Consider the following 144179-nt stretch of genomic DNA (forward strand, 5'->3'; position numbering starts at 1 on the left):
GACTTTTTATGTCATCTATTCTACGGTCCACTTACGCATGTTAAAGTGTGTCCAGACTCCCTCCCTTCTTTTATTTTCACTTTATTTATTGCCTCTTGGTTCTGTTTTTAGAAAACATGGTGTTTCATTTCATTTGTATGCTGATGACTGTCAGATCTATTTTCCATTGGCGCAGAATGGCACTTTCTGTCAACTTATTGAATGTCTCAACGATATAAAGTCGTGGCTCTCATGTAATTTTTTAAGTTTGAATGACAGTAAGTCTGAAGTCATGGTGTTCAAACCGGGTAGCCAGGCCTCCCTGAATGTTGACCTCGGTTTATTGTCTCCGTTTCTTAAGAATTATGTCAAAAATCTAGGGGTCCAATTTGATGCTGATTTTAAATTTGAGAAGCAGATTTCTTGTGTTGTTCGGGACTGTTTTTATCAGCTTCGCCAGATTGCTAAGGTGAAATCTATTGTTTCACGCTCTGATATGGAAAAATTGATTCATGCTTTTGTCACAACTCGGCTGGATTACGGTAATTCTTTGTATGCAGGTGTCGGTCAGGCGGCACTGGCCCGTCTGCAACTTGTACAAAACTCTGCTGCTCGACTCCTAACTAGAACCCGCAGGCGTGAACATATCACCCCAATTTTAGCATCTCTTCACTGGCCCCCGGTACATTACCGAATACATTTTAAGATATTATTATTTGTTTTTAAATGTTTGAATGATCTTGCGCCGCCATATTTGTCAGAACTGCTTCAGCCTTACAGTCCAACCAGAACCCTCAGATCAGCTGACCACCTGCTTCTAGTAGTCCCAAGATCAAGGCTGAAGCTTAGGGGTGACCGTGCATTTGCGGTGATGGCGCCCAGGCTGTGGAACCAATTACCACTTACTATTAGACAGGCCCCCTCACTTACGGATTTTAAATCACGTCTTAAAACATTTTATTTTTCTTCAGCTTTTAATGTGCAATGACAGTTTATGACCTTGTCTTTTATTTATTTTATTTTATGTGTTTGTTTTATCTTTCAAAGTTGACTTATTTTGCTGTGTTTTGCTATGTAAAGCACTTTGGTCTCCTTGGCGGATTTTTAAATGTGCTATACAAATAAAGTTGATTGATTGATTGATTGATATATGCAATCTGGAAAAATTGCGAGTTTCTCAATTAAATTGTAGTGTAGTGTTTGGTATTAGAGGTGTGCATCGACACTGCCCTCACGATTCGATTCGATTACGGTTCGGAAGGCCACGATTCGATTCGATTCAATTCAGAGGGTCATGATTCGATTCGGTTCGATTCGGCAATGCATTGCGATTCATTAAAGCCTGGGATGCATTAAAATTCTAAAGCAAAGCATATTTTACGTGAATCATGAGCCAACAAAAGCGGACAGACATTAAACAACTTTTTATTTATTTATTTATTTTTTTTTTTACACACAGTAGCAGCCTTTCACACAGTGCAACATCTGAACTCCTGTGCAAAATCAGTAATAACAGTCACTGTATTTTAGTCACAACGACCCATCAATAAAAATATTCAAGTAAATATTAAAGAGAACGACAAAGAAAATATTGTAGTGCAGCAGCATCTTTATCGCAATATCAATACAGGGATCAGTTCAGTTGCAAACAAAACATCAACTAAATTGCAATGTAGAACAAAAGTAAAATGTAGGCCTAGCCTATCTTATATCTATAATATTTCTCGCTCCCTCTTTCTCCATTTCAGCCATTGTTATGTTATGTCCTATCTCTCTGCTCTCTCGATTACAACTGCGCTTGTCTGTGACGTTACTCCGGTAAGGAAGCGAATTTGGGTTCCTCGTCCCCCCTGCATAGAGGTTAGATCTTGTGCCCGAACCCGACCCGACCCGAAATGTTACGCATTCACGTTTCGGTGGGTCAGGTCGGGCCGCCGCGCCGGACTAATAAATTATTTAGAAAAAAAAAAAAAAAATGCGCAGAAGGCTGTGGCGCAGCCCTCTTTTTCTTCTTCTCCTCCCGTTATTTCGTTGTGTGAATGCTTTTATAATTCTAATAAAAATATGTAGCTTATTTAAATATTGCGTAAACTTGCGCTTTTTTCCTGCCAACTGAGAATTCGTTACGAAAGACACTTTTATTTATGCACACAAAGGCAAATGTGATCCTTTTGAATCTTCTCCTCTGTGTGTCTGTAAAACCGTGCTTTTTTTTTTAAAACTTTCCCAGCGTTATTTCGTTGTGCAAATGCCTCTATAAATCTCATAAAAATATGTAGACTATTTAAATATTGAGTAAACTTGCGTTTTTTGTCTGCCAACTGAGAATTTGTTAGGAAAGGCACTTTTATTTATGCACACAAAGGCAAATGCGATCCTTTCGAATCTTCTCCTCTGTGTGTCTGCAAAACCTTTTTTTTTTTTTTTTATATTGAACTTTCCCAGCGTTATTTCGTTGTGTAAAGGCTTTTATAACTCTTATAAAAATATGTAGACTATTTAAACAGTAAGAAAACTTGAAGAAATGAAAATAAATTGCTGCTGCTGCTGCGTTTTTTTTTTCCGCATCACTTAGCTCGGGCATGCAGATCTATAGTTAATTGATCTGGCCGGTCGGGCTTCAATACCAGCGGGCCGTGTCGGGTTGGGCTGGAATTTTTTAGGCCCGATCTAACATGTACGGGCTTGCTTTGAATGTAAAGTAGCTCTCTCTGAGAATAACAATACAATGGGGAAACCAAATCCATTGCATCACCGGAATTGCGCAGGGAAGATTTTTGAACGTACTTATATGTTTTAAAATGCGCTGAATCGATTCAGCGTGTTGCCCGCATCGAATCGAATCGTCCCTGCCCCGCATCGGGATGCATCGCCGCATCGATTATTGTTGACACCCTTATTTGGTATCCAGCTGGTCAAGTGTTTTACAAGGTGATAGTGAAAATCCTGACTCATAAAAACATACTGCTTCTCCAAATGTCAGTAAAGAAAAGGCCAAATACATGTTAGTAAAGTTTTTTTTCCATCATAATATTTTAATCACCCTATCTTTTAAATCTTAGGTTTTTCCACTAAATATGGTATATAAAGACTAAAATAAGAGGCGTAAGAAACAGAAAATCCCCATTTAGTTGAAAGATGTTTTATGTTTTGAATCAGTTTGTGTGTGTGATAGAGTCATTGAAGAGCAAACAAAAAAAAGTTCAGAAATACTTTAGTAGTTTATTATATTAAAAAAAAATCATCTTAATTTTTCCTTACATTATTTCAATACTTCGGTAAATATATACATACACACACACACACCTACACACACACACACACACATTCACACACTGATCATTGGGTACCGGTATTTGAAAAATACTGCAGTTGGTGATCTCCCTGTTAATAGTCAGTCTCTTGCATTTTTGGCTTTGAAGGGCCAGATGGAGGCAAGTTGTCTGATGTGTTTTTTGCTGGAAGTTTGTCTCTTGATGTATGCAAATGTACCATCCTCATCATCTTAAATAGATGTCTGCTTGTCTTAATACCGACGTCAAACGCACTCACTCGAGTCCACTTGGGAATCTTGTATCTGGGTAGCTGTCACAGTATTACAGGATTTTGAAGAAAACACAGTGTCACATGGGGATAAGGTGTATGGAATACAATTGGGGTTTATCCATTTCTTTTGTTTGTCAGGGAGATTACGAACGGTAATGCTCATGAACAACACAGCGAGTCTGTTAAATTCTTTCTGTATAATAGGCAAATCATAAAGGCATTCTCCTCAGAATACCAACTATAAAATAACACATTTCAGTATGCTTTATCCCTAACAGCTAGTCCTCATTGAGTAATTACATTTAAGTTATTGCTTCATCAAGCGTAGACATCGAGATCATAACATTACACTTGCATGTCCTTGGGATTTGACCCATGGAAACAACACTAAGCTTCTGTGAGAATATACTGATTTACAGTGCATGTTATTTCACAACTCTCAGATGTAATGTAATGTATATTGTGCGTAGCTATACAGTGTCTTAAATGTAGTCTTATTCAATCACCATATACAGTAAAATGTCCGATGATATCTGCTATCAGTCACTCACCAGTGATCTCAATTACTGAGAGGAAAATGCGCTGCAGTTTATGTATGAGGGATGTTTTTGTATTATATATTAATATTAGTGTACTTTAATTTTAATCATTTTTACAGAAACCTGGGCTTCAATATTTAGGATTAATGTAAAATAAATGATGAATTTACACTCACCAACAACTTTAGCTGCATCTCCAATATAATGGAAAATTGACATAAAAAAACATTTGCATTAAAACTTCTATTGTCAAATTATTATTACTATTAGAGTAACTTTGCAAAGGCAAAATTTTGATCTGGTCTACCAAAAAAAAAAAAAAAAAAAGGTCAAATGTTTGTTATGTGCTTTCCCACAATTCACAAGCCTGTATTGAAATGCGACACACAAGAATTAGATGTTCTCAGTATGACCTAAAAGAGTTTTAGATCTTCAGCATCACCTTATCCTTATGCTACGGTTGAAAGCAGCTTTGTCTCTCGTCTCAAGGTCTGGTAGACAAGCAGGATAATTCCGCAGTACTTTTGACATGTTGTCCATAGGCTTGTCCTAGGTTTGATTCTCCACTCACAAATCTGAAGACAATAGCCCTCCATGGCTGCTGGAGATTTTGTGACATGGACTGAGGGCAAATGCTGACATGAGCTAAGAAAAGTTTCCAAAGGAGGCTGTGGGAGAAAGGGAAAGAGCAGTTCATCATTAGGGCTATTACAGCACCATTTATAGCTTGAAAAGAATGAGTCTTTAAAATGCATTGTCTCTCTTTATAATAAAATTGACATAATGTGGTGTAGAGATGTTGCGGTTTTTTTCTGGATTTTGTTGGTAAATAAGTGAACTGGGAGGTGTCAATTATTATAGTATGGTTATGTGGGGATGGAATTCAGAATGTTTCAATTCAAACAAATAACATTGTACAGTAAATACCCATTTTACTGCCAGAAGTGGAACCATATGGAATAGATTAAACAGATCTCCAGATAGATAACGGATAGATCTCTAGATCGATAGATAGATCTCTTCCTATAGCTACAGTATATATTTAGAGAGATCTCTTCCTATAGCTACAGTATATATTTATAGAGATCTATCTATGTCATCACTGTGCGAGTTTTATCCTAACACACACAAAAATATTGAAAATTCTGGACATAGAGTAGGGTCAAAATGTCCGATATACAGTACATGTGTTATTAAGCGTCATGGCCTTGTGGGGTGCTGTATGAGAGTTGCCATTATTGTGTGTGACGTTCAGTAAAATGCAGGAAAGAGCATAATCTGTGGAATGCTTTTCACATATGTAAAAGGGAATTACAGTAAATCAGAACACATTAAAAAATCATAATTACTAAAAAAAATATATAAAAGAGCAGGGACTCCAATAATGAACCACAATAAAGACAGGTACAATGTACTTTTTCTTCTTCTTTTTTTCCCCCAAATCAGACAAAACCATTTGTGCTATTATGGAAAATTAGGTTGTGTGACAGCATGCAACAAAAATCTTTCTTCCTCAATGTCATTATCTTCCTCTCACAAAAACAACAGATGAAACCAGCCGGTTTCCCTGACGTCGAGCCAACTCCTGACATCAAGCGTCATTAGGCGGTCACACTTTCCTCGCCTAAATTGTTGGCTTTTTCAGCTGTGAGCTCTTCTCTTTTGATAGGCGACAAAGGCGCGCCACCTGTTTCCTGGGTGCAGACAGATGTGAGTGTGGCACTCGAGTGAACCTGAACCACGACACACAGAGGCAGGAGAATGAAGTGGCTGGAGATATGACTGGAGGCGTGGGAAGGCGCAGGGAGAAACACTCCTCTGATAGGAAAAAAATTAAATGAGCTCCCAAAGGAATTCTCATAGCATATGTGGCATAAGATGAAGTGGGTAAAATGAAAGATGCACAGTAACAAGGCAAATTTGTGCAGCGGAGATGATATTGTATCATATGCTTACAGTTCAAATGTGTGGCAGCAAAATGAAATTAACAGCAGGAATAGATAGCATATTCAAGGGTCAAAGGTGGTGGGGAGGGGCTACAACAGTCATCTGGCTTCAGCTAATTAACAGTGAGGTGTAGAGGCATGGCAGATGGCTGCATGCATACAGAGATGACAGACTTTGATGAAAATTTCATGGCTTGAGAAGGAAGGAGGAACTGACAATTTATTATTATGATAAACCAACGAGCACAAGATGAGCAGGAGCCATTCTGAATAAAGCCCCATACCTTCTGCCCCATCCACCAAACACTCCCAAAGCTCTCCAGATGTTGCAGCAACCCCTGCAAAGCTCACGCTACACCAGGAGTTTAAGAGGCTTTGGCTCTGGAAAACTCTTTACCTTTCACCGTACAGACAACACAATACACCAGGTTGAAAATACAGACCATGGAAAGTGAGGAGTCTAAAAATACACGCATGAGATCATGTTGAGAATGTGCGGGGTAAAAGATTATGAACATGAAAGGCGTGAAAGTACTGCAGTGACAGTCTATGTATGGTCGCTTACATACATTTGCATTCTACTTTGATGCTCCGATTTAAAGTGTTCACACACCTAAATTTTACGCTTGCCAGTGATTTATAGCTTATTTAACTGTGACCTGAAACTCTGTTCCAAGTTTTGTTTTAAAAACTGTGCTTCGACAGCAATATTTTGCCCCATCCAACTCCTGCAGACTTTACATTTTTATATGCTGTCGTAGTTTACTGAAGATTCAATGGTTCGCCAGTTTCCATGTCATTTTCAAATGATTTTTTTTTTTTATGACTGTTGTCATCTGCTCCCTTTGCCCTTTAATGTGAAATTCAGGCACGAGAGGAGTTCTTAACAGCCATATCGTTCTCTCAAAAAGTTTGCTTGTGCTTCAACAACCACTTAACATCGATTATTGAAACAGTGGTGAAAACACATCTTTCCAAACAGAGAAAGGTACATTTTCGTAGTTTTAATTGGTGTTGTGTGGAGAATTACATAATTAACTCCAATTTTCTGTCCCGCAATTAGAACGAGGCCTTGATATTGACTGTGAAATCTTATTACCGCGCTTCTAGCAAGTGTGCCTGTCACAGACTGAAGAGCACATAATGGTAGGTGTAGACATGCTGCAAGTGAATAAATGCACTGTCAGAGAAAGTTTTCTCTTTCTGCGCTCCTTTATTATCCCCTAATATGTCAATTTCTACCCATCTATTTCCCTGTCATAAACTTCAAATCCAATCACAGATCTGTGTCCCTTTTTCTGTTTCCCACATTCAAACATTCCATTGACACAATCAAAAGACTAACTTGCATCAACTTTGAGCGAAACACACATTTTCAGGTACGACAGGTAACTTTGACCAATAACAATTCCTCCAAGATGAGTAAAACACCCAAAAGTGTTTTAAAAGTGACCTATTGTGCCCCTCCCTCCCTCATATTTTATAAACCCCATCAGGTTTGCAAGATCATTTGTATTAAAAATACCCAGAAGTTATCATAGTTTACCGTTCTAGCTGGCAATCTGTTCAAGATGTACCAGACCTCCTGCCCGGTTAGCTGGGATTGGCTCTAGTGAGGATAACCAGTACAGAAGATGAATGGATGAATGCAACAAATAGTGAGATTCTCATTCATGTGTGACTCACTGGATTACATTAAAATATCTAAAAGATTCATCTGATTGGCCATTAGGGGTGGGTGTGTCTGTGAGTAAAGTGTTTACACTTTACAGTCAATAAATTCCAAATATTACATGTTGATCGTTTGATGTTGGGTTTTAAAAGTGGTACCACCGTTAGGAAGACGAATAATCAAGTGTGCCCCCACTACATTCAAAGGGAATGACGATATTGTTTAAAACACTCATATTCAATCACTTTACACTTAAACGTCTTTTGTCACCAATGACCGCAAGATTTGCAAATTAATCCACAATAAGACATTAAATTGAATAGAATAAAACTTGGCAAATGGAAGCGAATAAGTCACCGGTATTCAATCCCACCCCATTTCCGAAAGCGTAGGCTTTTGTCTGTCCACAAAATGTCCCAAATCTAGATTTAAACAGCATGCAAAAGTGGGGGCCCATGCAGTAAACTGCACACTGTCGTCAACATCTATGGGAAACAGCGCTGCTGGCGGTGGCTGTTTTGGTAAGAAAATGATGACTGTTTGGTCTTCATACATATGAGTGAGCCCAGCAATTTGTTCTGTTTCAATCTTAATTACGTACATATTTCCCAATGTCTAACAGCCATTTACTAGCAGAAAAGAAATTATTTGTATCATGCACAGCTCCGCCTCGAGTGTTAAGTGAATACACTAATCTATAATTTGATCTAAATTAAAATGGTTATTTCAAATGTCTTGCAAAAACTATTGCCTCATGCACCTCTGTTCCTTCATCCAAAATACCTAATCATGTATTGCTGATTAGTTTCATTTCTTAATTATGAAGCTGATTAATTGGAAAAAGCTTTGCTACATTCTTTTCTACTACTTAGGTGGGCCTTGATTTATAGCATTTTATCTTCATCATGTGTCCGTTTATTTCAAAGTCCACTTTTATAAGTAGTCATTGGAGGGGAGAAAAATCCTTATAAGCATCAGTACGTTTAATGTTATATAAAGTCAAAGTATTGAAAGCCATTTGAGCATTGATTTACTGGCCTTCAAATTTATTCAAAATCCAGAATAACTATGTGCGTGCTATTACAACGATTGTCCTTCAAGGGAAAAAAAAAAAAAAATTGCACTACTGCCTTCCACAATTTTTTAACATTTTAAGCGCTTGCAAGACAAACACAATTTGATAGTTTAGGCAAAAATATGCACTAGTTAACTTCTGAGCACTAATAGAGAATGTCATGCTATCTACTAGTGCGCCCGAGACATTTTACCAGTGCGTTGAATTGAAAGGATTGTAATTTATTTCTGTTGTTATAACAAATGATCAGACAAACCATCAAGAACATGTAAACAAAAGATTGATATGCATATTGCCTACTAAGTGAATTTAGAAGCCTTCTGCCTTTGTACAAGGGCTGGTCAGCTACCCGATCATATCGGACAACTCTAATTAAAATCAAATAATAAAAACGTTTTAGCACGGTGGCAGAGCTGTTAGCATGTCCGCCTCACATTTCTGAGATCAAGGGTAAAATTCCGGGCTCCGGCCTTCCTGTGTGGAGTTTGCATGTTATCTGCATGCCTGCATGGGTATTCTCCGGGTACTCCGGTTTCGCCACACATCCCAAAAACATGGATGCTAGGCTGATCAAACACTATAAATTGTCCCTAGGTATGAGTGTGTGAGCGGATGGTTGTTCGTCTCCTTGTGCCCTGCAATTGGCTGGCAATCGATTAAGGCTGTACCCCGCCTACTCCCCATAGTAAGCTGTGATTGGTTCCTGCACCCCCGTAACTCTTGTGAGGATAAGTGGCTCAGAAAAAGTTTTTGTTTTAACAAAAGCGCATCTCTAAAAGATGGTAATATTAATCAAGGTTTTGCATTATGATCGATTTCGGTTTGGTTCTGCTTAACACGCTTAACAAATCAATATATTGATCCTGATTGATCAATTAGTACACCCCTAGTATACAATCTGATCGTAAATCATGAGTATTAAAATTATGTTTGAACATCCATTCATTCTTAAAAATGCTTAGCGAAGTGAATGACTGGTAAGCACATTGCTTCACAGTTCTGAAATGAAGGGTTCAATCCCTAGCTCAAGCCTTCCTGTGTAGAGTTGGCATGCTCTCCCCATGCCTGTGTGGGTTTTTCATGGGTACTTCCGTGTCCTGTGACTTTCCAAAAACCATGCATGTTAATTTGGTTGACTACACTGAATTGTTCATACGCATAAACGTCTGTTTGTCTCTTTGTGCCCTGTGATTGGCTGGCAACCAGTTCAGGGTACCCAACCTCATGTAACCTAAAGACAGATGGGATAAGCTGCAGCACCTCTCCAACACTCTTGATGATAAGCGAAACATAATGATCGAATCAACGACGAAATGACGTCTAACTTGAATACAGATAATTTATTCTTATAATATTCAATACTTTTCAAATATTATATACACAGTTACTCTTTTAAATGTCTGCTGATTGATTAAATTTTTGCTCAATAGATTTATATGCTTGTCTGGTAGTAAAACTGTGTTATTTAAAATTCTCTCTCTCTCTTAAAGAGGCAGGACAAAACATATCTTCAAACATTTTCTGTATGTTTCCTGGAAGAAAATTGTTGGCTACTTCAGAATAAATGTGTACCACAGGTGAGACAGTAGGCAATGAAGCCATTGCTGGATCCAAGCCAGCTGTAATTAACTGGGTCATTTTTATTTATGTCTGCCTAGTAAAAATGTTTACTGAAGCTCTTATTCAGGGACAGGACAGCAAATTAAGTGCTCCCATCAATGAAACCCCACGCTGCCTCTTCAGTGATCTCCATTTCCATTATATGCCACAAAAGGCACCCTTGTGGCTGTCAATTTAGTCAAAAGTTAAAACAAATACATAAATAAATAAAGAAAGTAAAAAAGAAAGAAAGGAAGAAAAAAAAAAGGAAAAAAGAAAGAAAAATCTCTCTTCTTCTCACCCCCCCAAACCCAGGATTTTGTTACTCACTTCGACTGAGGAGCTGAAGGTTCCGGACCTCTTCTCTGACCTGCAGCTGGAGGACTTGTTGGAGAACCTCCTGTCTTAGTGTGTCTTGTACGATTCCCATCCTCTGGAGCTTCTCTCCGTTCAAACGCAGTAAGGCCCGTCCTGTCAAGAGAAGATGGACAAGGTTTTACTTTTATTATAATTAATTATGTCATAATGTAACCACACCGCAAAGAATCAGAAGAAAATGTATTACTCAATTGTAAAGGAACTGCGGGCCAAACAGTTGCTACCAGCGCATGTCCGTTTGTGTGGGTAGTTTGTTTGGGTCAAATGCTGTAGTGCCCAATAAACTCTAATCTGGTTCTGACCCCATTTGCACATTTGGCAGATATTAACTGAAAACCCATTGACGTGTTCAGGTTTAAGGCTTACATCTACGTACAGTGGGGCAAATAACTATTTAGTCAACCTCCAATTGTGCAAGTTCTCCTACTTGAAAATATTAGAGGCCTGTACCTGTCAACATGGGTAAACCACAACCATGAGAGACAGAATGTGGGGGAAAAAAAACAGAAAATCACATTGTTTGATTTTTAAAGAATTTATTTCCAAATTAGAGTGGAAAACAAGTATTTGGTCACCTACAAACAAGCAAGATTTCTGGCTGTCAAAGAGGTCTAACTTCTTCTAACGAGGTCTAACGAGGCCCCACTCATTACCTGTATTAATGGCACCCGTTTTAACTCAATTATTGGTATATAAGACATCTGTCCACAATCTCAGTCAGTCACACTCCAAACACCACTATGGCCATGAACAAAGAGCTGTCGAAAGACACCAGAGAGAAAATTGTAGACCTGCACCAGGCTGGGAAGACTGAATCTGCAATAGGTAAAATGCTTGGTGTAAAGAAATCAACTGTGAGAGCAATTATTAGAAAATGGAAGACATATAAGGCCACTGATAATCTCCCTCGATCTGGGGCTCCATGCAAGGTCTTACCCCGTGGCGTCAAAATGATAACAAGAACAGTGAGCAAAAATCCCAGAACCACGTGGGGGGACCTAGTGAATGACCTACAGAGAGCTGAGACCACAGTAACAAAGGCTACTATCAGTAACATAATGCGCCGCCAGGGACTCAAATCCTGCACTGCCAGACGTGTCCCCTTGCTGAAGCCAGTACACGTCCAGGTCCATCTGCACTTCGCTAGAGAGCATTTGGATGATCCAGAAGAGGACTGGGAGAATGTGTTATGGTCAGATGAAACCAAAATAGAACTTTTTGGTAGAAACACAGGTTCTCGTGTTTGGAGAAGAAAGAATACTGAATTGCATCCGAAGAACACCATACCCACTGTGAAGCATGGGGGTGGAAACATCATGCTCTGGGGCTGTTTTTCTGCAAAGGGACCAGGACGACTGATCTGTGTAAAGGAAACAATGAATGGGGCCATGTATCGAGAGATTTTGAGTGAAAATCTCCTTCCATCAGCAAGGGCATTGAAGATGAGACGTGGTTGGGTCTTTCAGCATGACAATGATCCCAAACACACAGCCAGGGCAACAAAGAAGTGGCTTTGTAAGAAGCATTTCAAGGTCCTGGAGTGGCCTAGCCAGTCTACAGATCTCAACCCCATAGAAAATCTGTGGAGGGAGTTAAAAGTCCGTGTTGCCCAACGACAGCCCCAAAACGTCACTGCTCTAGAGGAGATCTGCTTGGAGGAATGGGCCAAAATACCAGCAACAGTGTGTGTAAAGCTTGTGAAGAGTTCCAGAAAACGTTTGTCCCCCGTTATTGCCAACAAAGGGTACATAACAAAGTATTGAGATGAACTTTTGGTATTGACCAAATACTTATTTTCCACCATGATTTGCTAATAAATTCTTTAAAAATCAAACAATGTGATTTTCTGTTTTTTTTCCCACATTCTGTCTCTCATGGTTGAGGTTTACCCATGTTGACAATTACAGGCCTCTCTAATATTTTCAAGTGGGAGAACTTGCACAATTAGTGGTTGACTAAATACTCATTTGCCCCACTGTATGTCAAAATCTTATCGGAAAGGGTTCACTTACATTTTGATTTAATTACTTGGTGGATGAAGTAGCGCACAATAAGTCATATTGTTGTATTTTACATACTAGCAAATACAGATTCTAGAAAACACTTGTAAAGTAACCGAGTTTGTCTCCTATGGAATCTTTTGGAATGAGAAGGTACTTTGACTTTGTAATGCAAACTCAATAATAATACACCAATATTTTCTAAAAGTTAAAGCAAACTTGATAAAACTAGTGGACGTGTTTGAAATTCAGCCTTGAGATTCAGGGCTTAATCCACATTCACACTGCAGATTTCCAATTAGCAGCAGTGAAAAGTCTGGAATGAAGAGGAAAGCATTCATCCTGAGTCGGACTTAAAGAGCTGGCATTTAACACAGGGGAGACACTCATTTAACAAACCATTTCCCACAGCAAGCACATTTTACAGGCAGCCTGCATTCACATTAGCACATAAGAGAGAGAAAAAAAATAAAATAAAAGTGCTTCAAGCCATAAGCACACACAAATGTAAGAAGTGTCCTTGACTGCGGACAAAGGAATCCATCATACCTGCCGCAGCTCACAAATCATATAATTAGACTCATTACTCATGAAGATTGTGTCTCATTTTTTTGGATTCTGTCTATCCATCTATCTATCAAAAGACTTGCTTTGTGTTATCAGATAAGTACTGTATGTCGTGTCAGGTCAGCAGCAACAGACAAAAGACAAAACAACAAGACATAGCATTCAGGGTGCTTTCTCCGCTGCCCTATTTTTGATCTAATGAAATATAAATGGGCTTAATGGAGTGTTAGCAGTCATATTTCAAATGACAAGCAGCTGGGTTTAAGATGGAATTATATGTGACCCTTGCGATAAGGGACCAAAGCTGCTTTTTGGCTTAAAAAAATTTAAAAAATGAAAAAACATCTGCAAACCAAAAGGAACCAGTTCATCTTTGGTTTGAGATTCTTTTATTCAGTCAACATATGCAGACTACTACGCATCGATATGTCACAATGTATTCCAACCTCCATTTCGTGCTTGAAAGCACTCCACTGTTTATAACCTCCAATGTTGACACACATTTCAGATGCTAAACAAAATTCAATACTGAATCAATTGTATTGTCTTGCTTGTGTAAATATCACACAGTGGCATCTGTTTACTCTTTTACAGTTTCTGCCACTATGGGAAAACAATATTTCTACTACCACCCAGCTTATTTTTAGTTTGATATGGAGAAAATAAGGCCTGTAAAGATACCGTAGGTTTAATTTAAAGGCATACAATGTTATAGTGTATGTGCAGGTGAATTTATTTTATAGCTCACAGTGTGAAATCGATTGAAAGAAAAAAAACAAAAACAAAACGGTAGTCCCAGTATTTTTTTCGCACATCCTTGTGCTTGCGTCCACATAAACCAAAGCAGCCTCAGCCTCACACCCATTCCGCCCTTAGCACTCTTTTGTGTGCTTGCCGAGAGGCACACCAGTATGTCCTAGAGATACAATGCCCTTGCTTTATGCGTGCATAAATTAGACAAAGCAGTAGAATGGAATTCAAATCAATTTTCCACAGATGGGCTACGGCTTTCATTAATTGCACGCAGATTGGGAGAGTCGCACTGTCTGTAGAGAACCACAAAAACAAAAGCTGCTAAATAGAGATCACTAGTCTCAATTTGGCTTTAAACCAAATAGCATTTTACCTGTTTCAATTGCAAATGATTTTTTTCCTTCAGAAAGGAATTGGGAAACGCTTTCTTATTTTGCTCTAACTGCTATGCAATATCATGATTTTGAATCATTTAACTTCTTTGTGGTTTTTGGAAAATTGACTTGGTATCTTACTGCTATTATATTGACACTGCAGGCCAATTCAGATTCTTTTGCCAAAATGTGACGTTATTTTCATGCAATGTGAACAACACAATTTTTTTCAAATGATAAACCATAAATCAGATACGTAACCGATGAGAGTGGATGATGTACACCTATGCCGATCTTATCTGACCAAACATCACCAAAAGGCAATAAACATGACGCAAAAAGCAATGGAGTCGCAAATATTCAGTGGTTGAAAGTGGATGCTTTAAAACTAAAACAGTGATCCTATGCTACTTCGCGCTTTTAACTTTGTGCCCACAGTCCATCGCGGATTTTTTCCAATTAAAAAATAAATACAGTATTTTATAGAAATGTCCCGATCTGATCACGTACAGCCTCTCTCCCTCTCGCTGCTTTTCATACTCACCAGGGCAGCTGCAGTTTGTTTGTTAAAGTTAGTAATGAGTGACAGGGGGACAACCTTTGATCTTGCCAGAGAAGCTTGGGAGCGCTGCGCTTCAAAGGAGGAGTTTAGCTTGTTAAACATGTGTCAACTCATTGTGTATGTGTGTGTAAGTAAGCAGCGTGAGCGGATTTGAGTGGACTCACTCAAAGAAGTATTTAATAAAGACAAGCATTTTGCTACGTTATTCTTGTTTAAAAATAATTTGGTGGAAGAATTAAATGTTTAAAGCTTATAATAATTATTTCATTTGAAATGCTTAAAAAACATGTATTAAGATAGACAAACTTTTTAAAAAAAATTTCATTATACTTGGGGGGAAAAAAATCTTATATTTATGTGATTAAAAATTTTTTTTTTTTTTAATGTAAATAAGCTCTGCTTCTACTTCATGGATTTCGATTATCGATGGGGAGGTAGGGGAGGGTGTCCCCATTGACCGCAAAAAACGAGGGATTACTGTATACAAAATTCTCAAACACTTTTAGCATTAAAAATCATTCAGATGCGAAAAAAGAAAGGCTTAGAGAACTGATATAATTAAAGCGGAAGTTCAGGATTTTTTACATTAGGCTTAATCTTCGAGTTAGCAGGAGTTAAGTTAGTTGGTGGAGTTGATTTCAACAAATTTCGTTTCGTTTGCAAGTTATTTGTTAGTTTCAGGGCTCCGGAGTGGCTTAGCTAGCGCGAGTCAATAGCACCATTGTAGCATGCCAAATAAAAAAACGATATAGCTCTACGAACAGATCCAACATAATCAAATATATTCAAAACACAGATCATTGTTTCAAAACACCCATGCGGCCAAAACAATGTCACACCAAACCAGGGGTTGCGTTAACCGAATATTTTCCGTCGTTGACCGGTTTTTTAAAACGGTGACGGAAAAAACTGAAGTCCATCCGTCATTTTGACAGGTTGCAATTCACACCCCAGACCACAGGGTGGCGAGTGAGCATATTAATTAGCTATTGTCTCTCTTGATGCATGACGTCGTTGGCCTTACTCGGAAAAATGTCAAGGCAACTGAGCATCTGAACTAAGGCTACGTTAATACTACAGGTCTTAATGAACGAATCCGATTTTTTCGTGTTTTTCCGACTCGAGTGAGGCATTAACTTGACGGTCTGAACGTGACAAGTCGCATAGAACTGGACCATTTCAAATCCGATCTGGGCCACATTTTCTAGAATGTCGCGGCGGTCTGTACTGTCCAGTCCTGCAAATCTGATTTAATGCAGCAATTACATCATCAAAACGCGAGAGACGGTACGGTAGCGATGCAGCTGTGCGTTATTAGCGCCTAGCTTGCCTTGAACACGGCTTTTTAGGAAGGGTCGGCCTTGACTACAGTCATAAAAAAATAAAAATAGGTTTGAGGATAAGCCTGAGAATGATCGGTTTTCTCTCTGTTCCATATAAGCAATATTTCAACATTGCTTACACGGCCGAGAGTCGGGGCAAACTGCCCGTATGTGTGTGTGACATGCACGAACAGTGCGTGCATGCTATTGATCCATATACTTTGAATATAAGCCTAAACGGGGATTATATATGCCTGTTATTTGTGTCCTCTTTTTAACAGCAACAAGCCTATGGCTACGTTCATACTACAGGTCTTAATGCACGAATCCGATTTTTTGTCATATCTGGTTTTTTGGCGTGCCCGTTCAGACTGCCTTTGTCCATTGAGACCATTCAAGTATTACGCATGCGCACTAATTCGCAGTCCGACATGCGCTGAGCAAGACGACCCGCATGCGCAGAAGCATCAAAACAAATGACCATACAATCACACATGCTGGCTGTCATCAGTCATTCCAGGGATATCATATTTTGCTTATTAAAAAGAGGACACAAATAACAGGCATAAATAATCCCTGTACAGCAGGGGTCCCCAACCTATTCCACTAAGGCACACTGTGGGTGCAGGATTTCATTCTTACCAAACAAGATGACAACACTTTTTCCCCAATCTGGTGTTTTACAAGTGCAATCAGTTGATTGCAGTCAGGTGTGGCTTGTTTTAGCAGAAGCCTCATTGGTTCAACTGTCTCTGCTGGATCGGCTGGAACAAAAACCAGGACCCACAGTGTGCCTTGAGGACTGGGTTGAAAACCCCTGCTGTACAGGTTCATATTCAAAGTATATGGATCGATAGCATGCACGCACTGTTCGTGCATGTCACACACACATACGAGCAGTTTGCCCCGACTCTCGGCCGTGTAAGCAATGTTAAAATATTGCTTATATGGAGCAGAGAGAAAACCGATCATTCTCAGGCTTATCCTCAAACCCTTTTTTTTTTTTTTTTTTTTTTTTTTTTAAATGACTTGTCAAGTCCGACCCTTCCTAAAAAGCCGTGTTCAAGGCAAGCTAGGCGCTAATAACGCACAGCTGCTTGATGTGTGATGGCGCGGTGTGGATTCTCTGTTAAGCTTGTTCGGACAGAATATTAATTAAAGATGAATGAAAACTAAATACTATTGAATAGGTCATTATTAACATTTAAAAAATTTAAGTGACGGGTAAAAATAGATTATGACCGGATTTTTATGACCCTGTCAGTCAAAATGACAGACAACGAAAAAGTCTAGCGCAACCTCTGCACCAAACTGCCATACTTCATTTCATGCTGCAGGACTAGTTTTTTAGATGCGTAATACGACCCCAATAAAGAGGAGTGCTTCGGTCACTCGTTTTCATGCTGCATTCTAGGACGGTGGGAAGTCGGACTTATCCCGCTCGGAGGGTACCAGTTGTGATCTTAAAGCATTCCAAGCAAATGTAAACAGCAAAGATGGCTGATTGCCACAAGACATTTTTTGTTTTGCCCTTCAAAAGACATTTTGACCTCCAGCAAACCTGACTTGTCATAAGTGATCAAATAGTGGAGGCATACTAATGATATTTTTCCAGATCAGAGGTTGGAAACTCTGACTTCCCACCTTCCTTGAATGCAGCATCAGTCTGCTGAGTTAAATGACAGCCGGCAACATGGCGAAATGTGCATTTAAAGGCTGTGGAAACATACAGAAGAAATGGGCAAAGGAAAGCTTCCACAAATTCCCCATGAAGAACGAGGAAAAATATAAACTGGTCACTTGCTGCTGGCTACGTCATAAAAATCAGCGGTGAAAAAAAAAACACAATGTGATATCACTCCGCCCTGCTCCTATGCAGAGCTACTGGATTACAAATGTTGCTGTTCATACTGCAATTGTTGACATGCAATGGTAAGTTTGAATAACTATCCTGAATACATAGCAAACACTATTGATTGCATGGGTCATCGATGATTTTCATGTGTGCATATGTTGTTTTTTATTGGCATGCTATAAAGGTGCTATTGACTCACGCTAGCTTAGCCACTCCGGAGCCCTGAAACTAACAAATAACTTAAATAACAAAATGGAATTTGTTGAAATCAGCTCCAACAACTAATAACTAAACCCCTGCTAACTCAAAGATTAAGCCTAATGTCAAAAATCCTGAACTTCGGATTTAAGGAGTTATCATCTCCAGAAAATGAATTAATTTCCTTTAACCTTTTGAGTTTAGTTTTATAAAGCAAAATACTGCTGCGCTTTAATTTTTGGGAAGCCATAATTCAGTAATTTGGAAAGGAAAGTTATAAACTTTCTATTTATTTTTTGAGAGCACTACTAAATGTACCATTAAAAATAGTATTGATTCACAGGTAATTTTCAACGTTTGGAATACTGTAATTTCCCGAATATAACGCACACTCCCCCCCCCCCCCAAAATCAACTTGTAAAATCATGGTGTGCATTATCAACGGGTACATGGATGGAGACATGGAAATATAATTTATATATATATATATATATATATATATATATATATATATATATATATATATATATATATATATATATATATATATATATATATATTAGGGCTGCAGCTATCGAATATTTTAGTAATCGAGTAATCGACTGAAAATTCTATCGATTAATCGAGTAATCGGATAAAACAAATGTATTTTTATGTGAAGAGCAATTATAAATATACATGAGAAAACAAGACATTTCATCTAATCTTGAACCATTTTCAGTCAATCAATATCTTTATTTTCGATGTATATTGTTGAAAACAGCCAACAATTGCATCTCAGAGGTAACTATAATAAAAAAAAAAAAATTCACTACTTTCACTCAAAAAAACTTCGATCTTATAAAATATACATATATATATATACCTAAAAATGCAGTTACGCTTGATAACACACATCACTTAAAAGTTAGGATTTTTTCCCACGTGTTTCAATTGAATTTCTATCAGTAAGCCCTGATAGGATTTTGAGTTTTTGCAGTGTTCAAAATAAATGTATGATACAGGCTGTATTGGAGCACATTAGGGACCAGTGCTACTTGGTGTTTTATCCAGCAATGACTACTGAGCTAAAATTGATAGTTAGCATTATTGAGTTTTTATTTTACACCCTCATCACTCCACAACGCCATGTTATGTTAAAGCCTGTATGTAAGACACGTTAGCCACGCATCGACAGTGGTCATAATTAATAGAAACCTAGCCCTCCGCAGGGCTAACGTTACGTGAGCTAGTGACAGTAACGTTAATCTTATTTATTAGCGCTTAGCGCTCTACTGCCTTAAGATGGCGGCTGTTTACTAACGCTGCCCAGATGCGGCCGAGTCTGTCATTTCGCATCTACAGTAGTTCAACATACATGTGATCTCTATGAGACTCATCAGACGCTACCTGCTATCAACGTAGCATCGTGCGGGCTAGTACTTAGCAACGTCGGCATCATTTGTAGCAGCTGTCGGCTGAATAGTTTTTTTTTTTTTTTTTTTGCTTCTTCTTCTACGCACGTGACATCAACGCGTTGTCCCGCATTAAAAGTAGTCCGAGCAAAACGTGATGCTTAGAGCTGTCAAAATAAACGATTACTCGAGGTGAATAAAATTACTCGGATCAGTTTTTAAACTCGAGTTACTCGAGTTGCTCGAGTATTCATTTCAGCTCTATATAAGTTTCTTGAAATCGTTTGAGTCCATGTTTATTGCAGCTCCGCAACTCGGACCATAACAAACGTAACAACACAGACTTCCTGTGTGTGTCCGTCAACTATATCTGTCCCTCGGGAAACTCAAACCCAAATAACAATGGTTCCTATTGTTACTGTCGTGTCGACAGCGATGAGCTCTATCGGATTTCCGACTTACGTTCTCACTTTCATTTTACCGTATCAATCCATGGACGAAACATTTATTCATCATGATGAAACGAGCAAGTTATACTGTACAGCAGCCTTTAAAAGTAAAGTCACATTTGTTTTCTCCTAAGTTGGTAAGTTGGAGAAGTTGTCAAATGATATTATTACCGTAAATATTGTCAGTTTAAGGTAATGTTTTGAACTACCAATATGCTATGCTTGTGCTGTGTTTCACCAGTCAGTAAAATGACATTTCTGTATCTGTACACAAGCTCTGTTTTCTTGTATTCTTCTATTTATTGGTGCTAAAACTAGTGTGCGCGTTATAAACGGGTACAATAATTTTCCCTACAGTTTACAAGTAAATTTGGGGTGCGCATTACACACGGGTGCGCCTTATACTCGGGAAATTATGGCAATAAAGGTGTATGCTATTGTTTTTTGTTTATGAAAAAAAAAAAAAGAACTCAAAATCGGCAAGTCAAACTTCTCAAAAACAGGGATTGCTGACCGGCCAGTAAATTGTGATCGGTGCACACCAAGTTATGTTATTTCTGGTGATAGAAATGTTGCCTTTGTTAGTGTTCCCTCATCACAATCCTTAAACCCACTTTATTATCAGCCTACTTCTAAAAGAACTTTCAATGTGACATCAGTTCATGTGTGTCTTATCCCAAAAATGGACAGAGTAGCGATAAAAGGATTAGATAAAAAGCACACTATGAAAAATGATGTCTCGAATGTTCACGTACAAATTGAATGGCGACACTGATCTCCTCAGGCAGCTTGTTCCACTGTGATGCTGTGCTTTCTGAGAGACTGTGAGAGACATGATTATGTTTGGGTCACTGAACAAAAGATGATACAGGCAGAGAATTCATCTCGAGGCCTTTGCAAAGATCCGCCACCCTTCAGTGAAAGTGCGAGTGGCACAATTCATGCACAAAACATGTATGGATACTCACCATATGCATCAGCAATTAAAATAGAATACATGTCCAACAATTTCAGAATATTGCAGAAAGAATTCACAGCCAGCTCGACTATAAATATGTGCCACCTTCCTTGTTTGCGAATATCAAACAAACTCTTTCACAAGTTCCAAAGGATTAGCAAGGGCATCTGTTTTGAGACAGGGCGACAAAAAAGTGACAAGGAAACCTATGAGGGATCCCGGAAAAATCTTTCCAGGTGTGCATGAAGGCTTTTTAGAGAGCTGTAGAAGTGCATTCTACTACATATGGGAAAAATGTCGTGTGGAGTTTGGATTTGAAATTTATATTGACACATCTGTTCATTTTTAATATAACTACAAATGAATGCCTTGTCAATCTCCTTTAGAGAGATTTGGCTGAAACGTTCTTCTAGTTGAGCAAGCTAAGCTGTGGCGCCACAAACTCCACTAAGCTGTCCAACAATTTACCTCAAAATAAAACCTGCAAAGAGTGATATGCCAAGCACTTTATTGCACTGATTTACAGTCTATCACAAAAGTGAGTACACCCCTCGCATTTCTGCAGATATTTAAATACATCTTTTCGTGGGACAACACTGACAAAATGACACTTCCGCCCGTCTCATCAGACCATAAGACATGGTTTCAGTTATCCATGTGCTTTGTTGACATGTCTTAAGCAAACTGTTTGCAGGCTTTCTTGTGTACAGTCTTCAGAAGAGGCTTCTTCCTGAGGTGACAGCCATGCACACCAATTTAATGTAGAGTGCAGCGTATGGTCTGAGCACAAACAGGCTGACCCCCCACCTCTTCAATCTCTGCAGCAATGCTGACAGCACTCCTGTAACGAGTCACAAGACATTTTGGAGGGAAAATGACAAGCAGTACTCAATTTGGAAATTTAGGGATGTACATAGTTTCTAAGTGGTGTACTCACTTTTGTTGCCAGGGGTTTAGATATTAATGGCTATATTTTGAGTTATTTTGATGGGAAAATAAATTAACTCTATTATATAAGCTGCACACAGACTACTTTCCATTGTGACAAAGTGTCATTTTGTCAGTGTTGTCCCATGAAAAGAAATACTTAAATATCTGCAGAAATGCGAGGGGTGTACTCACTTTTGTAATACACTGTACAATGTCTAACTAAATAGTAGCATGACATAAGATAGAAGGATGTCACAGTCAAGTTTCCATCCTCTTTTTTTGTCTACACCTTGATGACATGTTGCGATCGCAACAAAGATGTATGGGTAAGTACCTGTGATGGCGTGATGAGAGAAGGCTTCTACATAGGTCAGGTAGTTGTGAGGACAGTATTTCTTAAGCCACTTGCAGACATCCTGCTGAGACCACAGCACCACAGGTTTGGACAGACTGGACAACGTTGGGCTGGTGTGGTACACGGTGAATGCTTCACCTGGATGGAGCTGAAAACAAAGCAGGCAATTTTGAATACAGATTCAAATGATGCACATGCCGTTTAAAGAGACACAGTGCGTGCACCGTGATGGCTCTGCAACTTTGCTTAAACTAAGATAGCAATGCTCATTTAAAATGACTTTTTACATTGGTCTGCTACAATACCATTCCCTCCACAAAGAAAGTAATTTGGAATCGAAAACCCAACCTCAGAACTTTGACGCGCTAATACAACAACAGGTTAAAAATAACCACACAAAGAGCAAGCCAAGTTGTCAAAAGCGTTATAGCTTTTTCACCCCAAAATAAGATTCAAACGTACTTTAAAATAAGTGGTAGATATCATATTTTATCATGATGAGTTTTATGTTTTATTGTAAAAAAACAAAAAAAAAACAACACATTTTAAGGCAACAAGTCAGGGGCAATTGTTGGCATTTTTGTGTCTCACGAGTTATTACTAGATATGTAGCTATGCTGCTCTTTAAAGGGAACCACGGACAGAAAGACTTGTATTTATTAAAAGATAAATGTTAGTATGAGTTATAATATTTTGACATTCAAACCCTTCTTAATGTTTTCGTTTTTATAAAATTTGAAAAATTTGTTTACGTAGTAGGTCGCCATTGTTGTTGACAACGCAATGCACTCTGGACGGTGACGTCAATGGGCAGCGCTGCCATACTTCAACAGTGTCACTCGTTAGGTACATAAACATGTCGTCGGTTCTGCCCTTCCAATTTGATCCCGAGCGGCATCAAAAGCAATTAAATGAAGGTCTCCAGTGGGATTCGAAATCACGTTTCCCGTGCGACAGACAAGCGTGTAAACCACAGGACGTTACTTCCGCGTGGCGTTAGAGTTATGATTTTTCTTATAAAGCAATCACAACACACATGCGTTTTCTGTCTGTGCGGTAAAATCTGGAAGGGAAATGCATCAGAAAAGACAGAGCAAGCTGGCTTGACCACGGAATTAGAAAATGCAGCTCACTTCAGACAGCAAGCAGACAACAATAACATTGGGATTGCGTGAAAGGGTTAATTGAACACACACAAAAAAACCAACACGCAACTGTGAAAAGGGAGACAAAAAGGATCCGTGACAGTAGGTCGGGATCATTAAAAAAAAAAAAAAAAAAAAAAAAAGAATAAAAAAAACACCCTTTGGAAAACCGCTGTGAGAGGCAGACAAACGGGTAAAGAAAAACAAGGCAATGATGCAGAGTCAAGAATACAAACTGTCAAATGGCAGCAGGTCAATATCTCGGCAAGCCGCCTAGGATCGGTTTAAAGACACTGCTAATGAGCTGGAATTGGATGCAGGTACAACATTGGAAACTCATCCCACAGCTCTGTAACAAAACAATCTGAATGTGACAAAATCATGCCAGTCGTCATGCTAGCTTTGCTTGCTAGCTGCACAGCTATTTTCCAAGTCCAGGCCAACAGAGTCATCACCTCCGGCGTGCATTGCACACGTAAAACATGGCGCCCTCCATAAGTCAAAACATGTACTAAATATTATCGATTTTTAAATCAATGGCAATAATAAGTGTGTCTAATAACATATTTTAGAAAAAGAGAACAACTGTGGCTTATTAGAGCCTACAAGTCTAAATCCGAGGTTCCCTTTAATACCTTAAAAAACATAATAATAAAATAATATAAAATATTTTTAAAACAGTAATGAAAAAAGTAGACACACACACCTACAGAGTGCTCGAACAGAAATCTGAATGGGAACAAATGTTTCATTTTGTTTTGGCGAATGCGAATATGAAACATATCACATTAATCATGTATTCAAATTAAAATGTGTCCTTATCAGTTTAAAAAGGGGAAATGTATAAAACGACAATGCAAAAATAATTATCTTCTAGCGTTGTTGCAAATTTTTATTTCTGTAATATGTATTTCTATGTATGTCTGCGTTCATTCCTTTTTTATGGAGTCAAATAAACACCGAAGAACAGAGAAAATAATTCCTCCCTATCCTCCTTTACAACGTCAACTGTTCTCATTTACGACAAAAAAAAATCATGGATTAATATCCTGAATGAGCCAAGGGTAAAACAGAAGAGAAACACAGAACTGCTGCCAAAACTTCTATTCAACTACCGACTCCATGTCGCAGGGATTATATATGTAGAAATGTCATGCAAACAAGCCCAGTGTGCATGCACTCTTGTGGCTTAGTATAGATTACTAGTTGCCAGAACATTTTCTGGATTCTGTCTATATTAGACAGTGTTGAAAGGGTAGCGTTTACATTTCCGGCCATTTTAATTGGATCTGTGTCTCTATATGAATGCCAAATAGTTTTCCTGTTCAACTTGACTCCAGAGTAATTGATCATTGATAAGTGCAGACATCAATCCATCACTTTATAACTGACCGTAATTGAGATGGGGAAGGTGCGGAAAATTTTCATTGAATGCAGGCAAGGCAAGGCAAAACTACTCTTTCATCATAGGACCCTACCATGTGTCCGGATCGATGCTGCAAAAATGCAAGTGAAGTCCGTCAAGCGACTCTTTAAAGCAGAAACAACTGTATGCTTGTTCTTTCCCTTTTCTCGCTTTTTCTGTAATCTCCATTGGATTTTACATCTGAAGTACAGTACTGAGTATTGGGCAGCAAATTGCTGCTCGGTTTTATTGCATTCAGTTTATTAAAGATTCTGCTTCATATCAAGGCACCTATGGGGAGAAAAATAACTAAGTTTGGCTCTCTGGGTGTTTCGAAAGCCGACAAGATGAAGGGTTTGGAGAGTATTCTCGTCTTTGGATATTAATGAATTAATGATAAACTGTGTATTAACGCTTTAACATGAAGGCTTTAATTTCTTTTTAATTACCGACATTTGTGAGACTTGAGAGAAGCATGATTAAGTACATCTCAGTAAAAAGGCAGACCAGATATTACAAAAAGAATAATTAGAAGTCAGCATCAGTTGGTCTTTTCTCTTTTTATAGAAATACAGTGTATACTTGTACGCATATCAACACAATGGTACTTTGACATACGAGCACATCAACATACGATCCTTCCCCTATATAATACGACTCGTAATTTGTGTCATCATATGACGACGTGCTCAAAATAAGACGATTTATGACAGCGGCGCAATTTCATTGTTTTCCCCCAAGACAGCAGAATGGTAGATTTTTTTGTGAGAGAAATTAACATGGGTCCCAAGAAGGTTAGTGCAGGTGGTGAAAAAAAGTGACATGTGCGGTGAGCAGTGATGTACGCATCAGTCAACTGGCTCGACAACACGGCTGGAATATGTCTACGATCTCGAAGGTCCTCCTCCGACCCCTATTCATCAGTCTTTACAATTTGAGGTGACAGTTATCATTATTGTAACATCGGCAAGAAGGTTGCCAGCTTTGTCTGGTTTTTAGTCATTTATTTCAGAACTTGTGCAACACAACACGTCTACTGTCCGCCATAACCGAAAACAGAAGGAAAGTTCAGAATTTTTTACATCAGACTTAATCTTTGAGTTAGCGAGGGTTTAATTAATCGTTAGAGTTGATTTAAACAAATTCAGTGTAGTTTTTTAGTAATTTGTTAGTTTCAGGGCTCCGGAGTGGCTAAGCTAGCGCAAGTCAATTGGGCTCTCTTAGCATGCCAATATAAAACAATATATGCACACATGAAAATCATCAATGACCCATGCAATCAATAGTGTTGGCTATGTTTTCAGGATAAAGTTATTAAAACTTACCAATGCATGTCAATAATTGCAGTATCAACAGCAACATATGTAATCTAGAAGCTCTGTAGTGGAGCAGCGCAGGGTTATATCACATTGTTTTTTTTTCACCGCTGATTTTTTATGTCGTAGCCAGCAGCAAATAACAAGTTTATATTGTTCCTCGTTCTTCATAGGGAATTTGTGAAAACTTTCCTTTGCCTATTTCTTCTGTCTGTTTCCACAGCCTCTAAATGCGCATTTTGCCATGTTGCCGGCCACCAGTTAACTCAGCAGACCGATGCTGCATTTGGAAAAGGTAGGAAGTCAGAGTTTCCAACCTCCGATCTGGAAATATCATTGCAAAGCCTCCACTATTTGATCGCTTACGAGAAGGCAGGTTTGCTGGATGTCAAAATGCCTTTTGATAGCCAAAATAAAAAACAACTTGTCGCGATCAGCCATCTTTGCTGTTTACATTCGCTTGGAACGTTTTGAGGTCACAACTGGTACCCTCCGAGCGGGATAAGTACGACTTCCCACCTTCCTCGAATGCAGCGTGAACACGAGTGGCACTCCTATCCATTGTGATCGTATAACGCATCTAAAAAAAATAGTACTGCAAAATGAAATGAATGACGGCAGTTTTTTGTGACATTGTTTTGGCCTCATGGGTGTTTTGGAACAATGAACTGTGTTTTGAATTTATTTGACTATGTTGGATTTGTTCATAGATCTTTTTATTTTTATTTTTTTTTTTTATTAGCAAGCTAAGTTTGCCCCCATTGACTCATGCTAGCTTAGCCACTCTGGAGCCCTGAAACTAACAAATAACTTAAAAAAATAAACTCGACCAACTAATTAAACCCCCGCTAACTTGAAGTTTGAGCCTAATGTCAAAAATTCTGAACTTCTGCTTTAACAACAGAACATGAAAAGAGAAAGTAAATACTTCCTACTCTTCTGCACCTTTCTCACTCTCTTGTCAGGCACACGGTGAGTTGCCTGGCACGGCCAGACTATTCTCCCTGTGTTTTTCAAACACTGAGAGTATAGTCTGGGACCCAGCCCATTAACGGCCTCTCGACCAAGTACAAAATCAATCGACAAATCAGATTCGTTTATTTGCGTGACGTGTTCTTAACGAGCAACGTCACTCTTCCGCGTCGGAAGTCGTCTCCACAACAACACAGATGGCGACCAGGAGAGCAGAGAATATGCTCCAATCCACGGTAAAATCAGTTTTAAATTACCAATAACACATCGACAGAAGTCACTGACAACAATCTGTCTCACGCTAGCCATGTTGAATAAACTCCGCTCTCCTCGTATATTTACTTCCGCGCGCAAGTCCCTCGTCCCGCCCATCGCTGATTGGTCCACTCCGCTGTCTGTTTGCTGTGGCTTGCTCCGCCCTGGAAATTTTATCCGCCTAATGGTGGCCAGACTCAATCGCTGGAACAGCGGTGAGTCTGGAGTACCAGGCTACACGGTGAGTTCAGGAACAGCATGGAAAACACAGTCGCCACATTAGAACCAGATTCGTTTCATAATTATTATTCCAATTTTTTTTGTAGCGGCACGGTGGCCGAGTGGTTAGCACATCTGCCTCACAGTTCTTTTTTGAAGGATTTAGTGTAGGTTTTTGCGTTGTGGAAAAAATAAATTGAATTATAATGTATTGTTATGGGAAAATCCTGCTCGATATACGACCATTTCGACTGACAAACCAGGTCCTGGAACAAATTAAATTTGTATGTAGACGTTTCACTCTATCTATATATATGGATGCAATATTTCAATAACGTGAGCTTCCGTACAATATTGCAACAAATCACGCACTGCGAGGATCTTGGATCACGACATTCTGAAAGTGTTACATGCCCAATATATATTTTATATGTACTGTATATGTAAATATATGACCTTCTACATTAAAGAACCCAGCATAAGGCAATTTAAGTGACGGTTCCGCATCATCTCCTCATTCAATCTTTCGCTTCCTTTGCTCCCCATGTGTGTATTATTGTCATTTATCAGAACTGATGTCCTCTGGCCAGTTCTCTGTTGATCCTGTTCACACTTTGTTGGCTCCCCCACTCTTCATGAGACCTAATTCTGTCCAGTGGGAGGAGTTTTCTCATTAATTGCATATGCAGGGAACGGGGGAGGGATGAGGATGAGGCAGAAAGAGGGATGGAAGGCGAATTTCAAACTCAATATTGAGCAGAAGTATGAAAAACTGGTAATGAACATTACACAGTTCATCATCGTCTTCAGGTTGCCCATTTCAGAGTAAAAGGCTATATTCATACTGAAGGGAATAATGCCCAATTGTCTATATGTAGTCATTCGCAATACAGTGGACACACAAATTGTGACTTGCAATGTGACTGGAATGCGTCTTTTAAGTCAGGGGTCTGTAAACCGGTCCTCAAGGCCCGCTGTGGGTCCTAGAACCAATCCAGAACAGACAGTTGAACCAATGAGGTTTCTCCTAAAGCAAGCAGCACCTGACTGCAATCAACTGATGACACTTGTAAAATACTAGATTGGTGAAAAAGTGTCATCTTGTTTGGTTGGAATGAAATCCTGCACCCAAAGCGGGCCTTTGTGGAATAAGTTGAAGACTCCTGCTTTAAGTGACACGAATGTGCGAAAAACATGATGTCGCCTGAAGCACATAGGAAATAGCTGTCCTAAAATCCCTTTTTTGTCTACCTGCCCTGGTCAGATGTTTAGACATGGAGAATGGGAGTGTCCATATAGACTGAACAGTGTTAATGTGCCACATGGGAGTTTGACATACTCCCATAGTGGTTGTTCTTGTTTTTTAATTTTTTTTTTTATAAATTGATTAGGAGAAAACAGTGGACTGGAAAGGGGGCTTGGTAAAAGGGAAAAGAGGTGGGAAGGGAAGTGGGAAGGCATGTAAGTTGAAAAGAAACAGGATAAAGATGGGGGAGGGGCATACACAATTCCGCCAATGAGCCAAGCATGGAAATATTACCGTATTGGCCCAAATTTTTAAACAGAAAATAATTACAGTACATCTAAAACAAATTATTATAACAATATATTTGAGAGAAAAAGCATGTTATTTTGCCTCATTCAAATCTTAATAGCTGAACATTTAAATATGTAAACTAAAGTGCAACCACACTCGTAAATGAAATGCTTCTGGTTTTTGAAATGTAAATAAACCAGTCTATTGTGATAAAACAACAAAATTGCAATAACTGCATTAACCATCAAAGTGAAGTCTAACTGTAACTGTAGTCTTGAAAAAAATCTGAATAAAGAGAAACATTGCAATAAAATAATGCAAACTGGTTAAACTTGAGAGTAGCTGAGATCTGTCATGACAGAACATCGCCTCATTGATATCTGGCGCCATCTCGCGTCGTGAATGGGGAGAGTAGCTGAGATCTGTCATGACAGAACATCGCTTCAATGATATCTGGCGTCATCTAGCGCCGCGAATGGGTATAATGTCTAGATCGCGAATATAAGACAACCTCCTTTTTTTCAGTCTTATTTCAATGCAAAAAACACCGTCTTATATTCGGGCCAATACGGTATTTCACACATTTTTTTTCTCTTGTGAAAAAAAAACTATGAACTACTTCTGCTTTGGGGAAGTGAGTTTAAATCTAAATTGTTTATAATGAATTATGGACTGAACTAGTTCATTTAAAAAAATTGTGAAATGACAATAAATTGCTAATGGTGTTGTGGTAAATTCCACAGACTACGGCTCATGTTCAATTCCCACAGTGAATATGTGTAAATGTGGGTGCAAAAGGTTTCTGTGTCACTAAGTGGCGACCAGTTCACAGTGTACCTGAAGTCATTGGGTATAGGCTCAAACACCCTACGACCCTGAATAAGATGACCAGTGTTGAAAATGGATGGATGAACTGAAAATGGAAGGATGAAGGAAAATGAACCTTTCCAACACTATCTGCACCGAAAATAGCATTTCATTGTGAATTTTATTCCTTCAAGTGAATATATAATGTACTAGAAATCTAGAAATTGTTTGAAAAAGAGTATTTGAATTTGTCTGGTCCTGCTCTCATCTGCCTGACAGTTGATCTCTTGCTTTTTTTAGATTCAATCTGTCTCTTCGATTTCACTGAGACAGACCTCGATACATGATCAGGCATATCTCTCACACTTACATTCTTCTTTCCCATCCTGCGTTAATACCAAACCCTTTCTGTCCCTGGATGATTCAGATTTGTCAATCAACACGTCGAGACAAGACACACATAGTTTCAAAACAAATGTTGTATAGGTGCAACCTCTGCTTGGTCTGATATAAAAATTTCTGTTAACACACAGCTGGGAGAAAACAATCAGATTTGATTTTTGCAAAATATCTTTTACCATAAGTCTAACAGCAAGACTTTCTGTAATGAGAACATCCCTAAGTGATACTAGGAAAAAGACAACTATGGCAGGCTGAAGTGATCCACTTCCGATTTTTTTTTTTTTGTGTTTATCCGATATGAGACAGTTTATTGACAGTCTGATAAGGGCCTAGTTTACCAGTTTTAAAACTGTTTCATCATTTAAAGATAGATTCAAGTCAAGATTTTGCTGATTTAGGAATATTTTAGGTTGAAAAGTTATTCAGTTTCGCTAGGAAGGTTCTCTACAACAGAGCCTTCCAGAGAAGTGTACTGCTTTAAGATGGCGACTGTTTACTAACGCCGACGAGTCTATTATTTCGAATCTAGTTATCTGGGTCTTTGAAAAAGACCCAGATAATGTTATTCTGTTTCTTTTTTTGAATGGGATTCCTTCGGTGCATCGCGCAGCCCGAACCGCTTGACCGATTGGCACCGTTCAAGTATCGACACGTCCCGAATTTTTGCGCGACGCAGGGAATTTTTCATACGGCTCCGAAAAATTTTCCGTTGCGCCGCAAATGGCAATTTTCCGAAAAAAAAAAGCAATTTTGAAAATGTATCTAGTTCTATATAGATGTTATATCTACCACAGCATCCTGTGGGCGTAGTTTGTAGGCTACCGGCTACAGTCAGGAATAGAGCCACCTAGCATCACGTTTGCAACAGCGTTACAACTCCCTTCCCACTGCTCTCTCGTCTCCGTGAGTCGATGTCTCTTACTTTTCATCGACCAACGTAGTAACGCTTAGTAACGCATGCCTTTACATCCTCAGTAACAGTAACGACCTTGCCACGATGAGAAAATTAATTAGTTTATTCACTATTGAAAAAAATAACGCTGTTAGTAACGCCGTTATTACCAACACCGATGAGTAGCATGCTTACTTGACTGATCACTTGTCCAAATGTCCGTAGTGAAACTGATGTGATCGGCATGTTTTTCACGAACAATGGTCATACAAGGCAGGTAAGCACGCATCCGAAAACTAGAGGGGCCCCAGATGCTCTCCTCCGACCGAGCCTGGCGTCTCCTCCCGCCTGTGCTCTTCTGTCCATTCAGCCGCAAAATGAGCACCCGCGCCAGACCTCAGTTTGGCCGTGGTGCTTAATGAGTTGAGACAGCGGCTGCTTGTCAAGAGTGTCTCCGATAGCTTTTCCGTTTGTTTACAATTAGCTTTAGCCTTCGTGCTAGCGGCAGCTTTCTATTTGTTCCACAAATCTTTGTAATGCAGCTTTTAATGGCTGATTAGGTTTGTGGTGTTGAATGAGGAAGCTTTTCTTTCTGACTCGTGGAACTTGTAGTACGTTTTGCAGATGGCGAGAGCGTTATTTGTTTCACACACGGAAAAGTAAACGCACACTTGTGACAGATCTGCCATGATATCAAGCATTTCTTATGATGTCACTCATGCGACAGGGGCTTCAGAGGGAGGAGGGATTGAGGTGGCGGTGCAGAATTGGACATAACTGTGTTGATTGCGCACATTTGGAGGCTAAATCAAGTATAAAATTATCGGATTGCATTATCGGTTGAATTTTTTTTCATCTGGATTATCTGTGTGAAGTCATAGTTGCCATTATCGGCCGATAAATATCGGTAACTGATATTATCGTGCATGTTTAGAAGAAACAGAAATATGAGATTGCGTAGTTCAGTGGTAGCATAGTCGTTCCCAACCCAGAGGTTGTGGGTTCAATTCAACGCCCTAGTGACCTCGTCTAAGTATCCTTTAGCAAGATACTGAACCCCATGTTGCTCCTGATGCTGCGTCATCAGTAGGTAAATAAGGATATAGTCCGAGTGCTTTGAAGGTGGAAAGGCGCTATACAAGTGTAACTCAATTTACCCAATACAGGCATATGTACTTGTAGGTAGATTTTTTTCTATTAAGACTGTTAAATTGAACATGAGAAATCCCAAGGTCACCCCTTAAATCCAACACTGAGGCAACGTCGCCTGACTATTCCCTTGTCAGAGCTGATTTGTGAATAAACAGTGTAATGGAGAATAGTCTAATTATAACTCCCGAGGGACGTGGATGCAAACACAGGGTCTATGCTGTTCATCACATTCATGCCCATAGAGTCTATAAAATTCTGGCATGGTCAGTGACTGGATAAAGTGTGAATTCACAAACATGCACACCTCAAGTAGAGCGATCCATTTTTTGAATAATGTATGAAATTGTGTGTTGCCATGAGGAGACGATAAGGCTTATGGTATAGAGGTTTAATTATCCCTCTACTGTGTAATCATTCGGAAACAGCTTCCCACTCTTTTAATAAGCCTTTTCTAGTGGTTATAGCTGAGGGGGCACTCCTATGAATTATTAAACAAACTTGCACAGAATATGTGTACATTTTATTCTTATAGCCTCCGAGTTGCAAGTTTCCATAAAGCCAATGGGAATATTCTATTGGGCTATGGGCTTTCTTTCATGTGCAACTGGACCCAAAAAAGGAGTTGATTGTGTCATGTGCAATTTTGAGTCAAACACAGAGCAGAATGCTTTGAATTTTCTCTTTCTACACTTTGTTTTGTCCCTCCATGGATTGCACAGAAGGGATTAAATTCTGCTCAAAAGGGATGTGCGGACTAAGTGGTGCCCAGTACTCAGAGACAATGAACCACCAAGCAGTTTTCGGCGACAGCTTCACCAATGACTTTCCAATTTCTGCTGCTCAGCTTTGAAGTAAACACTTCACAACTTTTGGATTGTTGGATTAGAGAGAACTAGGGCTACAAATTCGAGCGTTGTTACATGATATGTATTAAGGCTTTCCTCTGTTACACCTGAAGCGCTGATTTTCTATGATGTGTGTATGACACAAGCGGACATGGGACATATGGATTTTACCCTTTATGACGAAATAGATTCGTGTACAATTTTCACATCGCTACAATAATCGCAGCATCTATGAGCTACCAGCGAATTCAATAAGCATAACGGTTAATCAAGTTAATCTGCAACTTTGAGATTTTACAGTTTAAGAGTGAAATAGGTATATTAATCTTGACAGACCAAAGGGAATTGGTGTTAAGAATTCTGCCAAATTTTAATGATCAGGATTTACATTATATTGGTGAATCTATTCAAATTCTTAGTATAGTTGTGAACCTGCATTGAGTTTTGTTGGGGCCATTTTGCAACTCAAAAGAGCCATGATAATCTTGGTGACATTTGTGAATTTTAATGTGTTAAAAGGCAATTGTTCATTTGGAGCTATTTGAACTGCTAAGACAGACTGTGATTGGCAATCAGTCCAGCGGGTATTTCGTTGCTAGCCCAAAGTAATTTCGAATAAGTTCAAGCCTACCCCCTAGACCCTGAGCATGATGACGGCTAGAAAATATATAGCTGAATGGATAAGAGATGACAAGGAATAGAGGGTGTCTGGGTTTTGGTTTCTCCTTTTTATTGTCTGTGTGGTGCAAAAGACAGGAAGAATATTGCTGCCTCCAGCCAGGAAGAAGCACCACTGCTTTGTAAACGATCTTTGCAAACGGAAATTTCGACTTGCATCTCCAGCAACAAAGACAGCTCAAATGTTGTCACTTGGGACTCTACGTAAACGAAAACCCTGGATCTGAATAGAGAAGCTGTATTCTTTTGATGTAATATCAAGCATCATCAGCAGGAAAAAAAAGTATAGTCAAAAGAACTTATGCAAACATTTTGATCATTTATATACAAACGAGCACATTTGTCTTAATCTTACGTAGTTTCTCTATTTCTTGTTGTTCATGAACATATGCTCATTTAGTCCACCCACGATAAATTTACAGTGGGGCAAATAAGTATTTAGTCAACCACTAATTGTGCAAGTTCTCGCACTCGAAAATATTAGAGAGGCCTGTAATTGTCAACATTGGTAAACCTCAACCATGACAGACAGAATGTGGAAGAAAAACAACAGAAAATCACATTGTTTGATTTTTTAAAGAATGTTTTTGCAAATCATGTTGGTAAATAAGTATTTGGTCAATAACAAAAGTTCATCTCAATACTTTGTTATGTACCCTTTCTTGGCAATAACGGAGGCCAAACGTTTTCTGTAAGTCTTCACAAGCTTTTCACACACTGTTGCTAGTATTTTGGCCCATTCCTCCATGCAGATCTCCTCTAGAGCAGTGTTGCCCAGCTGTCGTTGGGAAACACGGACCTTCAAATCCCTCCACAGATTTTCTATGGGGTTGAGATCAGGACACTGGCTAGGCCACTCCAGGACCTTGAAATGCTTCTTACAAAGCCACTCCTTTATTGCCCTGGCTGTGTGTTTGGGATCATTGTCATGCTGAAAGACCCAGCCAAGACTCATCTTCAATGCCCTTGCTGATGGAAGGAGATTTTCACCCAAAATCTCTCGATACATGGCCCCATTCATTCTTTCCTTTACACAGATCAGTCGTCCTGTTCCCTTTGCAGAAAAACAGCCCCAAAGCATGATGTTCCCACCCCCATGCTTCACAGTGGGTATGATGTTCTTCGGATGCAATTCAGTATTGTTTCTCCTCCAAACACGAGAACCTGTGTTTCTACCAAAAAGTTCTATTTCGGTTTCATATGACCATAACATTTTCTCCCAGTCCTCTTCTGGATCATCCAAATGCTCTCTAGCGAACCGCAGACGGGCCTGGACGTGTACTTTCTTCAGCAGGGGGACACGTCTGGCAGTGCAGGATTTGAGTCCCTGGCGGCGCATTGTGTTACTGATAGTTGCCTTTGTTACTGTGGTCCCAGCTCTCTGTAGGTCATTCACTAGGTCCCCCGTGTGAATCTGAGATTTCTGCTCACCATTCTTGTTATCATTTTGACGCCACGGGGTGAGGAGGGAGTTGAAAGTCCGTGTTGCCCAACGACAGCCCCAAATCATCACTGTTCTAGAGGAGATCTGCATGGAGGAATGGGCCAAAATACCAGCAACAGTGTGTGAAAAGCTTGTGAAGAGTTACAGAAAACGTTTGGCCTCCGTTATTGCCAAGAAAGGGTACATAAAAAAGTATTGAGATGAACTTTTGGTATTGACCAAATACTTATTTACCACCATGATTTGCAAAAACATTCTTTAAAAAAATCAAACAATGTGATTTTCTGTTGTTTTTTCCACATTCTGTCTCTCATGGTTGAGGTTTACCTATGTTGACAATTATAGGCCTCTCTAATATTTTCAAGTGGGACAACTTGCAAAATTAGTGGTTGACTAAATACTTATTTGCCCCACTGTAAAAGACGGATTTAACTAAAAACTTAAAACTTTGAAGAGTCTTTAAAAAGTTGTTATTCTACTGTAAGTAGGAAAATCCTGCAAAACAAACGTCCTTCATACCTGGATGTCCTCTGTGCCAGGCTGTTGCAGCAGTTTGACGGTGCGCGTGTGTGCTGTCTTCTGGCTACGGCCGTCATGCCAGGTCAGGTTGCTGCCTCCAGAGCGCCGTGGCAGCTGGTAGCTCAGCTCTTCAGCCGACAGCGTGTGATCCAGGGAGGCGCGGCAAAAGCTGAAGCTGGACGCCGCTAAAGGGAGATATGAATAGAGGGAAACAATACACGGTCACTTTACAACGACCTTCATGAATTATCTATTTAGCATAAAAGCCAAAAAAAAGGGAGCAACATGAAATGTGACCTTTTTTAAGCATCAAGGGCTGCATTCACTCTTAATTACATGCTAGAATGTGAGCTCGTTCAATCGTACATGCCAATCAAGGCATCAGTGGTTAGTTCAACAAATTACATCTTTTTAATTTTTTTTTTTTTTTAAATAAAACATTTTAACATAATGCACATTTTGGATTGGATGCTTTATAAGAACAGTTAAGGAAGGTTTCAGCATTCCTACTGTATATATTAGACAGTAGGTACAAAAGATTGATGTGGTGATAAGAATTGTCATTCTTAATTACATGTTATTGTGTTAAGGCTTAGTTGAATAGATTAGAATTTAAAAAAAATCCCCAAACTGATTCAAATAATTTATTTTTATTTATTTATTTATTTATTTTCCCTTCAGGCATGACAAATCCAAACAAACATACAGCAATTATATGTTTTTACAATTAATTCAACCCGAAAAGAAAAGGGCTGACGGGAGAAGCCGAAGCTTATTGAAACCCGTCCCCAGTATACCATATAGGACGCAGAAAATGCGTCCTTCGCCTTCGAGTGTCTGAGTAGTTGAGCCAATCATTGTTTCAGTGCAGTGGTGTATAAAAATGAAGATACGTTGAATCATTGCATTTGATTTTGTTAGTCTTGGGTTTGTTAAAGGGTTACCACACAGCTCTATACTTGATCCATTATCTATCAACCGAAGATTTAGATCTACCATATAACTCATGCAATTGGTAAGTGACGAACATTTTCAAGAACATTTTCACGTAAAAAAACAAAACCCTAATTTAACTCCACCACACAGCCCTTGGCTCTATATGAGCTTTACTGGCATTCAAAATGTTCTTTTCATTCCACATTATTATAAAACAACTTGAGCAAAACATGAAAAAAAGTGTGACCTTCAACAGAAACCTACAATATTTTATGCAATTCAGCACTCCGGTTCTGCTTTTGAATTTGTCACTTGCTACAAATACCTGCGAATCTCTCTCACTTAAATTTGAAACATGCATTAACACTTCTCGGTGTTCTAAACCATCCATAAGATCTTTCTCCCGGAGTAAATTCTCATTAACGCGTTATGCTAAACTTCATCTCATGACTATCCTTTCCAATATTAAATTATGACGCATACTACTACAGTACATACGCTTCAAAAACCTCCTTAAGGTAGACACCATTTATGATGCTGCCATTTTATTTGTAACTCCAAAATTAACTCCCCGGTTAGTCGCCCTCTCTTCACTCACGCAGGCAAATTTATTGGCTTACCAGTGGTTTATCTGAAAAACACACTTTGTCCACAAAACCAATCTTCTCTGCTCACCATGTATAAAACAAAAAGAGTTTTATTGACCTATTTGGTAACAAATTCCACACTTTGTAATCTCATTTTCAAATTTCTGACCTGAACAACTGGCACACTTTGCAAAAAAGTAAAATTTGTATTGATTACTTTACAGAATATGATAATCTTATCTTTTTTTCCCTATGACTTTTTCAGCCTGTTTTCAACTTTTTGTTCCACTGTGCTATAATGCAGTGTAATGAATTGTCTATCTACAAATATATTGCACAGTATAGTTTGTAAATGTACTGCATTTGTATTGTTATTTTTTGGATCTGTTTTACTTTGTCTGCTGACAGGGGGGCATTCAGTCGTTGAGTATGTATTTTCAACTGCCTTCTCTAAATAACACCTAAAAATAAAAAATGCCATTGAAGCTCTATATTGTATAAGAATTACTGTCTCTATTTGAAATAAAGTCTCAAATACAAAAACATTAAGAAATCCAAAAACAACCAAACTGTTTACACTTGAATACACCTGTCCTGCTATGTCATGACTTTATGTCTTTGCTTTATACTGCTTTACGCCAAGTACTTTTGTGGCTTATGTTCCATTTACCCAACTCTCCATTAATCACAGCAACAACAAAAAAAGGACGACAACCTCGGTTTACTAAACTGTCAAAAAGACACGCAAAAGAAAAATGAGCAGATGAGCAATTCTATCAAGGAACAAAGGAGCACGTCTTTCAGGAGTATTTTTCACTCTCCTATTGATACCTGCCGTGTTATCTGAATTCAGAAGTTTGTTCAGTCACCCAACAGCACTTGCATTGCCATGATAGAGGCAGAACAAAAATAAAGCGGAGATGAAAACAGGAGTAAGAGCCCTCAGGAATTACTGACGTGATTGCCACGTTTTAGCTACCTATACAATACTGCTACTGTAATTTTATATGCCTTTCACTGGTTACCCTACAGAATTTCTTTTTGCCTTTTTCCAGCTGGCAGGTCTTTTGGGTCATTGGGACAGACCAATGTAATTGCTGCCAGTCAGACTGCGGCGGAGCAGACAGGAGAGGGAATGTGGGAAGTTGAAGTGCCTTGTAAGCCTAAATACCTGCCAATTACAGAGGAAGAGACGAAAGAAGCAACTAAACTGGGACTGATGAGGAAGAATACCAGATGATCATTATCATATTCACATTTACAATAGACTGTATTTTGGTGATAGCCTTTTTGGAAGACAAAGTATAAATGAATAACTACACAAGTTCTTTAACAAAGTGTTAGAGTTATCAATTGTTCCACAGACACTTCACTTTTAAGATGAAGAAGTGCAGCATAATTTCAGCCATGTTCTGCTGATGTCTCACTCATTGCCCTTTCACCAAACCTTGTAAGCTCCAAAAGTCATAAAAAGAAGATAACGCGCTCACACTGCAAGCTATAATGGGCTTGTTGGACTTAACCTCATGAAAGTGGTTCTAGAGACTAAAGACAAATCTATACCTTCCAGCTTCACTTAGAGTAATTTGAGCTATGGAATTTGTTTTTTTCTATATGTGCTTAAAATCAGTCAGGAGTTATACAGTACATGCAATTTCCAAACACCACCCATAACTTCAAATTGAGCCATTGCACCTAATTTCTTGACAAAACTCTTACAGTACACCACATGTCACAACATGGATAGATACTTCAATAATGAGTTTGTCCCAATTTAGAGAAAAATTGATTTGCAGGAAGCCATGAGTTTTTCTGCTCAGCAAATATAGCAACCTTTACCATCACAAAAAAAAAAAAAAAAAAAAAAAAAAAAAAAGATAAACATTCCGCTATTTAATGGAAGAGCATTTAATTGCTCTGCTGGTCACCATACATAATTGGCATAGATGAGCAAGGATATAGTTATTTAAAATTCAGAATAATTTTCAGAACAATTAACTTATTCACTCCCAGCCATTTTCACCCGAGCAAGGCCCTTCGCTCCCGGCCGTTTTACTGGATTTTGACTGATTTTGCAAGGCCCACAGAAAATTCTGTTCTATTGCTATATAAACATGGAACCCACCAAAAGAAAGATTAGACTCTCTTCTTTCAGCAGAAAAAAAAGTTAGTTCATATCTTTTTCCATTCTTTAGAAATCAACATTAGAAAATAGCTTAGTTTGAGCAATTTTCAAATTTCTGATGAACAAACGGAGAAATTGAGCTTTTTGTGAAAGCATACATTTCAAACATAACATATACACAGCTATTTTTTGCTTTAGTTACATCCCAAACATCTGAATAATGTTTTCCTTTAACAAAATAAGATAAACAACAAGACAAATAGAGCTTTTGATAGCAAAGTAACAATTTATTTACACATAACTAACTGAAAGATGACGCTGTTCTGGCCGCGACAGCCGGTTTAACTTTTCTCTCATCGCCGTCTGTCCCATAAAGATGATTTTTTTTTTTTTGTCTCTGCGGGCTCTGCTCGCGATCAGCACCGACTCAAAAGGCATCTAGTGGTCCCGGTCGTTCTTCTCGTTCGTCCAGCGCCTGGCATCCAGGGCGTCTTAACGGTTGTTCTGCTTGGCCGTCCGCCGCCTGGCATCCATTCGGTCGTCTTCCGCTTGCGCCCGGCCGTGCAGCTTCATCCCCCCTCTCTGCGGCTTGGCCGTTCGTTGCCGTTGAATGGGGTTGCGGGTCTTACCAAATGCGCTACTGCCCTCCAATGTTTTATTGCTTTAAAATGGATTTTCAGCTTTGTGCTTTGGAGCTAAATTGAATCATGACCCAGAGAGGTCTTTTTTGAAAGAAAAAAAAAAAAAACGTAAAAGACGTATAAATACGTCTTTGGGACACTGAAACAATTAAAAACAGAACGTGTTTATACGTTTTTGGGAGCAAATGAGTTAAGTAATGCTTGATTTATGCTGAAAGCTTTAATTGGTCAAAACCCACCCCATGTCAAGCAATGCAAATGAAAATGTACATACCCATCTGACATTTGACCTGGACCACCACATAATCTGTTTATCTCTTGCTTTAATGTAAAAGTCTTCAGTTGAAAGCTATTGTTTCTAAGAGAAGTGGATTAAAAAATACACAAATATAACTGCAAAAAAACTCATGAACATAGTTGGCACTGTGCAACAGGGCAGTACACTTGGCTAAGACTACAACTGAAGTATCAGCCAGTTATGTCTCAGGGGTGATTAGTCTTCATTGGTCAGCATCATGAGTCATCTGTCACCTTTCTGTCCAAACACTCAGTACTTGATTAGCTTGGACAACTGCCAAAAACGCTTTGTCCTGTTTGTCACTAACTGGTGTTGAATTATCTCCTGCTGCCCTTGACAACGAGCCCTTAACCACTTCCAGAAGGGAGGTGTCATGGAATGAAAAATGGCTGATGGAGGAGAGGAGGATAAAGCATAAGGCAGCCTGTTCTGTGTCAAAGCATCAACAAGTATTGGGAGCCGTAATAGCTTTCGGATTTTTGGAAATAGTTTTTACTTTTTTACCCCAGCCCTTGTTAAAACAGAACAATTACAAGTCAACAGTAGGGATGGGAATCGAAATCCGATTCCAATTCTGAACCGGTTCCTAGTGTTTCGAGGCCTCAACATCACAATGAAAAAGCCTTAACAATCCCTTTAATGATTCCTAAAGACGCATATTGTGTCGTGACATGTCTTGTTGTCCAGACGCATCAAACTAGCATGGCGCCAAGAACCACTCGCTCCAAAGTTTGGCTACACTTCACCAGGAAAGAGGGTGAAAATAAAAAGGTTACGATGGTTTAGCACGAGCATTGCAGCCGTAAACATAACAATGACAGCACGTAGGTTCAAACGCTCGAAAGTGTGTCTTCACTTCAAGAGGAAAAATTACAACAAAGAGACTTGCAGTCATTGCAAGGTGGAGATAACTGCGTCGGGAGGAAATACGACTGTACTGTCCTCACCGAGACGCTAAGTCTCAGTCCTGGCTATACAGCGGGCTAAACTCCCAAATGACAATGCAGAAGACGTTGGTATAATATGCTGAGTTAATTCGGCCATCGTTATGACACCATCACTTGAAGAGTGAAACTAAAAAAAGAAATGAAACAAATCAATTTCGTCCCCAATAACAAACAGGTTTGCAGCAACGTAAATCAGTGATGATTAGCTGCTAATACAATAACACAAATGGTTAGCATGCGTTCGCTAGCATTAGCACATCGTTCAAACCACTACACAACTGGATTTAATTGTCCGATCGCGAGTGGAAACATACAACAACAACACAAAAGATGATACATACAGGTATTGCCTCTGTAGATATTTTACAAACATTAACAAAGAACGTAGGCTCGTAGCAGTGTTTCCCTCTCTTATTAACTCGCTCACTCGCTTGGATGCGGCACTTCTTCTTTGCGTGTAAGCACCCTCTTCTTCACGTGAGCACCTTCTTCTTCGCGTGAGGAAGCGCAAAGGCGCCCCCACTTGAGCATGAAAGCACCATAAAAACTAAAAGACATGCGTTTCAATATAATGGTAAATAATACACTTTAACACATGGGTCCCCAAACTACAGCCCGCGGGTCGGATAAGGCCCGCCTTCACATTTGGTCCGGCCCCCTAAACAATACCAGAGAGCATTTTGAAACATTTTTTTTTCTAAATAGTGTTATTTATTTCCTGGTCTTTTTCTGTGAGGAACTCAGAGAGGGTTATTTGGTTATTATCTATTTAATTAATAGTGTTATCATTATTTATTATTATTATATTATATTATTTTTTTTATTTTATTTACTTTTGTTCCGTGAAGAATCCAGAAAGGGTTATTTGATTGTGGCTTTCTGAAAAACAGTATTTTTTTACATTTAGGCACTCCTGCAATCATCACACTTTTTCTGTTACAAACTGACCCCGGCCCCTCATCAGAGAAGGGAAAAGTTATGTGGCCCTCACAGGAAAAAGTTTGGGGACCCCTGCTTTAACACATATTGCCAAAGGCAGAACAACAACCTATATGCCAATGCATACCAATATTTTTTATTTCTATTAGAAAAATGTTTCAGTGAAATGTTACACATTCTTTTGCATTTGCCACTTACTGCCACAGTTACATTGAGGCTTTGGGCCTCTTTTGACCTCATTGTGAGTTTGTAAGTTTGTGACTTCTGATTAAACAAACTCGATGCCAATCAAAATGTTTGTTCTTCTTTTCCCCCAAATTAGAATCGATAAAGAATCGAATCGTTAAGCAATATCGATAATGGAATTGGAATCGTAAAAACCGTATCAATTCCCATCCCTAGTCAACAGCGCCCCAAAATTCAAACTCCATACATAAAGTATTCTTGACTGTTTCCTCTTTGATAAACATTCACTTCCTTTTTGACCATCGCAACATGTTTATGTAGTTTGATTTAAAATAAATAAACAATCCTAGTGTATTGTACAGTACTGTACATTAAAATTCAATCCATTTTCTGTTGTGCCGTGTTGGGAGATGTGAAATGCTATTTAGCTTTTTGTGCACCAAAGAATTGCCAACTGGAATTGTTTCCATGATGGTCTACTTCAGTTGGTTATAGCCACATCGCTCAATGAGAGGTGGGAAAAAGTGATACAAGCTCAAGCCGTGATAATTAAACTGATTAAGCACAATGTAGAAATTTGTAATTGCATGTGTGATTTCATTTTTTGAAAGCCTTGCAACAAAATCAAAACAGTGCTGCAAGAAACAGAGAGCAAAGCTGAATGTAAAGAGCCCTGAAATTAAAGGGCAAAGTCATAGACAGGTGTTAGCGTGAGTGTGTGTCTGGATGCGTGTGCAGACGATGGAGAGGTCAAAGCACCTCCGCCCAGTGAAGTGTAACCTCATATCAACTGCTCTTGGCATATCTTCCGTGTGCAGTGGCAGCCAAATCTCAACGGTATTTCTTCACTTAAGGTAATCAAGCAGTTTGGCACAGCATGGTAGAGGGTCGTTCCGAGTCATATCTCACACTCGATTAACATTACTCATTTGACTCCAGAGAAAAACATAGGTGGGTATAATTTTTTGTCAGATTTTTGCATGAACTTGATATCGGTAAAGCTTAAAATGCCTGTGACACAAGAACGCATGTTTATTTCATATTACACACGGTAGTTTATGCCCCTGCATTTAAGATTTTTTTATCGTATCACAGGCACTCTAAAGGATAGAGTTGGATAATGCACTTTATTTCAGGCATCGGTGGAGGAGGGCATTTACCACCCTTTTAGTTGTATAATACAGGCATCAACTTCATCTCATCCTCAATCCAGTGTGACCTGAAAAGGAGTGAAACCCCATCAAGAGGTGAATTCAAGCCTGCAGAATACACTAAAGCAGATTCAAAAGTACAGTATTCAACAGAGAAATTTTACCAGCTCTGAACAAGTACCACTGCAAATGTTATTATTTGTTTGTGCTCTAATATGTTAGAGGCAAAGCAAGGGGTTATCTGTGATTCCTCCACTCTTGAATACCTGGTGCTAACCCTTGGAATGAGCCATGAAATTACTCAATTTACGGAGCGTGCAGCAGGATAAATATAAAACCCAGAACACAGGCTTTTACCCATGATGCATCACAGTCCATTTTCCACTCTGACACGAGACAATGTTGTGGAGGCTGAGTCTGAGGTTTACTTTTCACAAGCTATCACTGTCAATGGGCCAGGCATGTATGGGCAATCACAATGCATGCTGATAAAAGCTAACAGCACCCCAACTCTCATCAGGACAGAGGCGAGAAAATGCCAACTAAATCTATGTATGAATGAGTGTGTTAGTCAAAGCTGGCAGGCTCATGCATACGTGAATATGACTCACAAAGACTGTATGAAAATTCCAATAACCCCACATCTGTATAATTCTCTTCTGCTTTGGTTTGGACCAATGGGTTTAAATGAAGTTACCCGGACCCTACAAGCAAGTGTATGGATGAAGGATATTTTCTGCATTCACACGGCAATTCTGTCTCACGATGCACAGTGAGGTAGTGAACTGAGGTGAGTTTGGTATTTGTGTTTTAATTAATTTGGTCATCTACAGCAGAGGAGGAAAACCGGAAAATTTTATAGATTATTACATGATCCACAGATCCAGTGACTTTCAACTTGAATCACAAAAACCCACTCGCTCCGCTCACTAAACGAACTATTCCAATATCTTTGAAGTCACGAGTCATCAAATGCATGCATTCAGTTGTTGGTGTGTGCTAGATCTGAATGATTAAATAAATTGAATAATGCGGAAACAAAAGTTTTGAAGCAAATTCTCTGATGAGAAACTTTGCAGTCATCATTTTTCTATTAGGACTAATACTACTAAGGTCGAAACTACCGCACTGTGTAAAAATAAATTAGCAGTCTCCAAATTTTAATATTAATAAGATCCAGTTAGCCACATATTATTCGGCGTTGGGCTGTTTGCACAGGCAGGCAAAATGGACCAAAAAATTAGCTTGAAATAAGACATTCTGGGCACTTTCAACACAGATTGCCATGGTAAACATGTAAAATGGCACCAAAGGTTATCACAAAACTGTTATGGCACCTTTAGGTGTGTCTGTCATGCAGTCTTTCTAATTTAGTAGACCGTATTGACTTTGGCTGATAAACAATTTATATCAGATTCTTAATTACAGCCTGATTCAGAGCTGAGGAAACAAGCCCACTATCGCGTAATTCAATTATTCTAAACTCTAGTGATCTTGTATGTGCATGCAGCAATGGTCAATTCGGCCTTAAGTGAATCTGTAATAAGTATAACCTTTCGCTCCCAATTTGCCCAATTCTTTTTGAGACTTTCAAAGTAATCACTTGAATAGCTGTTATATGACCCAATGCATATACTGCATGACCTATAATCCATGTTAAATCTTCACATTTGTCATATCCATCCAAATTAGCCTCAGATGGAGCATGTAATGAGGGAAAATTACATTAGAAGGTTGCATGAAGCGGCACATACAACTGTTAACACCAATTTTTTAAAGGTCAAGCAAACTCAGTTTGTTGAATAGTTCTGACAAGCACCATTCGCAACCGTGGTATGATTTTCATTCATCAGTCACACAGATTATATTCATTCTTGATACCAAAAAATTGCCTATTATTGTTCAACTTTCAAATAAAATGATACAATATACTGTATTCGCTGTGTTTTAGGAAACTTAAAAAAAAAATTGTGACGATAAGTTAGAGAACAAATACCTTCAGCAATAGCCTGCCAGGTATCCATCACACTCAGTCTGGTGACCATTGGAAAAGGACTAATTTACACGATTGTGTGATTCAAAATTTTTAGTCCAAAGCCGTTGCTCATCTGTGGCACTTGAACTGGGGAGGAACAAGTGACTGTTTTAGAAATCCCCCACTTTCATGGGCTTCACTTTATAGGGTTTAGTCACATGTAGTCTACAAATCAATTTGGAGTGCTAATGCTGTGGCCTGCTGAGTGAATGGCAACCAGTGGGGTGCACCAATCAATACCATATTGAGTGTCCTTAGCAAATGCCTATAACACAAGCACGCCATGCCATTGATGCATAAGTGTCACAGACCTTGTTGACAAATGAGAAAAAATGTTTAAGTGATGTAGCTTGTCTTAAAAAAAAAAAGACAAAAAAAAAAATCAACGTCCAGTCAATAGCACTAAATGTAGCAGTGCACACACACAGGTTTGCACAAAAACAATGATTATTGATCACCAAGTCGGTTGCAAACAGACATCAAAAAATGAATACATTTGTGAGATTTTGTTGAATGGGAGTTGTAGTGATAAAATAGGTAAAAACTTGGTTGTAATCTCATTCTGGATTGTTCATCTTTGACTGAGGTTTATGCACTCTGTCGGGTTGCTATTCTATCTACAATTTTGTTACATTACAAAATCATTGCTTTACATTCTAAGGCATTAAATTTAAAACTTTGCTTTGGGGTAGTTTTGGTGGTCATTCATGTTATAGAGTTTGTAGTGTTTGCCACTACTATGCTTCCACAAATTCTACTGTGCAATAAATTAATAACCATTTAGTCCAAGAATTAACAATCCAACACACCAGCAACTTCGGCAATTAAATTTAGCATAGGGGAATTGCGAACATCTAAAACATTACAAAGTTCCCTCACAAAAGCAGGCTAAAAGACGACAGTGAGGATAAATGGATAATGTGCCAATGAGTTTGAAGTGATATAGAATGGCCCAGTGAAACTAACAAACAGAGTTCATTTCATTCATTTCATATAAGACGCATAGATGGAAAAAGCAGCTTTGGTGGATGTGGTGGTGACCGCGGAATACAACTTGGAGCTTTGAAGTAGTCTGAGTTTGTTGTGCTCCTGAGTGATTTGATGCAAGTGGCTCTAATCTTTCCCAGAGGGGAGGCAACAGACAGACTGAAAGAAAAAAGAGAGGGAAGAGATGCAGAATTTGCTGCACCGGGCCAAACAGCTAATGAGAGGCAACACTGCTGAGACAGGTGAGCGGAGAAATGCAGCATCGCCACTGGCAAAAGAAAGCTTTTTAAGAGAAAAAAAAAAAAAAGAAGTGTGGCATTGAAAAAGCCATAAAAGGTTTGCTAAAAACTGTCCAATAGTTTTACTTAGTGCACAAAAAGGTAACAGCACAGAATAAGACTAAGGTGACTTTGAAAGAGCAACGCTTCACATACCTCCTTGTGGAACTCTAGGCGATGTTCTTGTGTATAGTTAGTGATAAAAATCAATAGATAAAGGTTTTGGGTCAGACTGATAACTTTTTTCCCTTAAAAAAAAAAAACAACAACAAAAAAACCTAGCTTTTTGCTTCTTTTTACTTAGCAGCTTCTGTAGTTTCACTGTTTACATTCAAGACATAGTAGTTAACAGGTTACTTTTTATTTCAAGGTCATATCATCAGCTAGGTACAGCTTAGTAATTTCCAAAACGCTCACACCAGTGTAAAGACTACTAGACATAGTTATGTGTTAGTGGGATCAGTATTATTTTCTCTTTATATGCGGCGCTTTATTCTTCAGACTTTTGAAGTGACCAAAACACCCTTATTATAGTACAACAATATGACAAATGAATAAAGAGTAGTGGGAGATATATTTCAATACAAAGTGGTTCTGTCTCTCATGACTTAATTACCATGTTGTCTGCAGGACAACCACGCAGCCTATTTATCCCAGCAGTTCAGTCGAATAGACCACTACATCCTCGTCGACTTGAGCATCTGAGGTCACACTGTCAGTTTATAAAAAGACAGCTGCTTAAAAGAAATAGATCAAGCAATCCAACCTAATTTGTACCGTTTCTGCACACTTGCAAGCGAATGCACACATCAATAGACGCAAAGTGCTGAAAGGAGCTTCTTTTTCAAGGCCAAAAGATCCATAGGGAACTTCTTTATTCCACATCCACAAGAGTGAAGACACATTTCCTTCAAATCAGGTGACATCTCATCAAGTTCCTCCATTCATATGTTTGCAGAACAGTTAACTTACCGGTATAAAACTTTGTGAACATCCACTTCAATAAAAGTGAATATTGAAAAATCTGTCAAGTTAGTTGATTTATAGATTCACCTAAGCGATTTCCCTATTTGCATTGCAGACCAGTAGGTTTTGAGTGTTTTACGACATGTAACTCATTTCCTCTAGGTGGGGATTTTGGAATGTTACATACATACAAGATACAAGAATGGCTCTTACATTGCAACCTAGTTTTGGCCGGTTGTTTCCGGGATCTTTTTCTTTCGGTCACGACTCACGACCCACAACTCTTCACCATATTTGAGGGTAGAAACGTAGATCGACCAGTAAAAAAAGAGAGCTTCGCCTTTCGGCTAAGCTCGTTTTGTACAACAACAGACGGATACAGAGTCTGCACAGTTACAGACGCCACACCAATCCACCTGTTGTTTGTGAAGACATCACAGCACATTTGTATATTCTAATTCACCTAGGACTTTCATTTTGGACTTTAAGAGTTTTACATCATGCTTTTAAGTATTTAACTTTCAGCAAAACAAATTACAAACTTATCCCACTTAATTTGTATACTTACTGTATTTTGAAGAGATGTCCCGATCGCATATTTTTGCACCCGAATCGGTCACCTGGTTTTGGGAATCTGCCGATACAGTCCCGATCCGATCCCGAAAAAAAAAAACTCTTTTTAACAAAAGTTCCAAACATGTTACAGTTCCACTTTTTCCGGGAGTGTTGCACAGTATAAAAGGTATATACTTTTGTTTCTTTTGGCAATGCCATCGTATTTCTGGAATATTTTGATAATTTTCAGCCCTGAAAAAAAATATAAATATATATATTACAGTTGTACTCAGTGCATGAAAATATTCATTGATTGATTGACTGATTGATTGACTGATTCCGAGCCACTTATCCTCACGATATACTGTATACATATACAGTGGTACCGCTACATACAAACTTAATTAATTCCGGGACCTTGATTGTAAGTCGAAATGGTCGTATGTCGAGGAGGATATTCCCATGAGAATATATTATAATTCCATTAATTCAATCCACAGCTCGAAAACCTACACTAAATCCTTAATAAATACTGCGTGGTGGGCGGCCGTGGCGCAGTTGGTAGTTGTCTCGGGTCTGAAAGGTCAGCGGTTCGATTCCCGGCTATGACTGCCCACTGTTGAACTGCCCTTGGGCAAGGCACTGAACCCTAACTTGCCCCCAATTGGTTGGCAGCGTCTTGCATGGCAGCAGCACCATTGGTGTGTGAATGTGTGCGTGAAAGGGTAAATGTGTGCTAATGTAAAGCACTTTTGGCATTGTAACAATGTAGATAAAGCGCTAAGTACTCTCCATTTACCATTGTTACTATTGTAAATCGCAATTACAAAGTGCAAAACAAGTAAATTATGAATAAAAATCTTGATAATAAAATTTGTAATAACAATACCTGTAATAAATAATGTAATGAATCGGGGTCTAATGCGGCGGATGTATTTTGCGTGGTGTAGCTAAACGCACCGCCCAGCTGACGACAGAGTGAAGGAGAGTGCATTTAGAGTTTTTACTTTCACTTTTCGTGTTCTGATGTTGGGTGTCAGCTGCGGGGGACAGTAGGCGTTTTGTGTTGGACAAGTTCTGAAATAAATGATTAAAAATCTGACGAAGCTGACGATTTCTTTGGCGATGTTACAATAACAATAATTGTCACCTGAACTTAAAAAGACTGGCAAACGGAGGAAGACTACCGAGATCGTCGACATTCTACAGCCGTATTGTCAGCCAGTTCACGGACGTGGACACCACGCTCATATTTTCCTATCATTTCCATCTTCATAACAATGGTAAGCATCACCTGTTTCCTTTATCCTCCACCTGCACTAACATTGTTGGAAGCCATGTTAATTTCTCTCACTAGAAAATCCGCCATGCGTCCTTCTTGCGCGAAAAGAAAAAAACTGCGACGCAGTCATAAATCGTCATATTTCAAGCATGTCATCGGATGTAGAAACAAATGGCGAGTCAGATTTTACGTCGGATGTCGAAAAGATGTGTCGAACCGATCGTATGTCGAGGTACCACTGTACATATATATTATTTTATTTTATTTTTTAAAATTAAAAACCTGATCTGATCTTTTTCACCCGGCCCGATTTCAGACCACGTCATCGGATTGAGGACATCCCTAGTATTTTTATTGAGGCTTGCAACTCTTTCATCAGTTTAAGAATAAACCCATCTCTGTGTATGCATTTTGAATTAAATTAATTTAACATAATTGAATATATGGGCATTACAAGTGTCAGGTTGTCCCAATCTCAGCCGAAGGCAGCCCTGCAGTGTAAATATATTCATAACGTTGAGTTATACATTGTGCTTGAGTATATGTATGCATGTGTCTGTATGTGTTCTCCTGCAGCACACTAATGACCTGAAATGTAGGGCGAGACCACAATTTTGGTTTGGCAGCCTACAGTCCACCCCTGTTACTCTGACAGAGCTCAGTGACCTCAGCTACCTCTTACAACAACATTTTCATCAAACAGTCACTTTAACAGCTATCATTTCCAGCTAAATCCAACTAAATTTAACTGTATGAAATTCATAACAGACCGGCTGGAAGAAAAGAGCAAGTGATGACAATGGATTGTTTTTAAGTAAAAGTAAAGAGCAAGTGATTTGAAATGGATTGATTTTAAGACCGTGATGGTTACTTATTTTAAATTAAAATGTTAAAAGTCTTGCCTTAACTTCAAAGATTGCATCAGGATTTTTCCTTTGTTTCGCCCCTGTGTAGCATTCAGGCACATGCCTCTATCTCTCACTCTTATGGGACAAATCCCTACTAATCTAAGAATAAGGGACAGCAGCCACATATCTCAGTGGCTTTCTGCAAAATCAGGTCAGAAGGGTGCAGACAGGCAAAGGGGCATTATCATATACAGGGTACATAGAGCCATGGACTTTGCTCATAGTCCAACCAAGGAAAAGGGGACATAAACGGAGGAACATTCACAAAAGGTAAAAAGGGCTGGACAGTGAAAATTCATACGTACAAAGTTGTTTATTTTTCAAGATACACTTGTTTAGAAAAATAGAACCAATAAAATGAAGGGTTTTCTGTACATGTGAAAGACCCAATGAGGACTGTACTCATTCAACCCCCCCCTAATAATGTTTAATTTATTAAGTAATTCAAAATTCACACCATCAACTATGCGGATTTACTTTGCTGTGAATATACCTGTCAGTGAGGACGATACCGAGTTATTTCATTTTTTAGTTTTACTCTGCAAAGCGTTGATGTCAGGAACAGCTCAATATAAGCAGCAAAACATAGACTTCTGGCATTAGCTGTCGGACTTCAGCTCACTGTCTAGCTTAGCCTGAAAACAATGTCTTGGCTAGGACAATACAATAATGGTGCGACTTTTAAAATTTCATGTGCGCAGGGATTATGTATCCTCAATAGTACGTATCATCTTTCATACGCTAAATAACGTTTCATAAAATTGAACCAAGAAAAGCTAAGAAATACTAAAAACTAACACTTTTGGTGTACCAAAGCTTTCATATCTTGAGGTGCCACTGTACTAAAAATGGGACCAAATGTCAATGCACGATACACAAGAAGAGGGGGCCACCATTAGGGGCGACTGTGCATTCCTAATATAAAGTGCAGAGTATGGTGATGTCATTGCAGCAAGAGCTTTTGCTGTAGTTTCTGCTTATACGGCTGCGGAGCACGCGCCACAATCGAATCGTTCCACTTTGGAGCCCACAATCGAAACCTTGCGTCTTTGCTTTCCGGATTTACAGTCGCCGTCAAAACGCGAGACTAATCCGAAACGCAGTCATTGTGGATTGCTGCCGCAGCGTTTAAGAGAAGGCGAGAAACGTAACCGATGGTTGGTAACACAAAGGCTGCACAACTTAAAAATGGTTAGCACTTGGCAGTTACAGGAGGAGCAGAAAGAAAGATAGTTCTCAACTGTCTCACACACCCATCACAACCACCACATATCATACTGTTAAGGCTTTGAGAGGCACTTGCAATTGCTTTTCAAGTCCATGAATGTGACCTGTGCTCCCTGAGTCATGAGAACTAAAGCAGGAGCCAATAACCATTTGGTTTAATGGGCAATCTGCAGAACAGACTGCAGTGACCCCAGTACTTAGTAGGAGAAAAAGGCCAACCTATTAACAAAGAGTGGGAAGCTCCAAGCCCACCCTATCACACAAGGCCACACTTAATTAGACTGTTTGTTTAGCAGGCTCTAATGGAAAGATTGCAAATGGGGCAAAGTGGCAGATGCCGAGTGCTCTCCTTGAAACTTGAAGGCTGAAAGTCATCTGGCCAAGGATGAGGCTGAGGACATATTGTGTTTGGGGCTTTCATGTTCTCAGGGCAGATGGCAATGGTGGAGAGGAAATGACAAAACTCATTAAAAAGGAAAACAGTCTAAATGTGTCACGTTCGTTCAGCCATCCGTTTGTAATAATCAGAAACAAACCACAGTAGTTGTGGTTTATGGCTACTGAAGTAAGATGTTACAAATGACTGGACATTTTGATACTGAGCAGTACACATGTCAGGTTTATGTTTGTTGCTCGTAATACAAGATCATTCACGGAGCAAAATACATCTTACAACTACTCCAAGGCCTTGTACAAATGTAGCAGGGCTTTAAAAAAACTAAATTTGCCCCCTCTGTTTAAAAAAAAATATTTAGATACACAACACCTCATTTGTAGAAAAAATATCATTCATACTCAACCGCATTCAGTGCGGTTACATTGTCTAACTTGTTATACACCTTATGTTTGTGATGATAGGTGTCAACCCATAGTGCAGTAGTTAAGCAAGGTGGCAGTAGTGAATACTTTCCTCGAGGTAAAAAAGATTTTAAAACAGTGTTAACAATTTATTGCAGCTAATCAGAAATAACAAGTGAGTCAGTGTGTTTCACATTTCAATTCAAAACGTCGACAAACAGTTGAACACAGTGAAGCAGTGATGACTCTATAGAAGGGCTGTAACTAAGGCTGCAACAAATAATCAATTAATAAGTTAGTTGCAACTAATTTGTTTATCGATTTCTGCTGGCAGCTATGAGCAGTCCCGTTTGGATCCTTGTTTTTGTGAAATGTGAGGCTGCGCACGTGCCAGTGGTTAGAGCAAGAGAGAGAGTTCACAGCTACACTCAGGTTGGGTTGCTGAATCAATAATATTACGAAGTGTCGAGAGTTACATTGTCTTTTGTGTTGTTAGATCCAGCGTGCCTCCGTCAGAGGTGTGTAAATGAAGCCAATTGTATTGTTTGCATTCTTTGTGGATGAGATGTTACTTCATAGCACTGAGCGCTGAGCTAGCTGACGATTATCAGTGACACAATTTATATCAGTGCTTTGCCCACAAGAAAATATTTTTGAAGAAAACAGTCATCCCTTTTGTCTTCATTGTTACTTACAACATGCCTCAAACAACTTCAAGTTAAACCCTGAAGGTAACTGAAAACGGTGACATTTATCCGATTAATCGATTACAAAAATAATCATTTTTTACTACTAGAGGTGGGAATCTTTGGGCACCTCACAATTCGATTACGATTCAGAGGCTACGATTTGATTATAAATCGATTATTGATGCACCCCGCCCCCCCAGCTATTACCTGCTTTTAATAGTTCGTACCTTAATTGCAAAAATTGTACAAAAATCCTCTCAGGCTTAAATAAACGGCTATTTCAGTATCAAGTTAACAGTTCAAAACAGTAAATAAAATACTCAAGCCCCCATTCTGTATCAGCAGCTTTAAACTACATTTAATTTATTTAATATTGTGACTCAACCGTTAAAGTTGTTAAAATTGCTCCTGTTGTTCCATAATTTTTCTTCTGTCTACTTTCTACATGTGTGTTAAGCAAAACTAAAACTTTAAACTTAAGTTTCAGAAAAAAGACTTAAAGACATAAGTTTTAAAACTGTTTTAAAATAGATTCAAGTCAATATTTTGCCGAATTAGGAGTATTTTAGATACAACGTTTATTAGGCAAGGCAAGGCAAGGCAAGGCAAATTTATTTATATAGCACAATTCAACACAAGGCAATTCAAAGTGCTTTACATCACATGAAGACCATAAAAATCACATTTAAATCAACACAACGTAAAAACCAAGACAAAAGATCGCATTTAATCACAGAATAAAAATAAATAAATAAAAATAAAACAAAAATAAAAATAAAGCAAAAACTACTACTACTAATAATCATTGAAATCAGCAATGGAGATAAGCACAAGAGGAATAGAAGGCAGGTAGATTGAAATATATTGACAGTTATGGATATGCAGTGCTAAACAAAAGCGTGTTTAGCCCTGATTTAAAGGAGCTAACAGTTTGAGCATACTTCAGACGTTCGGGTAACTTGTTCCAGAGGTGAGGAGCATAATAACTAAATGCTGCCTCACCCTGCTTGGTTCTTGTTCTTGGAACATGCAGAAGACCCGTTCCAGACGACCTTAGGGGTCTAGATGTCTCATAGGAATCTAACAAGTCAAGCATGTATTTTGGTCCAAGGCCATTAAGTGTTTTGTAGACGAGCAGTAGTATTTTATAGTCTATCCTTTGACTCACTGGAAGCCAGTGTAGCGATTTCAAAACCGGTGTAATGTGGTCCAGCTTCCTTGTATTTGTGAGGACTCTGGCTGCAGCATTCTGTACTAGCTGCAGCTTCCTGACTGATTTTTTATCAAGACCTGTAAATATACCGTTGCAGTAGTCCAATCTGCTGAAATTAGGTTCGCTTGGAAGGTTCGCTACAACAGCCTTCCAAGAAAGTCTACTGCTTTAAAGATGGCGGCTACTTACTAGCGCCGGCAAGTCTGTCATTTTGCATCTAGTTTTCTATACATACGCTGCTAACGCTGCCGAGTCTGTCATTTCGCATCTAGTTCTTGATACATGTGATATCTACCGTAGCATTATGTAGACGTAGTTTGTGGCGGCTGTCGGCAGCAGTTAGGTATTATTGTTGTTTTTGTTTGTTTGTTTGTTTGTTTGTTTTTTAATGTAACGGCATTAGTTGAGCCAGAGCCGTGAGTTGAGCATTGTCATTACCCATGTAATGACAAGCATGATGTTTACTCTCGGTCGGTTCCTCATTGCGTCCCGAAAACCGCGCTGACTGTGTTTTAGTTTTGCTTTACTTGACATATTTTAATAATCGGAATTTGGATGTTTGTGAATCGTTCTCGAATCTTCCACGGCCGAAACGCGAATAATCTATGAATCGGAATTTTAGCACACCTCTAGTTACTACAGCTAGGGCTATCTAATAGCTATCTAACAATGACTCAAGTGCTAATATGCTTATCCAAAACACAATACAAACAGACACTTAAGACACTGCTTAGCATAACCATACTAATATGCTTCTCCAGAACACAGTACAGACAGACACTTAAGACACTGATTAGCATAATCGCCAACTAGCTTAGCACTCTGTGCCAAGTAGAAACATCTCATCCACAAAGAATACAAACAATACAATTGGCTTCATTTACTCACCTCTGACGGGGGCACATTGGATCTAACGACACAAAAAACAATCTAACTCTCGACACTTCGTAATATTAGTGATTCAGCAACCCAACCTGAGTGCAGCAGTGAACTCCTTCTCCCTTGTTCAAATTACTGCCGCTCGTGCAGTCTCATATTACCCACATACTGTACAAGAACCCAAATGGGACTGCTCATAGCTGCGAGCAAAAATTGATTATCAAATTCATCGGAAACCAATTTATTTATCAATTTTAAATGATTAGTTTTTGCAGCCTATATTTGTAAAAAGCACTAATACAGCATTGGAGAACATTCCTCGGATGGGGACTGGCAAAGATAATAGAATTGTCGTTTAAATTGTCCTTTGTCTTTGTGTTCATACCATTTTGATTCACTTCTATGAGAAAAGATAATAATGGGAATACAAGTGTTTTGCCTTACATGTGTGTACAGTAATTATTTATGCTATTGCGTGTTCTGTGGAAGAAATCAGGAATTACCAAATATGTGCTTCATAAAGATCATAATCCTTGCATGAGGATTTATTCAATTAGTACTTCCTTCAAAAATATGGCGTTCCTTTTTACTATTAGGCCAATAACTATTCAGATCCTTTCCCTTGTCTCCCTAATTAAAGGAGAGAAATTGGATACGGACCTACGAGCACTGTAATTCAGAGAGAAGGGGCCCAAAGACACCGGAACTGGATAAGAGCGGAGAGGCCTTGTCACATGTGGAAATATTAGATGCCAAGGTTAGCAGCGAGGTCAGACTGGATGAAACAGTTGAAGCGTGACAAACGGAATCCAAAATCCAGCATGAGCCCTCGTGCTAATCCGCTGCTGATTTTTATTGAACGATGGTCTCCTCCACCTCATCATTCCCTGTAAAGCTCTGTGAGTGTAGATGTTTATCTACCGTTTCATCCATCTACCGTACAGAGGTCAGAGACTCCTTATAAATATGTGACATTTATTACAAAGCAAATGGAGGACTTGTTTGAAAGAAGCACAGTAATTAATTTGAATAAAGAAAAATACAGAATATAAATAAATATATATGTAATACATTAACAGTTTACAGCACAGTTTGCATCTTCAAAACACAATCCCAAGAAGTTTAAATATTGGCAACACCTACCTAACAATTGGACATTTGTCTTTTCCATTCGCTAGCATTACGTTTTAAGTATGGATCTCCTAAATTTGACAGTATTCTTCTTTGACATTAAACTACAATAAATCAATCACTAGCTCTGGCCTTCCTGTGGATTTTGCATGTCCTGCGTGGGTTTTCTCCAGATACTCTAGTTTTGTCACATATTTAAAATAAATAAATAAAAACATGTATAGTACGTTCATGGAAGACTAAATTGTACATACTCTAGGTATAAAAGTAGGTATGAATGGCTATTTGTCTATACCTGTATATGCTCTGCGATTAGCTGATGACCACGCATGCCATGATGCTCGTCTCAAGTCAGCTCAGATTGGCTCCAGCATACCTGTGACTCTTGAGTGGATAAATCATAAAGAGGATGGGTGGATGGACGGATGGACGGATGGACGGAAGGACGGATGGACGGATGGACGGATGGATGGATGGATGGATGGATGGATGGATGGATGGATGGATGGATGGATGGATGGATGGATGGATGGATGGATGGTTTGACCCATTGTTGCACTAGATCAAGATTTTTACAGGAAGATTTGGATGTGTGTGCTTTTTTCCCGTCTTAATTAAAGTGTCAAGGATTAGTCCTCGATATCAGCAGATACAGTAATCCAAATAAAGTGACTCACATTTACAAGATGTGCAAAAAAAAAAAAAAAAAAAAAAATATATATATATATATATATATATATATATATATATATATATATATATATATATATATAATATCCCTCATATTGATTGGTACATTATTTAAACTTATGCTATGTTTAAGAGAGGTACTTTGGCCATATTGTTAATTTGAGATGATACATATTTGACATGGTTGTATATATAGTTTGTAGTTGAATCTTTAATTTCATTGTTGTTGACCTAATATTTTGGTAGTGTTGTATTTGGTTATTTGGAATGATGACGCCCCCTTTGTGTATAAATGGTACGGTAGCCTCAATTGAAGCACTGATTAACATAGCAGTTGTGTTTAAATGGACGGGCAACATGGAAGCCGGGTTTTGTTGTATTTTTTGATTGGACATACACGAGGTAGTCATACAGTATTTTGACCACTTACAGCACTTAGTCCACCCAAAGACAATTGATAGCAATTTGAAATAATTTTCTCATCTAAATTCATCATTATCATTTGAATTTTGAATCCACTTGGTAATTGTTTGGATTGCAATATAACAGCATCTGACTCTTGGATTACTGGAAAGTGGGTCTGAAATATATACCCCTATTCAGCCGGCTACTTCGATCATCGAAAGTCAGTACAAAGTACATTAGTGATACTCTCAGTCTGAAAAAATTGTAATGGTGTAGTCCTTTACTCACATCAAGTACATTTTTATGTTGCCGACTTCCTGTGTTGAACTTAAAATTGTGTTATTAAAATAAAAACAATAACATGTTATTTAAGATTTTTATGAACTGAAAAGGCACACTGAACAACCTCCATTAGGGCACACAAATAAAGCTACTTGTAATAAAATACTTTCTGGGGCCTTGATCATTTTGTCCAGTGAGTTTTTATCCCACTTTGGCCTCAACTTAAAAAGAAAAAAAAACTATATTAAGCAAGATGGACTAGCTGTTTCAATCAGACTCTTGTGTGCGTGCCTGTGTGATTTCAAGAGGCTTTTCCATCTCCACACATTAAACTGAGTGACATACTGCGTGCTGTGAGGACGTGGAGGTAAGCAGGTGGTTGTTCAGTATCTGGCACACTCTTTAAAAAGCACGGACAAGATGCTGCAAGGGCTGACTTATTTTGACCATCTTACCATTTACGGCAGAAGCAAAAAGTGCCGTTAGTACTGGATGGGCCAAATGGACATCATGGCCAGAAGGCAACATAACACAGAACAGGAAAGCAACAAAAGGTGTATTTGTCTGTAAAGCTAACACCCTTACACCCCTGCAAACCCCCATGCTCACACCCACTGGGGGTGCTGACTGCCCTTCTGCTTCATCTGCATGTTCACATAAAAACACAAGGACCGCAATGCACACAAACACACGCACATACAGATCCAAGAGTTGTGGCATGTATAGCGAATGGCTCACTGGACGTAGTCTGAAGGAGCAATAGGATGTGTGAAAACATAACCTTGAATGAAATTGTACCACACAAGAAACAAGTAAGCCACGTAAGTTGTCTCCAATATGATTTCGCATTTATACAAAATTAAAGGTTACTAAACGCTGTCATGAACATCTCCCATTAGCTACGGGAGTTAAATCCAGCGTGTGTAGTGTGTAACGTAAGCTTGTTAAAGGCAGATAACGTGGCTAATTAGTAGAGGTGGGAATCTTTGGGCACCTAACGATTCGATTACGATTACGATTCAGAGGCTCCGATTCGATCATAAATCGATTATTGATGCAACACAAACCCCACCCCCCACCCCGTTTTTCATTTTTTGTACACTAGTTCCAAAATTGTTCAAAAATCCTCTCAGGCTAAACAAAATACTATTTCAGTATCAAGTTGACCGTTAAAAACAGTAAATAAAATAATCAAGTCCCCATTCAATTAATTTAATGTTGTGAATCAACCGTTAAAGTTGTTAAAATTGCTACCGTTATTCCATAATTTCCCTTCTGTCTACTTTCGACGTGAAAGTTTTAAAACTGTTTCATCATTTAAAGATAGATTCAAGTCAAGATTTTGCCGTTTTTTTTTTTTTTTTTTTTTTTTTTAGATGAAAAGTAATTAGGTTCGCTGCAACAGAGCCTTCTAGAGAAGTCTACTGCTTTAAGATGGCGCCTGTTTACTAGCGCGGGAAAGTGTCATTTCGCATCTAGTTCTTGGTATATGATCTAACACGGCCGTCGTCTGTCATTTCACATCTAGTTCTAGATATATGTGATATCAACCATAGCCGTATGTTGCCGTATGTTTGTAGCAACTAGCAACTGGGCGCTGTTTGTAGCTGCTGACAGCCGCAGTCAGGTATTATTGTTTATCAAGCGAGTTGAACATGATATTTACTCTCGGTCTGTTCCTCATTGAGTCCTGAAGACCACGCTGACTGTGTTTTATTTCTGCTTTACCTGGTATAAGTCAATAATCAGAATTTGGATGTTTGTGAATCGTTCTCAAATCTTCCACGGCCGAATCGCGAATAATCTAAGAATCGGAAATTTTGCACGCCTCTACTAATTAGTATGCCAATTTAAAATTTATTTTGAATATTTCATGTTTGTTTGCTTTTCTTTTAAATTTATTTAACATTAAACTTATATTACAATTTGCTAATATGTTGTTTTGAAAAATAAAAATCCTGTTTTTGTAACCCAGAAATCACAAAATAAAACATTTTAGAGCTGTAATTGCAATACCGTGAAACCGTTATATTTTTGCATAAGGTTATCATATTGCCAGAATCTCATACAGGCACATGCCTAATCTACAGCAATTAACTTATCACTCCTGATACAAATAAAAAATTTGGCTCCGACGATCAGTAGATACCGGACCAAGCTACATAGCCACCAAGTTTCAAGACTATCAGTTCATGAATGACAGAGGAGTAGGACTTCAAATTTAGTGTCTACAAGAACAACAATAAACTGACAGCTGACTTGACAGGCCTTAAGCCTGTAAGAACTGGACATAGTGCTGGTGACGTTACTCAGCGTTCTGCTCCCATTTGAAGCTCGCTTTCTACCGGTCAGGGAGCTGCCATGACAGCAGTCATATTTCCCTCGCCATGTTTTCCTCTCGCTGTTCGTGAAGCCCATATTTAGGATATTTGGGCGATACGCATTCTCTACGTGAGTCCATGGGCCTCATTATCATTTTTTAGAGATAGTGTATGATTTAACAATTGTGGTACAAAAAAAAAAAAAAAAAAAAAAAAAAAAATCACCGCCGCATAGTTTTTATTAAGCCTCTATGTCGCCGTACAGTTTAAATTCAAAGCTGGTACCAGGCTCTTGAAGTGCTCGGTTTGGTTAATTTTCAGTACAAAAAAGGCAGGGGGAAAAAAAATTATACTTAAAATTATTTTATTTTTAAAATGTAAACAAGAGAACTTGTGTGTGTAAATAAATAAAAACGATCCATTTTTATGATATTGCAAATAGATTACGGTCTTTTTTTTTTTTTTTTTTAATAAAAAAAAAAAAAAGTTAAGTCTTGATTAAGTTATTAATAAAAACCTAAACTGTAAACATTGAACCCTTAGCAGCAACAGCCTTAACACGACACATGTAACTATTCATGCTCAGTTTTTAGATAAAGATTAACTACACATACCGTATTTTTCGGACTATAAGTCATAAGTCATCAGATCTTTTTTCATAGTTTGGCTGGGGATGAGACTTATTTGCTGGCACGGCCAGACTGTTCTCCCTGTATTTTTCAAACACTGCGAGAATAGTCTGGGACCCAGCCCATTAACGGCCTCTCGAGCAGGGACAAAATCAACCATCCAATCAGATTCGTTTATATGCGTGACGTGTTCTTAACGAGCAACGTCACTCTTCCGCGTCTGAAGTCGTCTCCACAACAACACAGATGGCGAACAAGAGAGCCAAGAATATGTTCCAATCCCTGATAAAATCAGTTTTAAATTACCGAAAACACATTGACACAAGTCCATGACAACAGTGTGTCACGCGCTAGCCATGTTGAATAAACTCCGCTCTCCTCGTATGTTTACTTCCGCTCGCAAGTCCCTCGTCCTGCCCTCGTCGCTTTACTAACGTCACGTCCGCCCGTCGCTGATTGGTCCACTCCGCTGTCTGTTTGCTGTGGCTTGCTCCGCCCTGGAAATTGTATCCGCTGAATGGTAGCCAGACTCAATAGCTGGAACAGCGGTGAGTCTGGTGTACCAGGCTAGCGACTTATACTCAGGAGTGACTTATGTATGAAATTATTAACACATTATGATATCATTTCACATGTTTTTTGGTGTTTTGGCTTGACACTGATGGTTTGGTGAACTTGTTAGCATGTTTTTTGTGCTATAGTTATCTGAATAACTCTTAATATCTATGGCCACGTTCACGTTCTGCCTTTGGCAATGTGTGTTCAATTGTATTATTGACTTTTTCATATTGAAATTCATGTTTTTAGTTTGTGGCGCTTTCACGCCCACGTGGGGGCGGACTCGCAGTTGTTTACGCGAAGAAGAGCACTCACACGCCAGAAGAAGACGGACAGCTACGCAGCGTCTCTGAGGGAGTGGGCGAGAGAGACAGAGAGATACACACACGGCTGCGAACCTACGTTCATTGTTTATGCTTGTAAAATATCTCTACAGAGGCAACGCCTGTGTGTATCATCTTTTCTGTCTTTGTTGTGTGTTTTCCACCCGCGATCGGACACTTAGAGCCAGTTGTGTGGTTGTTTGAACGATGTGCTAATGCTAGCGAACGCATGCTAACCGTTTGTGTCATTGCTGTAATAGCACCTAATTATCATTTATTTACGTTGATGCGAACCTGTTGGATATGGAGGACGAAATTGATTCAGAAAATCATACGGACGTCCAGCATCGTCATTTGGGAGTTTAGCTCGCTGTATAGCCAGGACCGAGCCGTAGCGTCCTGGTGAGGACAGTATATTCGCATTTTGTTGTTCATGCATTATGTAACATCATACTGTACTCTTATTCAGCATGTTGTTCTCTATTGTATTTTTATATTGAATATCCTTTCAAGATGACATATCTGTTCTATGTGTTGGATATTATCAAGTACATTTTCCCAAAAAATGCGACTTGTACTCCGGTGCGACTTAAAATGCCCAACGAAGAGGAAAAAAACATGTATATGGCTGGCACGACTAATACTCAGGTGCGACTTATAGTCCGAAAACACGGTACATGTTTTTTGCAGAAAGCACAGATCAGGTTTCAGTGACAATATAGATTTTTTTTTTCGTATAGATGTCGGTTGGTGCCATTAAATGGGTTAACATATTAGATGTGTTTCCTGCAGCATACACTATCTCAGTGGACAGATTTCAACAAACGACTTTAGATTTATCCACTGGCCTTTGTCCATTGATGCGTTTTAGTGGTCAAAGTATTCCCCTGTGCTGGTACCACACGGTCCGGCCTGGGACCAAAGGGGAGTGGTCGCCATGGCCGCAGAGCCGGACGCCCACCACTTGAAGGAGGCCAGCCCAACAGGAGACCATAGTGGAGTCAGACAAACTTCTAGCTCAGGCTTCTTCTTTGCATTTGTCATAAATAATGCCATTTGTCACACCTGCAAGCTAGTCACGCGCAGTCCTCATGGTCAATAGTGTCTGACACTTGAGGAGTTCGTGCGGAAACTCTCCCAGGTCTTCGGTTCCTCACGGAGCGCTTAGATCATGCTAGTAACAAATGTTATGAGGAAAAAAATGCATAAAACATAAGGGAAACGGTATGCAAATGAACCGAACTGAACATACAAAACCGAACCTGTTCAATTGAGTACTGGGGAGCCATTTGGTCAAAGACAGCGGCATGGAAAATGAATGAATGAATGAATGAATACTATGATTTAGAACTTGAGGATAAAAATGCAAGGTGTGACTGCCTAGTACATATCAAAATAGATAACTAAAAACACACAGGAAAAACTGAATATAAGTGTATGAGTCATACACAGGTCATTGACTTGAAAAGAGCAAATATCAGCTGATTAATCGGTCAGACCCCCCCTGTAAAATATTGCCACTTTGCAATATGTATATCCATGTCCCGGGAATGTTCTCATAATCCATGTAGAGAACAAAGAGAGATAGATAGACAGACAGAAAGACAGAGGGACAGATTTGTAAAGAGAGTCCCATTTCCAGCCGTTTGAGACGGCTACGATAAGTTTAAATGAAGTCGTGTATGTAATACATAGTTTTCACAAATCAACTCATGGCTCATATTGTTACTTGAATGTGCTGTAGAATGATACCATATGCCAGAAAAAATAGGAGATCCCCCCTCCCCTTAAAAAAAAAAACGTTTTTAGCGTTTCCTCAAATGTTATCAGATTGAAAAAAACACACCAAAATACTGTATGAATGACCTATAACAGTATACCACATAACATAGTAGCTGACAAAGTTCACAACATGAAACTCGAAGCATCACAAACTGCAATGAATAAATCAACGGGTGTCGTTACGGTGGTAATGGCTACTTCTTTTCGACAGTTTGGGTTTTATCCTCAATGATACAGAGACTTGGTTGGTGGGGGACGCGCCACTGGAGATGAATAAATGGTTTGCTTTTGCGCTCCCATCCAGCTGTGTCCTCGTCTGCATGATAGCCAGTGACGTTGATAAACAGCATGCATGTTTGTCTGTGTATGATGGGGGGGGGGGGGGGGGGGGCATACGGTTGTGTGCCGTACATATGTCTAGTTGTATGTATGGAACGAGGCCAACATGAAACAGCCTGGACACTGATCTTGGCTAGGCCCAGAGATGCAAGAGTGAAGACACAAACATAAAGAGAACAACAATAACACAACAACTACACACTCACACATGCCTATTGCTGCTGCAAATGAGGGATGAAGCTCTATTACGAAACAAAAGATCCAGTCTACACACTGGGCAATGACCACCACAAATCCACGGGCATTGTACAAAAAGCTGGTTATCTGTGGTATGGTAATGTACTGTATGCCAGACTGAGCAATTAAATAAGGCATAATGAAGTACACAATCACTGGTGTATGATTATGAAGCACCCATAAATGGACTTGATGTGAAGCAGGAAGGAATGTCAATCTTTAATATATGAGTAAAATCATTCAAAAAGTAATGTCATTCTATACAGTACTGTTTATAAGCCCCATCAAATGAAACTGTACAGTATTCTCCTCACAAAAGGAAATCGTCTCGTAACACAGCCTTAATAGAATATAATGCCGGGTGTGAACATCCATTGTTTATCAATAAGAAATTGAAGAAATAGTTTTAAATATACGCGTTGTGTCGATACTATGGAAATTGTTATTGTTTTTTTTGTTGTTGTGTAAATTTAAAACATAAAAAAGAAGCAAATACAGGTAGTAATATGCAAGCTAGTTGGTCGTTTGTAAATAAAGCTTCTTCAATCTTTTTTGGACAAACCCTAATTAATCTTTAAATAGTAGAACGCACTGTGAGGGTGTCATCAATGCCTAGAGCACTTAGTTAATGATGCATAGGTCAATTATTATGGAATGGATTAATTAAAAAAAATAGCTCCACGTTTGACTAAGTGAGGGCTGTCTGTACTACTAATGAACCTGCTTCACTTGATAACAGACACATTGAAAAACAATCATGCCCACAATTATTAATCTCCTCGAGCTGAATGAGACTCACACAATGAGACTGATTAGGCCTCACTTCTGATAGCTGGCCTGACTCAAACAACAAGCTAGCCAAGCACAGGCATGAAAACATTGGAGTCAAACAAAAGCGCCTAGGGAGCACATACTTATTGTACCTTAAATCAAGTATTATAGTGTTTTTCAAAAGGTGTACACACTAGTGTGCCGTGAGAGATCGTCAGGTGTGCCGCGAGAAATGATCCAATATCGCTTTTTTTTTAAACGTCGTCGGGCGGAGTTGCAGTAGGAAGGAAGGAGTAGGCAGAAAGTTCTCGGTCATGTGCATATGAGCGAGGGATTGCTCGTGTCGCGATCAAAAACTGCTCGGATTTCTAGCCAACAGCCAACTTGCTGTCCGCGACAATATTGACCCCAGCACGTCCACTTTACATCATTTGATTAGACTCATAAAGCATAGATATACACAAAAGTGTCTTTTCCATTCAGGCATGAAAATGGGTCAGGGGTTAAAAAGGTGAGAAGGGTGTGGAGGAAATATGTTCCAGTACACTGTACACCCCAACAAAATATTGAGCTCTGTCGACCCACACTGTGTTTCAGCAGGGCCGTGCAGAGACCGGTGGAGGGGCGGGTGCTCGTAGATCAAAAGGGGCACATGAACAAGTATTTAATAGACCTTAAAACAACATAACTTCAATTTTAACCAGCTTTAGATAATAATTGGCTGCGACTGTGACATACTTGAATTGGGAGGGGGCAACAGTGAATAGAAATCAAAACTGTCATCCACACTTTCTGGCTGTGACTCAGTCAGTCTAGCTCTTTTCTTCCTTCAACCTCTGCATCAAAACTTCCTTCCTCAACTTGTTCATCTGAGAACAAACCACATCAGATGGTCACTGAGCCACTAACAGCACAGTTTTCTCAAAACTATTATTTCATTATTATCCATACTTAACAACTCTAGCACCTAATGATTAATAAAGCAATGACATAAAATCTTATAGAAAAATAACATTGTAATGTGTTTATAATTGTATTTAATACCCGACTATCCTTGCAAACCTGTTCTTACCAGGTCTGCTATTCACCCAGCTGATGAGGTATCCGCTGCCTTTAGCAGCCTCATCCAACTCCTTTTTTTATCCCTTAATCTCCTTTCCCTACGAGGCATGTCTATGTAATGAAATATAAATATTTAAAAAAAAAAAAAAAAAAAAAAAGACTCCCCGGTGGCTTTTAGTTTTAAAGCTTTCTTAATTTCTTTCTCTCTCAATAACGATGGAGGTAGATTTGTGTTTTTATTATTCAATCAAAAAACAAAGTTACTTCTATCAAGTCCCAGCCGAAAATAACGCGTCTAAGGCGGACGGCGGGAGCGATGCGATGCGAGGCGACCCCTCAATCCGAGAGCATGCCGCTTAATTTGACTCAACAGTGTGTTTCTTCGTTTATATTACCGCTAAATACACAAGCTTGACGCCAATTTAACGGGAGCTTTTTTTTTTTCATGGGAGATTTGGCTAGCTCTGGCAGTGTTAAACGCAAGCTGCAACAAATGGCATTAACTTTTTTATATCGCAAAATGTGAAAACGATTGAAACCATCACTCACCAAATTCAATCTGCTGGCAAATACAGGCAAGTGTGTATGCTGCGCTCTGGTCTGCCCGGTGTGGATAAGGCCTGCTTTTTTGTTTTCGCAGCTTTGCAATTCAACCAAAGGCTCGCCGAGCACTCCTTGTTTCACGTAAGGAGTGCGCGCGTTTGGAATAATGGCCCGCAGCTTGGGCCGATGATTGGTTCTCGTCAGCGAAGCATCTAGAAGGATTTGCTGACTGTCCGTGTCACTTTTTTAAAGAACCGATTAGTTTACGTACTAAGTTAATCACATGATGATAATAATAATTTAATAAAACCTCCCGAACCGACCCCCCCCCTCCTCCCAAAAAGAATTTCTCCTCGGATCTACGCAATTCACGTAGGTCGCCCTTTTTGACTTCAAAACGGCGAATTTCGCCGAAAGGTGAGAGATTTTCATGCCTGTCCATTGTATCCTTATTATAGACCCTACTCACCTACGTCACAAAATGACGTGTCGCTGTATCCGGCCGCCATATTGTCCGTATTTTTTAGACCTATTCTCATTGTTTTCAATTAGTCGTGCAAGTTATAGAGCAATTCATGGAAGCCCAGGTGTTATCTGACGCTGTAAACTCATTGGATGCGTTGCATAAAAGGCGTTATGTGGAAAAGTTTCAGTTTATCCATTCGCCAGATCCATATTTGATGCCTAAATCGATGTTTTTCGACCCGCTGTCTTCGCCGTCTTTGCCTGACATCTGCTACCCTGATATTTACAACTATCTTGTCCACACAAAATCAACCTATTCTCACGAAAGTTTGAAAAACTTTAAGAGCTTGGAGGCTTATAAATACTTCGTTGCTGATTGGGTGAAATAGGTCCTTGTCCACGAAAATTCGGCAGGAATCCATCTTGTGCTCGGGAAGGTGAGTTACGAAATTTTCAATTCAAAATCTTTTGTTCTTGCTAACATCCACTGTCAAGTCTAATGTATTTCATGTCATTTGTCAATGGAGCTAGGGCTTTTAATGTTTATATGGTTTAGCGATAGCACTCTCACTACATACATATATAATATGTAATAAATATGAAGTGCGATAGCACTACTCCAGATTGTCCCTAGTTGAATTTATTTTTTGGCTTTTGACCTCAATAGTCAAATTGTAAATTAATTGTATGACAACTGTCTTATTATCCCCTTATAATTATATATTTTCAGGTAGTTCATTCACAACGTCTGAGTGTATGTTGTCGGCAATTAGCCTAGCAATGATCTTAATTGTGGTTGTCAGCCCAAAACCCTCTAAATATATATTAAATGCATCTTACCAGATATAAAATGACTACTACATAATCTGTGGTAGTCGTTTGGAGCCCAGTTTTCTCGTCGAATTGCAGCAGTCCATCTCGCTCTCCTCTCCGGGTCTCTCGGAATACGGTAAAACTTCAAGTCTCTCCGTCTGTCTTCACTGTTTTTGCAACCAACCGCCACACACGACTTCACCATTTTGATTATTAATGTTAACGAGCAGAAAAACACGCCATAATAGGAGGAATTTACGAAGCGCTAATGCATGACGAGTCGACGGACAACATGGCGCGGGGGCGTGGCTGTGACGTCATGTGAGTAGGGTCTATACGACCGTCAATTCTCCCCTTGTTTTATTCCAACACATTGTCGAGCACAGGAAGGTGGCTAGTAGCTAGAAATCAGAGCAGTTTTTGAACGTGTCACGAGCAGCTTTGCCAAGCAAGTTTAAACATTAGGGCTGCAGCTATCGAATATTTTAGTAAACGAGTAATCGACTGAAAGTTCTATCGATTAATCGGATAAAACATTTTTTTTTTAAGTGAAGAGCAATTATACATATAGATGAAAAAACAAGATATTTCGTGTAATATTGAACCATTTCAGTCAACCAATGTCTTTATTTTCAATGTACATTGTTGAAAACAGCCAACAATTGCATCTCAAATGTGACTAAGAAAAAAGACCAATTCACTGCTTTCACTCCAAAAACTTTTAGATCTTATATATATATATATATATATATATACATACATATTTCTTACCTAAAAATATCATTACACTTGATAACACACATGACTCAAAAGTTAGGTGTTTTTCCTATGTGTTTCAATTGAATTTCCACTTGTGTCAAGCTATAAGTTCTAGTTAAGTTTTAAGTTAGTCTAAACTTTAAGTCCTGATAGGATTTTGAGTTTTTGCAGTGTTCAAAATAAATGCTGTGCTGTATTGGAGCACATTAGGCACCAGTGCTACTTGGTGTTTTATCCAGCAATGACTACTGAGCTAAAATTGACAGTTAGCATTATTATGTTTTTATTTTACACCCTAATCACTCTACAGCGCTGTTTTCACAGATTAAATAAAGCCTATATGTAAAAGTTAGCCACGCATCGACAGTGGTCATAATGAATGGAAACCTAGCCCTCCGCAGGGATAACGTTATGTGAGCGAGTGAAAGTAACATTAATCTTATTTATAAGCACCGAGAAGTGTACTGCTTTAAGATGGCGGCTGTTTTATTAACGCCGCCGAGTCGGTCTTTTCGCATCTAGTTCTACATACATGTGATATCTATGACACGCATCAGACGTTACTTGCTAGGCTGCTACCACCGTAGCAACATGCGGGCGTAGTTTTTAGCAATGTCGGCACAGTTTGTAATGGCTGTCGGCTGCAGTAAGGTATTTAGGGCCCGAGCACTCTCAGCGTGCGAGGCCCTATTGTTCTTCGAAGGATTATTATTATTATTATTAGGGCCCGAGCACTAGACGTGCGAAGGCCCTATTGTAATGCAAAGGATTATTATTATTATTATTATTATTATTCTTCTTTCTTCATGGCAAATGAAAATGGCCAATTTGGAGGCCTGAACATGCACGAAAAGTCACCAAAATTTGCACATACGTGCAGATTCGCGTAAATTTCGATAATCTTGCGTCGTTTTGAAAAAATGTCAAAAAATGGCTCAGTGGCGCCCCCTTGACCCTTAAAATTTTCAAAAAGGCCTCTCCTCTCAGGTTTTCAACGTAGAGCAATGAAATTTGGGGAGTAGATACCTTATGCCTAACTGTTCAAAAAAGCCTCTTGCACCCATATTCCAAATCCAACAGGAAATCGGGTATTTTGGATCGAATGTGAAATTTTTTCGGTTCACAGTTGGAGTTTACGTTTGGAGGCTTGAACATGCACGAAAACTCACCAAAATTTGCACATACATTCAACTTTGCGTAAATTTTGATAATCTACAAAAAAATTTAACAAAATGGCTCAGTGGCGCCCCCTTGAAATTTTCAAAAAGGCCTCTCCTATTAGGTTTTTTCAACATAGAACAATGAAATTTAGTGAGTCGATACATTGTACAAAACTGCTCCAAAAAGTCTCTTGCACCCATATTCCAAACCCAACAGGAAGCTGGAAATTTTGGGTCAAATGCGAAATTTTATCGATTTACATTTGAGACCTTGTCGCTGAAGGATAAAGTTGGATCGTCTTCAAAATTGGTCAGACTATTCAGGAGACCTATGAGATCTTAAGTTTTCAAAATGGTGTGTTTTCATTCAAGGGTCTGGCCTGGGCGTGGTCCCAAAGTCGGCCATTTTTAGGCAAAATACCAAATTCAGAAAATGATTAAAAACTCCGTGATCCAACGTTCAATCTTTTTCATTTTTAGCATGTTTATGAGATATCCCAGCCTGAACACGACTGCATTGAAATATTACCCATTAGGCCTGGCGCCCCTAGTGGAAACAGGAAATGGCCTTCTTTATGAGACAGGCTCCTCCTCCAAGGGAAAAAAATCTATTGACCTCAAACCTGTTTCAGGGGAGCCTCAAGACATGTGTTCAGGTGCCTGATGAAAAATATTGAGTTTTCGTTGAAGCGGAGAGGTCCAAACTGGAAGTGAAAATGACCGTCAACAATTTGTCTCGCCAAAAACTTTGAACAGTCATAACTCGGCAGATATGCAACATATCTGCGCCAAACTTTCCGTGATTGTTGAGAGTCATACCCTGAAGGTTCTTGTAGGGGTCATTTGCATCAACTCTACAGTGCCAACTAGTGGCGACAGAAAGAAGTTTTAAAAAAGGCCTTTCCTATTGGGTTTTTTCAACATAGAGCAAGGAAATTTGGGGAGTAGATACCTTATGCAAAACTGCTCCAAAAAGTCTCTTGCACCCATATTCCAAATCCAACAGGAAATCGGGTATTTTGGATCGAATGTGAAATTTTCATGGGTTCACAGTAAGAGTTAACATTTGGAGGCTTGAACATGCACGAAAACTCACCAAATTTTGCACATACATGCGGCTTTGTGTGGATTTCGATAATCTTGCAACATTACAAAAAAATGTAACAAAATGGCTCAGTGGCGCCCCCTTGAATTTTTCAAAAAGGCGTTTCCTATTAGGTTTTTTTAACGTAGAGCAATGAAATTTGGGGAGTCGATACCTTGTGCAAAACTGCTCCAAAAAGTCTCTTGCACCCATATTCCAAACCCAACAGGAAATCGGGTATTTTGGATCGAATGTGAAATTTTTATCAATTAACAGGGTGCACATTTGAGACCTTGTCACAGAGGGAATCAATTGGATCATCTTCAAAATTGGTTAGACAATTCAGGAGACCTATGAAATCTAAACTTTTCAAAATGGTGTGTTTTCATTCATGGGTCTGACCTGGGCGTGGTGCCAAAGTCGGCCATTTTTTCGGCAAAATGACAAATTCAGTAAAGGACTAATAGCTCCTTGAAACAACGTTCAATCTTTTTCATATCTGGCATGTATGTGCGGGATCCCACCCTGAACACGAGTGCATTGAAATATTACTCATTAGGCCTAGCGCCCCCTAGTGGGAACAGGAAATGCCTTTTTTACGAAACAGGCTCCTCCTCCAAGGAAAAAAAAATCTATTCACCTCAAACCTGCATCAGGGGAGCCTGAAGACGTGTTCAGGTGCCTGATGAAAAATACTGAGGTTTGGTTGAAGCAGAAGGGTCCAACAGGAGAAGTAAAAATGACTGAAGCCATTTCGTCTCACCACAAGTTTTGAACAGTCATAACTTCTACAACATATCTGCGCCAAACATATCGTGCTTGTTGAGTCATAGTCTGAAGGGTCCTGTAGGGGTCATTTGCATCAACCCTACAGCGCCAACTAGTGGCAATAGAAAGTCACTCATTTTTTAAAATATATGTCCAGTTCTTTTCAGGTTGGTCATTGTAGTTTCAAGACCTTTTAAAATACTTATTTTACGGCCCATGTCCACATGTCTCTGTCTGTTGCTGTGATGACCCTTTATTCGCTCCTTTTTTGTAGTCCTCTGTCCAATAGGGGTTTTTATCTCTTAGGTGTGTGAATGTAAAGAGGCAACTTTCGCGCATGTTAGGTTCTAATGAGATGATTAGAGAGGACGATCTGCCACCACCCTGACCTGCACACTGTCCGAGTTGCATGACGTCCGAGTTGCGCTAGATTGCGAGGGCCCGTTCAGTCCTGCTTGCAGGCCTAGTTATTATTATTATTTTTTCATGGCAAATGAAAATGGCCAATTTGAAGGCCTGAACATGCTCAAAAACTCACCAAAATTTGCATATACATCCGGCTTCGCGAAAATTTCGAAAATTTAGCAACGTTTTTTTAAAAAATCAAAAAATGGCTCAGTGGCGCCCCCTTGAAATTTTAAAAATGCCCTTTGCTTTGATGTTTTTCAACGTAGAGCGATGAAATTTGGGGAGTGGATACGTTGTCCAGAGATGCTTCAAAAAGTCTGCAGCACCCATATTCCAAACCCAACAGGAAATCGGATATTTTGGATTGAATGTTGAAAAACATAGCATTTTGGGCGAAAACCAGCATGCACGTTTCAGACCATTGCGCCGAGCCAGTACGTTGGATCTTCCTCAAAATTGGTGTACGTCTTCATGAGACATATGAGATATTAAGTTGTGAAAATGGTGAGTTTTCGTCCACGGGCCTAACCTGGGCGGGGTACCAAAGTCGGGTGTTTTTTTGGCAACGCGCCAATTTCAGTAAATGATTAATAACTTCCTGATACAAGGTCCAATCTTTTTCATATTTGGCATGCGTGTAAGGTGTCTTCACCTGAACACGACTGCATTGAAATATTTTCCATTAGGCCTGGCGCCCCCTTGTGGGAAGAGGAAACACCCATTTTTACGAGAAAGGCTCCTCCTCCTGGTGAAAAACATCAATTGACCTCAAACCTGCATCAGGGGAGCCTTAAGACATGTCTTTAGGTATATGATGAAAAATATTGAGTTTTCGTTGATGTAGCAGTACCCAAACAGGAAAGTGAAAAGACCCTCGGCATTTTGTCACAAAATGGCCAATTTCGAGGTCTGAACATGCTCGAAAACTCACCTAAATTTGCACATACATGCGGCTTCATGTAAATTTCATGAATTTAGCAACATTGCCAAAAGATGTAATAAAATGGCTCAGTGGCGCCCCCTTCAATTTTTAAAAAAGGCCTGTCCTATTAGTTTTTTTCGACGTAGAGTGATGAAATTTGGGGAGTGGATACGTTGTGCAAAACTGCTCCAAAAAGTCTCTTGCACCCATATTCCAAACCCAACAGGAAATCGGGTATTAGGGATTGAATCTTGCACAACATGGCATTTTTGTCTAAAACCAGCATGCACGTTTGACACCATTACGCCGAGGCAGTAAGTTGAATGCTCCTCAAAATTGGTCAGACTATTCATGACACATATGAGATGTTAGGTTATCAAAATGGTGACATTTCATTCACGGCCCTTTCCTGGCCAGGGGAGCAAATGTGTCTTATTTTTGACAATACAATTCAGTCAATGACTATAAGTCGCGGTTTTTTTCATATTTTGCTTTGGGGTGCGACTTATACTCAGCAGCGACTTATGTGTGAAATTATTAACACATTATGATAAAATTTCCCATTTTATTTTGGTGTTTTGGACTAATGGTTTTGTGAACTTGTTAGCATGCTATAGTTATCTGAATAACTCTTAATAGCTATGGCCACGTTCGCGTTCTGCCTTTGGCAATGTATGTTCAAATGTATAATTGACTTTTTTTATATTGAAATGGATGCATTTAGTTTGTGGCGCTTTCACGCCCACCTGGGAGCGCACTCGCACTTGTTTACGTGAAGAAGAGCGCTCGCACACCAGAAGAAGACAGACAGCTACGTAGCTCTGAGTGAGTGAGTGAGTGAGTGAGTGAGTGGGCGAGTTAGCGAGAGGGAAAGACGGCTGCGAAGCTACGTTCATTGTTTATGCTTTTAAAATATCTCTACAGAGGCAACGCCTGCGTGTATCATCTTTTCTGTTGTTGTTGTGTGTTTTCCACCCGCGAGCGGACACTTACAGCCAGTTGTGTGGTTGTTTGAATGGTGTGCTAATGCTAGCGAACGCATGCTAATCTGTCACGTTATTGCTGCAATAGTACCTAATTATCATTTATTTACGTTGATGTGAACCTGTTTGCTATCGAGGACCAAATCGATTCAACAAATTATGCGGACGTCCAGCATTGTCTTTTTGGAGTTCGCTGTATATAGCCAGGACCGAGCGGTACCGTCCTGGTGAGGACAGTATATTCGCATTTCGTTGTTTATGCACTGTACACTGTAGATTTATTCAGCATGTTGTTCTCTATTGTATTTTTATATTAAACTGCCTTTCAAGATGACATATCTGTTCTATGTGTTGGATTTTATCAAGTAAATTTCCCCCAAAATTGCGACTTATACTCCGGTAAGACTTCTATATGTTTTTTTTCTCTTTGTTGGGCATTTTCTGGCTTGTGCGACTTATACTCAGGTGCGACTTGTAGTCCGAAAAATACGGTAATAACTTCCTGATTGAAGGTGCAATCTTTTTCATATTTGGCATGAATGTGAAGTATTTCAGCCTGCACATGACTTTATTGAAATATTACTCATTACGCCTGGCGCCCCCTAGTGGGAACAGGAAACACACTTTTAATTAAATAGAAAGGCTCCTGCTTCTCAGGGTCAAAAATCAATTGAACTCAAACCTGAATCAGCGGATCCTTAAGACATGTGTTCAGGTGCCTGATCAACAATTTTGTTTCGTTAAAGCAGAGGGGTCCCATAGGAAAGTCATAATGACCGTCGCCATTTTCTCTCCCCACTAATTCTGAACATTCAGACATGCAATATATCTGCCTGGATATCTGTCTGTTGTCGACTGCCACCGCCCCGACCTGCCTGCCCTTCGACTTTGTTTGACGTCCGAGTTGCGCCATACGCGAGGGCCCGTTCAGTCCTGCTTGCAGGGCTAGTTTTTTATTGCTTCTTCCTCTACGCACGTGACGTCAGCATGTTGTCCCGCATTAAAAGTAGTCCGGGCAAAACGTGATGCTTCAAGCTGGTAAAATTAAACGATTCATCGAGGTGAATAAAATTACTCGGATCAGTTTTTAAACTCGAGTTACTCAAGTTGCTTGAGTATTCGTTTCAGCTCTATTAAACATTATCTCCAATCAAAACACCCGTCGTTTCAAACTATGGACTATTTTGTTTGCCTTTGTGAAAACACAGAGAAACAGGCAACTTTTTGGAGAAAAACTACAAAGGGAAATGAAAAAGGAAAACTACAAAGGTAGATGAGAAAGCCCTCAAAGCCAGTTAGCTTGTCGCTGAACTTGTTGCTAAATCTAAAAAGTCCCACACTGTGGCAGGGACATTAATACTACCTGTCTGCAAAGCCATTGGCAGAGAGATGCTCGGCCCTGATGTGGTTAAAGACATTGCTTAAGTGCCCCTGTCTGATAATTCTGAGCTTTTCAAGCCTAACTGCTATAAAAGAAATAAAAAGAGAGAGACACTGTGAGCTGTTGAAAAAGATTCCTGCCAGGATATCGGCTTTGTATTCATCTAAATAGGCTCAAGTTTCACACTCTCTGTGTTCATCTTAACAGGCTTAAGTTTCACACTGAGTAAGTATAAATACTGAGAAATTATTTTATTATTAAATATACTGTACAGAAAGTAATTTAGGAACATTTTTGGTTTGTGGTGTGCCGCAAGATTTATTCCGATGTAAAAATGTGCTGTGACTCAGAAAAGGTTGAAAAACACTGAAGTACATTAGTTACCTGCAAAACCAATGCCGGAATGTTCCGTGACTGTGCGCTTGGTCAAGAGTACAAAACGTGGTAAATTGTGATTAATACAATTTTACTTCAATCCAAAATGTAATGGGTTCTTCTTTGGCCTACGACTCTCTCCTCCACAAAGCTTTTTGTATAACATTGGAAAGTGTGAACAAAACACCACCTTTGGAGAGAAAAGTCAAGGTAATTGATGTACAGTATATTTTCAAGCTTGCTAGCTCTACCTGCGGTTTTAAAGAATACTTTTCATTTGAGTCACTGTGGCAATTTAAGGCCTTGGGGACCAAGGCCACTCTTTTACCCACTCTATGCCATGGGTAAAAGTGTGCCATGAAACATAATCACGTGTGCCAAAGAAATATCCAGTTTCACATAACTGGTCTGAAAATTATCATTAAAATATATTAGAGCTGAAACTAATACTCGAGCAACTCGAGTAGCTCGAGTTTAAAATCTGATCCGAGTAATTTTATTCACCTCAAGGAATCGTTTAATTTTGCCAGCTATAATCATCACGTTTTGCCCGGACCACTTTTAATGCGGACAACGCGCTGACGTCACGTGCGTCGAGGAAGAAGCAATTAAAAAAAAAAAAAAAAAACCTTAGTGCAGCCGACAGTCGATACAAACTACGCCGACGTTGCTAAAAACTACGCCCGCATGATGCTAGTGTGGTAGCAGGTAGTGTCCGATGCGTCTCTACAGATATCGCATGCATTTAGGACTAGATGCGAAATGACAGACTCGGCCGCGTCTAGGCAGCATTAGTAAACAGCCGCCATCTTTAAGCAGTAAACTTCTCAGCACTAATAAATATAACGTTACTGTCACTCGCTCACGTAACGTTAGCCCTTCGGAGGGCTAGGTTTCTATTGATTATGACCACAGTCGATGCGTGGCTAACGTGTCTTACATACAGGCTTTATTTAATCTGTAAAAACACAGCGCTGTAGAGTGATGAGGGTGTAAAATTAAAACATAATAAAGCTAACCGTCAGTTTTAGCTCAGTAGTCATTGCTGAATAAAACACCAAGTAGCACTGGTCCCTAATGTGCTCCAATACAGCAGGTATCATACATTTATTTTGAACACTGCAAAAACTCAAAATCCTATCAGTAGTTACAGTTTAGACTAACTTAAAAGAACTTAACTAAAACTTAAAAATAGCTTGACACAAATTGAAATTCAATTGAAACACGTGGGAAAAACACATAGCTTTCAAGTGATGTGTGTTATCAAGCGTAATTACATTTTTAGGTAAGAAATGTTTTTTTTATAAGATCTAGAGGTTTTTTTGAGTGAAAGCTGTGAATTTTCTAGTCACATCTGAAATGCAATTGTTGGCTGTTTTCAACAATGTACATCGAAAATAAAGACATTCACTGAAAATGTTCAATATTAGATGAAATGTCTTTTTTTCTCATGTATATTTATGATTGCTCTTCACCTAAAGAAAAAAAAAAGTTTTATCCAACAACTCGATTAATTGATAGAATTTTCAGTCGATTACCCGATTACTAAAATATTCGATAGCTGCTGCCTTAAAATATATGTATTATCTAAATTGTAAATATTTAACTAGATCAGTGATGTTGAGATGCACTGATAGATATATTTTCTTGAGCCCAAGTTGGAGTTGCAGTACTTACATTTAAGCACTCATCAAAATATAATAACATATTATATTGCCTTTTTATCGTGCAATTGTGATGAAAATGTCTTTTATTTTAACCAAATATTGGTCAATAAATAAAAGACTAACTTTTCTTCATTAGGGCATATTCCAACAACTAAAATCCTTACGTAGTAAGTACAACACAGTCCACTATCAACAATTTGGGCGTTTTAGAAGCCCTTCAATACAAAAAAATAATAATAATAACCAATGAGTAGTATTGGTTTATTTTTATGACAATGAGTAACATAAAGATGAAAAGAATTAACACCAATATTGTACTGGTATCGCTCCAGCGATGTATAGAAACAGGCAAATATTCACTCTCACGTTCACATTATCATTGTGTTGGAATTGAATACAAACTGCCTGAATTAAAGTAAGACAGATGTACCACTCACCATCTGTGACTTGCATTATGAAATATTCAATGGAGAGAAAAAAAATCACTGCTCTTTACCAAATGTAAGTGTTAAAATTCAGCATTTGGTTAAGTGCAACTTGTTTATACTTCATATTGGCTGCAGTGAGGACTATAAAAACTCAGCACAACACAAAAGAAAGCCCACTGCTATGAGCTCATCCATACAAAAGAGCACATGTGTTTACACGGTTTGATCTCTATTTATAGCCAAACAAAAGAATGGAGAACAAATAAAAGCCTGCTCATTATTGTATCCCTCAAGTGAATTCTGCCACATATTTGTGTAAGGCAGGTGGAGAATTCTATAAATGATTCATCTAAATTACAAACTTCACCAAACTAATTTATAGGCAACAACAACAAAAAAGTTTAGGCAAAAGATTGTAAACATACTATATCTGTGATTATGAAACAGTTTTGTTAGACAGAAAAAGCGCAATCTATTTAAGGCAAATAAGTTATTTATTTTTTTTCGACTTTGACAGAAACGCGACGGTCGCTTTCTAGCATCTGGGAGCGTAAACATTGCAATTTGTGTGTGAAATAAAAACTAGTATTTTGGCACCCTGCTGACCCGGTTACGTCAAGACAAAACGCGCCTACCGTCCACGGCCATGCTCGGTCTCAGCGTGGGTCTGTGTGTTGCGCTGTCACCAGGATTCTTCCATTCTGCAGCCGGAAAGACGGAATGTTCTGGGGGTCGGAAACGATGAAGCAGAAGGAGATGAAGTCCTCCTGATCGTACAACCGGAAGACACGCTCACTCCCCGCGTTCAATTGTTGTCATAGACGACGGCAGTCACCTCACCCCCGCACTCATGAAGCGACAAGCGCTGAAACCCCGCCCCCTTTCTGCACCTGACCACCCAGAGATTGAAAGGTCACTACTGTGCACAGTGTGCGGCTGATTCGCCCCCGCCCCCTAACTCGCTCTCCTTCTTCCGCTGGATGTTCGTGCTCCTTGCAAACTACAGGAGGGAAATGTTTTAAAATAATTTCTCTCTTGTGGAACGTGGCTGTCACATGGAGAGCATGAGTTTGAAATTGAAAGTTCGCATAATCTGTCATTTAAAAAAAAAAAAACTGATTTGTATACAAATCTATCTATCACAGCAACGTGTAATGTTACAAAGACAGGCGCTTCCAATAGCTGTAAAAATATGGCGTTTGGCACAAATATAACGTCATAAAAAAAGATACATACATGTCAACCCGAGGCTGGTGGCAATCTTACAAATAGTGACGTATGCCCTTACAAATTGCTGACTAATCTTACAACGTTTTATACAGCGTGCAATATGAAACAAAAATAAAACTCAATTTTCAAAATAATATGAATTTGTTGGTAATATTCTCACATATAACCTGGTGCACTCAATGAACAATCAATATCTTCAGCTACATCATGATTGCTAAAATTTAACAGTGACTTTTGTTATAATTGTATCATTTGTATGTAGTACTCTTGGCAATTTCTATCATGTCTTTTGATGGCTGCACTTGTGGTGACCACAAGTGACAGAATTCACCTTGGGGACATGGGTGGGGCATTTTGTGTTCCTGGGGGGAAACTATATTTTGCCGTGCACGTTTCCGGCACAGATACTCGAGTTTTTTTTTGTTTTTTTTTTAAGATTTTAAAAAACAAACAATACAAAAAAGACTCTTGACTATCTGTTTCCGTTTCCGGCACAGATACTCAAGTTTTTTTTAGTTTGTTTGTTTTTTTAACTCTTGAGTATCTGTGCCGGAAACGCGCACGGCAAAATATAGTTTCCTCCCAGGAACACAACATGCCCCCCCATGTTCCCTAGGTGAATTCTGTCACAAGGTAGTGGTCACCACACACTTAATGGCACTTCAGCTCGCAATTCAGTTTGACTTGAAGGTAGTTCGTTAATGTGTCCAATTATTAATTAAAAAGGTCAATTGATAAAATGAACTAACCGATGCAGTCTTTGAGTCAGTGAACATGTCTTTTGCTAATTCTGAGAAGTGATCAGCAATAGTTGCAGGCAAATTGTGTTCGGCAACAAATTGGCCGAATAAAATCTCCACTTTCGTCACTTTTCATTCTGCAGACTGCATCTTTATGACCAGTGTTGTTAATCTTACTTTAAAAAAGTAATTAATTACTGTGACAAATTACTTCTCCCAAAAAGTAAATTGAGTTAGTAACTCAGTTACCTGAATGTAAGAGTAATTATTTAAAGGTAAGTAATTATATTTATTATTCGAAATATCTGTCATTTTTAGCTTAGAATCATTAATTGATGTCTAATATTTAGTTTAAAAAAAAGGACTTTAAAAAATTATTCACTCGCATATTTTCAACTTTTAAACACATTATGTCACAATGGAAAAAATAGTCTCTGTAAATAAGTTACGGCTATCTACCTCATAACTATCGCTTAATTGTATTTTTTTGTTACTGTCGCATTTCCCCGATATTTTAGATGATAAATAATTAATCCAAACAAAGAAAAATTGAAAAAAAAAAAACCTTTAAAAGGGTAAATACTAGTATATGAAAAAGAAAATCTCGACCACTCCTTGATGCCTGCGATTTCAGCATCGCGACCCTTGTTATATTACCATGTTTCACCCATAAAATCCCAGCTGTGTCTTGACACTCGGTGATACATGCTACATGGAGTTTTTGGATCAAAAAGAGTTTAGTACGCAATAATATCTCGTGAAAATCATGGCGTCTTTAATTATGCTCTCTCATGCTCTCACCTCCAGTTAGGGTTTCGCTGTCAAAATTCTTAATTTTTTTTTTTTTTTTTTTAAATTTAAATGCCCTCCTTTTAAAAAAAATTCTTCCCCCACAAAATACAGATTTTAAGCTTTCCGATGATGTATCACACAGGCATATACGACAAATTTTTAATTTGGCCAAATTGGGGGTCTCAGAGTGGAACTTCAAGTCACCTGAGTGTTTTCCGGCATATTGCAATTTGGAGTTTTTAACAAAGGTGTGCCCCACTGAGGCCCAAGGTGTTCATGGAAATTATAATAGTTCAAAAATGTATATATTGTGCTTCCATTGTTTCACAATTGCTATTTTGTGCCAACGAATTACAAAGCATTTTGTGCACACGATATTGTGGTCACACTTAAAAAAACTGTTGGGCATCAAAGGAAAAACATACTTGTGTGTGTGTATTCTGCACTACAGTCCCACATTCCAAAAACTGTCTTCTGGAATTATTTCATGTGATTTTCATTCATTTTTTAATTGTACTTTGTGTGTGTCATGATTTGCAGCCTACCTTGGGCATACCCCACCTCTCCTCCAAAACTGGCTGCATTGGATTGGCTCCAGCCCACCTGTAACCCAATAATAATCAAATGGATGTATGCAAGGCCCTGGATGTATGTATGGATGGGGGATTGATCGATGGATGGGCAGGCGGATTGAGATGTATAATAATATATGGGTGTGTATATACAGTATATGTGTGTGGATGGATGCATGATTGGAAACACAAATATATTCGTCCTTGGATTTAGCATTCAATTCTCAAATTTGAGGGGTTCTTTGCAACATTCTATAGTGATACATAATAATGACACATATGCTTAAAGACGTTGACCACTATAGTACATAAATAACACTTGGTAATTTAGATCCTAATAGACTAATCTTAACAAAGTAGCAAGCATGCATACGTGGAACTCTCCAGAATGTAAACGGAATTTCTTTGCATGACAATTTCAGCTGTCTCATCATCATCTTTTGTCTGTTTTTATGTGGAAGTCCTAAAACTCACAGTGTGTGACCATCACAGGTTGAAAGCTATAAGTAAGTGGTACAAATGGTCTCAGTTAAATTGTCTTTGCATTAGATTACTAATGTGGAACGAATAGTCTCCCCTTCGCTCACATACTTACCCATGCTCACACATGGTTGCAGAAACAACTAATGATATAATTATGCGATCTTTTATGTTTAATTGTGTAAAATTTCAACAAGCTCATTTGTTGATTAGAATGCAGAAGCATTTACAGCTTTGATTAGTTTCAGAGCTTTTGGGAGTTTAGTCAGTATTGCCGTTGGTAACATTCTTGCTTGTTATAATTAATTAAGAACTTCCCTTAAACCCTCCTATTCTGAAGCTATGAAGAATATCCTTTTGTTCTCGCAGGCTACTTTTGTACAAATATGTTTAATAGACCTCATAGTTTTTACCAAACTAGAATGAATTTCGTGTCTGTCTTTTTCGATTGGATTAGAAAATAATTATAATACTATTACTACAAAAAATGAAATATACAGTACATGCACACCCATACATATATACACTCACCATACAAATTTATTTTGTAATTAGCTGTATTATCTCAAGGATGGACCGAGCTAAAAAAAAAAAAAAACCAAAATGAATACAACAAAAAAAACATAATCCCTATTGCCCCTCCGAGAGCAAATTTTATTTTTGTGTTACACGTTTTACATTCACACATTCAAGTCAACACACACAGACAACACGATCCGATATGCGCCTTAATGGACAGGATGTCACAGTCAGGAGCATGCTACAAGCATTTCATGTCTATGTCAGAGAGTCTGGTGCCTTGCTTAAGGGTTCAAGTAACATTAGCTCATCCAAGATCCATACACCATTGCTTGTTGACTGAGCTACACAAACCCTAGGGGAGTGGTTGTTGGAATTGTAGGCAATATAAATGTGTGCGGATGATATCAGCTATCCAAACATGTGACCTTTGCATCATGAATGAGACAAATGTTCTTCCAAAAGGACTAAACCCATCTACTTTCTAACAGGCAGCTGAGCTTCACTTCAAAGAGGATCAAGTAGTGATTGTGTCTTTGTTAGGATAATCTCACCATATCCCAGGCTAACTGATTCACTAGCCATCCAGTGCTTCCTCTCCTGCCCAGCAAAAGTACACCAAAAGACCTGTCCCGAAAAGACCTTAAAGAGGAGGGAATAGGAACAGATGTGATTTCACTTCCCCCACAAAAAAACAAATGCAAGCCGAAGGGGAAAAAATAAAAGAAAACTGCTCCAATGGCTAGATCTGGTAAATGGTTGAGGGTGATCAGCGTTCAAGATTTTCACCCTGTGCTTATATAGCAAAACAATAGCAGCTATTTAAACAAAACCATTGCGCGGTGCTGCCATCTCCATGGTCCCAAACTTATGTTGAAAATTCGGTCATGGACCAATGAAACTCGAAGCTTGGTTGGGATGTCACAAATGGTATGGAAAGTTTTTGGATATTTACCATTAAAACCGCATTTGTAGAATTCTTCTATTCACTGTATTTTTAGAATGTCAATAGAAAGCACCCAAACGAAAACAATGTAAATGATGGTGAAACCAAAGGTAATAAAGGCTCTTACACTTGACCTGAGACCTATCTTACAGCATTTGTCCACTGGTTCTGTGGAAGACAAATATTTGACTGGCCCCTGGCACTGGCAACCAACGCAATGCCGCTTATTACAGCTACTGTCTTTTACCATTTCACTCTTTCACTCTATCACGCACACACACGCACGGACGCACACAATCCCCTACAGACATACACACATTTGCGAATGTGTTTAATCTCAGAGACAGATCTTAATTTAGAAGTGTTCTCATGTGCGCCTGATAGGACATTTGCTCCTGTCTAACAGTGAGCAGTCAAAGCATGTATCTTTAATTCAGATGATGGTCAAGCCCTTTGAATAATGAAGTAGGTTTATGGGGTTGGACCAAGAAGCTTGTTGTGTGCACATTCAGCAACATGGATGATGATCCAATAATGTTTATCATTGCACCTCCTGGCAGAGCAAGATATCCATACATTTCATCTTGTAACAGATTACTCTATGAAACATGTATACTTTCCGACCTTGTTTATCAGCCCCCCCCCCCCCCCCCCCCCACATGGTGTCCATGGGTAAATATAATTAGCTAACGATGCACCACTATGTTCATAGGTAGGCATGTTCATAGGCATGTAATAATGAATTTCTTATTGTTATTTGTTCTTTTTCTCTTCTGTCTGTTTCTTTCCTTTCAGTCACCCCATAACCATAGGCGGAGTTTGACTTTTGTGGGGGGGTGGGGGCAAAACATGTTGATGACCCCGAAACCCAGTGTCAACAATACATACAGCCGTTGTGATCGATGTAGCCATCCCCAACGATGGCAATGTCAGGAAAACGGAACACGAGAGAAATACCAAGGGCTCAAGGAAGATCTGGAGAGAAAGCAACAGGGGTGCCCGTGGTCAAAGGAGCACTGGGGACCATGTCCCCCACACTGGAGAAGTGACTCTAGTAGATACCTGGAAAAACATCAAACATCTCCATCCAGAAGAGCGCAGTCCTAGGAACAGCAAAGATTCTGCGCAGAACCTTCAAGCTCCCAGGCCTCTGGTAGAAGACTCGACCTTAAGATGAACAGCCACCCTCCCACCTTACCAGAGGAGATGGGGGAGGAGGAGGGAAGAGTTTTTTTCCCCTTATGTATATTGTTATATTGTTACATACATACAAAATACATTAGCCTGGTTCAAAAATTAAAAGTATATCATCAGATGTACATCAGATGGATCTGATGTTTTTTAGGGGTAGCACACAAGCCCAAAGGTTTTTACATACATTTAGTTATTTTGGCATCCTATAGTTGTATAGGCACAAGAATACCAAGGCTCGCATCACTCTATTAACTATGAAAATGTCACCTAATCAATGAGGAAACCCAATTACTAAAAAAACATAATGTCCTCAGCCATTTTAGAGTTTTTTTTTATTCAGAACATGACTACTTTCTGGCTTTTCATTAGCTGCCTTGCATTCACAATAATAATGGCTGGCATACAGTCTACGGATGCCATTATTCTGATTTGATTTTGTAAAAGCAGCAATTCTGGGTGCAAACCTCCATCAAAACTTCAGGTAAAGCTTTTTGTTTTACCACCATAATGAACTGAAGAAAACCGTGAGGGAATCTGCATCAGCGGCTGTGGATCCGTTTAAGATCTGGATTGTTCGGGACCGCTTTCATCTGACCAAGAAAGAAAAGCGGTGTCTCCATGACATATGCGTCTTTGGTGTCAAAATCTATATTCCTGCTTGGATCGAAGCAAGTGTTGCTGTTGTTACTCCCAACGTTGATCTGCACTTTTTCAAACAGTTAGTTATGTCTTTGATTGCCTTATCCTTGTTTGATGATGGTGTGTCCAATCAAGAGAAGGAAGCGATTGGTATCGTGATGACCCAACTTTCATGTCCTGGAAATGGATGACTGAAGCTAAAGTCACTCTGACGCAAGTTGAGAACATCCATCGTCCATGAATTTGCTGAACCTGGCACAAAGTTGTTCTTTGAAATTCTTGGACTGGGCGCTCCTGAATCCTTGCAGCATCCACCTGGTGAGTGGCAGAATCAAACATCATATCCAGCAACTGCTGAAGTCGTGAAGGGGCTTACAGTCATCAGTGATGATCCCTAGCGTGGAGTTGCTCTGATTCAAGACTTCAATCAACACTTGACAGAGAATGGGGAACAGCTGCAGTTATTATTGCAAGTACTAGAAGCACACAGGAAATTTTTCCAACTGCTAACAAGCCTAATTATGTAAACTAGTCAATGTCAGGGGAATTTACTGAAGTGCAACATGTTTATATTGTTATTTTTCATTGTAACCTTTTTTGTATGTAACCAACCAAACATAAACTGTTTGTGCGACCAGTAAAAATGAGCAGAAATGTGTTTTTTCTTGGTATTTGCTTCAAACTGATGTGGATCACATTTCTAGAGGCTGTGACTAGAAAAAAAAAATCTTTTTTTTTTTTTTTTTAATACAGCTCTGGACTACTCTAATAGATATATATATTCATTGATTCATCTATAGATATGGCGGAAAACACAGACAAGGCTGAAAAAGCAGTTTCTGCTCTTGCACCCCCATTGAAAATAAACTGCTGTATTTTAAGCCAAAAGCACTGTTGTGTTTGATAGAACAATATATCTATATGCTGCCATAGCAGAATCATGGCGCACTAAGCCTCTGAACTATTTTTAATTTGTCCGTTTTACCCTGAAAACCCCACAGACGTCACGCATCTGCTTTTGTTTCAACCTAGCCATAAAAAGAAGGTAAGTAATTATATTTATTATTCCAAATGTCTGTCATTTTTAGCTTAGAATCATTAATTGATTTCTAAATTTTAGTTAAAAACAACAACAACAAAAAAACGACTTTAAAAAAATTATTCACTTGCATATTTTAAACTTTTAAACGAATACGTCACAATGAAAAATTTGGCGTTTGTAAAAATGTCACGGATATCTACCTCATAACTATCTTGTATTTTTTTTGTTTTTTTTTTTGGTACTGTCGCATTTTCCCCAATATATGATAAATAATTGATCCAAAGAAAAAAATTTGAAAAATAAAGTTTAAATGGGTAACTATATGAAAAAGAAAATCTCAACCACTCCTTGTTGTCTGCGATTTCTGCATCGCGACCCTAGTTACAATATATCACCATGTTTCACCCATTAAAAAAAAAAAAAAAAAAATCCGGCTGTGGCCATTTACAGCTGTGTCTTGACACTCGGTGATATATGCTACGTGGAGTTTTTGGATCGAAACAAGGTAAGTACGCGATAATATCTCGTTAAAATTGTGGCATCTTTAATTCTGCTCTCGCGTGCTCTTGCCTCCAATTAGGGTTTTGCTGTTTAAATTTTTTTTTTCCAAAAATGCCCTTCCTGTTCAAAATTTTTGTTCCCCCAGAAAATTGAGATTTTAAGCTTTTCAATGATGTATGACACATGCATTTTGAACCATTTAGAAAGTTGGCCAAATTGAGGGTTTCAGAGCGGAACAAGTCACCTGAGTGTTTTCCGCTATATACATTATGTAAGAACAGTGTCTGTGTAAGAACACTGTCTGCTTTAACTAAAACCACCCAAACATTTATAGGTTTTCATATTTTAATGAGGATAGCAGGGGAAGACTGCCCCGCCTGCCCCCCTCCCCAAACTCATGTGATACATTAAAATTGATCAGACAATAAGGACACTTAAATTCTTATTCTCCGTGTCTCAGCGGCTGAACAGGACAGGTAAAAAAAAAAAAAAAAAAAAAAGTATACTCTCATTTCAAGCCACTACATATGGCCTGTCATCCTCTTGCCATAAAATCTATAAATACCAACAATTACAAAAAATAAAAATAACTTAAGCACACAGTGTTATCATAAATCTGTATGTGTTGTTTGTAGTATGCCAGTGCTCAAATGGGTTATTGTGGCCTGATAGGGATCTTATTGAGCTTAAGCACCATTCAAGGAGAGAGGAGCACTTTCTGAAAAGACATAGAGACGCTATTGATGGTGAAGTGTGGCATCAGCCTTCCCAAAGCTGGTGTCATGCTGAATGGCTGTCTTTTAGTGAGCACTTAGAATTCACGTTGGCCAAATAGAATGTGAAAGAGAACTGGCATAAACAAAACCTGGATGGTATATTTGAACGCAGAAACTGAAGTTTCAAAGAAGTGAGTTCTCAATGGGGCTTCTTCATCTGATATAAAAGGGTCTTTCAGGTGAAAGTGAAAGAAATGCTCTCAATTCCCACAGGGAGTTTTTTTCCCTCTGCTGAGTTCAAATGATAGAGAGGAAGTCACTTTATTTTGTCAGGTTGTTCTCATGTTTTCTTAATCAGAGAACTGAGGAAGTTCTTGTTCTTATATTATCGACAGACCCTTCTCTGTAACTACAGTATCTTAGAGAAAACAGAGATTCATTCTTTTAAGACAGACAGCAAAAGTAGACATATTCTATTTGCATCTGCTAGCTTCATCCTCAGCACTGCAGACATTGTATGTGTCTGTGTGCACGGTTCCATATGGGTATTTTATATGTATAAGCATACAAAGAGGGAGGGATGGGATACATATCTCCATGGACCATATGCCTTTGCCCTGTACACACAAACCTCTGCTTTTTCCTCTGCAACAACACAGGTTGAAAGTCGGCCTCCAGGCAGGAAGCAATTGAAGTGAAACTCCAAGAGACAGTTAAAAGAAAAAATGGGGGGGGACGTAGGGGGGCATGTAAGATTTGCACCAGCGCTCATCATCTTTTCTCATCTACGGTTTCATCTTTGAAAGTCAGTGGCATTCACTCTGGTGGTCACTCTGCTCCTACCCACAAAGACAATACCTTTGTTCATGATTACTTTTCAGTGGGGGCAGTGTCTCTTTCTTGAGAATTTAGTTTGTGTGCACTAAGCATTTATTTTCTTAAATGCCCCCCCCCCCCCCCCCCCCAAAAAAAAAAAAAAAAAAAGAAGAAGAAGAAGTAAGAATCCTTTTCTGTCGCATTTTATAAAATATACCAGCAGGGTGCTTCGGTAAAAAATACAAAACGAAAGATTCTTCTGGCTCCACATTGTAATGCAAACGTGTTCTTTTTTCTTTTCTTTGCTTTTGTTTTTTCTGTTCTTTTCTTTTTAAACACTGCTCCCAGTCAAAAGAGAAAAAGTAAGAATTTTCTGGAAAATAACGATATCCCTCACGCTTCTTTTATGCGTTTCTTGCAATCGATGCGCTCAAGTTTTTTTCATTCATGCTCTTGCTACTGTGAGACAGGCAAGAAGTTAAGCATATGCCCTTTTGTCCTAATTAGAAGTTCGTCAAGGGCATGGTGCCCACAGGGTCATGTCACTCGTGGTGGTGTAACTTTGGCGTTAAAAGGTGGGGGGGCAGGCAAATGCCTTGTGTGTATGTGTGCAGGGGCATAGTGGTGAATGCACCCTTACCCATATTCAATCATATTAATTTGATGCTCTCTGAGAATTTTCGAGAATGTAATTAACAATACAACAGCATAGAGCAATGGTTCCAATTTGTTGCACAATATGGTGTCCAAAACGAGCACAATGTAACATTTTTTTTTTTTCAATTCAGCATGTTTTTTGTACACTTCACTTCTTTTTTAGTAAAATTCATTTGCATCTAAACATTCAGGACTCTTTTTTTCAAACACCCAATTGGCTGTGATTTTTTTTTTTTAATACTTGCATTCGCAATGCACTTTATTTGAAACAGTAGGTACAGTTTCTTCTTTTCCATGTTTAATCTCAGTGTTAATGTTGCAACAATGCATCGAGATTTATGACAATTTTTTATATATGTTTTCGGGATGAAGCATGTGCTTGGGTTTTGACGAACACTTGTTCTGAACTACTGTATTTTTATTGGCAGGCAGCTTTAGTTGCAAATCAAATTTCATACATGAGGTAACCCAATCCACTATACATGATTAAAGGTTCTACAATTATAGCATGCCTCTCAAAGCGCAGCATGGTGTGTTGAGAGAATGCTGGAGTGATATTGTGTTTTACTTTCCTCTTCCCTTGCCCAGCACTGTTTTCCTTTATCCTGCCACAATAGTCAAATAGCGACATTTCTGTTCATCAGATACTAAATGTATCTTATTTTTTATTCTTAATTGATAGTCAGGATTATTGAAGTTGGGTTACCTTCAAACTATTGCTAGTCATTTTTTTCTCTTTTTAATAGCTTTGGGGGAAGAAAGGAAAATCATCAGATTTCATGTCTTAAAATCAAATACCCCATACCTTACCTTCTCTAAAACATGCAATTAAAGTCAGTTGAATTTGGTCAGTAACATGAACAAATTAGATAGCCATATTCCAATTTTCTGCCTATCATTTTCTCCTAATTTGTTTCCAAATCCATATAATCTGTTCTATTTCCCCCTTCCACTGCATCCACATTTATGCATTTGTGCTCAGCAGTCATTAACCTCCTGCATTATGAGACAGGCATCTCTTAAACAAAGAAAACAATGTGTACAGCTCACATGCCTTGGAATCGTAAGTCTTGAGGCCAGCCTCGGTCAATAATCTAATTTATTTGCTCAGCATCAGGAAAGTCAACCCTTCTCAGACTTGGACTCATGCAAGCTAGTGAGCTTCAAATAGCAAATATTTCAAATGCTTAGAAGATACTGTTTAGAACTAGAACAAGTTGGGACATGACCAAACAGTAACTGAGTACTTCTCTTGTGTCTTAATGTACAAGTGTGATTATAAAAGAGGTGAAATGTAACACATATGGCTCATTTTTAGTTGCATCTTTATCAGTTCCACAGGCTTCTTATAGCATTTGCTCTAGGTGACCTTGCAACGACAAAGGGTGAAGTGGTTCAATTTGTTGTTTGTTTACATCACAATTAGCCTATTGAATCACAACCAGTATGGTTGACCCAGAATTCACCAGTCACCAGTGTCTTCAGCACATTATCAGTTTGAAAGCGTTTAACCTTTGTGACCTTTGCACAGTTCCAGTTTCCAGCACACTCATCATTAGTGTGAAAGGTTTGCTGTCACACTGGGCTGAGCTTAGAGGATCAATAATTCCATTTGAGGATCTGTGACAAAAAAAAAAAAAAAAAAAAAAGACAACAACAACAACAAAAAATCACACAAAATATATTCTGGTTGGGTTGTATTTAAAACGGAAAGCAGCTTACTTGCGACCTTTTTGCAAGGGCATTGTTCTTTGATATTACACAGTTGCTAATCAGGAGTGCAACAAATCATTAATCCTGTCAGGATATCATTCAGTATAAACCCACAATGTGCTTGGGATGGTAATTGAGCTTAGCATGTGTGTGTAATGGTGAAAAATGACAATGTCTGTGCCCTATTTGCCCACATTGTTTCATGGTTTTTAATGAGCTAAAATTAACTCAGCGATGCTGCTCAGACTGTATGAATGATGCATCTGTGTTTCCTTATGTGTGTGCGTGAATGTGCCTTGGCTGATGCATGAAAGTATGTCAGTAAAGCTGCTGTCTCGTCATCTCACCAACCCGGCTTCCCTTCATAATCATAAATCTGACATAATTGTACAGTATTATTTGTATTATCTTCTTGTTCTCTTACGTGCAACTCTGGGTATATTTAGCTGCATGATCACGCTATGGACATCTGCTTTGTCATAGGGGCAGACAGTGCAGCGGTCCTCGCTTGTATCTCTTATCAGTGCATCTGTACATCTACGCATTCATGCAAGCTGATACACACATGCATAGACATGCAGAGACATGTGTGTTTACATGACAAAATTAATTTTAAATGCACATTGCTCCTTTATTATAAACTTAAAAACTTTAAAAATTCTTGAATGTAAGAATTATTCAAAATATTCTCATTATAATATTCAAAATGTTTGATAAATATAACCTGTGTCCTTCCTTCCTTCCTTCCTTCCACCCACCCACCCAGCCAGCCAGCCAGCCAGCCAGCCAGCCAGCCAGCCAGCCAGCCAGCCATCCATCCATCCATCCATCCATCCATCCATCCATCCATCCATCCATCCATCCATCCATCCATCCATCCATCCATCCATCCATCCATCCATCCATCCATCCATCCATCCATCCATCCATCCATCCATCCATCCATCCATCCATCCATTTTCTGTACATCTTACCTGAAACATGCTTCCTTCCTTCCTTCCTTCCTTCCTTCCTTCCTTCCTTCCTTCCTTCCTTCCTTCCTTCCTTCCTTCCTCCCTCCCTCCCTCCCTCCCTCCCTCCCTCCCTCCCTCCCTCCCTCCCTCCCTCCCTCCCTCCCTCCCTCCCTCCCTCCCTCCATCCATCCATCCATCCATCCATCCATCAATCCATTTTCTGTACATCTTAACTGAAACATGCTGACTTTGGGCAACAACATTGGTTCACAGGGCACATACAAACAGAATATTCACACAACATTCACACTACTGACTATTAAGATGGATATAATATGCATATTCTGGGGATGCTAGAGGAAGCCAGTGTGCCCAGAGAAACACAGAAAAGTCGATGCTAAAATTCTTCTACACTTCAGAATTGTGAGAAAGACATGCTAACCACTGATCCACTATTCTGCCTCATTTTATATCACACTTTATGTCTGATTTAGAGATGGAAGTTGTTCAAACGCAGATAACCAAGGGATGTAATTAGTATCTTGAATGGTTTCCAAGTGCATTTATAAAAGTGTTGGATAGCAAAAACACCCAGTGTTGAAACAACTGTTAGCTTTTTAAACTTCAGTAATATATACAATTTTTTAAATGTCTGTGTTGGTGAAGGATTCATGAAAACAATTTTGGAAATGTTAGAAGAGGCCCAGTAGATGAAAACGTTATTAAAAAAAAACGTGACGTTTGACCATTCTGTAGGCGATAATAAGTCCTAATAATTTATTACTTCAACACTGTTACTCTCTTTTACCAATTGTACAGCCCAGTGATATTAATTCAAGCCGTGCACAGTGTACTATAAAAAGAATAACTTGACCTAAATCAACCAGTCGTTGAACTAATCAGATAAAAGTAAAAGAAGTAATTCAAGAGCTGCATGAAATGAGATGCGTTTGGTCTTCAAATTAGTCCTCGCCAGTGTGAGTTTTGTCAGGCAGTACATTTTCATCATAGCATCTTTTCCCATGAGCACAGTAATATCTGAGCTCCCGGCTGTATAAATGAAGAAAAATGGAAACGCTCCCCCGAAAGCGGAGACTATGGATGGATGGGTGAAGTGCAACGTGATTAAAACCAATTGATGGAGCATCTGGACGATTTCTCCTCGAAGGATGAAACCCCAAGTTGTGTTAATTTAGTTACTTTAATCTAGTACTTAAAGTTATTCAACATTGTCAGATTAAAATATGTGAAGGTAATTTACCGTACATTACCTAAAATAACCCTGCTGAAAAATGTAACCAAGAGCATTAAAAGGTGGAAAAGCGCAATACAAGTATAACACCATGTACCATAATTTTATTTGGTAACTAAATTGTTTAGTCAAGGATAGTGAGTCTTGGTTTTTGCAGTGAGTACACTATTTGTACTCCAACTGACCTAGGCCTGTATGACAATTATTTAAAAAAAATAATTTAAAATTAATTAAAAATATCAACCATACTATTTTTTTTTATCGCTATAGTTTCTAAGGAAAATATATCGTCTTACAAAAAGGATAGACTTAAACTCACCCATCCCAGAACAACACATTTTACAACAACAACAATGTTGGAGAAACTCCTTGTGAGCACCACTCCAATCTTCTGACTGATGCTGCTTCCTAACAGCTTGACAACATACCATAAGTGGATTTTATGGGGGGGCCAAGGCCCCCCCAGTGTTCGAAAAGTGTCATTGCATGTAATTGACTTTCCTATACATATATATATATGTGTATATATATATATATATATATATATATATATATATATATATATATAAGTTGAAAAGCAATAAAACTGCAAAAAAATGAATCAAATGAACAAAAATATATATTTTTTAATGGGTCAAAATTATTTTTCCAGCACCTTAGACGGTCATTTTCTTTGCATATAATTTTAAAAACTTTTTTTTTTGTTTTTTGGGAAAAATAATATTTAAAAAAATGTTTTTTTTTCGACGACCGAAAATATTTTTTTTGATTGAAGCAACTTTTTGGGGGGATTGAATGATTTAGACTAAAATGTCCTAATCCTAATATGGCCCAAACACATATAGGATTGCTTCAATCAAAGAAAACTTTTTCAATGCAAAATTAAGTGTTCAAATGCAAATTTTTCAATCTTAAATATTTTTTTCGCATTCAAAAACTTTTTCTATGATTGAAGTTTTTCTTTTTTTGATTGAAGTGATTTTCTTTTTTAAAAATTTTATTTTTTACTTATTTTATATTTTATTTTTTGACTGAATAATAAAAACAAAAATGTCCTAGCCAAAATGTGGCCCAAAAACAAATCAACATTACTTCAATAAAAATGATGCTTCAATCAAAAAAACTTGACTTCAATCCAAAAAAAAAAAAAAAAAAAAAAAATCAAATCAAAGAAATATAGTTTTCAGATGCATTTTTATGCATTTAAAAAAAAAAAAGTTTTATGAGTTTGAATTTTTTTTGCACTCAAACACATTGAATTTCAAATTTATTTTTGCATTCAAACACTTTTTTTTTTTTTAATTGAAGCGACATTTTTTGGTTGAATAAGAAAGACACAAATCTACCTCTATATGGCTCCACCCAGGGGATACAATTTTTGACTGGGGTAACTACATTGGCACGACACCGGCGGACGTACCATATTCAATGGATGACAATCTTGGCAAAAAGTGTTGCCTAAGCAGCCTGATTTAGAATTCCCCACAAGAATGATGGGAAACAAAAAACGCTCATAGTCAACTTATTATTAAATATTCTTGTAAGTTAATATTATTGCTGACACTGCATTTTGGGGTCATCAACATGTTGTGCCCCCCCTACCCCAAAAGTCAAACTCCGCCTATGCAACATACGCAGTCTTCCAGAATGTTCTCAACAAGATGTACACTGTATAGCCTATACATTAGCAAATGTGATCCTACAAATGTTTATTATGCATTTAAAACACATCAAAATCTGAGTCACATTTAGCAATGTATAGCTTACAGAGAGCAGAGACTGTAGAGTGACTGGACTTATTATACTGTATTATATCAAAAAACACATGCTGATATACATTGGGCATACTGTATTTAACATTCTGATAAAGATCATAAGCGGTGAAAATGGATAAATACATATACATAATGTCAAATAATTACCAACGAAGCTTTTACAATGATTAAAAGTAATTATATTCATTATTCATAGAATAATATTTATTGTTTTTCGTTTATAACAAAGCAGACGCTAAATACTTATAAACTCAATTTCCCCAAATGCCAGTGTTGTTGCTGCATACATAATTGCTCTTTGCAGCTTGTCACTAAGGCTCAACTGTTGGATGTGCAGACAAGCTTTTTTTTGTTACGTCAGATTTGATGATCAAAAGCCAGACACCTCAGAGTGGCCACGCTATCGAACTTTAGTGACACGCGAACTACAACTATATCTACAGTATTCAAATCTATTTGCGTATGTGCTTGTGCTAAATTAAGGTTGCTGACAAACCTTGGAGGGGCCTGTGAATTTTTTTCACCAGCCTCACACCTGAGGGGCCCATTGATACACAATGCACCCATGCTCTGCTCACATTTCTTCTGCCACTTGCATATCACGTAAACGTCACACCACTGCTCACAGAGCACGCGCTCAATCTTTGAAATGGAAAGTGTCCAAAAAATGTGTAATTGGACGACTGATTCAAAATTTTTTTTAAAAGATCAGTCTATGGGCTCTATTTTCGGCCTTGCGCACCTGTGTAAGAAATTTTGCAAGTGGATTTTTGTGCTTGTGCAGAAAATGCCGCATATGTTCTGCGGACTGCTCTGTGCTATGATTGCCTGTTCTGGTACAGTGAGGGTGTGTTCTTGCAGACAAATCCTTTGCTACTGACAATTCATTGGGGAAACAAGCACATTTTTATTACCCCAATGACGAGATGCCTAAGTCTCAGTGAAATGTAGATTTTGGTGAGCCTGCAACTGAGGCGCAGACAGACAGGTATTTAGCTCTTTTGACTTGTAAGGTGGATTTCATACACATATTTGTTGAAAACAACTCATTGACAACATCATTGCTATTTTAATCATTATGAAGTTTTTTGCTTACTCCACTGGATGTAAGTAACACAGCCGTGGGTAGGGCTGGAGAGAGAGTCTCACACACACACACAAGTGATGTGGGGTCTCCAAGTTCCCATTTTACAGCACAGACCTCCCTGGACAACTTTAAATTCTAATCTGCTCATGATGTCTGCTTGTACTTCCTTATAGCAAGTACACATCGACCTTTCACTGAGCAACCCAGTTTCTCCTTCCATCGGGTAAGAGACGAGAGCTGCGCCTAGAGCGAGCTGGTCTTAATGGAAATAAAGAATAAGGGTCAATCCATATTCTCCCCCTTAGCTCTCCCCCCTTCCCCTTAGCCCTCTTTCGGAGGGCATAGGAACTGTCTCTGAGGATTTCCATTCACCCTTGCCTGTGTCAATCACCAGATATCTCTTACCCTATTATTTCTTACAGTTTATGTTGTTGTCATTAGAAAACACAGGTTTAAAAAAAAAAAAAAAGAAAGAAAAGAAAACAAATACAATATATGCGCTATTTCAAATCAATACAAAGTGTGAAATAATTAGCCTACAACTTTTGCAAACCACTGGGGTCGATAAACAAATGTGTGCCAGTAATTACAATCGCCAATGTGTTGATACAGCATTGTGGATACCTATGCCAGACTCGTTATTTCTACTACACAATGAGGCCTACTAGTGAACATTTTGTTCTGGGTCATGCAATTTAGTCACCAAACCGACCCCGGGCCCCAATTACAGGATCGATATTTGGCCCACAAAGAAGAATGATTTAGGACCCGTGCACTATACTGTACTGTCGGGAAATAGCGCCTTTTTGTGGCCTTCTGCTTTGCTACATCAAAATTGAGAAAATGAAATTCTTTGCTCAAATTGAATAAGCATTGTCTAATCAAAGTCAAAGTTGAATATTAAAATTATTCTTTATTACATATATATATATATATATATATATATATATATATATATATATATATGTGAGTGTATTTTTGCTCCGCGCCTCCTCCAGCTGTAACCATATAAATATATATATATATATATATATATATATATATATATATGGATAGATATATAAACCCCCCCCCCCTCTCTCTCTCTCTCTCTCTCTCTCTCTCTCTCTCTCTCACCAACCTCCCTCCTCCCTCCCTCCCTACCTCCCTACCTCCCGACCTACCTACCTACCTACCTACCTACCTACCTACCTACCTACCTACCTACCTACCTACCTACCTACCTACCTACCTACCTACCTACCTACCTAAATTTTGAACAGGAGGGCATAAAAAAAAAAAAAAAAAAAAAAAAAACACAGCAAAACCCTAACTGGAGGTGAGAGCATGCGAGAGCATAATTAAAGACGCAAAGATTTTAATGAGATGTTACCACGTACTTACCTCTTTTTGATCCAAAAACTCCATGTAGCATGTATCACCGAGTGTCAAGACACAGCTGTGTATGGCCACAGCTGGATTTTTTGGGGGATTTTATGGGTGATGCAGAAATCGCAGACCTCAAGGAGTGGTCGAGATTTTCATTTTCATATCATCATAACGTTTTTTTTTTTTTTTCCCCCCCTTTGTTTGGATCGATTATTTAAAATCTAAAATATTGGGGAAAATGCGACAGTAATGAAAAAAAAATACAGTTAAGTGATAGTTATGAGGTAAATATCTGTGACTTTTTTACAGACGCCAAATTTTGCATTGTGATGTAATTTGTTTAAAAGTATAAAATATGCAAGTGAATAATTTTAAAAGTTGTGTTTTTTTAAAATTAAATATTAGACATTAATTAGTGATTCTAAGCTAAAAATGACAGAGATTTCCAATAATAAATACGATTACTTACCTTCTTTTTATGGCTAGGTTGAAACACAAGCGGTTGCGCGACGTCTGTAAACAGGGATTTTCAGGGTAAAACGGACAAATTGAAAATAGTTCGGGGGCTTATTGCGCCATGAATCTGCTATGGCAGCATATAGACATATTGTTTTATCAAACACAACAGTTCTTTTGGCTTAAAATACAGCAGTTTCTAAGCTGTGTGTAAATGCTCAACCCATATGCATGAACGCACGGTTGAGACTTATTCAATACAAATGGATAATGAGAACGTATATAACACCAGCAGAACTAAACATATACAGTATAATAAAAATATTCCTGATACCTGCTTCAAATGTACAGGAGAAAAAGGTACTCTGTATCACTATGTATGGCAATGCGGAAAAGCTAAGAAATTTTGGGATGAGGTAAGAAGGACGTTGGAGGGAGTGATTTAAAAGACATTCCATTTGGACCAAAGTTTTTTCTGTTGGGATTGTTTCCAGAAGAACATAATTACAACAAACATGAACAGACACTTATCAATCTTGGTTTAATAATGGCAAAGAAATGCATTGCATTAGTATGGAAATCGGATCGTGGACCTTCTATGATGGATCAATCAGATGTTGTCAGTATACCTCTAGAACGCATGACATACATATTGAAGGGCAAACAGGTTTTTGAGAACTTGTGGACACCTTTTATGAATTATGTCAAACAGATGAAATTGTCCCGAGGTTTACTATATCATATCAGGGACTGTGATTCTGTGTTTATGGAGGATAAATGGGGTGAAGCTGGAGCTTAATAATGGTAGAGGAACATATTTTTTTCCCTTTGTTTTTTTTTTTTTTTTTTGTGCGTTCTTGGTGTGGTCTCTTTAAGGTATTGTTTTGATGGTGTGAATTATTAGTTTGAAAATCAATAAAATATTGTGGGAAAAATACAGCAGTTTATTTTCAAGAGGGGTTCAAGAGCAGAACTTTTTCAGCCTTGTCTGTGTTTTCCGCCATATCTATAGATGAATCACTGAATATATATAATAATTTGACTAAATCGACAGGTAGATATAGTTTCAAATCTGTTCCAATAAAATGTAAAATGTGAAAAGAACAAGCACATACTCCTTTCCAGTGGGGGCGCTATTAAAAAAATCGACTTTGTCACATTTTTAATGAGCGGATGTGCCCGTGTTGTTATCCGCCTTGACGTTGCGTGTGTGTGTCGCAAAGATGTCCGCCACTGTTACTAAACAACCGTCTAAAAATGTTTCTAAATCCAATGCAGCAGCCACCGGAGCAGCGGGGGCGACTGGTGCACCCCCAGTTATTCCCCTGGCCTCACCGCTGATGGGGAAAAAGAAGAAACCGTTCCTGGGGATGCCTGCCCCGCTCGGTTACGTTCCCGGTTTGGGTAGAGGGTAAGCTAACTTTTTAGCTAGCTTACTAACTATAAACCTAGTCCTTTTTCACATCTCCATTGACATTCCACAAATGTAATATTCGTAACGTTTTACGTGTGACTATTCCATATGGTGAACATGTGGCATTGTGACTTGTGAATACTCTGCAAATAAAAATGCACTCGTGAGTCGTAGAGAGACGTTGAAATTATTAAGATAAACTTTATTGTGGTTTTGCTGTTGTTATGGGCGTTTAGTTTATATTCTGATTTTCTGACCATTTGTATTTACATCCCGACAGTCACATTACTGTTCATTACCTTGACACATCGTTATTAGATTTATTCTAGGACAAGTGTTTTATTACAGTACAATATTACTTTATTAAATTAGCTTTCATTGTTTTCCTGTAGGGCTACTGGTTTCACTACTCGTTCAGATATTGGTCCCGCTCGTGATGCGAACGATCCAGTAGACGACAGGCATGCTCCTCCAGGGAAGAGGACTGTTGGGGACCAAATGAAAAAAAATCAGGATGATGATGACGAAGATCTGAATGATACTAATTATGATGAGGTGCATTTTATTATACTCAATCATAAATTTCCTCCAACGAGTTTAAAAATTATTATTATTATTTTTTTTAACATGTTAAAAATTGTAACACTTTCTTCCAGTTTAATGGCTACGCGGGTAGTTTGTTCTCCAGTGGTCCGTATGAGAAGGACGATGAAGAAGCAGATGCTATATATTGTGCTTTAGATAAAAGAATGGATGAAAGACGCAAGGAAAGAAGGTTGATTGTAAAACACAACTTTTCAGCATTAAAACATAATTTTCCATAGTGACAGGAAATCATTCATATATTTCCTTTGTGATTTAAGGGAGCTGAGAGAAAAGGAAGAAATAGAAAAATACCGTATGGAGCGACCCAAAATTCAGCAGCAGTTTTCAGACCTAAAGGTAAAGATGGGGCGCAAATCCACGAATGCAATTATCTCTTGAAATCTGCTTCTTTGTCCCTCTGGCTAAATCAGATCAGATTTTTTAAAACTCTACTCTCTTTAACGCAGAGGAAACTGGCAGAGGTCTCAGAGGAGGAATGGCTTAGCATTCCTGAAGTGGGAGACGCCAGGAATAAGCGCCAGAGGAACCCACGCTATGAGAAACTCACTCCTGTTCCAGATAGCTTTTTTTCCAAGCACCTCCAAACAGGAGAGAATCACACCAGTGTGGACCCATTGAAGGGGGTCTGTTTACATGCAATTACATAGTCACAAAAAAAAAAAAATCAAGATTATGAATAATAATTCAATGAATCCTTTCCCTTTCTTCTCTTCACCAGCTGGGCGGTCTTAACACACCATACCCAGGAAGCATGACGCCAGGCCTAATGACACCAGGGACAGGAGACCTGGACATGAGGAAAATTGGTCAGGCCAGGAACACACTCATGGATATGAGACTGAGTCAGGTAGTTGCCGCAGCATCCTTAGACAATTTAGCATAATTTCATACTTAAAGAAGATAAAAGTAGTGAATGGAAAGTAGAACTAAGCTAACACAACATTGCGGGTACGATCAACAACACAAGGTATTAATGTAAGCATATTTAAAATACCTGAAATGCACAGCGCATTAGGCTGTGTTATAATGTCCCTATAGGGAGTTGAGCATAGACACAGTCGCTGGTATACATTCACTCCCTTTATAGTGCAGTTGGTAACCAAATTAAATCAGCTAATCCTAACAGATTTCAAACAGGGTACCCGCGGGTTATTAAAAGTATTAAAAAAGCATTGAATTTAGGTTTCCATTATTAAAGGTATTAAAAGTATTAAATTAGCTGTTGTAAGTCTGGAATTTTTTCACCGTGGTCTTAATTTTCAAGAACATCTCAGTGCAACCTAAATTACATCCGTGACAAAGTTTTTTTTTTTTTTTTAAATCCATAACGAAGATGACGCATAGAATTTTTACGATGCACTGCACTACCAATCGAAATGCAACTCGTGCGTGCCAAACCACTGCAACCAGCAAAACGGAGAATCCATCCACCTCTGCATCGGGAATGCGTCTGTTTGTCGGTGGAACGAAAACCCTGCAGGCAAAAGTATTGTGGATTCTGAACACCAAAACAAACCACCATTCATATACTTCAAATGAGTCCATTGGTGATCTGTTTCGGATATTACGTCCTTTTTGGTCGGCATTGGCTGTCACAATGTTGGTCATGTTGCGTTTTGTTCCAGAGGGAGCGTTCCCGATGTCTTAACTGTCTTTTGTAATGAATTTTCAGTTAGCAGAAAAAAAACGCACATTTTCTTAATGTTTAAATCGTCTACATATTTTTAAGACCATTATAAATGCATTTACACAATGAAATAACGCTGGAAAAGTTTGTTTAACATAATGTTTCTCAAATCGTGTTTTTTTTTTTTTTTCCGAAGGGAGCATTCCCAACTTCATAACTGCAGCCAATTTAAGCTCATCAAGACTTTAAGATAGAGGTAAAATCGGGCCTAAAAAGTCCAGCCCGACCCGAACTGGTCCACGGGTATTAAAGCCCGACCCGCGTTTTGTGTGATAACATTTGTGACTTTTATAACGAATTCTCAGTTGGTAGAAAAAAAAACGCACATTTTCTTAATGTTTAAATAGACTACATATTTTTATGATCATTATAAATTTATTTACACAACGAAATAACGCTGGAAAAGTTTGTCAAATATAAATAAACAGATGCGGTTTTGCGGACTCGACCGCACATTTTCTTAATGTTTAAATAGACTACATATTTTTATGATCATTAGAAATTTATTTACACAACGAAATAACGCTGGAAAAGTTTGTCAAATATAAATAAACAGACGCGGTTTTGCGGACTCGCAGAGGGGAAGATTAAAAAGGGCGTATAGGCACGCTCTGGCTCTGCAATGACCATACAGCGCCTTCTTTTTTTTATCCAAATTGTTTATTATATAACAATTATTCCTTAGCTTATCATTCATACATCGTTTATATATAGTTATTCCAAAAAGTTAGCGAGAAAGAACCCTGGCCCGGCCCAATGTAATAATTGACATTTTAATTTTGGTCATGTTTTCAGTTTAATTTAGCTGTTTCCAGCTTGCTATGTTTATATTTGCGATGTTTGTTTACTGCTTTTCCTCTTACTGCGAAGAGGGAGGAAGACTATTTAAGTCATCAGCCATCTGCTGTGACCCGGGAATTTAACGCCTGTTTTCACGCACACTGCTTCCCATGTCAGTCGACACAGGAAATTGTTTTCACACGCAACTGCTGCACGGTTAAGTCCCGCGATATTCCCGTTGTTTTGGAGTATGTGATGGGGCTCAAGTTACATCCAGATACTTTAGGTTGCAGTTTATGGGTCACGCGAAGGCAGTGGACCTGCTTAAACATTTCGGTTTGCCTTTCAAATGAATGTGAATTTCGCCGTTTTAACTCGAGAGTTAGCCATGTTCACTGGGGTCTTGGCAGGTGCACTAGCGCCTAGCCTGTTACAGAAGATGGCTGGCCTGAGTCCTGTCCTCCTCCTCTTTTTGTCCATAATTATTGTGTGCGTGTGTGGGTTTAAAACAATTCTGACGGACTTTATAATGTTACTTTAAATGTGTTTTAATTGTATCTTCAATATACTGTATGTGCATTTCTTTGTCAAACACAATTAGTAATTGAGGTTAAATTTGATGTTCAGTGCTTAATTTATTTAATATGATTCAATATGGTCTAAATAATGGGTGCGAGAAAAGTATTAATTTTCAGTTGAAATGGCATTAAAAAAGGTCTTAAAAGTCTTGAATTTAGATTTATCAATCCTGGGGGGACCTGTCAAATGTCAGACAAAGTGTCCTAAAATACATAACTTAGTGATTGTCAAAAATGACATGAAGTACAATTCATTTAGTGATGTCATTGTTGAGGGCCCTGTGTTTCCGACAGTGTTTCACTGGGGCATCCAAATACCCTCGCTAAGAGTGGACCGAGTCATAGCATAGGTGGGTAATATACGTCTCAGTAATATGCTTTAATTCGGCACCAAGCAGTGGTTAGGGCGTAGTGTTGGATTAAAGCATTTCACAAAGCTTAGGAAAAACAAAACCACTTAGTAGCAACCCTGGTAAAACCTTAGACTCAATGAATGAAAAGGAATTTTGAGACACACTCAAAAAACAAAGGAACAGCAAAGGAGATTTGGCCACTTGGGCAGACCCAAAGCAAAGTAAGAGTCACATTTTTTTTTTAACAGCACTATTTTAATGTTATGGGACATATTGTTATGTAGTCTGGTATTTGTCATACACATCAGTACTATCTGCATCTCACATGTACTGTATATAGGCATGTGCCGGTTACCGGTTTCACGGTTTACCGTGGTGTGAAAACGTCGCGGTTTCAAAACCACTAAAATTTTCCGTCAGACCGTAGGACGGTATTCGCTATTTTTATTGTGTCAAAAACGCAGCCAGAAGCGGCTTGGCGCAGCAGCGCTCACCCCCTCCCGTTTGTTGCTGTGTGTGAGAGTGACGCTATCGGCTACACAGCCAGCTAACCTAAAAACAATTACTCCAAACATAAGGTGTACTGTTCTTCAATTTATTGAGCTCTCAAATCGTGGTAAGTTTAATATACAAAATGAATACATTTAAAATGTTATACAATTAGATTTTTCCATGTGAGTAGCTTCCACAGATTAGCACCATGGAAAAAGTTCGCCAAAAACAAAACACACATTTTCCTTTCAAATTCAATATACAAACGAAGTAAAAGCTTACAAAGATGAATGTTAGCCTAGGCTCAGCTGGGAGAGCAACTTCGTTGAGTGTTACAGCCGCAGAGTGAGAAAACAAGCTTGATTCGCTTGAATGAAGGGGAAAAAGTGATAGCATCAAAGATCGCTAATTGCGAACGATGATCTTGCCCTAAGCACAAATCCATGTTCGCTGGATCAAGGTGAGGTCTCACTCCCAATGTGTTTTTTTAAAATTTTTTTTTAGATGAAACCTTTCCACAACAATATTGACATTTTAACTAACTTATACATTTTTACCTAACTTATGAATTCCTTATGTTCTTTTTAACACAAAGGCATGACATCATGTAGACTAGAGTTGACACAGTGGCTGAAAATGGCGAAACTTCACTTAAGCTTTTCCACCCTCAAAAAAAAGTCATGCAGTATAAATTTTTAAAAATTTTGTTCAGAAGTGTTTTTACTTTATAGAAATTATTTTGTTCTTGCTGTAATCTTGTGCAGCTTGAGCTGTGGCTGTGAGTATAGTCTATAAGTTATATTTATTTTAATTTTATTTCAAATATTTTTTTATTGATTATTTATTTTAACAATATATTCATGTTCCAATTTGCAACTATGGTCTGAAAAAAAAAAAATCCTGTTCAATGGAAAAAAGTTTTTTTTTTTTTTTTTTTTTTTTTTAACCCAAACATCTCAAAATTTTTGGGAGCTATAATTGCAATACCGTGATACCGCGGTATTTTTGCTCACGGTTATCGTACCGTCAAAATCTCATACCGGCACATGCCTAACTGTATATGTTTAGTTTTGGCAGTGCAAAATTTTTATCCGGTTACTCTGTGGGGTAATTAAGATAATAATAGATTCTAAAAAATACTTGATAACTACAGCTTCATCACAGGAAGGGTCATCTCATTGATTTCACAATTCTTTTTCTCATGTGTCTGCCTGCCTCTTTCGTCAGGTGTCTGACTCAGTCAGCGGTCAGACAGTGGTGGACCCTAAAGGTTACCTTACGGACCTCAATTCTATGATCCCCACACATGGAGGGGACATCAGGTATGGGCACAATGCAACGCCCAAGGTTCTTGTGTTTTATTCTTTTTGCATTTGAGGAGTTCTTCATGGCTGTCTTTGGCTCTGTATTTGTCCAGTGACATTAAAAAGGCTCGTCTGCTGCTGAAATCAGTGAGGGAGACAAACCCTCATCATCCGCCTGCCTGGATTGCTTCGGCCAGGCTGGAAGAAGTAACCGGGAAACTGCAGGTGGCCCGGAATCTCATCATGAAAGGCACAGAGATGTGTCTGAAGGTAAAGGATGGAGGCGCCTTTAAGTGGGTGTTTGTGTGATACATTTCTGTTTTTGTTTTATTGATTTCATTTGTTATGTTTTTTGTCACTAGACAAAAGCATAAAAGCTTCTTTTAGCTTCTTATTCCTTGTTATTGGCTAATAAAAATATTTGATGCTAAGCTCTTAGTTTTCCGTGAAAGAAAACTGTGGTTGTCCTCCCTGCTCACCAGAGTGAGGACGTGTGGCTGGAGGCGGCCAGGCTCCAGCCTGGTGACACGGCCAAAGCTGTGGTAGCGCAAGCTGTTCGGCACATGCCGCAGTCTGTCCGAATATATATCAGAGCTGCGGAACTGGAAACGGATGTCAGAGCAAAGAAAAGAGTCCTCAGAAAAGGTAACGTGCAAGTTAAATGTACCATCTTTGTTTGATTATGTTTTTTTGTAACTGTTCTTGATATCCACGTAGCCTTGGAGAATGTGTCTAAGTCAGTTCGTCTGTGGAAGACAGCCGTCGAGCTGGAGGAGCAGGAAGATGCCAGAATCATGCTAAGCAGAGCAGTAGAGTGTTGCCCTACAAGTGTAGAGGTGCCTAGAGCCCCAATTCTGCTATTTGACCCCTCTGTGTGAAACATCCCATCATTACTGTTTGTCTCCATCATCTTTAGCTGTGGCTGGCTTTGGCTCGATTGGAGACATATGAAAATGCCCGACGTGTCCTAAATAAGGCTCGTGAGAACATCCCTACTGATCGTCACATCTGGATCACTGCCGCAAAGTTGGAGGAAGCCAATGGCAATACACAGATGGTGGAGAAGATCATTGAGAGAGCCATCACCTCGCTGCGCGCTAACGGGGTGGAGATCAACAGAGAGCAGTGGATACAGGTGTGTTACTTGTTACTCACAAACTATTTAATTTCGTGGCTGTCTTGCAAGATGTTGATTTGCAGTCTTTTCTTGCAGGATGCGGAAGAATGCGACAAGGCTGGCAGTGTAGCCACCTGCCAAGCAATAATCAGAGCAGTCATCGGGATTGGCATCGAAGAGGAAGACCGCAAACACACTTGGATGGAGGACTCTGATAGTGTGCGTGTATAGCGTTGTGCTCAGTTAGTGTGCAAATTCACAGTTGTGCTCATATGTCAACATGTTAATTAAAAAGTTGAAGTTATTCAATTCCCCTAAAAAGGCAAGCAAAATTGCTGCTGCAATGTAATAGACAATGATAGAAGAACCAGACTTGCTTTAAAAATGAACTTTTTTTACATTGACCACTAACTGCTTTAATGTTTACCATGAATTAATTTACTGACCTCAACGTTTTCGGCTTACACCCTAGTATCTGAAGGATTTCTTGACTTAAAACATTTTTGTGTTCATTAATTTACTGACCTCAACGATTTTGGCTTACACCCTGGTATCTGCAGGAGTCCTTGACTTAAAACATTTTTGTGTTTTAGTGCGTGGCCCATGGAGCATTGGAGTGTGCCAGGGCCATCTATGCCCATGCTCTGCAGGTGTTCCCCAGTAAGAAAAGTGTGTGGCTTCGAGCTGCCTACTTTGAAAAGAACCATGGAACAAGGTAATTAATATCTTCCTCCTGAAGTGACATTTTGTATTTAATAATCTCGTCCACATTGTGTTTTCAACATGAACCCATCAGGGAGTCTTTAGAAACCCTGCTTCAGAAAGCTGTGGCTCACTGTCCAAAGGCAGAGGTATTGTGGCTTATGGGAGCAAAATCCAAGTGGCTCGCTGAGGATGTGCCTGCTGCTAGAAGTATTCTAGCGCTGGCCTTTCAGGTAATGGAGCTGCTTCTGCGAAAAATCACTGATCCAAATAAAGCTTTATCACACAGACCGACACTTCTATTCTGAAATAGAAATGACCAGAAGTCTGTTCATTCATTAACCTTTGATTTCAGGTTCTGCAAAATTGAGGTTTAACTGGAATAATTTATGTTGGGCACTTTTGTTACTCCATTACTACACTTTTCCACAGGCTAATCCAAACAGTGAGGAGATCTGGCTGGCTGCAGTCAAGCTTGAGTCTGAAAATAACGAGTATGAGAGAGCTCGTCGTTTGTTAGCCAAAGCTCGTAGCAGTGCTCCAACGGCTAGAGTGAGTCTCCCATCCCTCATTGCTCTTTTCACACTGTTTCCAAATCCTTAAACCTGAAGGTACTCTGAGCCAATTTACACGGAGATGCTCCAACCCAATTAACCGAAAACGTTCCGTTATTGATTTGCGTGAACACGACCAGCCCTCGATTTTGAATTTGTTGCGGATTGTTGTCGCAGCGTCTCCGTGTAAACGGTCCTTTAGTTTTATTGTGCGCTGACAGTTGTCGTCATTACTTCACTTTTGACTACGTTGATTGCTCCATCAGATTGCAAGTCATAATGAGGAAGTTCAGCTATGCATTTGGAAAATGTCACAGAAAGCATATGAACTTTTCTCAGAATTAAAAAGGGACACCACACTTTTTTTTTGCTTGCACATTCTTATTCTAAAATGGGTGTTGTTTTAAAAGGTGTTCATGAAGTCAGTCAAGTTGGAGTGGGTATTAGGGAACATTGAAGCTGCGCAGGAGTTGTGCACAGAGGCCCTGAAACACTATGAGGACTTTCCAAAACTCTGGATGATGAAAGGCCAGATTGAGGAACAATGTGACAATACAGATAAAGCGAGAGAGGCTTACAACCAAGGGGTGAGTTCTTTGCCAAGGCTCTCATTTTTTCCTCTAAGGCTAATGTCCCTTATTTTCATGCAGTTGAAAAAGTGTCCCCAATCAGTAGCCCTGTGGCAGCTGACATCACGTCTAGAAGAACGAGTGGGCCAGCTGACCAGAGCTAGAGCCATCCTGGAGAAGGCGCGACTCAAGAACCCACAGGGTCCAGAGTTGTGGTAAGGAATCACTTAGCACAGAAAAAAGAGAAAGTAAATGCGAGTTATTTTAAGATGGAAGATCGAAAAAACATTTGCGGTCAATCTGTGATCAGCTGATCATAAAAATATCAAACGTAGCATGGTGCTGATGGAGACCTCGTTTGACAAATTTTGAAAAGTCCCTCAAAAAGAGTCCAATGTTCATAGTTTTCAAGCAGTTTATGACACAATAGGTGAGGTAAACTAACTTCCAAGCACACATAAAAAAGTTACACATATTGTGTACCAAAAACAAACTACTTTTCGTTTTTTTTGTCCGCCTGCTATCTTAATACTATTAAACAATGGAAGGCGTCATTCACTTGCCAATGAAAACTCATCGCTTTACAATTTGTATTTGCACACAAAGGCCTCAGTGACAGTCAATAAAAAGAAATGGAACAATAGTCATAGGAATTTACACTTCATATGGAGCCAAAAACAAATTATATTACGAGCTGCCAAAAATAATTTTTCATTTAAGCTCTTACTGGGAAGCGTCACACTGCCTCCCAGTGGCCAACATTTATTCACAATAAGAGTACTTTAAAGGGGCACCATGCTGCTAAGAACATTAAAAATGATATGAAAACGCCCCAAAACCATATGTGAGCATGTTGCTAGAGATCTCAGCATTACAAGTTTGTGCATTGTAATGTATTATATTCTGTGGTTACTATGGTAACCGAATGCGTACAGGTGAAATGTCACCACAAAAATGCTTACTCCTGCTTTAATATATGGCAGGTTTTGTACATACAGTGGTACCTCTACCTACAAATTAATTGTTTCTGGAAGTAGTTTTGTAACTCCAAAATTCTGTAAGTAGATACGCGTTTTTGAAGGAGCGGTTTCTTTTCTGTTTACAAGAGGCAGTGTATTCAGTGCAGCTAATTTAGTTTGTATTTACTTCATATGTTAATAAAATGTTCAGCTACGCTCTATTTTCATTGCACGTTATTTAAAATTATAGGTTAAAAAAACAATCACAATAGCCATACCAAATCAAAAAATAGAAATGAGAAGAATTAAGCTCAGATCATATGGAGAGAAAAAAAAATGTGATCTGTTTTTTGTCCTGGTTGCCCAGCCCTAAAAGAAAGACACTTTAATGACACATGAAGCTTATCACTCACGTTTCTCCCGGTAACAAGGTTGGAATCGGTCCGATTGGAATACCGGTCGGGACTGAAAAACATTGCAAACACACTAATGGCCAAAGCTCTGCAGGAATGTCCAAATTCAGGTGAGCATGTGACCATTGTAGTGTGCTGCCATTCGTTCTTGTAATACATTAATAAAGGTAGTTAAAATTCTTCTTCATTCAAGGCATCCTGTGGGCTGAAGCAGTGTTTTTGGAGGCCAGGCCACAGAGGAAGACCAAGAGTGTGGATGCTTTGAAGAAATGTGAACATGATCCACACGTGTTGCTTGCTGTGGCCAAGTATGACTGCCCCTTTGTCTATACTGTATACTACAGACAAATATTTATGAAAACGCATGCCCTTAGGTTGTTCTGGAGTGAGCGGAAGATCACCAAAGCCAGAGAATGGTTCCTCCGCACGGTGAAGATAGAGCCTGACCTGGGAGATGCTTGGGCTCTCTTCTACAAGTTTGAACTCCAGCATGGAACAGAGGTAAGATCCCTTTATTTAGATAGCCTAGCCAGTAGACTGTTACCGTTCTAGAGTTTTTGTTAAAGTCAAACAGTTGGGGCTGACCATTATAACTTCATTTGGTCATTGGCTGCTATGGTTATTACCTATTAAAGAATACGGCAGATTTTTATGAGTAGAAAATCCCAAAACAGAATTCCACTCTACCTTTATCTCTGTTTCTTTGTCATCCATTAGGCACAACAGGAAGAGGTGCGAAAGCGCTGTGAGAATGCCGAACCACGCCATGGTGAGCTGTGGTGTGCAGAGTCCAAACACGTCCTGAACTGGCAGAAGAAGACAGTAGAGATTCTTGCACAAGTTGCAAGCAAGATCAAAAACACATTCTAAGACTGAGGAATTGGACTTGACACATATAGTGAACCTTTCAACAAATCGTCAAAGGAAGGGAACCCTTTTGGACTCACACAGCTTGGCTTCCTTGTTGTATTTGTCCATTTGCTGCAAGCCTATTGTGAATTAATGTTGTCTCCAAAATTACTTTCGTAACAAATGAAAAATGTATCTGTAGTTTTGGTTTTGCAGTAAAGGTTTTCCCTTTTTATTGTTTAAATAAACTGTTCTGTTCAGCTGCATAGGCAGGGAGAGCGTAATCCTGATTGTCGTTATAGGCTGAATAGTTTTAATGTGCCGCCTGGGAGTTTAGTCTACTCCCAATGTGGTTGTTCATATTATGTTGTTTATTCAGAGAAAGCAGCTGGACATAAATTATTTTTGGGGTATGGATAGAAGGAAAAACAGAAGAACACAAGGATTACTGATGCATAAAAACCCATTATTCATCATTAATGATCGCCTTATCCAAGTAGCATTTCTGCCTACTCTTACGAAGGGGACACCATGAGGGGAGGTGAAAGCTAGTAACCAAAAGAGAGAAAGAGGGGAGATAGGACAGCTAAAAGTATGTGAACAGGTGAATGTGCAAACAATGTTAATAATGGGTAGAGGAGAATCCAGTATTAGGACAAATCACCTGTATTTCTCAATATACTCAGTCGACATCTTGCAATACAAACGTCAAATTTGTTACTCCCTGCCCTCAACAGAAATATAAAACCACCTAATCACTGAATGTATTTTGTGAATAAATAAGCAGAAATGCATTGCCTTGACTGATAAAACATGTTTTATATTACCGTTTACCGTTCCCCTTTTTGCAAGCAAGACGTATTTTACAAATGTATTTGTATTTAAAAATATTGACACCACTAGCTTTGTATAGTATACTAGGCCTTCCCAAAAAATTACCTTATTGTGATAGTTTATTATTTTCTGTAATGTATTGATAAACATTAGACTTTCATATATTTTAGATTCATTACACACAACTGAAGTAGTTCAAGCCTTTTATTAATATTGATGATTTTGGCAAAAGTCAAGAAAAAACAAAAATCCCTGTCTAGAAAAATTTGCACATTTCATCCGACCAATACAAAAAAAAGTTTTTTAATACAAAAAAAGTCAACCTTCACATAATTATATCAGCTATGCACTCAGTACTTGGTCGGGACTTCTTTTGCAGAAATGACTGTTTCAATGCGGCGTAGCATGGAGGCAATCAGCCTGTGGCACTGCTGAGGTGTTATGGAGGCCCAGGATGCTTCGATATCGGCCTTATGCTCATCCACAGTGTTGGGTCTGGTGTCTCTCAACTTCCTCTTCACAATATCCCACAGATTCTCCATGGGGTTCAGGTCAGGAGAGTTGGCAGGCCAATTGAGCACAGTAATGCCATGGTCAGTAAACCATTTACCAGTGGTTTTGGTGTGTGAGCAGGTGCCAGGTTGTGCTGAAAAATGAAATCTTCATCTCCATTAAGCTTGTCAGCAGATGGAAGCATGAAGTGCTCCAAAATCTCCTGATAGCTAGCTGTATTGACCCTGCCCTTGATAAAACACAGTAGACCAAACACCAGCAGCTGACGTGGCATCCCAGACCATCACTGACTGTGGGTACTTGACACTGGACTTCAGGCATTTTGGCATTTCCTTATCCCCAGTCTTCCTCCAAACTCTGGCACCTTGATGTCTGAATGACATGCAAAATTTGCTTTCATCTGAAAAAAGTACTTTGGACCACTGAGTTCAGTGCTGCTTCTCTGTAGCACAGGTCAGGCGCTTCTGCCGCTGTTTCAGGTTCAAAAGTGGCTTGACCTGGGGAATGCGGCACCTGCAGCCCATTTCCAGCAAACGCCTGTGCACGGTGGCTCTGGATGTTTCTACTCCAGACTCGGTCCACTGTTTTTGCAGGTCAACCCAAGGTCTGGAATCGGGCCTTCTCCACAATCTTTCTTAGGATGCGGTCACCTCCTCTGGTTGTGCAGCGTTTCCTGCCACCCTTTTTCCTTCCCACAGACTTCCCACTGAGCTGCCTTGATACAGCACTCTGGCATGAGCCTATTCGCTCAGAAATTTCTTTCTGTGTCTTAGCCTCTTGCTTGAGGGTGTCCATGATGGCCTTCTGGACAGCAGTCAGGTTGGCAGTCTTGCCCATGATTGCGGTTTTGAGTAATGAACCAGGCTCAAAGCCTGAGGAATCTTTCGCAGGGGTTTTGAGTTCATTCGTTGATTCAGATGATTAGGTTAGTAGGTTCTTTAGAGTACCTTTTCATGATATGCTAATTTTGTTGAGATATGGATTTTTGTTTTTTCTTGACTTTTTTGCCAAAATCATCAATATTAAAACAATAAAAGGCTTAAAGTACTTCAGTTGTATGTAATGAATCTAAAATATATGAAAGTCTAATGTTTATCAGTACATTATAGAAAATAATGAACTTTATCACAATACGCTATTTTTTTGAGAAGGACCGGTACATGTTTAGCATAGTTGTTGGTAGGAACCGTAGTACAAAAATAATTGTTCCTGCCCGGGATGCAATTACGGCAGGACATTACGATGTGTTGTCATCCCGACGTGAGATAATGGGAATTCTTCAAATTAAATCTTGCTACTACGTCGTATTTTAGCGCACATTGCTTGCGACGTGTTAACAGAAGACTATTGTCTCAAGAAGCCGTAGGTAAAAACTTGAGTATTTACACTGTTATTCGAACTCTGGAAAATGTGGTCGAGTTAGTTTTGCCATTTTTGTATAACATCAAATTCTCCGCGTTTAGATTCCCAAAAATGGCTAGTAGCAGAGTAGATATGGATCCTGATGTTGCTCGAAGGCTATTTGAGGAGGGGGCCACCCTTGTGCTCATGGGAGTCCCTCAGGGCACAGAGTTCGGCATTGACTGCAAAAGTTGGCAGGTTGGTCCCCGCTTCCGGGGTGTTAAGATGATACCCCCGGGGCTGCACTTTCTCAATTACTGTTCTGTCAATTCACCGAGCTGTGGAGGAGAAGTTGGTCCCAAGACTGGCCTCTTCCTCCATCTCAAACCGAGAGACATCTTGTTGGCTAACTGGGACCCAAAAGAGGAAGATCTGGACTTCTCCGCTTCCCACAACATGGAGGAAGTGGGCAGAATCAGAGCAAACCTGCAGGATCTGGATCCGTATCTTGGACCTTATCCGTATGAGGTGATGAGAAAGTGGGTGTCCCTCTCGGACCGTCTAAGCGAAGAGGTGGCAATCAACTTGCAGCCTCTCTCTGGTCGAGTACGTGCCTACAGTGACGTTGTCCCTGAGACTGAGTTCAGACACACCAAGGACCGGGCTGAGCAGCCAAGGAACGACACAGCATGCCAGACCATGAGGGAGGGACTAGACAGGCTCCCCAAGATGAAGGAAAGGGAAGGGACACAGCTGCGCTTCTCTGCCATCCCAGAGAAGACTTACCCTCCTGGGGCCACACCTGCCCAGATCACACAATGCAGCCTGGACTTCACCTACGCCCTGGAGACTGTGCTTGACCAGAACCACCAGCAGAAGCCTCTCAATCTGCTAGGTGAGTGTCTTTGTTTAGATTTAGCAGAACGTCTTTGGCATGTGACAAAGTACGCCAGACAATTTTGACGTATGGCTAGGATCAGAGTCCCCAGGAAAACAGCTGTTATGAGTGCCATGACTGGCATGCCATTCTTTATGAGTTGGTGTTGTTAACAGCACATTTATATTGTTACGTTAACAGCACATGCATATTGTTACAACATAAGTATATAATTTAAAGCGACCCCTAAAATGTTATGTTATTTTATCTGATTTATAGGGTCGATAAACATCGTACTACATGCACATCTCATTAAAAATTAGGAGTGGGAATCTCTTGATACCTCACGATATGATACGATTTGCGATACAAAGCTCACGATAACGATGATCTGACGATATGGCGATACAACGATTATCGATACATTGGACAAACAACTAATAAAAAGAAAAACAAGCTTCTACTGTGAATTGGAATGAGTTTATCACTAGTAGACATCCAATCCGTTTGAAGTGGGAGGGATGGCAGGGAATGAGTTCATTCGCTGCCACCCTCCCAGTTCAAATGGATTGAATGTCTATGGCAGTCAGTGGCAGCCAATGCCAGGCAATGAGGTAATTTCGGGCTATTTAAGGTCATTTACCATTTGAATCTGTTACTTCCTGTTTATTTTGAGTTACAGAACAGGACGTGACCTGGGAATCACCCAAATGAATAGGCAGTGACTGAAACTCAAAAGGAAATTACCTGTAAATGCCATGAAAATCGGACAGAATGACTGTAAATGCTCTGGTTTCGAATGAACGAATGTTCCCAGTTTAAATGGATTCGGCGTCGTGCACCGTGAATGCAGCCTTAGAGTTAACTGAGACACTATTATGGTGGAAGATTTTGGTAGCAACTTGTTGGTTCCTTTTTATTTATTTTTTTAGACATTGACACCTTTTTAAAACAATATCTCGATTCTTGGCAGGAGCATATCGATAACCTTTTGTGATACAAAGTATCACGATATTTCACCATTTCGATATTTTACCACACCGTATTAAAAATACCAATATGCTCTCTTAAAAAGGTCTTTTTCCTTTGTGTATATTTTCAGCAGTCTAGCTTGTAATGCGCAAAAGTATTTGTTTTATTTCATCACTGCAAAATTAATGTTCAAAATGGCTTGGTATGCGGCCTTTTTCTAGTGGTATGGAAATGCTTCACTTCATTAAATGTTGTTTTTTTGCAGGGGGCACTTGCTGTGAAAAGTTTGATGACCACTGATTTGTATGACAATGCCGTACTGATAACATTATGTATCTCGCAATACATGACTTTAAAAACTCTGAAGGATATGACCCTGTCAATTTTCCTTGACATTCTGATATTTTGTAATCGGATGGTGGAATCTTAACCTTTTCCTAACTCTAACCCTAAACCAAATTTAGACTAGTAGGTGAAACTCTTTTCCCAGGTGAGCTGCAGTTTGCCTTTGTGTGCTTCCTGATCGGAAATGTGTACGAGGCCTTTGAGCACTGGAAGCGTCTACTGAGCCTGCTGTGTCGAGCAGAGGCGGCCATGCAGAAGCACAAGGAGCTCTACCTGGGACTCATTGCTGTTCTCTACCACCAATTGGGAGAAATCCCTCCTGACTTCTTTGTGGACATTGTGTCTCAGAACAATTTCCTCACCTCAACGCTACAGGTAAGAGTGCTTCGGTTTTAGTGATGTGCAATACACTATGCAAATGAGGTGTCTTTAACCCGCTGCAAAAAATGTTTTTTTTGTTTTGTTTTGTTTTTTTGTTTTGATAGTTTGAACTATAAATTATCTCTTCAAATTGGAGGTTAGGTGATACAAAATTATAGGAGAACACTGGTTGAATGCCAGAATAGCAACAGTGCTTCTGTAAGTGCCTTCATGTTGTTTGAGTGACTGATTTTTTTTTCCTGCAGGACTTTTTCCAGTTTGCCAGTGGGCCTGGAGTGGATGCAGTGCTCCGCAAAAGAGCAGAGAAATTCAAAGCCTATCTCACCAAAAAGTTTAACTGGGATTTCGATGCAGATTTGGATGAATGCGCACCGGTGGTTGTGGATCTTCCGGAGGGATTTTCTGTGGACTGACATCACGTTTGCTGAAAAACTTGGCCTTCCAAGTCAGATGGATGTCACTTATCAAAATAATGCTCCATGTGAAAAGCTATTTACAGGCCTGTTCCTCTGTACACATATGTGGTGCCTCATTAACAAGGTTACAGTTAAGAAGTACATTCTTCTTTTTAAATTGTTGCGAGCAAATTCTTTGATATATATACTGGTAGTTCTCTTTGTATCTGGAATAGTTTTTAGAGAGTAGATATTGTTCTAAAGAGGTTTTTGTAAAATCTGAAGAATATTAATAAATAAAAATAATATCAGTAAACTTTATAAATTATAGGACTAATAATTAATGAATATAAACATTCTTTCGTGATGAGTGTCACATGAGTAATATGATAGTTCAATCACATGTTCATATAAAGTGTGTTAACTCTCCCATCCATTATTTGTACCACTTATCCTCTCTAAGGCTATGTAGGTGCTGGATAATGTTGAGTAATGCTAAATGTTTGCAATAAACCTGTATAGAAACGTAGAAGTGCATTTATCTTAAAGTATTTTTAATACCCATTTTCTTCTGAAGACATTATCATATCGGCTTCCCCCACCAGATGGCGCTGACGAGTTAATGATTTTTCTGTCTCCTCAGAGAAGATTGATTGCTTTCTACAGTGCATTTGGTGTGAAATTCGATTTTTTTTTTCTAGTCCAATTCAAAATATCTTATTTTCATTTGAGGGCCTATATCAAATTACAGAAAATCCCGAACAGTTATTTCTCTTTTATATGTAACTGAAAAGCACAGCTGGAAAAGGATTGGATCATGAGAGGAAACAACATAAAACAGTCTATTTGTGCCCCCTCGCTCTTCCTCAGGCTTCAAATGATTGGATATTATCAATGAGTACATGCGGTCTCCCCCCCAAAAAAAAACAGCAACGAGTCATCTGCACAAGGGCGTAGGTTTGGTCTTAATATTAGTAGGGACGATATAACAGCATAATCTGCATGTACACTTTTTGCTGGGGACGGGACATTAATAAGACCAAACATACTGTATTTGGTGAATGGGGGTCAGGACTATATTTCTCACCAATATGAACCTAATTAATTGATAGGCTAAATGATTAATGCAAAACAAATCTGTATTGACCTAACTTTCACACTGCAAATTTATAACGTTTTAATCTTATAATTTTCTTTTAAATTTAGTCAAATAATTTTATCCATCATTATTTTGAGTGTGCGTCAGATTATTTCACTTTAAGTAAATATTACTATTTGTTCGTATTGAGCCCATACATCTAAAAGTTGGTCATCTTTCACCTAAATCAAGAAAAAAAAATATCAATGTTTTGAACAATATCCTTGAATTAAAAACATTTCTGACAAGTTTTTCTTTTAAGATTAAATATACGAACTTTTTGCTTAAAATAAGTGTCTTATTTTAGTCTTATTTTTAGCTTGCAATTTTCTTATTTGAAGAAATCTCGGTGAGTAAAAATCGACTTGAAGTACTGTAGCAGTAGCAAAATTAGTGGATTGTTCCCCACATCCACAACATTAACGTCTTTTTACATTACTTAACGTGGCAGCTGCTGGCGGGAAAAAAAAACGACACATTTTTAATATACCTCGTCTTTGAAGGGCGGGGGAGGCGCATGTTGTAATTCTGTCGGGCTATGAATGGTGTGTGTGTGTGTGGGGGGGGGTTCAGGTCATCAGCCAATCAAACTTGCGTTTCAGGGGAAAAATGGACTGGCACATTCAACAAGTGAAAAGGGGTCAGTGTAAGTGAACATAATTAAACTACTGTAATTGTTATAATAATGGTAGGCTCAATTCTATCCTTACAACATATGGGAAGACAATCTAAATGAACTATATAAGTAAAGTCATTATATGTTGCAAATAAAGTTGCTTAAAAGTTGGTGGGGATAATTTGAACATCCTGAAAAGTTGGTAGTGTTATGTCCCTACCATCCCTATGCAAACCTACACCCTTGCATCTGCAGTCTTCTTTCAACAATGCATGTGACTTCTTGAATGAAAATATTAATATTCATTTTCTGTGAAATTACAAACTTTTGCTGGATAAGTTTAAAATATAGGTCAATTATTTACTTTTTTTTCTTTTTTCTTTTTTTTTTTATCACTCATGCATCGAATTTTTACTGTGTCTTGATGCAGGTCCCAGAAATTTTTGACTACTGGTCAACTGTTGTAGTCTGCTAGATAATGACAAACCAAGGGATCAATTAAGATCTTCATCTTCATTCGCGTTTTTCCAAAATTCTGATGCGACTTAAAATTTCAAGCATTAAAACAAAGATGGCGGCTGTACACCATTTTAGAAATTATATCAGGACAGTGTTTGACTCCACATAAGAGGTTTCCTAGAATTTTGTTTTGAAATTTAATAAAAGTTTCTTACAACTGCTTATTAAAGAACAAAAAAAGCCTCAAATAGTCCATTCTTTCTTGTACTAGATGTGTACACAGTACTATATAATCATAGAACATAATATTCTGTGGGGATTGAAAAAATAGTCAATTGAGACCAGGTAAAAATAGCACAAGACGGGGAAAACATCCAAAGAAGAGCACAGGTCAACTGACTGAAAAAAACATAGCTGCTCGTTTTAAATCCACATATGTGGCTCTATTTTCATCTCTGGCACAGATTCAGAATAATGTGCTGTTGCACTGCATGAGGAGGTGACTTATACCAGGTGTTGCTAAATATAGCCATTCTGATAACAAATATGTTGACCTAACCATTGAGTAAGTCAAAATTGAAATATTTTTTTTCTATTCATTTGATAGAATTGATTACCCTTGTTTGAAAAAGCCTGCATGTGCTTGGTCTTTATTCCCTCCTGCTATAGTTCCACTGAAGTTTTTACATGTCTGATTCCCATGATGTGAGACAGCCACGTCTATATTGTCTTTTTTCCCCTAGAATATGGGAGTGCAGTTTGAGCTTGGTCACATTTGGAAGTTTGGTACCCAGACAAATGGACAAGAGCGGGGGGGTTTGCACTAAAACAGCTGAATGTGTTAAAAAAAAAAAAAAAAAAACTCCTGGAAATGTCATACACATCAGTGTGTGTGAACTGTGAACACTAAGGTTCTGTTTGAATGATCTGCTCAAGTGATTAGAGGCTGGGGCAAAAACCCAAGCATTAGATTTTGGAGGCATGTCAGTGTTTGTCCGTCTGCCGTTGTGATCATGTACAGCAAGCTTGAAAAACGCATTCCCCTGCAAACTTATTGATTGAGTGAAGGCATTTCAGTGGCACAGCAAATACTGTGATAACATGCAATGCCATGTTCTGCTGGTCTCATGCATGTTTCTGTGCTCATGAGGTAAGTCTTCCATGAGAGCTTAACTAAACATTTGGCAAGTCCAATTTTAATCAAGCTAGGTTTAAACAAGTCACATGTCCATTCCTGGCCTCTCATTTCTCTTGGGCCACAGTTCACCAGAGACCTCTCATTCCACCCCCACCTGCCCATCACGTGAGTGATAGCTCGCTTCCATTTTTACTGACTGTTGTCTTTGGCAGTGACACTCCAGTGTGACCCTTGAAAGACCTTGTCACTGCAGACAAGATTTTAATATCCAACTACCCAGACCCACACACCACCGGTGCTCAATTATTTTTCACTCTACCTCAATTTTGTTCTTTTTTGTGAAACAGATGATGTGACATAAGACCTGTGCTATTGGTGCCTAGTAGGAGGACATGTTGAATGGTCAGTAGATAAAGGCTAAATAGTGAAATGATTAAGCCTTTTTGTAACTCACTACTAACCCATGGTTCCTGGATAATGTTGTCTTTTTGGAAAGTAGACCTTACCTAGGATTAAGAGGACCAAAGCACCCATCTTTGTTCTCGTCTAGCTTTTAAATAATTCATATTCTGATGTATTATTCAGACATTTCTCTCGCTTGCTTGCTGCTTTTGTGTGCTGTTATTTCCTCCCTGCATCATGTTAAATATGCACAACCTCTGTGCTTTATTATTTCCCCCCAGTAAGACTAGTCAGCAAAAGAAATATGAAAAGAAAATGGCTTTACTGCATTTAAATATCCATTGGATCGTTTCATACTACTTATTCCTGTTCCCCATCCGAGCTGAGCAGGTGTCCATGACTATCCCAGATGAATTTGGGCAAGAAGCAACATGAACCGCCATTCCTATATGGAGTGATGTTTGTGCCATCAGAAACTGAATCTGAAAAGGCTAAACTGAATCTGAATTAACGTGCATCTGAATAATGTAATTTGAAATCATTTAAAAATTTTGAATCATTGCATTAAAAACGATGAATAATCAGTTTTTTTTCCCATTCAATTTTACATTTTCATATTCAGTTTACAAAACTAAAATTCAAATTGCAAATTTCTTAATCAAATTGCAAAATTGAAATTCAAATTGTCTTTTCAAATTTGAATTTGAATTTTGCAAATCCAGATCGTAAAATTCAGATTCAGATTTTTGAGACTCACATCTGGGTTTTTCAGCAAAATCAATCGATCGTGAGACAATGATCATTTCCTCAGCCAACCAGTACCTGCGCTATTGCTACGTGACAACTTTACACACTTCTCAACATGATGTTGCGGTTGCTATGGCTTGGCACATTTCACCATGTTTTACCTGTTTGATAACTGTGAGGTTGTGCATGGGGGATGTAGCTCAGAGGTAGAGTGGATGCTTTGGGTGTGTGAGGTCTTGTGTTCAATCCTGAGCATTTCCATGTTTTGGTAGTTCATTCTTAATAGGTTTCAAATTTGACAAATTTGGACAGCCATGGACAGATTGAGGGACAATTTCCGTAGTTAAACACTTCACCATCAGACATATACGTTGAGACTTATAATGCATCTTCCTATTCATCATGCATGTATATATGTCACTTCCGTCCGCTGTTAAGCAATGCAAAAGGAAACATCAAATTAACTATTAGAGTTTGTAGTGTACAGTATTTATTAATCATTTAGAAAGTTGAGAGATTTTTTTGAGACTAGAGTGTTAACTAATGCTCTGAGTCAAATTTGGTGCCAGTATGTATGCCTCTCCACAGATACTGTATTTTAAATGAAAGGTATTAGGATTAATTTGCGGACGTAAACAACCTTCAAAAAGTCACAGAAAACCTCAATCTATTCCCGATAGATCCAACGACAAATGTAACTCTACCTGCCTCTTTTGTATACTTTGAGACCCTCAAACACAGTCTCTTCCTCCCGTAATCCACATCCTCTTCTCCCTCTCCTATCTCATGCTGAGTTACGGGACTGTCATCCAAAATAACAGCGGGAAGTTGTGATTTCATCTTCCGTCTCTTCTCCGTTCTGCTTGGAATCCCAAATGAGCTAAATGTACCCTGGCTCTCTGGAGTTCATAGTTAATCATGAACAGATTCCATAAGAACATTCGTTCTCATCAAGGTGTGTTTATTATTGACTACAAATCTTTAAATGAACATTTTTGTTTCATTTTGATGGCCTTAATCTCAGAGTATACTGCTTTACCAGTACAGCAAACCCACCTAATTGGTTATATTTCTGTACATGTGACTGTGGTACATGTTGTGGCCAGTCTTGCTCGAACCAGGTGGCCAAGTGTTTGGCTCACAGGAAGCCATTTTTCTTTCTGTTCAACCACAGGGAATTGACACAGCCCTGAGATGTGCACAGTAAATTGTTGGATGCAAAATAAGTGAGAGCAGATGCACAGGAAAATGTAGGAATATCTTGCTAATTTGCAGTCTAAAGTTTTTATAAAGCTAAAAATAAGGCATTAGGTAAAGGTTCTCATTCCAAACAAAGTCTTCTTAATATAAAGTGCATTAGGTTCTTTGCAGTCAAATGTTCCTGAGGTCAAGCAATTAAGAACTCAACCAGTATTTACCCCACTAAAGTACAAGTACCGCTGTCACGCAAGCCCACAGCTTGGCAATCATCACAGGGGTGTGCAGATCTTTTTTTTCCACCCTTGAGTCACTTACTGCATTTCAAATTTGGACCAGTCTCAAGAAGGGGTGTCTAGCAGATGTGATCATGAAGAAGAACTACATGATCTAAGTAGGGTCACAATTAAGCACGTTGTTTTGATGTTTTACTTACATTTTAGGCGGTACGGATGTTAAGTGTCTGCCTCATAGTTCTGAAATCTGTCCTGAGCTCCGGCCTTTCTGTGTGGAGTTTGCATGTTCTCCCTGTGCCTGTGTGGGTTTTCTTCAGGTACCCGGGTTTCCTCTCACATCCACAAAACATACTGAATACGCTAAGAGAACACTTCAAATTGTCCATAGAGGTGATTGTGCATGAATGGTTGTTTGTCTATACAGTATGTGTCCTGCGGTTGCCTGTTAACCAATTCAGGGTGTACACCGCCTCCTGACCATAGTTGATGACCCTTGTGAGGATAAGTGGTATGAAAGAACATTTTACAGTGGTGAATTTACCTTTAACGCCTTGCCTGTGATAGAAGTATACTTCCTCCCACAAATATTTGCCTGAATTTAGCAAAATGATTGAAATATTATTATTTTAGTAACAACATTTCATTCGATGTGGTGAATTTTTTCAGCAGGCGCTATCAGAACACACACATTTATTAGTTTGATTTGTCAGGTGACATTTTAAACCCACATTACTCAAGATGAGCATTAAAAAGATTACCTAAAATCATCATGTCTGAGATCTTCAGGGAGGTGACACTTGATATGAATTTTTTTTAATAGTAATACGGGGCGAAGAGGTGCATTGGTACATTATTTCCTCTGCTTCACAGACTACAAGGATTCATTCAGTCATTCATCTTCCGTGCCGGTTATATTTTGCCTGGATTTATGGATAGAATAAAAGATTCAAACTTTGACAGAAACTCATGAAATAAAATAGTTGCACTGTGGTTGCTAAACGTTTTTGCAAAACTTTGTACAATTGAACTTCTCTCCCCTTTGGATTAACTACTGTCGCCAACATGCTTCAAGTGGATTCAAGGCTAATCCAATGGAATCTTGACTGGCCATAGTGGGAATTCTCTTTCACTATATCAGTAGTCATACAGGACGGAGACATTGCGCCTCATGTTAAATATCTTGGTTTTAAATGCAAATATCCGTACCCCATTAACCAATGGCATGAGGAAATTTAAGAGCAGATTGGAACACCAGCCCTGCTTAATCGCTCTCCCATGCCGTCTCTCAAAAAAGACATTTTCGGCAGTAATGTGTTTTCTGATTCTTGAGGGCATATCCATACGTATATTTCATATCCTGTCTAGCACTGAGCAGAGATTTGTTTGTCTTTCAGATTCCTGGATGAAGGTCTATATCCATTCTGTCACTGCTCTGGGAGGTATTTATCAAACTAACTCTTCTCAAAGCCTTGGGAGCCATAGCAAACACCCCTTATCCTACATCACCATAAACATCTGTAGGATTGCAAAATAAAGAGGAAAAATTCTGTTCGTGTGATAGTCTTAAAAGTTTCCAGTGACACCTGCCAGGCTCTCATTGTAAACTCATTGTTTCTCAGTGCAATGAGGGTGTGAATCAATGTTATTCAAAAGGCATGAAGGCAGCTTTAGGTCAGGGACAAGGTCAGTGGTCCCTCATTTATCATAATATCTTTTTATATCCCTAGAAAGTATAGATTGCATATGTGAATAGTTTAGTAAATCCTTCAAAATGTTGTTTTGGCGAATGTTTTTGTCTTCTTTTTCTAAAAATCCATTCTTGTTTTCCGCACCAGAGGCAAATTGAATGCATAGAAGGCAGGAAAAAAAAGTTCAAAACGCATTCCATTATTTATTATCCTCATGGTACTGAGCAGAAAAATCAAGCAGGTGAAACTTTTTGCCTTAATTAAGATCTTCTAAAAAACAGTCACATTTTACTAACAATGTAAAATGCAGCATATGTTCTGTTTGTACACCAATTTTCAAACCAGCCTATTTCAAACAGTATCATTGAAAATCTTTTCAAGGTTTGACACTGTTTTTCTGTTTTTAATTGGGTTTATCGAATTCCAGTTCCAAAGGTCAGACCACCCTCATTCACTGATTCAAACTTACTTCAAACTGTAAAACTTCTTCGCCAACCAACATCCCGTAATAATACAATTCAGGGTCGGATTCCAATTTTTCTAAAATGCGAGATTTGTTTGTGTGTATCATTCATGGATTAAGCTGCCAGACGGCATGTGCGTCTAAATCATCACATGTGCATTTTATATAGCTCTAATGCTTAGTTTATACAATTCTTTATTCATTTGTTAAGCCAACAATCAACTTACTGGTTACAATCCAAGCTCATTTAAAAGCAACAAGCTTTCACCTGAATGATTTAATAGCTCTGCTGAATTAGACAAATACAGTGGTACCGCAACATACGAATTTAATTTGTTCTAAGACCTGGTTTATAAGTCGAAATGGTCGTATGCCGAGCGGGATTTTTCCATAAAATACATTGCATTTCGGCTAATTTGTTCCACAAAGCAAAAACCTATTCTAAATCCTTAATGAATATTGCTGGTACAATTACACATAGCAAAACAAATATATTATAAATACAAATTGTAATAACAATAATAATGTAACAAATCAGGTTCTAATGTGGCGGTTGTGTTTTGCATGCTGTTCCTGAACGCACTGTTTGACTGACAAGAGAGAGGGAGAGAGAGAAAGAGGTGCGGTAGTGCGGGAATTTTTTATTATTTTTCATGTTATATTTGGCATCAGCTACGGCGAACAGTAGCCGTGTTGTGTTGCACAAGTTCTGAAATAAATGATTAAAAACCTAACGAAGCTGGCAACTTCCTTGCCGATTTTACAATAACAATAATTGTCACCTTAACTTATAAAGACTGGCGAACGGATGTTGGAGGAGGACCGTCAAGATCGTAGACATATTCTGAGTCAGTTCACTGACCTGCACACCACGCTCATATTTTTCTATCATTTCCATCTTAATTTCATTGGTAATCGTTAAGCCTGCCGCGATAAGCAATAATTCCATTTATCACACAGTAAATGAAAATGAAGGCGGTAATTTTCCCGCTGCGATTTATTGCCTCGCGTGCATGCGGCAGATGTGCGGCGGACGTGCTGTTAAAAATTCGGCTTCCTTGTTACCAACAGCCCAATATGCTGTGACGAGGATTCACCCATTCAATGGAGAGGAGGCGGGGCCGAGTGCACTGTCGGCGTACAGCAATGAGCAAGCAGAGTGAGGAAGACGAAAATGGACGGAAAATACACATTTCCAAGCCAAACACCACAGCCCCGGTGTGGCTATATTTTGATTTTAAACCAGATGAAAATGGAGAGGCAACCAAAAAGGATGAACCAGTCTGGAAAATGTGTTTGGAGGTTGTTTCAACAAAGAGGGCCAACACAACACTACATGCTCATTTATAACACTATCACCCTCTTTAGTTTTCAATGCTTGGTAAGAAAACTGCATCGCAACAAGTGGAGACTTCCTCGTCACGGCAGTTGACAATTACAGAGCTAAGCGAAAGCGGCAGGCAGGACGGGAGCGATGTAGCTGTGCATTAGCTTCTAGCTTGAACTCTGCTTTTATGCAGAAGCGGGCTTGACCACAGTCATAAAAAAAATAAATGAAGAAAAGGATAAGCCTGCCAATTTTGATTTTCATTCTATGCGCCGAATGAGCAATATTTCACTATTGCTTACATGGCCAAGACGGGGCAAATTGACACACCCACGTCATGCCACGCACACAAGGCAAGGCTTATGTGCATGCGTGTATGCGTTCTATCAGTCCATATAAACTTTGAATAAAAGACGAAACTGGGATTATTGATGTCTGTTATTTGTGCCCTCTTTTTGGAAATCCAAAATATGATCACCCTTGAATGACATACAGCTAGCATGTGTAATTTGTTTTGATGCTTCTGCGCACGCGGGTCACTTTGCTGACTCTCGGACTGCGAATTAGTGCGCATGCGTGATGGTTGAACGGGCTCCCTGGACAAAGGCAGTCTGAACGGGCACGCCCAAAAAAACACATGACACAAAATTGGAATTTGTGCATTAAAAGACCTGCAGTATGAACCTAGCCTTAATGAATCCAAATTTTTGTTATTGCTACTTAATTAGTGTCTGTTTCTCTTGTTGTTGAAGTGCAATTATTTGTGTTACTACAACTTTATACCTCTGTGCCTAAATGCTTAAGTTATTGAAGTGCAGTTTTATTGTTTTCTTGATAAAGGCATTTATTCTGTTTTTGTGCTGTATTGATATTGAATAAACGTTTATTGTGTTAAAATAGGTGTACTTAATATTACTTAGTATTATTAATATATACTATATTCTTACTGTGTTACTGTAAATTGGTTAAAAAAAATGGGGTGGTTGGGGGGCGCAATAATATCGCATATCGCAATAATTTATGAGAGAATTTATCGCCCATTAAAATTTGTTATCGCGACAGGCCTAGTAATCGGCATCGTTTTCCTTTTTTCACCACCTGCACTAATCTTCTTGGGACCCATGTTGATTTATCTTGCAAGAAAATATGCCGTGCTGCATTCTTGCGGGAAAACAATAAAATTACAACACCTCGTAAATCCTCGTATTTCGAGCATGTCGTCATATGTCGAGACAAATGACAAGTCAAACTTTACGTCTGATGTCGAAAGGATCATATGTTGAGCTGTTCGTATATCAAGGTAACACTGTACATAAAAAAATGTCTTCTTTCCATTTCACAGGATGCAGTAAAAAGAAAGCAAATTCACTTCAGTGTAAAATACAATGTTCCCTTTAATTATGAATGACCTGACTTGCAATTTTTTTGAGATAGGAGTAGGTGTTCGGATGATATACTAGTATTTGCTTGACTCAAGTCAGGAGGAGATTCGATGTTTTTTGGCGTGGGAGTGGGCGAATCAGGTTAATAACATTTCCACATATTTGAGATAGTGTTTTTACTTGAACATGGTTACGGAACAAGTTACGGTAAATTTCTATATCATGGCACCACGGTTCGGATCCAGCATACTGTCCATCTGATTGTTCATTGAAAGGTTAATGACACTGAATGGACATAACACCATGTGACTGAACCCCCTCACATCATTTCATGCATATCCATCATCCTGATCCTGCTTCAAAGACCGTGAAATGAGATTATTATGATTGAAAGGTACATCCCTCACCCAACATGTGAGACCGGTTCAAAAGGCTACCTAAAGCCCGCCTATAGGCAGTGATAGCTAATTGCAGTTTGATGTTGCACAATGCATGTGCTGACTTCTTCCACATCATTGTTGCAGTTTCCTGAAGAGAAGAAGATTCCGTTTGACGTAAAGGTGATCAAGGCTTTGCCATCGGCACCCCACATATCATAAGAGATCACTGGCGGAGTAAAACATTAAGGAAGCAGGTTCCACAATTGCATTCCCTGCATTCCAGTTCCCTTCGCTGACAAGGGCGCATGCACAGGTCACAAGGCCACAACAGGGAGTGGATTTATGCGTATTAACCTCAAATCCCAGATGACAACACCGTTATCCATTACTTGTGGATTCATCTTTGGGACAGCGTAGGGAATATGGGTCAACATGCTGAGTGAAGGGGGCCCGGGAATGGTATTTTGGCGAGACGTTTCAACCCTGTAGTGCTCTGACCTTTGACCCTCTGAGGTAAAACTCAGGCAAGCTCAGCAGGGACCGACCTCTTCTGACAGACTAATTAGCGTGAACAATAACGTACAATCTATTATGGCTGCTTGAGCTTGAACTATTCTAATAAGCTGTGCCATACTCCAAGTGGTTGAGCGAAGCCCCTTGCCAAGAGGATGATACAGTGCACTCTTTGATGTACTGATAATGCGAACCTCATCCTTGTTAGCTCACTGACAGTGTTAATATCTATACGCACCGTTCATAATGATGGAGGCTCAGGCCAGTTTGGCAGATAAATATGCATTTGGGTCCTTGGACCTAAAATGCTTTCATATATTTCAATGAACTGTGAATATGATTGTTTTCTATTACACAACACATTACACATCTGTTCCCCCGAAATAAAAAGTGCATTGTGTGCACAAGAGGTTTAGTGCTTTTGACAATTATTAAGGGTTTGTGGTGAACTAAGAACAAACACACGCTAATTTTCATCAAGCCTCCAGGCACTATTTAGTTTTTTTTTTTTTTTTTTTTTTTGCTTAAAGTGCAGGTGGATTGCAGCTCTTCCAAGTGCCCAATGATTACGGCATTAATAGCGGATTCAACTGGACTACAGACTCTTAAAAAGCAGCACCTGGTAGCATTTCTTGTTCTCTGTTTTTGTTTCTCCTCCTTTTTTCCAGTCTTTCAGCAGGTCAAGTACTGACAGCTCCATACGAGGGTATAAAGTGTAACTCACTGGCTGTTTACATGGTGACGCTGCGACACCAAGATGCAACAATTGTGTTGCGGAATGGCCTCACCTTTACCTGGTGATGGCGTAAGGGGAAGGCAAAGACGCAAACTTTGATTCTGGCCTCCAAAGCGGAACGATTCGATTGCAGGGATTGCTCCGCAACCATATAAATGGAACGCTCTCGTTCGTATGACGTCAGCACTCAAACAGGTCACTCTGGACGTGCGCAGTCGCTGCTAGCAAACATTTAAAACAGCAAACATGGTGGAACGTTGGCTTTAATTTACTGTTTTTGTTGTTGGTTTTTTTTTAATACTGTTTTTAATTCAAATATATTTTATGTTTGGGTTTTCGTGCCTTTTGAAGCAAAAGAAAATAACGCGTGTACGCCATTACTTGGAGTGGGCGGGTACGTTGTTTTCCGGGCTGAGGAGGTTGCTGTCAAGGAAGTGCATCATTGGCTGTCGCCTTGTAAAACTGCACTGCCTCCTAGGGTATTGCATGAATACTAGAGGTGGGAATCTTTGGGCACCTAACGATTCGATTACGACTCAGAGGCTACGATTCGATTATAAATCAATTATTGATGCACCCCCCCAGCTATTAGCTGCTTTTGATGTTTCGTACATTAGTTTAAAAAATTGTACTAAAATCCTCTCAGGCTTAAATAAACGATTATTTCAGATTCAAATGTTAACAGCTCAAAACAGTAAATAAAATACTCAAGTCCCCATTCTGTATTAGCAGCTTTAAACTACATTCAATTAATTTAATGTTGTAAATCAACCGTTAAAGTTGTTAAAATTGCTCCCGTTATTCCATAATTTCCCTTCTGTCTACTTTCGACATATGAAAGTTTTAAAACTGTTTATCATTTAAAGATAGATTCAAGTTAAGATTTTGCCAATTTGGGAGTATTTTAGATAAAAAGTTAATTAGGTTCGTTTGGAAGGCTCGCTACAACAGCCTTCCAGGGAAATCTACTGCTTTAAGATGGCGGCTATTTACTAACCCCGGTAAGTCTGTTATTTCGCATCTAGTTTTCTATACATGTACTGCTAATGCCGCCGAGTCTGTCATTTCGCATCTAGTTCTTTACACATGTGATGTCTACCTTAGTGGGCGTTGTTTGTAGAGGCTGTTGGCAGCAGTCAGGTATTATTGTTTTTTTTTTTTAATCTAGCGGCATGAGTTGAGCCAGAGCCGTGAGTTGAGCATTGTCATTACCCGGATAATGACAAGCATGATGTTTACTCTCGGTCCATTCCTCATTGCGTCCTGAAGATCGTGCTGACTGTGTTTTAGTTCTGCTTTACATATTTCAATAACTGGAATTTGGATGTTAGTGAATCGTTTTCAAATCTTCCATGGCTGAATCGCGAATAATCTAAGAACCGGAAATTTCGCACACCTCTAATGAATACTACATCGTTTTCAAGCGGAATTGCAACATATTTCGAATGGAGACGGAACCATGTAAATGCGAACAAGAAATGTGTCGTATTCTTGGAGAATCATCATGTTAACAGCCCCCTATTGTAGTTCATTGGGAAAATATCAATGAAACTCAAACTGGATAAGTTTCTCTGGAGTACATTACCAGGAATAAAAACACATTATCTAACACCTGCACTGGTTACTATGTTAGGAAACCACAGGGCAACTGATTACCTTAATTTTTAAGTTCCAGAGGCTAGCGGGGCACAAGAATAAAGCGGCCTCTGATTGCTTTTCCCAGGTGTGCATGATAATTCACGGTACAAGTACAGTCTGCTCAATTAAGTTACAGTCAGGTCATGTAGTGCAATCCACAAAAACAACATAGAACCACTTTAGGATTTATAATATGTACTACCATTACAACCGATTTGAAAGGGGACTGCCTGGAGAGGACAGGCTTCTATTAGGTCTGATTGGTGAGGCTGAAATAATTTCCATTCCACCATCAATTAAGTTAAGCTGGAGCAAACCCATCTGTTTTTGGTTACGCTGCACTGCTTCAAGTGTTTGAATTGCTCCACTAAGCAGGATTCCTTTATTTTGATGCGGAATGGGCTTTGTAAAGACCAGAGCCCCTGGTGGTTTGGCCTTTAAAATACTGTTGAAGACAATAAGCATTGCTCTGTGTGTACATGTGAGCTCATTACCAAATGTGGACTCCCATTCATCTGGCAGTGCAAAAGGAAACTTTAGTGAACGCATGAGATTTGAAGAGTTGTTTATGATAACTGACTTCCGGTACAGAATATACATTTAGTAGTTTGGATTCAGTCAGAAGAATTGAGCTTGTGTAGTCAGTAGTCACACTTGCAGTATTTGACTTACACAAGGACTGTGCACTTATCGTTGACATCGTAGTTTTTTTTTCTCACAAGCGAAATAATCTTCCTTACTTTACACATACATCTACAGGACAGGTGCATTGTATTGTAGGAGTATCTTTATTTCGGCTTTAAAAGTAAATTTGACCTACTCTGCTTATTTTTCCAAGTTTATTTGTTTTAGGCACTAATATATTGAAAGTGCACATGTTAGTGTGTTCCACAGGTCTGCTCAGGTTTTAATTTGCCTGGCCTGTCATGTGATTTCAAGATCATGTGGTTTAGTTGATGACATTTTAATGTCGTTACAGAATGTTATGTAACAGCCTGGCCAGTGTCTGTGCTCTTACATCAGCAAGGACAGGACAGCGGTGTCCTTGGATTGGACAGCGGCATTGGAGTAGTCTAAGCAGCATATGTCTTGGTATTACACTATTACTAGGTTTGGATTTAAAACAAGTGGCTTGTAAAACAATCATCAGAGATGTTCAGAATTCTGAGGTTGTACTTTGCTATTTGGCTAGCACTGAAAACTAACATTTAGGGAAATTCTTGGCATAGACGCAAGCAAAATTATTAAATAATGCAGGAAATTTAATGGGAAGCCAAGTTCACATCTGTCTTTCGTTGGACGTGCAGGACACAAAGCTCATATCTTAGCCAGTTCAGTCAACAAATGGGATTTTTTTTTGTCACTGGCAAATTGAATGTGATAGGCATATTTAGGTAAGAGTTTAGGTTTTAAACCCTGAAACAACCGTACAGTAGTTTACAAGGAAAGCAAATCTGCTTAATGCGTACTGACTGCTCATGTTTGTTTCAGGTTTGGCAAAATCCATTACATTCTTGTAATACTGCCAGTCCAGCTGTCTCACGGGGTTAATGTGAGTTAGCCCAAGAAGATCTTATCACACATAATCACTTCACAAATTATACACCAGAATGAGGTTTGCTCAGGGAGTAAATGGGCGTCTTCAGGGTGCATTTCAAACCCAATTCTGTTCGTAAAACCCATTCCACCCATTTAGAAATGATTATTCGGGAGAAAGAAGCAAGGCCTTGTTTGTTATTACTGGCTGCAAAGCAAAGCATAAGAAGGGCCCTGTGTTTCCCGACCTTTATTGAGCCAAGGAACATTTTTTTCTACAATTTATAATCAAACTATATTTCACAAGACTGTCTGTCTGTCTGTCCGCCTGCCTTTATTCGTATGAGCCACAGCATCATCAAACTTGGTGGGAGGGTGCGTGTTAGCCAGAAGAAGAACTTGTTTATATTTTTAAAGCAATAAGTCGACAATTGGCCTCATAATTGATTGAAATATAATATTGCTACGACATAAATCACCCCCCCAATGGATTCAAAGTTGTTTTTTTTTTACTGTATAGGCCACAGTCACATGCTTTTTTGTATTTTATGGAGTACTAACTGTGCTATATTTACATCTCTGACTGCATACGATTAGGAAAAAACAATCTCAGAGCGCATCACCACATCTCAATGTATCAAAAATTTGATTACCGTCAACTCTTGCAGATTCAAGGTTTGATGTTTTCAAATTCTCTCACTCACTCAATCCTCCATTATTCATTGAAAAATAATGTTGGTTGTTTTGTGTGTCCAGGCCAAAGCAATAATACAACCCCTAGCAAAAAGTATGGAATCACCAGTCTCGGACAAGAACTCACGCAGACATTTTATTATGTAGAACAGACTCAGCTAAAAAGCTTGAAAAAATAATGAATTAGTTCAAAAGTGCAACTCCTTGCCATTCAGAAACACAAAAGAAATGAATAAAAAACATTGTGGTGGTCAGTAAACGTTACTTTTATAGAGCAAGTGCAAGGAAATAAATATAGAATCACTCCATTCTGAAGAAATAAATATGGAATCACTCAATTTTGAGTAGAAAATACAGATACACCCAGTCAATTTCCTTTCCTTAAATGGGCCCCTAACTCAGGTTAGATCTGCTCGTTGGACAGCAGTTAAAAACAGTGTAGTTATCACAACTTGGAGGACTGCTGGACTAAGTGGATTTACAAGAATCATGGCTCCAACAAGAGAGATGTCTCTTGAGACCAAGGAGAGGATTATCAAACTTCTTGAAGAAGGTAACGCTACACGTATGGTTGCCAAAGATGTGGGCTGTTCACAGTCAGCTGTATCAAAAATCTGGACCAAGTACAAACAGCATGGCAAGGTTGTTAAAGTTAAGCGTACTGGTAGACCGAGGAAGACATCCAAACAACATGACAAACGACTAAAGGCCATATGTCTTGAAAACAGAAGATGTACAACAAGACAAATGAAGAAGACATGGGAGGAGGCTGGAGTTAAGGTATGTGACAGAACTGTGCAAAATCGCCTAAAGGAAATGGGATTTTCATACAGGAAAGCTAAAAGGAAACCACCATTGACACTTAAACAGAAAAGAACAAGACTGCAATGGGCAAAGAAGAGGCTGTGAATGACTGGATGAAGTTTATTTTCAGTGATGAGTCAATAATCTGCATTGGACGAGGTGACGATGCTGGAACTTTTGTTTGATGCCGTTCAAGTGAGATTTACAAAGATGACTGCCAGAAGAAAACATAAAAATTCCCTCAATCCTAGATGATATGGGGCTGCACGTCAGGCAAAGGCACTGGGGAGATGGCTGTGGTTAAATCTTCAATAAACGCACAAGTTTACATTGAAATTTTAGACAGCTTTCTTCTCCCATCAATTGAAAATATGTTTGGGGATAACGAAATCATTGTCCAAGATGTATCATGCCACAGAGCTAAAACTGTTAAAGCATTTCTGGGAGAAATACTCATCCAGTCAATGACATGGCCTGCAAATAGCCCAGATCTCAACCCTATTGAAAACTTGTGGTGAATATTGAAGAAAAAAAAGGTCACCAGCAAGGCTCTGACAAGCAAGATTGATCTCGCAACTACAATCAAAGAGAGTTGGCACCAAATTGATGAAGAATACTGTTTGTCACTCATCAAGTCCATGCCTCAGAGACTGCAAGCTGTCATAAAAGCCAGAAGTGGTGCAACTAAATACTAGAGATGTGTTTTGATTGTTATTTCTTTGTTTGTTTCTCCTGATTCCATATATTTTTCCTCAGAATGGAGTGATTCTATATTTATTTCCCTGCACTTTCTCTATAGAAGTCGCTTTTACTGACCACCGCAATGTTTTTCATTCATTTCTTTTAGTGTTTCTGAATGCTAATGAGTTGCACTTTTGAACTAATTCATTATTGTTTTAAGCTTTTTATCTGAGTTTGTTCTACATAATAAAATGTCTGAGTGAGTGCTCGTCCGAGATTGGTGATTCCATATTTTTGGCTTGGGGTTGTATTAATGGGGATTACTTACCAGTTTGTGGATATACACGCAGTCATTTGGACAGTAGCTTAAGAACAAAAAAACTGAATGCTTTATGTTGATGTTTTCTGTCAAACCTAACAACAGTGTAACCATAGAGACGCAATGAATCCTGAATGGCTCTTCAGGAGCCAGAACAAAACATATGGCTAACAAACAATTAAAGGCAGTCAGTGGAATAGAGCAGCCTGTTATCATAATGATTGGGCTTACTAGATGTAACAATGATAGTTTCCATTTAATGGTCCAAAGATGCTTCTGAAGCACATGATTTGCAATGTGTGTTACTGCTACTCTAATGCTCTCCCTCCACCTACTCACGTGTACGCGACACAATCGCACAGCGTCTTGTGCCCACTTGTACCAGCACCCAGGCCTGCTGGGTTACTTAGGAAACCCTCCTGGCAAGAGGCCACCTAGACACAAGATTTTAATTAAAAAAAAAAAAAAAGACAGAACATAATAGCAAAACTGTTGGGTCTTGTTATGTTTAGAAATGGAGTACTAAAACTTGTCAACATGCATTAGTGAATCATTCAATAAGACCTACTTGCATAATGTTGCACTGGTAAATAAGAGTCTGGCAGGTGGAAAGAAATAGCTTCATGGGTCATATGTTGTTTGTGAGTCAGTGAACTGTGTGACAGTGAGCCTAACAACCCCTCTGCAGGGCATGTCTCCATCTGGGACGTTCAAATCAGAGTAGTAATGAAATGAATGGGCTTAAAAAGACACTTGTGAACTGAAATAGTGAGAGAAGAGTTCTACAAAAAAAAGTGACGTGGAAATATTTCCATGGGTGAAAGGGAATCCATTTAGGATCCTTGAATTCCAGACTCCCCACAGAGGCCTGAAAGCTACCAGAATGAGATCATGTGAAAGTGAAGAATGGGTCATTGGGGGGTGACATGCAGGACACGCTGCATGACTGACATTTCAGTTCTATTTTATTTTAAAAGTGGCTAAACGAAACAAATGACCCCAAGACATTTTTAATATACGTTTAGTAAACCAAGTTTGGCATTGTGCTTCACATCAATAATAATCATAATTAAGGCACAAAGGCTGAAGACTGTTTTTAACTGAGATGAAATTTTATGTGCAAGTAGAAGATTCATAGGTGATAGATTCTTTGCCTGCTCATTTATGCTTTATCAACTACAACTGAGATTAAAAAGTTTTACATTCCTAACCATCTGCGATAAAATTTGAATGTGAAAATGTTTTTTTTTTTTTTTCTTTTTTCTTTTCTTTTTTTTTTTTTTTTTTAAATTAAATACTAAAAAGCCACTTAAAAGACATTACCACCCGATTTGGTTATAGCACTATAAATGAAAATAAATGAATAAATAAAGCACTTTGTTTATTATTATTTTTCAATCATAGAGAACCATACAGACAAAATGTTTACTTAGAGTTAGTTGTACAGTAGTATTTAAGGTTTTAAGTCTCCCACTGGTACGTTTGAACTTACTAATGCTTTAAGCAGAATAATAACACACTCTGTTGGATATTGAGATTCAATCTGTTAATACCATTAAACATCTGTGAATTGCGGTTACATTTTTAATTACGTGAGCAGAAGTGGAACGCGAACTTGGCTGTGATACTCTCTCAGTGTTGGCCAAAACAGAAGTTATCATACAGGTACATTTTTATAGTTCCTATTCTAATACTTATTTATACCTCTTATAGTTTTTATAGTTCTTTGCATGGGCTCATGGTTACTTACCAACACTATTAATGGATTGGAGTCCGTTGATAGTGTCAGACGTCCAATCTATTGGAATTGGGAGGGTTGGCAGGGAATTACCACTGACTGAGCTTCCAGTTCAAATGTGTTGGACATCTATCTTTCAACGGCAGTCACTCAGTTTATTGTAACTGTTCTATCTGAACTGCAGTGCCTACTTTTTTCCCTGCCTGTTTTAATCACAAGAAATAGTTATTAGTAAATTGGTACTGACAGGTTCTGCCTATTCACAGATACAGCATTTGTTAAATGACTAAAAGCAGAGGCTAAAATCAGCTGCCTTGCCTGGAAGACCTCAGAAGAAAGTAATTGTTTTGGCTGGGATGTATAAAGATTTCTTGTGTTCTGCTGGTTGAAATTAAACTTCAAATAGCAAAGAATTGCTGTACTATGGCATGCAAGAACATAATTCAAATGAAAATGTAATCCAAACACTATGACAACAAATTCTGTAATGAATAATGCTGAATTAATTATGAAAATGCTTTGGTGTATCCTAAAGTAGTGCAATTCAACAATGTGTCTATCGTGATGCAAATCCACACAAAATAACTTGTTCTTTATCTTTTGTGACATCATTCCATTCTGTTATTTACATGTACACTAAATCAATGTATTGGGAAACATTGTCAGAAAAAGTTATTTGGATTATTTGCCGACATTTCACTTTGAGGTGAACATGATACACGAATGTACTTTGGCAAGAAACAAAATGGAACCCTGGAAGATCGCTCTGACCACATAGCCTGTGTACAGAAACCACAACATAGAAGTTTAGTGGTGTTGGAGAATAAAAACTACTGATTGAGCAGGCGGCGCGTTGGCGCATGTGGTTAGAGCATCTGCCTCATAGTTTGGAAGTGTGACTGTCGTGTTAAAATTGGGGCTGTGTTGATTTTGCATGTTTTCCCTTTGCTGTTGTGGGTGTTATTTGAGTACTTCTATTTTTTCCCACATCTCAAAAACATGCATGGTAGATTCATTGAAGACTCTAAATTACTCAGATTTTCATGTGAATGCAAAGATAGTGGTGCTTTGAAATATTGAGATAAATTTGTCCAATGACCGCACTTGAAACACTTGTATTCCAAATTATCCTTTGAAACTGAAATGGTATTTTTCCATTGATAGTTATGTCATTCGCTGCCATTGATGGCAATAAATGTCCAATCTTATTTGACTGGGAGGTCCTGACAGTAAATGATCACTGCTAGCCCTTGCTGTCTAACTGGATTAGACTTCATTTACCATCATTCCCAACAAATGAGTTAACATTCTGCTAAACTGACTAGGCCTGTCGCGATAACAAATTTTAGTGTGATAATTTATCTCATAAATTATTGCGCTATTATTGCCCCCCCCCCCCGAATTTTTAAAAAAGAATTTACAATAACACAGTGAGAATACAATATATATTAATAGATCAAGTACACCCATTTAAATGCGATATTTACTCTTAAATTCAAAAATACTTTTTAAGAAATCACTTCTAAAAACAATAGACCATGCCTCTTAAGTAAAAGACAACAAGATTAATACCGCACAGAAACACAGAATGAATAAAATGTGTTTTTCAAAAAAAAAAAAAAAAAAATGCACTTAATAACTTAAGCATTTAGGCAAATGAAAACGTTTCCCCTCATAGCTTCTGCAATGGTGTTCTATAGGGACGCAACGATACAGTTAAGTCACGGTTCGGTATGATTTTCGATACGGGGGACACGATTTTCGATCCGATTCAATACATTTAATGCTCTGGGGGGAAAAAAAAAAACAGCAGTTGTATTTTTTTTTATTTTTATTTTTTTGCTAACGAGCAAAAATTAAATTGCCATCATATAAACATGCATTTCAGTGCATAATATTTATGTGCTTACTTCTTACTGATATGAAGAAATTAAACTATATATATATATAATATAAAAATATATAAAAATATCTTTACTGTTTGTAAAGTGAGGCGGGGCACACTGTTGATTGCTACAGCTCTCATTGCAGCTAGGTTTACTACATGCGCATGACATCCTATTTGTGGTCCGAATCCATCTGTGTCACGTACTGGATTAACAATATTTACAACATTATCTATAGTCACTGGTATGGATTGATTTGGCCTTCTTAACTTCCATTCAGTCATGGCAGTTTATAATTCATCGATGTAGTATATGGACTACGTGTCCCATAATCACTCTGGGCTCACATAGCCAATGGCATGGGAATAGCACATCTAGTTTACTATTTCTTGATATCTAGTCTGTGCGCGCATTAAAAAAGTTAGCAAACGCCACAGAAGTCACGTCTGCTCATTACTGCACAACACCAGCATATATGACAATCAATCGACTTTCATAAACAGGACAAGTTTGAAGCACAGCGCTCTTAATTTCCCACTCAATGTTCATCATGTCAGCTGTCTGTTGTCAAAGCGAGGTTGTTCGTAGCAGCCAAGTCAGTAACAATGTTTTGGCGGACTTCGTTCTAAATATCCGGTGTTGTGCTGAAAAATTGCCGCCCGCGTGAAATGTCACTCCTGACGGGAGCGCCCACACGTGAACAACATCGGCATGCCGGAGATGGTCCGCAGTCAATCCGGAGCACTGACGCGGCCAATATACGTTGAACAATAGGATATAAAGGGAACGATTGGCTCCGGCACTATTTTTTGCCGTACCTGGAACGAAGATGCATTTTGCTCAGTTGGTAACAAGGAATCCGAACTTTTAACAGCATGTCTGCCGCACGCGCGAGGCGATAAATCGCAGCGGAAAAATTACCGCCTTCATTTTTATTTATCGTGCCATAAATGGAATTGTTGCATATTGCGACAGGCTTAAAACTGACTTATCCAAGGCAAATAGACGGTGTGCGTTTGTTCTTTCATTTTTTGTTTGTTTGTTTTGTTAACTATTTGTTAAAGTGAGTTGAACTCACTTCAATCCTATTTTTTTCTCTCGCTGAGAAGCAATCATGGTTCATCAGGTCACTTGTATTTTGTCTTGGCACCACATTATGTGTCTGTACCCTGATTATTGCACAGTACTTATAATCTACAGTAAAACTGCAATATTGGGTATTCTGGGCTGGTGCATGTATTGTACTTGATACACTTTTATGTGTTTTAAGACACTCATAAACCATATGTAGGCAACATACATATGGAGATAGAATAGTGCCAAAAGAAGTGAGGTTGTAAAATGAAAATTCTTCCTGTAAAATGACCATTTTTAACTAAAAAACACTTGTATTACCGACTTTTTCCTTTTGTAATAAACATGAAAAAAACACAATGTAAAAAATACATTATACAAGTGTTTTTTTTCCAATTACAAGTGATTTTTTTTGTTCTACGGGTGTTTTTTCTTAGCTACAGGTTAAAAAGTTTTGTCTCACCCTTGTCGCGTTTTATGAGACAAAAAAAATACTCGTAACCTAGTTTTAAAATAAAAACATACCTGTAAAATGACTCATCTTAACTAAAAAACACTTGTATTTTAACTAAAAAAACACTTGTATTTCCAAATTTTTTCGTTGTGAAATAAACATGAAAAAACAATATTATAAAATTTCTTCAAGTGTTTTTTTTCCTCATTTACAAGTGATTTTTTTTGTTCTACGGGTGTTTTTTCTTAGCTACAGGTTAAAAAGTTTTGTCTCACCCTTGTCGCGTTTTATGAGACAAAAAAAATACTTGTAACCTAGTTTTAAAATAAAAACATACCTGTAAAATGACTCATCTTAACTAAAAAACACTTGTATTTTAACTAAAAAAACACTTGTATTTCCAAATTTTTCGTTGTGAAATAAACATGAAAAAACAATATTAAAAAATTTCTTCAAGTGTTTTTTTCCCCCATTTACAAGTGATTTTTTTATTTTTCTACAGGTGTTTTTTTCTTTGCTACAGGTGAAAAAGTTTCGTCTCACCCCTTGTGGCGTTTTCTGAGACAAAAGTCACTTGTAACCAAAGATGAAAAAATCTACTTGTACATCGAAATAATATGTTGTAAAACACAAAAATATCATTCCAAGTCGTGGTCAAAAGAAGACGTTAGTTAAGAAAGAACACAATCTAGTGAATAGTTCTTCGGGTGTTTTATCTTTAATAATCTACAAGTGTTTTCTGAGCATGTACAACTAAATTTCGGCCCAAGCATGTGATGTGAGGCAAAATTCAGACCAATCGGAACGGCGATTGTTCAGGAGGAGGGCGGGACACACCATTGCCGACCTGCTCCTTCTTGCTTTATTCATCACGGCAGAGTACGACAGAAATGGCAGAGCACGCTCAGGTAAGAAGTTCCGTGGAATTAATGTTTTCTCATGAATGTCATTCAGTTAAAGATTTATCAAGCGTATAATTGGCTCGTCGTCGATTTTCGTGCCTTTCTTAGGAAGGCGAAATTCACTTGATGTTGACACGAATTATGATTATATACGCTTGATAAATCTTTAACTGAATGACATTCATGAGAAAACATTAATTCCACGGAACTTCTTACCTGAGCGTGCTCTGCCATTTCTGTCGTACTCTGCCGTGATGAATAAAGCAAGAAGGAGCAGGTCGGCAATGGTGTGTCCCGCCCTCCTCCTGAACAATCGCCGTTCCGATTGGTCTGAATTTTGCCTCACATCACATGCTTGGGCCGAAATTTAGTTGTACATGCTCAGAAAACACTTGTAGATTATTAAAGATAAAACACCCGAAGAACTATTCACTAGATTGTGTTCTTTCTTAACTAACGTCTTCTTTTGACCACGACTTGGAATGATATTTTTGTGTTTTACAACATATTATTTCGATGTACAAGTAGATTTTTTCATCTTTGGTTACAAGTGACTTTTGTCTCAGAAAACGCCACAAGGGGTGAGACGAAACTTTTTCACCTGTAGCAAAGAAAAAAACACCTGTAGAAAAATAAAAAAATCACTTGTAAATGGGGGAAAAAAACACTTGAAGAAATTTTTTAATATTGTTTTTTCATGTTTATTTCACAACGAAAATTTTGGAAATACAAGTGTTTTTTTAGTTAAAATACAAGTGTTTTTTAGTTAAGATGAGTCATTTTACAGGTATGTTTTTATTTTAAAACTAGGTTACAAGTATTTTTTTTGTCTCATAAAACGCGACAAGGGTGAGACAAAACTTTTTAACCTGTAGCTAAGAAAAAACACCCGTAGAACAAAAAAAAATCACTTGTAAATGAGGAAAAAAAACACTTGAAGAAATTTTATAATATTGTTTTTTCATGTTTATTTCACAACGAAAAAATTTGGAAATACAAGTGTTTTTTTAGTTAAAATACAAGTGTTTTTTAGTTAAGATGAGTCATTTTACAGGTATGTTTTTATTTTAAAACTAGGTTACGAGTATTTTTTTTGTCTCATAAAACGCGACAAGGGTGAGACAAAACTTTTTAACCTGTAGCTAAGAAAAAACACCCGTAGAACAAAAAAAATCACTTGTAATTGGAAAAAAAACACTTGTATAATGTATTTTTTACATTGTGTTTTTTTCATGTTTATTACAAAAGGAAAAAGTCGGTAATACAAGTGTTTTTTAGTTAAAAATGGTCATTTTACAGGAAGAATTTTCATTTTACAACCTCACTTCTTTTGGCACTATTCTATCTCCATACAACATGTGAATAAACATTTTGTTGGAAAGACATGAGAGAAAGTCATGAGAGAGTCCTACAGGAGGGATGAAATCTTTAAAGGCCCAAGGAAGCCATAAATTTGGATAATTCATCACGGATGATCATGCGGCATAGCAAAATCCTATTTCACTCATGGCTCGTGCGCTCGGCATCAGGAAGGGTTTTTTCAAAATTAGATTTAGGGAAGTGCACTACATGTCACCCAGCAGCTAAAACAACTTTTGAGTCAACTTTGTATGTATGTGTTCTCAGTGGTGGAATGTAATACATATATATTAAAAGTACTTCGTTACTGCACTTAAGTACATTTTTGTGTATCTGTGGTTTACTTGGGTACAAATATGAAGTGGTACTTTTTACTTTTACTTCATCACATTTTACAGCAGGTATCTGTACTGTTTACTCCACTACTTTTCAAATTGTTGCCTGCGCTACACGTTACTTTTGTTTTTTTTCTTTTTATCCTCATTGTGAATTAATAGCTTCGTTTTCATGCCTCTGTTGCAATCGACAAGCACTGTGCAACTATTCCGTAAATGAGCACTAGAGGCAGCAACACGAGTACAAACAATATTAGATAGGTGAACAAGACATTGACCAATAAAAGCCACCACACTCTTGAACAGTAGGTGGTGGTATGCACCTGATAGTTGCTTGCAATCCGCCATTCAGCTAAGTTTTGGAGTATTTGAGCTTTATAAGCATCTGTTTACAGTGCAGTCAATTTTATTGCTTGTTTTTTTTCCATTCTTCACAGTTGTCAATAAAACTGAGCAGTCAATTAATTTTCTAGTTCTTTCTTTGAATATTGACTCAGACCTCTGTATGCATGTATGTATATATACTGTATATATATATATATATATATATATATATATATATATATATATATATATATATATGTATGTATAATTACATTTTTTTATCAGGAGAAAACACTTTTACTTTTTACTTGTAAAGTACATTTTAAAGCAAGTACTTTTTTACTTTTACTTGAGTAAATTTTTTCTTAGAGACTTTTACCACTACTTACTGTAAGTACATTTTTTGCAACTGTATCTACTTTTACTTAAGTGAAAAAAAAAGTGAGTACTTCATCCAGCACGTGTGTTTAGGTGGGAGGAGCTATCTGTGGGAATGTGTATTTGCTCACTGTTCTTTGGGTGGGACCTCATGTCTGGCAGCAATGATAAATATTTTTCTCCTAAAAACACCAAAGCGCAACAATGCATTCTATGAACTCCAACACCTTAACTTCGATCCTCAAAGATGAGTAGTGTCCACGTGAGTCACGTTTTATGGAGTATGTAGTTACAGGCGTGTTTTGAAACATCTGCCAAAAAGCTGCTGGGATGTGAAACCATTTTTCACTTATTTTATTTCCCACGTGTAATTTTTGAATGCAGGGTAATGACATGCCCAAATAGGATAATAATCGGGGTATGCTGCAGGTGTCAAGCCACATTAATAACAGCATTCCCACCCACAAAGCATCAAACACATCTGTCTATCTGTATTAATCTCCACGGGCCTCACCTGACTTCTTATGTCTACATGTTGAGCTGTTGAAAAGTAAGATTGGCTTTAGCTATTACAGCCGAATCAGCACGTACCACAATACTGTCTGAATACATCATGTACTGCATGAGTGTATACTACCCCAGTAATTGCAAATAGTTTTGCTTGCCATTATCATTGAGGCATTCATTCGATGTTTGTTATTAGTCTTGTTATATGCAATGGCAGAATTTCAGTGAATTGAATGGCTGTTCCCATTATTAAAGGGCAACTGAAGAGCTTTTCGGATTTTGTTCTTGAGTGTTTTACTCGGTTGAGTTGTATTAAATGCATAATTCGCTGTCAATAATTGACCGCGTAGTTTTTGAGTTATGGCCATAGCAACACCACAGCAACGAGGGACGCGCCGCCCTGCCGACCGCTACCTGATGACGTAACTTCTAGGGAGCGTCGCCACCACTCTGAACACGGAAATATAGCACCACGCTATCCTCGCCATATATTGAAAACATTTTCTGGGTTTTACTCGCGAGATTCGTCATGCCATCTCGATGTGTAGCGATGAATTGCTCACAGGAAGACACGAGACTCTATGAGTGGTCCAAAAAAACTTCTCCTGCAAAGGTTTGGACCGATTTTGTGAGCATGCATACAGGTCCCCAATCAGCTCATTGTTTTCATTATTTCTGCGACGACAGCTTTGAAAACCTACAACAATCCAACCTTGGTTTTACAAAGACGTAAGTAGACCATTACTGGCTTTTTTTGATAAACGAGGGGCACTCCTACTGCCTGTTTGTTGAAGTGCGACATTTTTTTGTTGTTGCTGTTGGCCTGTCATAAGTAGATAGGTTTGCTGACAGATCAACTACTCATGTGATTTTATTACTATATCAATAGGTATTATGTAAATTCAAATGTCCTCAGCACCAAATAGGTTCTTGGATCGTTGTTTTTTGGCCTGTCACAGGGTAAATATAAAGCCTATATATTAAACAATCTACCTGCCAGGCCCTAATGTACCAAATACATCTCAATAAAACAATGACTATTGTACTACAGCATCAACATCAAGGTCTGCCCACTTGAAGAGGGAACAATAGCATCAAATAGATGCTGCTTTGATTATTATTTGATCACCAAGAAATTATTAAAAAGTATTAAATTAAAATTAGGATTCATCCAATATTTTCATGCTGCTGTGATTTTTTTTTTCTAGGAAGTCAAACATAAAAAATTAAGCGGCGGAAACCCTCAACACGATGAAAAAAGCGTTGCAAGTCAGTCGCCACCCAGTTTCCCAAAATCAAGAGAGAGTGGGTCGAGTCATATGATGACACAAGTGATGCAAGTCCAGCGATGACGACTGAAGAGATCTTGTGAGGCCTGCCATATGCTGAATTTCTTCCGTCTGCGACATCAGATGACAATGACTTAGGAGAAATAAATGTAGCAAATTTTGATGAAATGAAATCATAAACTAGTCATATATACAGTACACATTTTTAAAAGATAAATCTAGTTAATTTTAATAATAATGATTTATCTTTTTGTAGAGAACACTTAATGCTACAGAAAACAGTAAATACATATTTCCCCCTCTAAACTGCTTCTCAGTCTTTTGCATGATCATTTTTCAGTGTTGCGCTAGTCCGTTGCTATCCTAACTTTGTGTTGCATACTAAATTTATGTTCTTTGATGATG

The 144179-nt window shown here is 38.7% G+C and overlaps 3 protein-coding genes across 3 annotated transcripts; 2 read left to right on the plus strand and 1 right to left on the minus strand.

Annotated features, from left to right (window-relative positions):
- Positions 1 to 2288: 2288 nt before the first annotated feature.
- On the minus strand, positions 2289 to 78803 carry samd10b (sterile alpha motif domain containing 10b). The gene is made up of 5 exons (XM_057830191.1): positions 78588 to 78803; positions 36040 to 36224; positions 22431 to 22599; positions 10687 to 10827; positions 2289 to 4732 (listed from the first exon to the last, which is right to left on the minus strand). Exons 1-5 carry the CDS (start codon positions 78598 to 78600, stop codon positions 4710 to 4712), a joined length of 531 nt encoding a protein of 176 aa, XP_057686174.1. The 5' UTR covers positions 78601 to 78803; the 3' UTR covers positions 2289 to 4709.
- A 19781-nt stretch (positions 78804 to 98584) lies between these two features.
- On the plus strand, positions 98585 to 110571 carry prpf6 (PRP6 pre-mRNA processing factor 6 homolog (S. cerevisiae)). The gene is made up of 21 exons (XM_057830180.1): positions 98585 to 98811; positions 99207 to 99369; positions 99471 to 99589; positions 99678 to 99756; positions 99867 to 100043; positions 100139 to 100267; positions 104538 to 104632; positions 104728 to 104884; positions 105097 to 105259; positions 105332 to 105450; positions 105531 to 105749; positions 105828 to 105950; positions 106325 to 106446; positions 106528 to 106666; positions 106866 to 106985; positions 107398 to 107574; positions 107638 to 107771; positions 108947 to 109038; positions 109122 to 109236; positions 109303 to 109429; positions 109646 to 110571. The coding sequence occupies exons 1-21, from the start codon at positions 98624 to 98626 to the stop codon at positions 109796 to 109798; spliced, it is 2910 nt and encodes a 969-aa protein (XP_057686163.1). The 5' UTR covers positions 98585 to 98623; the 3' UTR covers positions 109799 to 110571.
- Positions 110572 to 112327: 1756 nt separating this feature from the next.
- On the plus strand, positions 112328 to 118467 carry aar2 (AAR2 splicing factor). The gene is made up of 4 exons (XM_057830190.1): positions 112328 to 112490; positions 112588 to 113360; positions 114805 to 115034; positions 115286 to 118467. Exons 2-4 carry the CDS (start codon positions 112598 to 112600, stop codon positions 115451 to 115453), a joined length of 1161 nt encoding a protein of 386 aa, XP_057686173.1. The 5' UTR covers positions 112328 to 112490; positions 112588 to 112597; the 3' UTR covers positions 115454 to 118467.
- Positions 118468 to 144179: the final 25712 nt, after the last annotated feature.

The sequence above is a fragment of the Corythoichthys intestinalis genome, chromosome 2, assembly GCF_030265065.1.
Source record: "Corythoichthys intestinalis isolate RoL2023-P3 chromosome 2, ASM3026506v1, whole genome shotgun sequence".
Lineage (NCBI taxonomy): Eukaryota > Metazoa > Chordata > Actinopteri > Syngnathiformes > Syngnathidae > Corythoichthys > Corythoichthys intestinalis.

Excerpts from the sequence above, each read along its gene's own strand:
- prpf6 (XM_057830180.1), top strand. The coding sequence starts at position 98,624 with ATGTCCGCCACTGTTACTAAACAACCGTCTAAAAATGTTTCTAAATCC. Across the intron at positions 100,044-100,138 it reads GTGTGGACCCATTGAAGGGG|CTGGGCGGTCTTAACACACC; the intron begins GTCTGTTTACAT and ends TCTCTTCACCAG. Across the intron at positions 104,885-105,096 it reads GCACAGAGATGTGTCTGAAG|AGTGAGGACGTGTGGCTGGA; the intron begins GTAAAGGATGGA and ends CCTGCTCACCAG.
- aar2 (XM_057830190.1), top strand. The coding sequence starts at position 112,598 with ATGGCTAGTAGCAGAGTAGATATGGATCCTGATGTTGCTCGAAGGCTA. Across the intron at positions 113,361-114,804 it reads GAAGCCTCTCAATCTGCTAG|GTGAGCTGCAGTTTGCCTTT; the intron begins GTGAGTGTCTTT and ends CTCTTTTCCCAG. Across the intron at positions 115,035-115,285 it reads TCCTCACCTCAACGCTACAG|GACTTTTTCCAGTTTGCCAG; the intron begins GTAAGAGTGCTT and ends TTTTTCCTGCAG.
- samd10b (XM_057830191.1), bottom strand. Across the intron at positions 22,600-36,039 it reads CTGGCACAGAGGACATCCAG|CTCCATCCAGGTGAAGCATT; the intron begins GTATGAAGGACG and ends CTTTGTTTTCAG. Across the intron at positions 4,733-10,686 it reads CCTTCAGCTCCTCAGTCGAA|CCTCCTTTGGAAACTTTTCT; the intron begins GTGAGTAACAAA and ends TTTCTCCCACAG.